Source organism: Dendrobates tinctorius, unplaced genomic scaffold (genome assembly GCF_039654945.1).
Source record: "Dendrobates tinctorius isolate UK_male_01 unplaced genomic scaffold, ASM3965494v1 ptg000016l, whole genome shotgun sequence".
Taxonomy (NCBI): Eukaryota; Metazoa; Chordata; class Amphibia; order Anura; family Dendrobatidae; genus Dendrobates; species Dendrobates tinctorius.
Genome location: NW_027361684.1, coordinates 41776484 through 41898728, shown reverse-complemented (window position 1 = coordinate 41898728; position 122245 = coordinate 41776484). Strand labels below are relative to the sequence as shown.

The 122245-nt window shown below is 47.3% G+C and overlaps 2 long non-coding RNA genes across 2 annotated transcripts; both read right to left on the bottom strand.

Moving 5' to 3' along the window:
• Positions 1–29460: 29460 nt before the first annotated feature.
• On the bottom strand, positions 29461–105392 carry LOC141080497 (uncharacterized). The gene is made up of 2 exons (XR_012228950.1): positions 104993–105392; positions 29461–29902 (listed from the first exon to the last, which is right to left on the bottom strand). It is a non-coding gene; the product is annotated as an uncharacterized lncRNA (long non-coding RNA).
• A 692-nt stretch (positions 105393–106084) lies between these two features.
• On the bottom strand, positions 106085–108517 carry LOC141078150 (uncharacterized). Its single transcript, XR_012227668.1, has 3 exons — positions 108278–108517; positions 108037–108154; positions 106085–107511 (listed from the first exon to the last, which is right to left on the bottom strand). It is a non-coding gene; the product is annotated as an uncharacterized lncRNA (long non-coding RNA).
• Positions 108518–122245: the final 13728 nt, after the last annotated feature.

Genomic DNA, 122245 nt, shown 5'->3' with positions numbered 1-122245 from the left:
GGTTAACTCTAGCCCTGCTGAATGGTTCCGATTCCATAAACACTTCCGCTACCCTGTGATTTACCCTATCCCTGTTACAAGTTCCTGTTTGTGTGTGTGTATATATATATATATATATATATATATATATATACAATTAACTACCTTATATCTCTGTTGCAAGAACAGGACTGTATGTACTTCTTTACTGTTCCGGAGTGCCATTTCCTTCCAACAGGATCTAGTGCTTCTAACTACACAGCTGTCTTGCATACCCTGCTGTCCTGGTCCTCACTGATCCATGAATTGTCCTTTTCTGCTGCTTCATCGCTTCCGGTCTGTGCTGCAATCGACCTCACCAGGTGAACCCATAAGGGATGTAACTCTGCCATCAGATCCATCATGATGCAAGTGGTGGTACATACAGTATGTGCTGTATGATACACAGTACTTCTTTTGTCCTGTATTCTTACCTTAGTCAGGTGAACTTCCAATTTGTTTTTTGCGTCCTTTGTCTCCGCTACACGTCTCCTCAAGGCAAAATTGACGGTATCACACTGCTTGCGCATATCGCAGGCTGTTTCAGATAAGATGCTGTCAATCAGAGCCCGCAGTGCTACAGCATTGTTCCTCTGCTTTTCAGCTTTTTCGACGTTAGTATTGCTGAAATCCTCCCATTCTGTAGGTGTAACCGAGCTAACAATAAGAGCAAGACAATATTGTCATGAATGTAATCTAGATGCATTTTTCCTACAAAATACTTAGCGCTGGACCTGAGCTTATTTTAACCTTGCAGAAGCTTCACAGGGAACCTGTCATTCCCCCCCCCCCCCCCCCCCCAGGTGTTTTTAAGTAAAAGAGCCACCTTGTGCAGCACTAATGCTGCATTCTGTCAAGGTGGCTCTTTTATTTAGCGGCCCTTCCAACGCAGAAATAATCGTTTTTTATAATTGGTCAGACATACCTGAAGTTTGTCAGGGGGGCAGGCAGGTCTTTCTCACCCCCCCCCCCCCCTCCAGGCACAGACGCCTCACATACGTCAGTCATGTCCTGCTTTTGAATCTGGAGCCGCCTCCTCAGCGTTCTTTTTCTTGTGCCTGAAGTACATACAGTCCTGTTCTTGCAACAGAGATATAAGGCGTCTGTGTCCAGGGGGGAAAGACCAGCCCCCCTGTCAAATATCAGGTATGTCTGACCAATTTTAAAAACGATTATTTCGGCGGTGGAAGGGACGCTAAATAAGAGCCACCCTTTTTGGCAGATTGCAGACAGTGTCTTTCCTTTCCTGTCCTTTCTAGTTAGTCGGTCCCCATCGTTGCTCAGCATATTTTCCTGCCTGTGTTTGTGTTTTCATCTTGTTTCACCGTCAGTACATGTGGGCGGTCCTTACTACATGGAATGATAGTGCATTGGCAGCTCTCTTTCGGAAAGGTTTATCAGAGACCGTAAAAGATGTTATGGTGGGATTTCCTGTTCCCTCTGGTCTGGATGGCTCTGTCATTAGCCATTCAAGTTGATCGGCGTTTACGTGAACGTAAAACTACACAGGAGGCGCTGCCACCTTTTGAACAAATGTCTGAACTTGTGCAATGTGATGGGGTTTTGTCTAGGGCGCAACGTCAGGAGTTTAGAAGGCGTAATAAGCTGTGTTTTTTCTGTGGAGACCCCTCTCATACTATTTCTGTCTGCCCTAAACGAGAGAAACGTTTTGCACACACATTTGCTGTGGGCAGTGTACAACCTAAGTTCCTTTTGGCAATTACTCTGATCTGCTCCTTGTCCACATTTTCCACTAAGGCTTTTGTGGATTCAGGAGCAGCTCTGAATCTGATGGATTTGGACTTTGCTAAACGTTGTGGTTTGTCCATGATGCCTCTGCAGACGCCTATTCCTAACCTCAGTATTGGACCCAGGTGATAATGCGAGTTGCCCCAGACCACCAAGAAAATTGATAAATTTTTGGTGCTGCATAATTTGCATGATACTATTGTTCTGGGTTTCCCCTGGTTGCAAACTCATAACCCAGTTTTGGATTGGAAATCTGTGTTTGTGGTGAGTTGGGGTTGTCAGTGTGTTCTTAGGGACGCTCCTGTTTTCTCCACCTCTCCTCAGTCTCATGATATTCCTGATTATCTGGCTGATTTCTCTGATGTTTTTAGTGAGAGTAAAGGCCCTTTTACATTTAGCGATGCACCAGCGATACGACCCGGTCAGGATCGCTGGTGCATCGCTAAATGATCGCTAGTGAGCTTTCACACAGAAAGATCTCACAGCGATGCAGCAGCGACGCAGGGCACGATACTCACCTTTCACACACAGCGATCGAGACGTCCTCCCGCCTCCACGCGTCGCTCGTCTCACACAGCAGGAAGCAGACGATGAGAAATGGAGCCGCCCGATCAGCGATGGACAGCGGGGGAGCCGGTCGGAGGTAAGTATCACACATAGCGATATCGCTGCTGCATCACATAACCGGTGACGTTTTAGCGATATTGCTATGTGTAAAACCCCCTTTAGTCTGCATCTTTGCCTCCTCAGAGGAGTTATGACTGTGCAATTGAGTTGATGCCTGGGTGTAAATTTCCCAAGGGTCGGCTTTTCAACTTATCTGTACCCGAACATGATGCTATGCGATCCTATATTTAGGAGAAGGGTCATATTAGACCATCCTCGTCACCTTTAGGTGCTGGTTTTTGTTTTTTTTTTGTGGCCAAGAAAGATGGTTCATTAAGACAGTGTATTGATTATCGTTCTCTTAACAAAATGACGGTTAAATATCAGTACACGTTACCTCTGATGTCTGATTTATTCTCCAGAGTTAAGAGTGCTTGCTGGTTTACTAAGCTTGACCTCAGAGGGTAGTTCTTTCTGCCATTTTGCCCGATTTGAGACGCGCCCTGGAGGAATTTCAGGAGGATAGGCCTGAGCGTTGCCCTATGGGAAGATTGTATGTTCCTGACCAGTGGAGAAAGAGAGTGATGTCTGAAGTCCATTGCTCCGCATTGGCTGGTCATCCAGGTATTTTTGGTACCAGAGATTTGGTGAGTCGGTTGTTTAGGTGGCCTGCCTTGTCTCGTGATGTCAGGAATTTTGTACAGTCCTGTGGAACTTGTTCTCGGTCTAAACCCTGTTCTCGTTCTAGTGGGTTGCTGATGCCCCTGCCGGTGCCCAAGAGGCCATGGACCCATATCTCAATGGACTTTATTTCTGATCTTCCTGTCTCTCAGAGAATGACTGTTATCTTGGTGATTTGTGATAAATTTTCGAAGATGATCTATCTTGTACCACTCCCAAAGTTGCAATCTTCTGCTGAGTTGGTACCCTTGTTTTTACAACAGGTGGTTAGGTTACACAGGATTCCTGAGAACATTGTGTCCGATAGAGGGGTCCAGTTTGTTTCCAGATTCTGGAAAGCCTTTTGTTCCAATCTGGGAATTCAGTTATCCTTCTCCTCCACGTTTCATCCCCAGTCCAATGGGCAGACTGAGAGAACAAACCAGACCCTGGAGTCTTATTTAAGTTGTTTTGCATCTGCTGATCAAGATGATTGGGTCTCATTTTTGCCCTTGGCCGAATTTGTGCTGAACAATAGAGCTAGTTCTGCCACTTTGATGTCACCCGTTTTCTGTAATTTTGGGTTTCATCCTCTATTCTCTTCAGGGCAAGTGGAATCTTCGTCCTCCCCAGGTGTGGACACTGTGGTTGTGAGAATGCAGCAGATATGGGACCAAGTGGTGGATAAGTTGTCACTCTCTCAGGAAAAGGCACAGCGGTTTTCCAACCGGCATAGGACCATTGGTCCCCGGTTTAAAGTGGGTGATATGGTTTGGTTGTCGTCTAAGAATATTCCTATGAAGGTTGCATCTAGAAAATTTAAGCCAAGGTTTATTGGACCTTATAAGATTTTGGAAATTCTTAATCCTGTTTCTTTTCGATTGGCTCTTCCAGTTACGTTCAAAATCCATAACGTATTTCACAAGTCACTGTTGAAGAGGTTTGTTGAGCCAGTAGTTCCTGTGGCGGCACCTCCTGCCCCTGTATTGGTTAAAGGCAATGTGGAATATGAGGTAGAGAAAATATTGGATTCTCGTTTGGTTAGACGGAGACTCCAGTATTTGGTCAAATGGAAGGGTTATGGCCAGGAGGATAATTCTTGGGTCTCTGCCTCTGATATTCATGCCAATAAATTGGTTTGTGCTTTTCACCGGGCCCATCCTGATCGGCCTGGTGGCATGGATGAGGGTTCGGTGACCCCTCAAGCGGGGGGTACTGTTGTGAACTCATTTTCTGCTCCTCCTTCCGTTCTCCCTCTGGTGGTGACAGGAGGTAGTGAGGTTGGTTTAATTGGTAGTGATCTGCCACCTGATGAGGAGGATAACGATTAGATCTCTGGAGTATCAGACTGGATATAAGACAGCTGACGCCCTATCCTGGTGCTGGTGATTCAGTCTGCTTCTCAGGTCTTGGACTTCAGCTCTGTTCCAGTCTTCTCAAGTTAAGTTTGTTTTTGCTATTGTTCACACTTGCTTTTGTTGGTCAATTCAGTTTTTTGTGTAATCAGCCAGCCCCTGCTGGGTTGTGCTGAATTTCCACTCCTATTTATCTGTATTTGCCTTTTGGTCCCTTATTAGATTGGCCTCTTTTTGCTCTGTCTCAGAATATTTCAGAGTGCTGATATAGTGGGAGAAGTCAAGTGACTTCAGGGTTAATTTTGCTATCAAAAATGTTGGACATTATTTTGGTAGGGTTTTTGGCAGACTGCAGACAGTGTCTTTCCTTTCTAGTTAGTCGGGCCCCATCGTTTGCTCAGCCTATTTTTCTGCCTTTGTTTGTGTTTTCATCTTGTTTCACCATCAATACATGTGGGGGGCTGTCTTTCCTTTGGGGTCTGCTCTGGGGCAGTTAGTTTTCCTCTTTTCCAGCTTTAGGCTTATGTACTCCTCCAGCCGTGACAAGGCGTCTAGGATCATCCTAGGTACGCTCCACGGCTGCTGCTTGTGTGGTAAGATCAGGGATCTTCAATCTGCATAGTTACCAACCCCTCTGGTTTTCTGAGACTTGGCTTGTGGTGTTTTTTCCTCCTCGGTGATCCATTCATAAGTCTTCTCTGTTATTAGTGGTGGAGCTCCTGCTATACTGGCTCCCGGTCACACAGGCAGCTTTACGTTAACAAATTTATCCAATTAATTTTTCCATAGAGGTAGGAACAGGTCAATAGATGTTCTGTCCTGCTATACGTGGCTATTTGTTACCAAGCGTACAACCGCATATCTTACTTTCCCTGAACTGTTACCGCACTGGGAACATATATTTGATGTCCGGAGTGTTGTTTGTTAATGTGCTGCAGTGATTGTCCAATTTCATGGCTTCAAACTTGTCTTTTAGATTTTTCTCCAGGGAATATTTAGCTGAACGACTCAACCTAGAAACATTGGAAATACAATGGGTCATCAGTGTTCAATTATTCATAAAGAAGTGAAGATTAGGAAAATTAGATAATGGTAATAGCTACAGACATGCATGCAGAAAACAACACAACTGATATGTTGGCTTTTTGCATTGAATACAATCAAATCTCAGAAGAAAAGAGATTTAACTGGTCACAATGGGTAATTGTCCTGACTTTTATCTACATGGGTTATCACACATGAAGCCCACTGTTATCTTTTCCATATCTATATGGCTTTGATCATAGATCCTCACAGCTTAACAAAGGTTGTCCCATGGAGATAAACAATTGTTATAAAGAACCTGCCCCAGAGATCACCTGCTCCGCATATGCAAAGGGAAACATATTGTTATTGATGCAACCCATTTGATGATAACAGCTTGGAGGACAGAAAGAGGACATTTAACCAGTCTGAGCATATGAAACCAGCCACCTGATGGAATAGCGGATGCAGAGCTGCGTAAAACATTTCTCATCTCGGTTGCAGAGATATTGACTTGTAAAGCTTAGATTTTAACTTTTTGCTAACACCAAGTGGCCCGTAATACAGTCATCTCTGGAGGTATGTACTTTTATCGCCAGCATGACGTTGACCAATCATAAGCAGGAGGCATCATGCAGAGGGGAAAAAAACATATTAGGAATATTAGAGCTGGGTTTCTCTGTATGAAACATAATGACACATAACCCTGCTCCCCTCACTGATCTCCCTGCTGGCATCTACAGTGTAGAGTAGAGCAGAGCTGTGTCATTACAAACACCTTAGGCTAGTTTCACACTAGCGTATCTTCACACAGTGCACGGCGCCGCTAAGCCCCGCCCCCTGCCGCGCCCCTCCGGTGATCTCCCTACTAGCGCACAGCGCTGCATGCGATCTGCCCACCCTATCTTTAGCATAGGGTGCGCTGGCCGTGTGCTAGTAGGATTTTTGCGTGCGCTGCACACTTTTGAAGGTGCGCCGAACGCAGCATGTTGCATTTTGGTGCGCTCGGTGCACCTTCAAAAGTGCGCAGCGCACGCAAAAATCCTACTAGCGCACGGTCTGCGCACCCTATGCTAAAGATAGGGTGCGCAGATCGCATGCAGCTCTGCGCTAGTAGGGAGGAGGGGGCGTGGCAGGGGGCGGGGCTTAGTGACGCTGTGCGCTGCATGAAGATACGCTAGTGTGAAACTAGCCTTAGCAGCTCTTCTCTCACAGCACTGTCAGCTCTGCTCTATTCCCCCTCCTTCCACACGGACAGTGTTGTGAGAGGAGAGCTGCAAAGTGTCTTCATAATGACACACAGCTCTGTTCTCTCTCCTGCTTGTAATCACACTAGGTGCTGGCAGTAAGATCAGTGAGGAAACAGGGTTGTGTGTCATAGAATCTTAGAGTTGGAAGGGACCTCCTGGGCCTTCTGGTCCAACCCCCTGCTCAAAGCAGGATTCGCTAAATCATCCCAGACAGATATCTGTCCAGCCTCTGTTTGAAGACTTCTATTGAAGGAGAGCTCGCCACCTCTTGTGGCAGCCTGTTCCACTCATTGATCACTCTAACTGTCAAAGTTTTTTCTGATCTCTAATCTGTGTCTCCTCCCCTTCAGTTTCATCCCATTGCTTCTAGTCTTTCCTTGTGCAAATGAGAATAAAGATGATCCTTCTCCAATGTGACAGGCAGCCCTTGAGATATTTGTAGATAGTTAAGGGCCTGTCACACTAAGCGATATCGCTAGCAATATCGCTATAACTTGTGACGTTATAGCGATATTGCTAGCGACATCGCTGTGTCTGATACTTACCTACGACCCGCTCCCCCGCTGGTTATCGCTGATCGCGCGAGAACGTCCTGGACGGCTTCTCGTCGTCAGCTTCCTGCGGCGCTTCCTGTGGAGAGACGAGCGACGAGCGTGGAGCCAGGCGGGAGGACACAGGATCGCCTCGTCTGACAGGTAAGTAGCGACCCCCGACCCCAGCGATGTCGCTGGTGAGATCTGCCTGTGTGGCAGCTCACTAGCGACCACTTAGCGATGTACCAGCGATCCTGACCGCGTCATATCACTGGTCGGGATCGCTGGTACATCGCTAAGTGTGACAGTACCTTTATTAAGTCTCCTCTCAGTCTTCTCTTCTGCAAGCTAAAGATTCCCAAATCCTGCAACCTTTCCTCATAAGACAGGGTTTGCAGATCGGGCACCATTTTGGTCGCTCTTTTCTGAACTTGCGCCAGTTTGTTGATGTCTTTTTTTTAAAATGTGGCGCCCAAAACTGGACACAGTATTCCAGATGAGGTCTGACCAAAGAGGAGTAGAGGGCACTAATGACTTCACATGATCTAGACTGTATGCTTCTGTTAATACATCCTAGAAATGCATTTGCCTTTTTTGCTGCTGCATCACACTGTTGACTCACATTCAGTCTGTGATCTATTAGTATACCCAAGTCTTTCACATGTGCTGTTGCTTAGCCCTATTCCTCCCATTCTGTATATGCTTTTTTCATTTTTATTGCCCAGATGTAGTACTTTGCATTTTTCCCTGTTAAAAACCATTCTGTTAGTTGCTGCCCACTGCTCCAGTTTATTTATATCTTTTTGAATCCTCTCTCGCTCTTCTCTAGTATTAGCTATCCCTCCTAGCTTTGTGTCTTAAGCAATTTTAATCAGTGTACTCTCAATTCCTTCATCTAAATCGTTGATAAAGATGTTGAACAATACAGGGCCCAGGACAGAGCCCTGTGGTACCCCACTTGAGAGATTCTTCCAACTGGATGTGCATCCATTTATGACCACTCTTTGGGTCCGATCACTAAGGCTGGTTTCACATTTGCGTTTTTTAGCGCTGGAAAAAAACGCTAACCTGCGCATGCGTTTTTTCCCCTATATTTAACATGGGTGCGCATACCTGCGCGCTTGTAAGCGCATGTATGCGATTTTCATGCGCTGCGTTTTTTTGGGGTGTGCGATTGGATTTTCCAGACGCATCACGTTGCATTTTTTGGCCCTGCAAAAAAGCGCATGCGCACATATGCGCACGTTTTGCGCTAAAAATGGCCATTATAGCCTATGGATGCGCATATGTGCGCACTGGCATGCTCATGTAAGCGTTTTTTTGCATATGCGTTTTTTTTTTTTAACCATGGAATTTAGGGGTTTGAGTTAGAGTTAGGGTTAGTTAAGGGGGTTTAGGGTTAGGGTCAGGGTTAGGGTTGGGTTTTGGGTCAGGGTTAGGGTTTAGTATGGTTTGGTTAAGGGTTAGGGTTAGGGTCAGGGTTAGGGTCAGGATTAGGGTTAAGTATGGTTTTGTTAAGGGTTAGGGTCAGGGTTAGGGTTAGGGTCAGGGTTAGGGTTAAGTATGGATTTGTTAAGGATTAGGGTCAGGGTTAGGGTCAGGATTAGGGTTAAGTATGGTTTTGTTAAGGGTTAGGGTCAGGGTTAGGGTTAGGGTTAGGGTCAGGGTTAGGGTTAGGGTCAGGGTTAGGGTCAGGGTTAGGGTTAAGTATGGTTTTGTTAAGGATTAGGGTCAGGGTTAGGGTCAGGATTAGGGTTAAGTATGGTTTTGTTAAGGGTTAGGGTCAGGGTTAGGGTCAGGGTTAGGGTCAGGATTAGGGTTAGGGTTAGGGTCAGGGTTAGGGTTAAGTATGGTTTTGTTAAGGGTTAGGGTCAGGGTTAGGGTCAGGATTAGGGTTAGGGTTAGGGTTAGGGTCAGGGTCAGGGTTAGGGTTAAGTATGGTTTTGTTAAGGGTCAGGGTTAGGGTTAGGGTCAGGGTTAGGGTTAGGGTTAGTTAGGGTTTAGGGTTAGGGTTAGTTAGGGTTTAGGGTTTGGGTTAGGGTTAAGTATGATTTGGTTAAGGGTTAGGGTCAGGGTTAGGGTTAGGGTTAGGGTCAGGGTTAGGGTTAGGGTCAGGGTTAGGGTTAGTAAAGTCATGGTTTGGGTAGTGTGAGGGGCCACCTAAAAATGTTGGAAAAAAACGCAAACGCGGTAAAAACGCGCTAAAAACGCATACAAACGCATAAAAACGCTGCGTTTTTTTCATGCATGCTCATAAAAATGCTTGAAAAAAACGCAGCAGTTGTATGCTTATGTATGCGTTTTTTCAATGCGTTTTTTTGCGGGAAAAACGCGCTGCAAAAAAAAGCAAGTGTGAAACTAGCCTTAGCCAGTTATGAATCCACCTAACAGTTGCCTTGTCCATTCCATACTTAGTCATTTTTTTCAATAAGGATTGTGTGAGATGCTTTGCTGAAGTCAAGATATACTATATCTACAGCATTTCCCTGATCCACCCAATCAGTGATTCTGTCATAGAAGGAAATTAAGTTAGTCTGACATGACTTATTAGTTACAAACCCATGCTGACTCTGTTTAATCACTTCATTCTTATCCAGGTACTGACATACATGTTGTTTAATAATTTGTTCAAAGATCTATCCTGGTATAGAAGTCAGACTCACCGGCCTATAGTTGCCTGGGTCCACCTTCTTCCCCTTTATGAACATAGGAACAACATTTGCTCTTTTCCAGTCTTCTGGGACTTCTCCTGTTCTCCACAAATTTTCAAAGATTATGGAGAGGGGTTCAAAAATTTCTTCTGCTATCTCCTTCAGTACTCTGGGGTGTAACTCATCTGGACCTGGAGACTTGAATTCATTTAGGTTAGCTAAGTATTTCCTCACTATATTTCTGTTTATAGATATACTGGATTTTTCTATTCCCTTAATAGGACAGTGAAGAATAGTTGATGTTAAATTTCCTTTCTGAGAAAAAACTGATGCAAAATAGGAATTTAAAAGTTCGGCCTTCTCAACATCCTGTCTTACCATTTCATAATTTTCATCCTTTAAAAATCCTATAGCATCTTTGACTTTTACTTTTGACATATCTCCAAAATCCTTTATTGCTTTTGACGTCTCTTGCAAGCCTCAATTCATTGTCAGCTCTAGCTAATCTGATTTTTGCCCTGCAGGTTCTGCAGACAGCATTATATTCTTCTTTCGATATGCCTCCCTGTTTCCATTTTATAAACATTTTTCTTCCTTTTTAGCATGTGCTTAAGTTCTGTGTTCATCCATCTTGGTTTCCTTAAATGCTTCCTATTCTTCCCTCTTTTCGGAATTGTTAACAATTGTGCTTTGAGAATTTCATTTTTCAAGATTTCCCATCCTTCCTGGACATTTTTGTCCTTGAGGATATCCATCCATTGGATCCCTCCAATTCTCTTTCTGAATCACTTAAAATCTGCCTTTCTGAAATCTAACCTTGACGTCTGAGTCTTCACAGGTCTTCCTCCTCTAGTTATCCAAAATTCTAAAATAGCAATGTCACTACCTCCTAGGGTCCCAGCCACTTTTACCTCCTCAACCATTTCCTCCCTATTTATAAGGATTAGATCCAAGGTTGCAGATCCGCTTGTTTTCTCCCCTACCTTTTGGAAGATAAAGTTGTCAGCAAGAGAGGATAAGAATTTCCTTGACCTGTTAGTTTTGCCTGAGAGAGATTCCCAACAAATGTCTGGATAGTTGAAATCTCCCATGACAACTATGTCATATTTTTTGTAGAACTCAGCCATTTGATGCATAAAGAGTTCATCCATATCTTCAGCTTACACAGGCGACCTGTAGTAAATGCCTACAATGGTGTCCTTTCCATTGTTCTGTCCTTGTATTCTTACCCAAACAGTTTCCACAGAACTCCCAGTTTCTGAAGCTTCAATCTCTGTGCAGATATACGCGTTTCTAACATACAATGCGACACCCCCTCCTCATTTATCAAGTCTGTTTCTTGCAAATAAGTTGTATCCTTCTATCCTTGTATTCCAATCGTGTATTGTCCCACCAAGTTTTAGTGACTCCAATGACATCATATTTCTTCTCCTGCGTTAGTAGTTCCAATTCTCCTTGTTTGTTGCCCATGCGTTGTGCATTTGTATAGAAACATTTTAGTTTGTGATTGGTTTCTCTTTCTCCAATATTTTTATTATTTAAATTTTTTTTTGTCTTTGTTCTTTCCTCCCATTTCTAATAGCAGAATTCTCAATAGCATTTGTCAGGTGTATGGCTTTTTCTGGCCTTTTGCTTCCCTTCCCGCATTGTTCTAGTTTAAAGCTCTCCTTATAAGTGTAGCAAGTCGACTTGCAAATACATGTTTTCCAGTCTTCGTAAGGTGCACCCCATCTCTAGCAAGTATTCCATCGTAAAGGTAATTCACTCTGTGATCCATAAATCCAAATCGTTGCTGACGGCACCATTGACGTAGCCAGTTGTTCACCTGCAGAAACTTATTCCACCTCAGCCAGGTCTGACATCCTCTGGGGGTGTTTTTTTTTTCCCTCTGTATTAGCCTCTTGTTTATGATTGGACAAAGTCATGCAGGTAAAAAGTAACTGTGCCCAGAGATAAATTTCTGTTAATACCTCCTTGGTCTTTAGATTATAATTTTCACTTAACTTTACAAGCTAATGTCTCTGTAACGGAGATGAGAAATTAAATAAATACCCAAGTTTAATACTCGGTGACATAAGCTGCCGCCATAATCTGGCAGCGGCTCTCTCAAAGAGATTACAGGAACACTTGGCAGAATGAGTGTTCTAGGTATCGAGGAGCGATATCTGTTGACCCAATTGGCCAAACCAGCACTTGGCCAACAGCTATCTATTACGGAGCCCATTAAGACTGCCATACACCTAAGATGGCTGAAATTGCTCGATCGGCAAGTCATTTTGGCCGACTCTCCCATATACATAAAAACAAATATCAAACATTTTTATTTTGCTTCTCACAAGGGACTTGAAGAGCAATTGGGAGAGTAAATGAATCCGTTTGGTATAATATCCTATGTATGGGGTCAGTGTATTAAACAAATAAAACTGAACAGATGCATTTTGAGTCTTGATATAAATGTGATCCTTCAAATAGTTGGGGCCTAAGCTCAGACAAGCACTCCTGTGTTCTCTATGAGATAGCCACCACCAGACATGTCTGACAGCATCTTATCTCCAGGAGGACAAAAGGATGGTATCCGACAAACTGAATCCTTAATTCCCCCCCACCATAATTTGGCCAGGGTCCTCATACACATTAGACTGTTGGCTGAAGCGGGTTCGGCTGATATCTAATGTGTAAGGAGAACTTTGGAAAGGTTTTGGTGCAAAATGACATAAGTGGAAACCAAACCTAGAACACAGGTAGATGCCTAGCTCACAGACCAAAGCAGAAGTCAATTGGTGACCGGACTTACATGGTCAAATGAACACCTCGTTTTACACTAGAGCTCCTGATGATGGAATTGGACTTTAACGAGAGGTGGCCGCCAGGTGCCGCACCCAGGGCAGTGTCCGATATCGCAGCTGTTGATTCCAAGGGTGGCACACAGGCTATGACCTGGAGTAGCTGGCCACACTGGCACAGAGTCACTGGCAGGCACGGAACCGCAGGTGCTGTTTCTGGCTCAAGTACCACAGGAGCGGCTTCAGGGGGTCAGATTCCACAGATACAACTTCAGGCTAGACGAGAACAGGGAAAGGTTCCAGATCAAAAGGGGAACTCAAAGGGTGCAGGTTAATGGTACTTGTTCAGACAGCAGGTTTAGAGGTAGGTAATTGTAAGGGACACAAAGTAGAGTCCGTAAGTGTACAGAATATATATATATATATATATATATATATATATGTATATATATATATGTATATATATATATATATATGTATATATATATATATTCAGTACAGACCAAAAGTTTGGACACATCTCATTCAAAGAGTTTTCTTTATTTTCATGTCTATGAAAATTGTAGATTCACTCTGAAGGAATAAAAACTATGAATTAACACATGTGGAATTATATAATTAACAAAAAAGTGCGAAAAAACTGAAAACATGTCTTATATTCTACGTTCTTCAAAGTAACCACCTTTTGCTTTGATTACTGCTTTGCACACTCTTGGCATTCTCTTGACGAGCTTCAAGAGGTAGTCACCGGAAATAGTCTTCCAACAGTCTTGAAGGAGTTCCCAGAGATGCTTGGCCCTTGTTGGCCCTTTTGCCTTCACTCTGCAGTCCAGCTCACCCCAAACCATCTCGATTGGGTTCATGTCTTGTGACTGTGGAGGCCAGCTCATCTGGCATAGCACCCAATCACTTTCCTTCTTGGTCAAATTGCCCTTACACAGCCTGGAGGTGTGATTGGGGTCATTGTCATGTTGAAAAATAAATGATGGTCCAACTAAACGCAAACTGGATGGAATAGCATGCCGCTGCAAGATGCTGTGGTAGCCATGCTGGTTCAGTATGCCTTCAATTTTGAATAAATCCCCAACAGTGTCACCAGCAAAGCACCCCCACACCATCACACCACCTCCATGCTTCACGGTGGGAACCAGGCATGTAGAGTCCATCCGTTCACCTTTTCTGCGTCACACAAAGACACCGTCGTTGGAACCAAAGATCTCAAATTTGGACTCATCAGACCAAAGCACAGATTTCCACTGGTCTAATGTCCATTCCTTGTGTTCTTTAGCCCAAACAAGTCTCTTCTGCTTGTTGCCTGTCCTTAGCAGTGGTTTCTTAGCAGCTATTTTACCATGAAGGCCTGCTGCACAAAGTCTCCTCTTAACAGTTGTTGTAGAGATGTGTCTGCTGCTAGAACTCTGTGGCATTGACCTGGCCTCTAATCTGAGCTGCTGTTAACCTGCGATATCTGAGGCTGGTGACTCGGATGAACTTATCCTCCGCAGGAGAGGTGACTCTTGGTCTTCTTTTCCTGGGGCGGTCCTCATGTGAGCCAGTTTCTTTGTAGCGCTTGATGTTTTTTGCCACTGCACATGGGGAAACTTTCAAAGTTTTCCCAATTTTTCGGACTGACTGACCTTCATTTCTTAAAGTAATGAGGGCCACTCGTTTTTCTTTTCTTAGAATTTGTATTATGGCAATAAAAAAGCAGCTAACAGTCTATTCAGTAGGACTATCAGCTGTGTATCCACCAGACTTCTGCACAACCCAACTGATGGTCCCAACCCCATTTATAAGGAAAGAAATCCCACTTATTAAACCTGACAGGGCACACCTGTGAAGTGAAAACCATTTCCGGTGACAACCTCTTGAAGCTCATCAAGAGAATCACAAGAGTGCGCAAAGCAGTAATCAAAGCAAAAGGTGGCTACTTTGAAGAACCTAGAATATAAGACATATTTTCAGTTGTTTCACACTTTTTTGCTAATTATACAATTCCACATGTGTTAATTCATAGTTTTGATGTCTTCAGAGTGAATCTACAATTTCCATAGTCATGAAAATAAAGAAAACTCTTTGAATGAGGTGTGTCCAAACTTTTGGTCTGTAGTGTGTGTGTGTGTGTATATATATATATATATATATATATATATATATATGTCGGATGTTATGTACCCTTTCCCTTTAACGTTATTCGTATTTATTGTACATGCCAGGTACATGTCTATTTATTGTATCTGTAAGGCTACTTTCACACATCAGGTTTTCGGCGTCAGGCGCGATCCGGCGTCGTGCCGGAGCGCCGGATCCGGCAAATATTTCGTAAAACCGGATGTGACGGATCCGTTTTTCTGCCGGATCTGTCTTGTTCTTGACAGACAAAACCGGATCCGTCTCATCCGGTTAATCCGGTTTTTGTTCCGTTTTTTGACGGATTACGCCGAATCCGGTTTTTAAAATTGACCCTTGTGGCCTTCCGAACGGGATTGGCTACTGGAAAACTATATATAGCGTGTTCCTACAGCCCTTCTTTGACAGGTTGTAGAGGAGAAAGTGCAGGTTGGAGAGAAGAGCAAGTTACTGGCGAAGATGGATGTTGTGATTGGAAATATTTTGAAGAATTTGGCGGATTTTACAGCGGAGGCGAATCGTTTGAGGGTGATTGTTCTGGAGAAGGAGAGAGCGAGACAGCAGCGCATCAGGCATCGTAGACGACGTTTGTGGATCCACCCCATCACAGCCAAGAGAATGACGCGTGGGGTCTATTCTACACTCTGCATGGACCTTAGACGAAACCCGGATAAATTTTTTGGATATGTTCGGATGAAAATGGAGAATTTTGATTACTTGGTGGAGCGCATTGCACACCTCATAAGAAAAGCGGACACCTATTGCCGCTTCTCTGTTTCACCCGCAGAGCGTCTGATGGTGACTTTAAGGTAAGCCACATTTATTGGATGTGCTCGCATCAGAGCACACTTTCACTGCAATCTTGTTGGTGGTAGTTTGTATCTCCAAGTGTTATAGCTGAGTTTTGGTATGTAATGCTGTGATTTAAAACTAATTGATCATTTTTTAATTCCCCACAGATTTCTTGCAACTGGAGAATCCCTTTCGTCACTGCATTTCCAGTACAGACTCAGGATTTCCACCATATCTGGAATAGTGAAGTACACATGCCGTGCACTGTGGGACTCCTTAGCTGAAGAGTTTTTACCAGAGCCCACAACAGAGAGGTGGATTGAAATTTCAGAAAAGTTTCTACAGATATGTCAGTTTCCGAACTGCTTGGGCGCTGTGGACGGGAAACATATCCGCATTGTAAAGCCAGCCGGATCGGGATCGGAATATTTCAGTTACAAGAAATATTTTTCAATTGTCCTCATGGCCATCGCTGACGCGGAATACAAATTTATTGCTGTTGATATTGGGGCCTATGGCCGCTCCAATGACTCTCAAGTTTTCAAACTGTCTGCCATGGGGCGTAAACTGTATGGAAACACCTTCCAGTTCCCACCCCCTAGACCGCTGCCGCAAACATCTGGTCCACCTATGCCATTTGTCTGTGTAGGGGATGAAGCCTTCCAGCTGTCAGAACACCTTTTGAAACCGTACTCTAGCAGAGGATTGACAAGAACAAAACGCATTTTTAATTACCGCCTCACAAGAGCAAGAAGAATGGTTGAATGTACCTTTTGGTATTCTGACAGCCAAATGGCGGGTCCTATTGACTGCGATCAACCTCAAGACAGAAACTGTGGACGAGGTGATCAAAGCTTGCGTGGTACTCCACAATTTTGTTAGCTGCAAGGAACTCATTTCCATTGAGGACACCTCCTGAAGAAACCACCTTGCAAGATTACCATGACATTACCACTAGAAGTTCTGTGACGGTTTCAGTAATGAGGGACAATTTTGCACTATACTTTATGTCATACACTGGCAGGATGACAGAGTGTGAAAGATTTGTGCCCTTAACCAAACTTGTGTACCTTCTGTACCAACAGTATATACCTTTGCCAACCAAAGTTGGCTATCTTGTCATGGTCTTAATATTTTTACCTTTAGGCCACAGGTGTGTACCTGGTTGTGTTTTATGCAAAGTATTTCACCTTGTAACAAAAGTTGTGTACATTGTTAGGAAATCACCAACAATAAACACAACTTTTTAGGTGAAATACTTTGCTTCAAACACAACCAGGAACACAACTGTGGCAAAAAGGTAAAATTTACCCACAGTTATATACCTGGTTTTGAATACCTTTTTACCTTTGAAATACCCTGTATTTAACCTTTTTTTTAAACATAGTTCGCCGCAGAAAGAAATGACAGACAACCATTGTAAAACGATAATTTAACTTTTATTTAAAATATTTTTTTTTTTGTAAAATGTTTTTAAAGTTTAAAAAACTTTTTTAATAAATGTTTGAAACCAACCAAATGGGCATTTTTATTACAACAAAAAACATTATAACTCGGTGTAGTGTGGGGTGGAAATAGTGCTGCAGGGGCTGCGGGACACTTCGACACTGGGAGTGTGGAGAGAGGACTGGGATCGTGGTGGGGAAGAAACAGTTAGAGGTGAAGGTGTGGAAAAAGCTACAGAATGGGTGGACATGTGGGAGGCAGAAGAGGTGGTGGGCGGTGGAGTGGAGGGTTGGGCAGGGACTGTAGGAGCAGATGATGTTGATGGCAAGTTGTATGGGGAAGGAGTTTGGTACGGGGAAGGAGTTTGGTACGGGGCAGGTTGCTGGAAGTGGGGAGATGTCTGGTACTGGGGAGGTTGCTGGTACTGGGGAGGTGGCTGCTGCTGGGGAGGTGGATGGTATGTAATAGGAGGGGGAGGATGGAAAGTGGCTGGAGGGGGTGCAGGTGGAGGAACTACTGTGGTGGGAGGAGGAGGTTGGGAGGTAACGTGCTGGAGAGCACCGTGGCATGAATGCATTACATGCATCTGCTGGGTAGGAGAGAGCGTTTCCATGCGCTCCACAACAGACCTGAAAAAGGTGTGGTTTGGCGAAGATCTTGCTTCTGAATGCATGGTTTGCAGAAGTGTCTTCACCTCCAGAATGCTGGAGTTGATCTGCTGAAAGCCTGCGGAGATTTGCTCTGACAAGACTTTTAGACAGTTCTGGAAAGATGCATTCAGATGCAAGAACTCTGGCGCATAAGTCTTTTCCTGACCCCTCTGCCAATGCCGCCCAGTACCCGCAGGTGTACTAGAGGTGGCAGGGGCAGAAGGGTGGGGTAAAGGGAAATCGATCTCCTCACCAGCAGCTTCATGTAATGTAGGCGGCCACGATGCTCCTGTGCTGGTGGATGGGACAGATGGGTCGAATGTGTGGGAAGGCTGGGAAGGTGCAGATGTACTGGGGCGGTCGAAGTGTCCCTCGGTGCCGGTCTCCTCAGGGATCACCTCAGAAGGGTCCAATCGTGCAGGCTCCCGAGTGCTGCTCACCGTGCTGTGGAATAAAGAGAAAAAAAAACAATTAAAATAGTGACATGGTATAGCCCTGGCTGAAAAAAAAAGCTACATCTAAACATTTTTTTTCACATGTGGTGTGTAATATTTACCTTCTGGTGACCATTGTTTCCCGGAGGAACGACAGGGCTTGTGCGTACTTGTACTTGCTCCTGCGTCCTCCAGATGCACTCGGGGCCCGCATCTCTTTATTGAACTCCTTCTTGAAACGATCCCTCACAGACCGCCACCGCTTAACAATTCTGTCCCCTGAAACGAGAAAGGAGTGGTTAGTATACAACATCAGTGTTTCCCAAACTCCAGTCCTCATGGTCCCCAGGGGTCATGTTTTCAGGATTTCCATAGTAAATGGAAGTCCTGAACACATGATCCGTGGGGACCACGAGGACTGGAGTTCGGGAAACACTGGTTTACATCAAGAAACCGGTACTGTATATACTTACGCTCTTTAATCTGGGCCCGAGCATCGAGGTCCTCCCAGCGGTCCACATGGAGCGAACAGATTTCCTCCCAGAGTCGTCAGGTAACGATCAGGTCAGCGTGGCGGCGGTCAGCCATATTCCAGAGCGGCTCCCTTTCTCTGACGAGATCGATGAGGTGGTCCACATCAATCCCTCCATCCTCACCGTCAGAGTCGGGAGCACGCTGTGAAGGCTGTTAAAGAAAAAGACAAAAATAACAATTTGCCTCCACTTTTGTGGAAATGAAATAAAAAGTGCAAAAAAACAAAGCAAAAATATTTATACTTACACGCTGGTGACCGCCGCGTTGCTGTCGCCGACGACCCTGGGAGGCACTGCGAGGACCTCTTTGCCGAGCACCAGATTGGGAAGACTAGAGAAGAAAACAAAAAATGTTATGTCTTTGGATGTAGGCATTTGTTTGCTGTGTGTGGTCTGCAGAACATTGTTTTCTATGTGTTGTGTGTAGTGTTATGTTGTGTTTCTGCGTTTGATGCAAAAAACTTACCAATTGTGAGCCCACTCCAGGTGTCTGTCCACCCCTTCCTTCTTCTTCTGGGAGCTCCTCTTCATCTTGTGATTCCTGTTTTGAAATAAAAGGCAATGAATAGACATATATTACAGAGATGATGGATTTTGGAAATAAAAACTTACCGTCAAACGCTGACGATGCGAGGGAGGGCTCCCAGAAGAAGATGTGCTGTCTTCCTGCCGGCCAGACTCCATGCCTGTGGGTGGTGGTACTGCTGCTTCCAGTGCTGCCACTGTTGCTGCTGCTGCATCTCTTGGGCGGCTGTTGAATAAAGAGAAACAAAGGGGCAATGAATATCTTGATATTCCATGGCCCTAGTTTGGAGGAATGGGGAATTTGATAATTACCGTCTCTCATTTGCTGCTGGACTCCCCTCCCATTGTTCAGCATGCTGCTCCATTTGGGGTGGTGGTGGTGCTGATGGTGCTGCTGCAGTGGTCTCCTGCCTTCTCCTGCGCCTGGTTGCTGTCTTGGGTGGCATGTTGGGTGTGGCTGAGGGTCCCACTGTCATGCTTTTATATGTGTCTTGTGGGCAGAGCTACTGAGCATGCTCAGACCAAAAAAACCGGATCCGGCTGTCGCCGGATCCGGCGCATTGCGGCGCTCATAGGCTTTCATTGTTTGAAAAAGCCGGACACGCCGGATCCGGCGTGTCCGGCTTTTTCGCCGGAGACAAAAAACGTTACAGTAGCCGTTTTTTCCAGACGCCGGATCGCGACACATTGCCGGATCCAGCGAAAACCGGATGAAACGCATGGCCATCCGGCGCTAATGCAGGTCAATGGGGGGGAAACCGGATCCGGCATTGCATTTCGCCGGATCCGGTTTTTGTCAAAAGCGCCGGATCGCGCCTGATGGCGAAAACCTGATGTGTGAAAGAGGCCTTATATGTATTCAATATTGGACATTCTTATATAGATAGGGAAAGTGTAGTACCCTAGTTTGCCCACTAGATGGGATTAGAGATGCTCAGCTTGTAAATAGTTAAAGTAGGAGGGGCTAACAGCTGTTAAGCCAGGGAGCATCTGGAATTTGAATCAATTGGGCGGGAGTGCCCTGACAGGGCAGTCAGCTCCGTAACGTTAAAGACACGGGCCCAGCCGTCCAGGGCCTTAGGGCCACAGATGACAACACAGCAGCACAGACCACAGCCGCACAGGTCACAGCAGCGCAGAACATAGAAATGCAGATGACTACATTACAGATGTTAGTGAGACAGTTGGCAGCGGTACGGCAGCAGAGATCGCTCATTATGAGGCAGCTTGCTACGTGGGCAGACGCCCTTTTGTCTGGGGCGAAACTGACAGGGGAACTTCCAAAAATGGTGAAGCTGGACAGAGAGGGAGCTGTGATGCTGAACAGGTTGGGACGTCCCGGAGATATGCTGAAGGAAGACAGTGAGAGCATAGGGAAAGCGACAGGTATGCTGACAGAAAACTGTCATGTCTATGTGAGGGGAGGCTAGGACTCCGTTGCCCCGGAGTCCTTGGCCACGACTACGGTCCTGGCTGAACCTTACATACTGATTCAGACAGAACTAGATCAGATACAAGGCATAGGTTTAGAGCCCAGACCAGACAGGCTCAGAGTGGTTTGAGAACAGGCAGGACCTGACAATGGACTAAACAGCTTCAAGACAAGCTAACACTAAAATCCTAGATGTTGGACAGGCACCACCCTATATGGGAGGGTGCCTTAAATGCCAGATGCCTCCTAGCTATTGGCTGGGGCCATTTCAAGAGTGCGCTCGTGCATACTAGGTGCATTGCACAGGGACATGGCAGCTGTGGCGAATGCCCGAAACAGGTGCGCAGCTGGGTCAGTGAGCATGTCTGCATCGCTGCTGAGGAGAGGAGGAGGCACATTTGCGTTACAACTACGCTGTACATCACACACAATTCTAAAACCTTTAAACCTGTTGGAGTGGGGATGCATGGTCACTTTACTGTCAAGGGCTTATCCAGCTGAGAAAACACTTTTTCCTGTTCCCTATTCGGGTATTCAGAGTCAAGTGTTTTGGTCAGGATCTCTCTCCCTAGTAGAAGTTGGTTACAAAGACTGTTTCTTATTTTGGAGGATCAGTCCTACAGACGACCCAACGATTGAAATGGACAATGTGTAATGCTTCACTTTCCTTGTGGGGGGGCTGCTGTGAATCTGAACATGTGCTGCATGGCTTTATGAAAGATGACAATTGGGGGTCTCAGCAGGGGGACACTCTCTGATCACCTTATTGTTAAGGGACTCTTAACTAGTTGGAAGTATATGGGGAGCAAACAAAGCAGTCATTTTCTGGATGATAAATATCTCCATTTAAATGCAAGAAACCCATTACAAGGGTCTGATCTGAAATCCATATAACATGTCTGTGACCTGTTCTCTGTCACCTCAGGTCACTGCGTCACGCTCACTGTACAGGACCATGGAGTCAGAGGGCTATATCTTGGCCTCAGCTCATTGCTTTATGGATCCATTCCAAAGTCTGCAGTGAGGTAAGAGGAGGGAATGAGCGGCATTAACTTCTGTCTATAGGTTCTGTCGGGGCAGGTGGATGCCGGAATGGAGATTCACTATGGATGACCCACTATGTCTATGGAACATGAACTGCCATTCATTTCAGTGGCCGCCATGTAATGCTATAATGAAAAGTACGCCTAGGTCCGTGTTCTGCCATTGATCAGGTGTTCTTAATACATTTTTGGAAGCCACAATATAACCTGTGTAATTACCGGTATATAAAAACTTGCCTAATTTTGATGAGACCGGCCAACCATGCAATGTGTATGGGGCACTGCTGTTTCTCCAGTGTCAGATGATGTTAAAAGGAAGAAGGATCCTGGATCTAGTTTTAACTTCTGATTCCTTTTTTTTTTTCTCCTTTTTTTTTTTTTTTTTTTATTCCTCCTAGGATATAAGCCGCTGCCAGACTACATTAGCACTTGTTACACGAATATGTGAATGTACCATATGTTCATATTATTTTTCTCAGACCGCTCAAAGAACCCATTAATTTCTCCATACACACATGTTTTAAAAGCTGATCTGTCTCTGGTCCGTGAGACTCAGAACAGGTCTTGTTCTCATCCATTGTGCAGATCAGACTCTGACATTTAAAGGGATTCTGTCAGCAGGCTTTTGCTATGTAATCTGAGGACGGCATGACGTAGGGACTGAGGCACACATTTCAGGGATGTGTCACTTATTTGGTTGAGTGCTGTTGTTTTAATACAATGAATCTTTTATCACCAGTAGATAATCACTGCCTGGACTGATGCTCCCTGGTCCGACCACGCCTGTTCTCTGATTAGCAGCTTAAGGTCTATAGACCATGTACACAGAAAGCTGTGATGTGGGTGGGATTAGCTTTCTGACCTCTGCTACATGCTGCATCTAAAAACTGTCACAACTGCTGGTGCCAGTAAACTATGGGATACATTGCTGGAATCGGGGTCTCTTTCTTATATTATGCTGCTCACAGATGAGGTAACAAAAACCTGGTGGCAGATTCCCTATAAGGGAACCTGTCATGTGGGAGAAAAAAAAACCGCTGTTAATGTGCAGGTTAGTAGTGTCTTGAACCAGCTTCGGTGCCAGGAGGAAATTAACTTTTTACCCTTCGCCACGACAGCACCCACTGGAGGTATCAGATCCGCCCCATTTGGAACAGGAAACCCTACAGGAAAGATAAAAGGGGCGGTCCGCCTTTCCTCCTCAGGTTTGGTTTCCTGTTCCAAATGGGAACCTCAGGATATCCTTCAGGAAACATACCTAGGCCAGATGAATGCCGCCTGTGCGGTCTCCGTGGGAACGGCAGGGGCTGCGGTCCGGAGGCAGCGTCGGGGGAGACTCCGTTAGACGGCTCCCCCCTCGTCTGATGGATGGAGGGTGATGACCGGGTCCGGGGAGGGCCCGCCCGGTCTCACCCAGGGGCGCGCCGGGTGGCACGAGATGCGCCGATCGCTGCTGCTGGGAGCAGTAAGTGCGCCAGTGGCGCGAAGAAAAAAAAAAAGTGAAGAGAGTGGCGGTGGCGTGGGGAAGCGCGAGCCGCATGTAGAAGCGGTGGCGCGGTAGCCGACCGGCGCAGAGGCTCCTGACCCCCGGAAGTAATGATTGAACTTCCGGGGCAGGATGGCTGAGGGCTCGACGGCGCATGTGCGGCAACCCGGAGAGGAGGAGCGACTTCCGGGGGCAGACAGAGGGGAAAAAAAAAAAGGGGGAGCAATCTATTTAAGCAAGCGCCGCAGCTGAGCGGCGGTGAGCCATGTCGTCCCCAACAGAAGCGCACGCTCCAGCAGGAGACTCTGCGGGGGCAGCTCCTCCAGGGACCGCAACACCAGGACAGACACCGCCCGCAGGAATGAGGTGGGAGAGTAAAGACCTAGGACGTCTCAGCCATCCGATCCGGTAATATAAAGCTTCACTGGGTGAGTGTGCAATGTATATACTCTGCCTACTAAGCTGACCTCTCCTCCCCCCCCTCTCCTTTCGCCATGTCTCCCCTCTTCAGGCGAAGAAAAATCTAAGCATAAGGAATGTGCGTTATGCGCTGAACCTCTCCCTGACTCCTACCCCAGAAAGCTCTGTTAACAGTGCACCAGAGAGACTAGGCAAGGGTCGGCAGTGTCGTCAAAGGACATTCGAGCTATAATTAGGGAGGAAATACAGGTTATTACCCGCGCCAGTACTCCCTCAGAGACTAGGAGCAAAAAACAGGTGACCCTCAGCTCAGAGTCAGAGGAAGAACAGGGGTTAATCTCCGACTCTTCACTCACATCCTCGTCATCATCGTCAGACATGGAGGGACGGTCATGTTTTCCCCTGGATAGTGTGGATAACCTGGTCAAATCCGTGAGGAACACTATGGGGTGTGAGGAAGCAAGGGGTGCCCAAACCGTACAACAAATAATGTTTGCGGGGTTGGCGGAAAAGAAAAGGCGAGCGTTCCCATTAATACCAGCAGTTAAGGCCCTAATAAAGAGAGAATGGGAAAAACACGATCAAAGAAGTTTTCTCACATCGGCCTCAAACAGGAAATATCCATTTAGCGATGATGAGCTATTAAAATGGACCAAAGTGCCAAAGGTTGATGCCGTTGTAGCCTCTACCTCGAAACAGTCTACTATTCCGGTAGAGGACACAGGCTTGTTGGCAGACCCGTTAGGCCGTAAGGCAGAGTCATCGTTGAAAAGATCTTGGGAGTGTACTACGGGGATTTTTAAGCCAGCACGTGCACCGCTAGATCTATGCTCGTGTGGTTGGACCAATTGGAACAACAAATCGAGCAGAAAGTGTCGAGAGAAAAACTAAAGGCCGCTATTCCATTGATCAGAGGGGCAGCAGCCTTCATGGCCGATGCATCGGCAGACACTCTGCGGCTGGCAGCGAGATCGGCGGCTCTTGTGAACAACGCCAGGCGGGCACTGTGGATGAAGATCTGGAAGGGGGACGCGCAATAAAAATCTAAGATTTGCGCAACCCCGTACGAGGGTGAGTTTCTCTTTGGGAAAGCCCTAGACGACATACTCGCCAAAGGAAAGGAAGAAGGCCTTCCCTGATTCTTCTATTCCTTTCTATAGGAGAACCTTTAAAAGGCGACCGTTTGGAAGAAGGAGACAAGCGGATAGATCAAATAGATGGGCCGCAAAGGAGGAAAAGCAAAAGGGTAGCATGTTCAGGGGTTCAACATTCCGGAAGGAAAATAAATATTGAAAAATCAGACCCACCAGTAGGGGGTAGATTAAAATTTTTTTATTCAAAATGGGAACAAATAACTTCGAGCCCATGGATTCTAAGTATAATTAAAGAGGGAATGAAAATAGAATTCCTTCAAATCCCTTATGATTTTTTTTATCGTAACGCGCCTTAACTCGATGGTTCAACAAAGGGCCCTCGAAGAAGAAATTCGGAGCCTACTATCCAAGGGGGTTTTAGTAGAGGTCCCAGAGGGACAGGAAAGTAGAGGTTTCTACTCTCCTAATTTCCAAACCAGATGGTACGTTTAGGACAATTATAAATTTAAGGAAGCTTAATACGTTTATAAAAAATTATAAGTTTAAGATGGAATCAATCAGATCCACCATAAAGCTTCTCTTTCCAAACTGTGTAATGGCGGGGATTGACTTAAAGGATGCTTACTATCATCTTCCCATTCATGATAGATACCAAAAATACCTAAGGGTCGCAGTGGTGCTCGAAGGCAGGATCCGTCATTTTCAATACACAGCCATGCCTTTCGGCCTCTCTACAGCGCCAAGAATCTTCACCGAGGTGATGGCCTATCTTCGTCAAAAAGACACTTTTTAATCATACCTTACCTAGATGACTTCCTAATTATCGGGAACTCGGTCACCCAATGCACCAGACGTGTGGCTGACGCAATCTCATCTTTGCAGGATCTAGGCTGGATCATCAATGTACAGAAGTCCAGACTCATTCCGCATTCCCTCCAGATGTTCTTAGGGTTCCAGTTAGACTCCACAACCCAGTGATGTCTACTTCCTCAGGTAAAGATTGCACTCTCAAAAGAGAAAGTAGAGGCAGCCATAAGTAGACCACGCATGTCTCTGAGAGGTGCAATGTCGCTATTGGGGTCGCTAGATTCTTGTGCCCCGGCAGTCCGGTGGGCCCATTATCATGTCCGAACACTTCAGCATCAGCTCCTCCAAGAGGACAGGCGACATGGTGGTCACCTCGAGAGCAAGATAACCTTATCACAGGAGGTCTTGACTTTTCTAGAATGGTGGCTAGATGATGACCATCTATCCTCAGGAGTCCCATGGGTTATAGTACCATCTTGTATCCTAACCACCGATGCTAGCCCCCACGGCTGGGGAGCCCATATGGGGAATAGCTTTTGTCAAGGAAGGTGGAATAGAGAGGAATGGGAATACTCGTCTAACTTAAAAGAGCGGACAGCAGTATTTTATGCTATGCACCATTTTCTTCCACAGCTCCAACAAAAACATGTCAGGATCTTGTCGGACAACACCACTACAGTGGCCTACATAAACAGGCAGGGAGGTACTCGATCAGAGACTGTCTTCTGCGGCAAGGATCTTAAACTTAGCCGAAAGTTATTTGTTGTCCCTCTCGGCTCTTCATATCGGGGGAGAGAACAACCGAGAGGCAGACTTCTTAAGCCGACACACACTTTGGCAAGGGGAGTGGTGCCTCAATCGCCGAATCTTCAAGGACATAGTAGCTTTATGGGGGCAACCTCAGGTGGACCTCTTTGCCACGAAAGAGAACAGACCGATAAAGATGTTTGCTTCCCTGTCTCCGTCAGATCACCCAGACATACTGGATGCCCTCCAGGCCTCATGGAAGTTCAACCTGGCATATGCCTTTCCTCCGATGATTCTCCTGCCACAGGTTATTCGGAAGATCAGAGAGGACAAGGCGAGAGTAATCTTGATAGCACCATTCTGGCCCAAGAGACCGTGGTTCTCGTGGCTACGAATTATGTCAGTGACAGATCCTTGGGTCCTCCCTTCGATTCCCAACCTAATCTCCCAAGGCCCTTTTTCCGAAGTGGACAGCTTACACTTGACGACGTGGCATTTGAAAGGCAGCCACTAAGATCAAGAGGCTTTTCTGAAACACTAATTGCTATGCTCCTACAGAGCAGGAAGCAGTCCACTACCCAGATTTATACAAGGATATGGAAGAAATTCCTACAGTTTCATACAGCACCTCATACTACAGAAGTCCCGATAGTTCCTATCTTAGAATTTCTACTGAGAGGGAAGGACTTGGGCCTGGCAGTAAACACACTGAAAGTCCAGGTGTCCGCATTAGGGGCACTGTATGGCCATAATATAGCAGGAAATAAGTGGATATCACGATTCATTACAGCTTGCGAACGGATAACTCCAGTTCACATACCTGCATTCCCCACATCTGGTCTTAGACGCCCTGACGGAAGAACCCTTTGAGCCAATAGACACTATCCCTCAAATACTTGTCACTCAAGACGACCCTATTAATAGCACTGACATCTGCTAGGAGAGTGGGTGATATCCAGGCCCTATCTATAGATCCACCCTTTTTTCAGGTATACCAAGATAGGTTGATATTAAAGCCAGACCCCTCATACCTGCCTAAGGTATCAACAAAATACCATAGATCTCAAGAGATACTTCTCCCAACCTTCTTTGAAAATCCCTCCACTCCAGAGGAGCGGAAATTCCACACTTTGGACGTTAGAAGAACTGTCCTAAAGTATATTGAGAGGTCCAGGAGCTGGAGGCAGTGTAGGGCTCTGTTCATATCTTTTCAGGGCTGTAAAAAAGGGTACGGAGTCATGAAGAGCACCATTTCCCGATGGATCAGGGATGCCATTCGCTTAGCCTACTCCGCAAAAAATGAAGATCCTCCGGAAGGCATCAGAGTGCATTCCACTAGATCAATGGCGACCTCCTGGGCCGAGAGGGGAGACGTTGCAATTGAAACCATATGTAAGGCGGCAATTTGGTCATCTCCTCCTACCTTCTATAACCACTATAGACTTGACCTTTCATCAACTTCTGACCTAAGCTTTGGCAGCACTGTCCTTGGCACGGTGGTCCCACCCAGGTGATGGTCTCTGGAATCTCTCCAGTGGGTGCTGTCGTGGCGAAGGGTAAAAACCCGGATTACTTACCGGTAATGCTCTTTTAATGAGTCCACGACAGCACCCGCTCACTTCCCTCCCTGCTAAAGATATCGATAATAAAGTATATCTACTAAAGATGAATAAGTAAAATTTAAAGACATTGCCTAATCCTTGGCGGTCCTCCTGATACTCTGAAATGCAAAACTGAGGAGGAAAGGCGGACCGCCCATTTTATCTTTCCTGTAGGGTTTCCTGTTCCAAATGGGGCGGATCCGATACCTCCAGTGGGTGCTGTCGTGGACTCATTAAAGGAGCATTACCTGTAAGTATTCCGGCTTTTCTTTCTCCCAGCAGTATTTGGATTACGACCATGGGGGCGTGCTGGCGTGGATTCAGTCACAGCGGAGAGTATAGAGCCCCCTGGCACTGACTGATGGCAGGAACAGCATTGGGGCTGCTGTCAGTCATTGTGGGGGGGGGGGTACGGTTACAGCTGCCACCCTCTATTGAGAAATAAAAGAACAAAACTGAAACGCTATTTATGACCATGTAAATCGCAGATTACAGACTGATCTTTCTGCTATTCTTTATTTTCACGGACTTCTTTACTGGTATAGGCAACTTACATCCATGACTCAGATCAAAAAATGGAAGTGTTATTTCTCCATAATGCTTTTTTTTTTTTTTCCCAGATTTGGCACGTTTGAGTTCATAAGTAACTTTGCAAGTAGTTCCATGGGGAAGTTGGATGGGAAGGCCAGTTTTCTGTGTGGCTTAGGGGCTGGTGTGTCAGAGGCGGTTCTGATCGTATGTCCAATGGAGAAACTATTAAGATATGTGGTTTTGCCAAGTCTATGGTAACTCTTCCCATTCAGCTGGGAGTCTTCTTTATATTAGTTTGTGCTCTTCCTACTATAATTCTGGATGGGAATACAACCATAGTAACTATAATCACCCATGGGGCTGTAGATGTTCATCCACCCATGGGTGTAAACACACTTTACTCTTCTCTCCATACTGTACCTCACATACGTCTGGCGTAGGTTAGTCCCATAGTCACACTTCAATGTTTTCTGTGCCGACTTGCATTATTCCTCAAAGGCCTGTATCTATTATGGTGTAGGAACAGCCTACATGCATCCTATGAGATATGTTACCTTCACATGGTGCAAAATTTCTCTCAACGTTTCACTCTTCTGAATGTTCACATCCAAAACCTCAATTTTAACTTGTGGCCATTGCTACGGGTGACACTTATAGCTTAGAACTGAGGTATTGTAGATTACTTGCCATGATTGTGTACAGTAGGACCGGTCTTGACTGGCTAAACCCTAAGGCTGTGTGCACACGTTGCAGATTTAGATGCAGATCCGCAGCAGTTTTGGCCGCACGGAGTCGCATCAAATCTGCAGTGTAGTGCACAGCCAATGTTAATCTATGGGAAATGGAGATTTGTTTTGCACATGAAAAATCCGCACAGATTTGCAGCGGGTTTTCTTTCGCAGCATGTCAATTCTTTTTGCGGATCTGCAGCGTTTCTGCACTCATTGACTTCCATTGAGTCAGGCACAGCAAAACCGCAGATGTAAAAAGATCTGCGGATTTGCTGCGGATATGGGTGCGAGAAATACTGCAGATATTGCGTTAGGATGGGGTCACACTTGCAAGAAACTCGTGCGAGTCTCACACCTCAATACCCTCACTGCCGCCGGCACTCTGGACCGGAGTGTACGGCTGCATGTACAGAGTATGTAAAATAAGAGGTTAGACAATAACACATCTTTATTTAGCTTTCAAAAACGCATACAAATCCGCATGAAAAGAACGCATCAAATCCACTCGGATTTTTACCTGCGTTTTCTGCCAGGAGATGCAGATTCTGTGCAGAATATTTCGCAGGCAAATCTGCAACGTGTGCACATACCCTAAATTTTATAGATACGCTTCCCGAGTGATTGGTAAAATTGTGCAGTTTATTGGTTGTTCCTAAAAAACATACAGCTGATATTCATATTTGGTTTCTTGGAGCGCTAGGATGAATATTGAATGTTCACTGCTGTCACAAGTATTTAACCAGTTCTTTCTATGTCAGGTGAAGTTCATCCATGACCAGGCGTCTTCTGCACCTCGGTATCGGGGCTTCGTCCATGGAGTGCGGGAAATTATTAGAGAGCAAGGTGGGTGCAAGTCACTAGAAAGCACTAGGCTATCGTAAAGGGAAGAGGAAAAGTCTTAAAACACATTTTGTCCCTTTTATATTAGGATATAAGGAATATTTTCACAATCTAACTGTATAACGTATAATAATCTGTAATACAAGTACACTGAGAATTTCTATGGAAATATGTGTTGATCATAAAGATTAATGTCAATGTTTCTCTATTGCCATACAGGATTACATGGCACGTATCAAGGACTAACCCCCACTATTTTAAAGCAGGGCTCCAACCAAGCAATCCGGTTCTATGTCATGACCTCACTACGTAACTGGTACCTAGATGAGTTGTATATTAACCCCTTCCCGACCAATGACGCCACATAGGCGTCACTGGTCAGATTGGCACAGCTTTTCATGACGCCTATCTGGCGTCATGAATTAGTTGCCCTCCTGCGGGTTGGGTGACCGGGGTCACTGAAAGGTCACTCGACCCGCATTGACAGGACCCTTTGTACTTCACCACGGGGGGGTGGCTTAGGCTAGTTTCACACTTGCTTTTTTTTGCAGCGCGTTTTTCCCGCAAAAAAACGCATTGAAAAAACGCATACATAAGCATACAACTGCTGCGTTTTTTTCAAGCATTTTTATGAGCATGCATGAAAAAAACGCAGCGTTTTTATGCGTTTGTATGCGTTTTTAGCGCGTTTTTACCGCGTTTGCGGTTTTTTCCAACATTTTTAGGTGGCCCCTCACACTACCCAAACCATGACTTTACTAACCCTAACCCTGACCCTAACCCTAACCCTGACCCTAACCCTAACCCTAACCCTGACCCTAACCCTTAACCAAATCATACTTAACCCTAACCCAAACCCTAAACCCTAACTAACCCTAACCCTAACCCTGACCCTGACCCTGACCCTAACCCTGACCCTAACCCTGACCCTAACCCTAACCCTAACCCTGACCCTAACCCTTAACAAAACCATACTTAACCCTGACCCTAACCCTAACCCTAACCCTGACCCTAACCCTGACCCTAACCCTAACCCTGACCCTAACCCTTAACAAAACCATACTTAACCCTAATCCTGACCCTAACCCTGACCCTAATCCTTAACAAAACCATACTTAACCCTAACCCTGACCCTAACCCTAACCCTGACCCTAACCCTAACCCTGACCCTAACCCTAACCCTGACCCTAACCCTTAACAAAACCATACTTAACCCTAATCCTGACCCTAACCCTGACCCTAATCCTTAACAAAACCATACTTAACCCTAACCCTGACCCTAACCCTAACCCTAACCCTAACCCTGACCCTAACCCTAACCCTAACCCTGACCCTAACCCTTAACAAAACCATACTTAACCCTAATCCTGACCCTAACCCTGACCCTAACCCTTAACCAAACCATACTAAACCCTAACCCTGACCCAAAACCCAACCCTAACCCTGACCCTGACCCTAACCCTAACCCTAAACCCCCTTAACTAACCCTAACTCTAACTCAAACCCCTAAATTCCATGGTTAAAAAAAAAAAACGCATATGCAAAAAAACGCTTACATGAGCATGCCAGTGCGCACATATGCGCATCCATAGGCTATAATGGCCATTTTTAGCGCAAAACGTGCGCATATGTGCGCATGCGCTTTTTTGCAGGGCCAAAAAATGCAACATGATGCGTCTGGAAAATCCAATCGCACACCCCAAAAAAACGCAGCGCATGAAAATCGCATACATGCGCTTACAAGCGCGCAGGTATGCGCACCCATGTTAAACATAGGGGAAAAAACGCATGCGCAGGTTAGCGTTTTTTTCCAGCGCTAAAAAACGCAAATGTGAAACCAGCCTTAGCCCCCACGTGGCTACGATCGCTCTGATTGACTGTTGAAAGTGAAACAGCCAATCAGAGCGATAGTAATATTTCACCAATGATATTTGGTGAAATATTACAATCCAGCCATGGCCGATGCTGCAGTAGCATTGTACATGGCTGAAGACTGTGATCCACCCCCCCCACCACCGACTGACGGCGGTGATCGGCAGCCGCCTTCATAATCTGCTCCCCCTCCTCTTCCCCCCACTTCCCCCTGCATTCCGATTCCCCCCCATAGCCCCCCCCGGGTACCTTCTGAATCCCGGTACCTCCCGGTGTCCCATCGTCTTCTTTCCATGGGCGCCGCCATCTTACAACATTGGCGGGCGCATGTGCAGTGCGCCCGTGAATCTGCCAGCCAGTGGATTCATTCATTCATTTTACAGGTACATTTTGATCACTGTGATAAACTATTGCAGTGATCAAAATACAAAAAAAGTAAATTAAGCCCCCTTTTATCACCCCCATAGGTAGGGACACATAATAAAATAAAGAAATTATATTTATTTTTATTTTTCCTTTTAGGGTTAGGGTTGGTATTAGGGTTAAGATTAGGGTTAGGGGTGTGTTGGGGTTGGGATTAGGGTTAGGCTTGGGGTTAGGGGTGTGTTGGGATTAGGGTTAGGGGAGTGTTGGGGTTAAGGTTGAGTTAGAATTAAGAGTGTTTCCACTATTTAGGCACACCAGGGGGCGTCCAAACGCGACATGGCGCCACCATTGATTCCAGCCAATTTTGCGTCCAAAAAGTCAAACAGTGCTCCCTCCCTTCCGAGCCCCGACATGTATCCAAACAGTGATTTGCCCCAACATATGGGGTATCAGCGTACTCGGGGAAAAATTGCACAACAATTTTGGGGGTCTAATTTCTCCTGTTACCCTTGGGAAAATAAAAAAATTGGGGGCTAAAAAAATGATATTCGTGGAAAAAAGATGATTTTTTTATTTTCACGGCTCTGCATTATAAACTTCTGTGAAGCACTTGGGGGTTCAAAGTGCTCACTACACATCTAGATAAGTTCTTTGGGGGTCTAGTTCTAATTCTGCGTTGAAAAAGTCAAACTGCGCTCTTTCCCTTCCGAGCTCTACCGTGCACCCAAAAAGAGGTTTACTCCCACTTATGGGGTATCAACCTACTCAGGACAAATTGCAAAACAACTTTTGGGGTCCAATTCCTTTTGCTACCCTTGGTAAAATAAAAAATTGGGGGCAAAAAAAGCTTTTTTGTGAAAAAAAAAGATTTTTTACTTTCACGGCTCTGTGTTATAAACTTCTGTGAAGCACTTTGGGGTTCAAAGTGCGCAACACACATCTAGATTAGTTCCTTAGGGGGTCTAGTTTCCAAAATGGTGTCACTTGTGGGGGGTTTCCACTGTTTAGGCACATCAGGGGTTCTGCAAACGTAACATGGTGTCCGATCTCAATTCCAGCCAATTCTGCATTGAAAAAGTCAAACGGTGCTCTTTCCCTTCCGAGCTCTACTGTGCGCCCAAACAGAGGTTTACCCCCCACATATGGGGTATCAGCATGCCCAGGACAAATTGCACAACAACTTTTGGGGTCCAATTCCTCTTGCTACCCTTGGTAAAATAAAAAAATGAGGCACATCAGCGGCTCTGCAAACGTAACATGACGCCCGCAGACCATTCCATCAAGTCGACATTTCAAAACATCACTACTTCCCTTCCGAGCCCCGACATGTGCCCAAACAGTGATTTCCCCCCCCCCCCCGTATGGGGTACCAGGGTACTCAGGACAAACTGGACAATTTTTAGGGTCCAATTTTTCCTGTTACCCTTGTGAAAATAAAAAATTGTGGGCTAAGAATGATTTTTTGAGGAAAAAAATGATTTTTTATTTTTATGGCTCTGCGTTATAAACTTCTGTGAAGCCCTTGGGGGTTCAAAGTGCTCACCACACATCTAGATAAGCTCCTTGGGGGGGTCTAGTTTCCAAAATGGGTTCATTTGTGGGGGTACTCCAATGTTTAGGCACACAGGGGCAGTCCAAACACGACATGGTGTCCGCTAACGATTGGAGCTAATTTTCCATTCAAAAGTCAAATGGCGCTCCTTCCCTTCTGGGCCCTGCCGTGTGCGCAAACAGTGTTTTATGACCACATATGAGGTATCGGTGTACTCAGGAGAAATTGCCCAACAAATTTTAGGATCCATTTTATCCTGTTACCCATGTGAAAATGAAAAAATTGAGGCAAAAAGAAAATTTTTGTGGGGAAAAAAAAGTACTTTTTTTTTTTTTTACGGATCAATTTGTGAAGCACCTGAGGGTTCAAAGTGCTCACTATGCATCTAGATAAGTTCCTTGGGGGGTCTAGTTTCCAAAATGGGGTCTCCAAATGCGACATGGCAACCGCTAACGATTGGAGCTAATTTTCCATTCAAAAAGTCAAATGGTAGTCCTTCCCTTCCACGCCCTGATGTGCGCCCAAACAATGGTTTATGACCACATATGAGGTATCGGCGTACTCAGGAGAAATTGCCCAACAAATTTTAGAATGCATTTTATCCTGTTACCCATGTGAAAATGAAAAAATTGATGCTAAAAAGATTTTTTTTTTGTTGGAAAAATTAAAATGTCCATTTTTTCCTTCCACGTTGCTTTAGTTCCTGTGAAGCACCTGAAGGGTTAATAATCTTCTTGAACATTGTCACTTTTGGGTATTTTCTGCCATATAGACCCCTCAAAGTGACTTCAAATGCGAGGTGGTCCCTAAAGAAAAATGGTTTTGTAAATTTTGTTGTAAAAATGAGAAATCGCTGGTCAACTTTTAGCCCTTATAACTTCCTAACAAAAAAAAAATTTTGTTTCCAAAATTGTGCTGATGTAAAGTAGACATATGGGAAATGTTATTTATTAACTATTTTGTGTCACATAACTCTCTGGTTTAACAGAATAAAAATTCAAAATGTGAAAATTGCGAAATTTTCCAAATTTTCGCCAAATTTCTGTTTTTTTCACAAATAAACGCAAAAATTATCGACCTAAATTTACCACTAACATGAAGCCCAATATGTCACGAAAAAAGAATCTCAGAATTGTTACGATCCGTTGAAGCGTTCTAGAGTTATTACCTCATAAAGGGACACTGGTCAGAATTTCAAAAAATGGCCTGGTCATTAAGATCAAAATAGGCTTGGTCATGATGGGGTTAAACCTGTAATGTATTAATAAATTACATAAACAAATTAAAGCACATAACTTGATATGAGCCATGAATAAAAAAAAATGATTTATAGAATTTAGACTAAAACAGAAAACCCGATGGGAAATATTGGGTGACAATCAGTGATGTCGGAGAGTGCTGAAAATGGACCTGATGGCAGAGATGCTTGTGCTCTGCAGCATAAAGACTTATAGGGTTGAAGGCCAAGGAACAGATGGGGGATCGTCATGCTGAAAATAGGTGTTGAATCTTAGATTTTGCAAAAAAGTATTTAGGCTTTAGGCTGGGGTCACACTAAACGACGCAAAATACGATCCGTAGATTACAGGTGTAATACGGATGAATGACCCCTAAATAGTGCTCCGTAGGTCATCTGTAAGCAAGGTGCGGTCGCGTATTTTGCGCATGTAAGCATCCGTATGGCATCCGTATGCAATCCGTACGCTGAGATTTTCTCGCAGCCTTGCAAAATGGACATTTAATGGTTTTGAGGCCTGCTAACAATTTAAATCATTAGCCTGCACCCTATTTATACACTCAGGAACAGGTGGCTGCCTCCATTCTGTCCATTTGTGACCTTGCTTTCACGAGGTGTGTTGGTGTTCTTTGTGCAACATGGCAGAGGGTCTGAGTTTCAATACAACTGAGCAGGTTCTCTTCAACTGGCTTTTGTCACGGCGCTTTGGGCAACCATACCCAGTGATAGTGGATCCGTGGAGGAGGAGACGCATGTGGGTCCATCCACTTTTGAGGCAACGACTCACAAGAGATCATTTTCACCGCCTCTATTCTTCTCTGCGGGAGCATCCAGTGAAATTTTACCAATACTGTCGCATGAGAATTTCCACATTTGATCGACTCTTGGAGACAGTGCGCCCTGGGATAACCTTTCAGGACACAAGGATGCGCAAAGCTATATCTGCAGAGGAGCGACTTCTACTCACAATACGGTATGTACTACACAACCACATTCTCTATGTTCATAATGTGTGGGCTAAAGTATGTTTTTTTTGCCTTCTTGGACTAAGTTTAATGCCCTCATCTTACTCCAAATATGGTTCAACTTACACACCAGAATGTTAGGTCTAATATGTACTGCATATCACTTACTCATTGTGCAACCAAATATGTGTGTGTTGTTCTATCTCAATTCCTACCAAGTTTGGTCGGCATGTTACTGATGTTTTTGGACTTTCTGCATTCTAAAATTATCCATTTCTGTTGTTCTTCAGCTTCCTGTCCACTGGCCTGTCTTATGCCGCCCTCCACCATGAGTTTCTCATTGGAAGATCTACCATTTCTGGCATAGTGAGGTCAACATGTAGTGAAATCTGGACAAGACTCCATCAAGTCGTCATGCCCGAGCCCAGGATGGAAGACTGGTTGAGGATATCAAGGGACTTTGAGGAGGAATGCCAGTTTCCTAATTGTATTGGAGCCCTGGATGGCAAACATATCCGGGTGCGTAAGCCGCCGAACTCTGGCTCCCAATTCTTCAATTATAAACAATACTTTTCTGTTGTATTGTTGGCTCTGGTAGAACCTCAATACAAGTTTATAATTGTTGACATTGGGGCCTATGGAAGGACGGGAGACTCTAGAGTCTTCAATACTTCCATAATGGCTCGGCGGCTACACACCAACCAGTTGGATCTACCACCACCACGCCAGCTACCAGGCTCCACTGAAGAATCAGTCCCTTATGTCCTTGTGGCAGGTGAGGCGTTTCAGTTATCGCGCAATGTCATGAGGCCATATCCCCGGCGCAACCTTGACCACAGGCGCAGAATTTTTAACTTGCGCCTATCTCGTGCTAGGCGACTGGTGGAGTGTTCCTTTGGCATTCTTTGTGCCAAATGGCGGGTACTCCAGTCTGCCATTCAGTTGAGTAAACAAAATGTTAATGACGTTGTGAAAGTCTGTGTGGTTCTTCATAACTTCACCAGGATACATGCTTGTTCCTCCTCTGCTGGTGTTGTGCGTAGGCCGGACAATGTGCGCAGGGTGAGACCACCTATGAACCCTCAACGTAGACCGCTCTCTGGCCTCAACGAGCGTGATATTTTCACTAATTACTTTATCTCACCTGAGGGGGCAACTTCTTGGCAAGAGCAGGGCCGCCATCAGGGCATGACAGGCATTACAGCTGTATGGGGCCCCGTCATTAGGGGGGCCCGCCCGGGCCCGGCGGCGCCTGAGCACGCTGGGCGCGCCGCTGGCAACCCGGTCTGCGCTCGCCGCTCAGGTCCCAGCCGGCCGGGCCCCCCCTACAATTTGTTAAGCGTCCCGGGCCCGCCCAGACCCCCCTCAGCCTGCCCTGGCTTCTTCTTCACCGTCAGGGAAGGACATCGGCATAGCGCCTGGCTCCTCCTTCTCTCTCCCTCCCCCCCCAGTGCACCATGGTCCAGCACCGCCCCCGGGCTCACGTGACATCACACGCTGCTCTTCACTTCCTCATTCCTGAGCAAGAAGGAGAGCGGTGTGCACGTGGAGTCGGTCTGACGCTGCGCCCGGTGAGCGAGCAGGTAAGGTGAGTATTCTTTTTATGTCTCTGTCTGTCGGGGGGCCTGGCGGCTGATCATGGGAAATCTGGGGGCCCGGTTGTCATCTGGTCTGATCATGGGGGTCGGGGAGCCAGGGGCCTGGCTGTGGGGATGGGAGGGTCCTGTGGGGAGCCAGGGGCCCAGCTGGCATGTTCATGGGGGGTCCTGTGGGGGACCCAGGGCCTGGCTGTTCATGGGGTTCCTGTGGGGACACAGGGGCCCAGCTGTTGGTGGGGGACCCAGGGGCCCGGCTGTTGGTGGGGGACCCAGGGGCCCGGCTGTTGGTGGGGGACCCAGGGGCCCGGCTGTTGGTGTGGGACCCAGGGGCCCGGCTGTTGGTGTGGGACCGAGGGGCCCGGCTGTTGGTGGGGGACCCAGGGGCCCGGCTGTTGGTGGGGGACCCAGGGGCCCGGCTGTTGGTGGGGGACCCAGGGGCCCGGCTGTTGGTGGGGGACCCAGGGGCCTGGCTGTTGGTGGGGGACCCAGGGGCCTGGCTGTTGGTGGGGGACCCAGGGGCCCGGCTGTTTGTGGGGGTCCTGTGGGGAGCCAGGGGCCTGGCTGTTTGTTGGGGACCCATGGGCCCGCCTGTTCGTGGGGGGTCCTGTGGGGACCCAGGAGCCCGGCTGTTCATGGGGGTCCTGTGGGGACCCAGGGGCCCGGCTGTTGGTGGGGGACCCAGGGGCCTGGCTGTTGGTGGGGAATCCAGGGGTCCGGCTGTTGGTGGGGGACCCAGGGGCCTGGCTGTTGGTGGGGGTCCTGTGGGGACCCAGGGGCCCAGCTGTTCATGGGGGACCCAGGGGCCTGGCTGTTGGTGGGGGTCCTGTGGGGACCCAGGGGCCCAGCTGTTCGTGGGGGTCTTGTGGGGGAGCCAGGGGCCCGGCTGTTCGTGGGGTAGCCAGGGGCTCGGCTGTTCGTGGGGGACATAATGGTCCGGTTGATGATGGGGGGAGCTAGGAGGCCCAGCTGATAATGGAGTTACCCAGGGGGCTGGTGGGGTGAGCCAGCATGTTGACTGTCTCCACCTGTAGCTCAGCCTGTAGTCCTATCCTTTTAGTCAGCATAGACTGTGCTGACCAGTATCAGCATGTTGACTGCCTCCACCTGCAGCTCAGCCAGTAGTCCTATCCTTTTAGTCAGCATAGACTGTGCTGACCAGAACCAGCATGTTGACTGTCTCCACCTGCAGTCCAGCCGTAGTCCTCTCCATTTAGGCAGCACAGATTATGCTGAACAGTACCAGCATGTTGAATGTCTCCACCTGCAGCTTAGCTGTTTTCCTATCCTTTTAGTCAGATACAATGGAGACAGATGAGGCAGGATGGGGAGATCATATGGGGAAGAATGGATACTCATGAGGGTGGGATGGGAGAACATACGGCTGAAGCCAGGAATGAGACGCACGGGGGCTAGGATGGGGGATATTACCATAGGGGCTAATTAAGGGATATTTTTACTGCAGTGATGTATTTATTTTAGTTTTTGCGTATACTGTTTTAAATGGGGAGACGTCCCTCTGCACAGTAACAGGACCACTATGTCACCTTTTTTTCTTTGTGGTGTAATGTAGACGTTGGGAAAAAATAAGTAATTTGTTCTGCAAGAGGTGCTCTAGATAACTGTGTTATTTCCTGCAGAGATAAGCCCTGGCTGGAAGACGTGATGGCGGTCTGTTCTGGATGAAAGATGAAAAGCAACGATGAAGGACTTCACCTAGAGACGTCATTGGTGAGTAAGTGTGTTACCTATACACTGACACTATACACTGTATACTATATACAGAGGTCCTGTGCATAATGTCACCAGTGATCACTGTATTGCCTGTACACTGGCACTATATACAGAGCTCCTGTGTATAATGAAACCAGTGATCACTGTATTACCTGTACATTATATACAGAGCTCCTGTGTATAATGTCACTGATCACTGTATTACCTGTGCGCACACCCTGCATACTGAGTAGAGATATCCTCTGTATAATGACACTTATGGTGATAGAATTGTGTTTTTTTTATTACTGATCAGTATTGTAGTATTCATTCTGTAGTGAAACCTCCACCAGGGGGAGCTGGTGAGGGAAGAGAGGTTATACACTAAGAGCAGCAACCCTGAGCAACAGCACAGGTGCCACAGGTAACGAGAGAGAATAGTCAGACGAACCGAGTCAGAAACTAACAGGAACAGACGTACCAGAAGGAGCAGCAATACACGTAGTCAAAATACCAAAGCCGAGAGTCAGAAAGCCAGAACATGAGCACGGGGTCCAAAACGTGAGACGAAATACGTGGTCGGGGTACAAGCCAGGGAGTCAAATGCCAGAGAGGGAACGTAACAGCAGAGACGAATACCAAGAGACGGGGTCAGAAATCAGTCTGGGTCATACACGTGAATATCAGTCAAAGGCAGGAGGATCACCAGGGTACCAGGGTCAGCGGCTCTAAACTGCAAGCTTGAGCTATCACTAACACTGGTCAGCAGGCTGTGAGGGATTGAAATAGCCCAGCTAGCTCCAGAACGAGGCTGAGGAGATTAACCCCCGCATGACCAGTCCGGAGTGAAGACAGCAGAAGATAAACTCCGGACTGGACCATGACACATTCATTATGTGGTGGTAATATGTGGTTTGGACATGGTGTTGCGGTATTTGTCCCTTGTATGCGCTATTATTTGGTCACTTTGTGGTGGTAATATGTGGTCTGGACATGGTGTAGCGGTATTTGTTCCTTGCATGTGGTATTATTCGGTCACTGTGGTGGTAATATGTGATCTGGACATGGTGTTGCGGTATTTGTCCCTTGTATGTGCTATTTGGTCAATTTGTGGTGGTAATATGTGGTCTGGTCATGGTGCGGTGGTATTTGTTCCTTGTATGTGATATTATTCGATCACCGTGGTGGTAATATGTGGTCTGGTCATGGTGCGATGGTATTTGTGCCTTGTATGTGATATTATTGGTCATTTTAAAAATGTAAAAATAAATAAAAATATACCTAAATTGTATTGTATGTTTTAACAAATATTTAATAGGTTACAGTAGAGTAGATCTCGTCCAAAAGTGTCTACCGTGTTATGGTGGCGACTTAAAAAATCTTTTGGCCAAAACTAAAGCTGCTGGCTATATGTGGGATCTGGTGATTGGAACTGTTAATGTGTGATTGGTGAGAAGAAGAGTTTTTCCAAGAGAGGGCAGTGGGACTGTGGAGAGTTCGAGGGGTGGAGGCGGGGCTGGGGTGGAGCCTGGGCGGAGTCTCAAGGGGGCCCCGAAAAATTGCCAGTATGGGGCCCCGAAATTCCTAGTGGCAGCCCTGGGCAAGAGCATACTGTGTCTGTTATAATTTGTTTCTTTAAGTGTGTCTAAATATATATAACTCAACCCCTTCTGATTCTATGACTGTTTCATTGCATTGGTTAGCGTATGTTAGTATGTTGACAGGGTTTTTGAGAAATCACACAGAGACGTTAACTGTAGTAGACAAATTTTTAGTTTTGCCTTTTTGCTTTTTTTTTCTTAAAGGCAAACATAATATTGCCATATGAAAAGTTTGGCAATGGGCCAAATTGCCCTTTTTGCATTATAAAACATTTTTGAAAAGTAACATTATATAACATAACACAAAAAAACATTAGGCAATAACAACATTGCTGCATGAGAATATTTCAATACAAAGGAAAAAAAAGAGGTGCTCTCCAGAACCAAAATTATTGATAAAAGATAACACTCACATTTCTTCAGAATGTTTTCCAATCATATTAATATTCCACCATGACAGGCAAGGCTACCTGACGCCTTTCAGACAGATATTACATGTCTGTAGAACAGAGAATATTTATCCATGCTATACTGGTCAAGTGAAAGGATGAAAAAGCAATACTCACTTGTTAAGACATAGAGAGAGCGTGATATTATGAAGGCTGGTCGCCTTGATTTGTTACTATAGATTGCTTGCAAAAAAGGTGACTACTTCACTAAGGCCAACACGCCTTTCCTAGGCATTAGCAAGTGAGTAGTGTATTTTCATCCTTTGACTTTACAGTATAGCGCGGTTAAATATTCTCTTTTGGACAGACATGTAATATCTGTCTGAAACGCGTGAGGTAGCCTTGCCTGTCATGATGGATTATTAATATGTTTGGAAAACATTGTGGAAAAATGTGAATGTTCAATTTTTTTAACAACGTTTGGTGATGGAGACCATCTGTTTTTTCCTTTGGATTTGTATTTGGAGCACCAGTGAAACCGCACTGGACATGTCTGGCCATCAGACTGATTGTGGCCACATACTTATAAATTCTCATACATAGGGGAAGGAGAACGTGGAAGAGCAGCCTGTGGTTGCTGCTGTATACTGTGCCCAACATAGCCTTGTGTGGGGCCATACTGATGCCCATGATGTGGGAATTGTCCTGCCTCCTGGGAATGTTGGGGGTACTGGCCAGAGTAATAATGGGGAGGGGCATCTTGTTGGCTGTGGTAGGCACGTGGTTCATACCCACCAATATAGCCATATCGTCCCCAACCAGGTTGGGACCAGCCTCCAACACTGGGTGGGAACAAGTGGCCATATTGGTGGGGTTGGCTAGAAACTGACATTTGTGGCTGCTGAATTGAAGGTTGGGTAGTGGGAGAAAGGGGGTGAGGTGTAGGCCCACGTATTTGAGGATCCTCAGATCCTGCTTGAGCATGCATTTGTGGGGGGTGCCTAAGGCGCATGAGATTTCTTAGTGAAAGCTGCCACCTCTCAATATATTCAAATAATTTGTAGGGCGTATTGGGGTATGTGCAGGCATCAAGCAGGATCTGAAAGCATCCTCTAATACGGAGCCTGACCTCACGGGAAAGGGCACGGAGATAATTGGCCAGGCTGAGAGAGAATGCCTCCTCCCCATCATCAGTGTTTACTCTGGCTAAATAATTGAGGACCCCAGTGTCCACATTAGTGCGGGTATCAGGGGCAGGTATTTGCCGTCTTCGGCTTCTTCCTCGCCGGGATGTGGCAGCAGGCTGAGGGGAGCCCCGTATGTGGCCAGTTGGGCTGCTGCTGATATTGCCCTGATCCTCTGCTGTTGCTGATGCAGCAGCAGCACCAGATGGTCCTGGTGGTGGGCTTTGGGGCGCAGACAATGGAACATCCTGACTTGATTCCTCACCCCTGCTCCTAGTAGGGGGAGAAGATGGGCCAGCCACCTCTTCCCCTGCAGACCCAGGATCAATGATGGGGTCGAGCCAGTGCCTCTGTTCGTAAGGTTGGACTGAGTTCTGTGAAGAAATAGAACAGAGCCAAAAATACCTATTTTTGGCCCTGTAATGTATCTGTGTAATGTGGTGTGAGGTATCTACTTACGGTCTCAGATCCAGAATTGGGATGAGGAAGGAGAGGCGGTCGTAATATATATATTTGTGTTTCACGTAGCCAGCATCCCCACTCCTGGACCGCTGCTGGCGTTCCCGGCGGTATTGGTCCCGGATGCTTCACCAGCGTCTCATCACATCATCCACTGCAATATGACAGGAAATAATGTCAAATTCACATATTTGATAGGTCACATTTGCTACCAGTAGTCTAGGCAAGGGGCCTTCTGGGGTGTGCTTTCTACCCATGGGGGCATATCTATAATTGGGCAGATACACAGGGTCTCTTTAGTTGATGTATCAAGTAGCTACACTTAATAATTTGTTTGTCTAGGAGGACGAGGAGCTTGTGGCCTAAACCGAAATTATGGCTGTGTGAAACCACGTGTCACATCCAAATCTAACGGCCTCATGAGGAAAAAACTACAAGCACAGGAAGGGGGGTGCTGATTCTATATTCATTTTTTGTTGTGCGGTACTTTTACTCATTTTTTGGCTTGTACTTACGAATTTTCTGCTGCTCCTCACGTGGCCGATCACCAAAGTCATGGAACATCTGCCTACATATACGCCTCCATGACGCCTCCTTTCTTGCCCGGTTGGCATAATGGGCATCACGTTGGTCCCATAGTTCGGGACGCTCCTGCACCAGGACTATTAACATTTCCACATTAATGTAAGTGGACGCCATGATGCTGCTGTACTCCGTGGAGGCGTACTTCCTGGATGTCTGGAGCGCTTTTTGAGCTCATTTGCATGTCTAGGCTTCCTGATGATGGATTGGCCCATTTCCTATCACCAGCCAAAAGACCTGCGTATTTCTCGCAGGTCACACGTGTGGTCCGTGTGTAATCCGTATTTTTTGCGCACCCATAGACTTGCATTGGCGTACTACGGCCGTAGTACGCTGACAATCGCAGCATGCTGCGATTGGCACGGACCGTAGAATACGGATGAGAAATATACGGCTGGTGCGAGGTACCCCATAGAGAATCATTGGTCCGCGTCTAATGCGTGCTTTTAGCGCCTCGCACTCGTCCATATTCCTCGCCAGTGTGACCCCGGCCTTAGGCTGTGTTCACACGGTGTGTTTTACTGAGCTGAAATAGGCCAAAATTGCTAGGGATTCCTTATGCCTGCCAATTCCAAGTAATTTTCTTTGAGTATTTTCAGTGTGGGTTTTTTTTCTGCTGCATGTCAATTCTTTGTGCAGATTTTCTGCGTTTTTCATCCATTGACTTCAATTGAGTTAGTGACATCCGCAGCAAAAAAGAAGGTATAAAAATGTTTGTGGATTTGCCACAGATTTGCTGAGTTTTTGCTTCTGTTTTTACTGGCTTTCTATGTTGTTTTCCATGCCGTCATCTGTGTGACAGCACGAGAAATACCAGCGTGGCAGTTCTGATCGGCAGTAACACTACCACTGTCAAAACAGTCGATCAAAGAGCTTGCGGTGTCATGCTGTCAGATGTCAGCGTGACCCATGGTAAAAAGCTTGCTGCAGGCGTCGGCTGATGAGACTACTCCTCCCATCATGCTATGATCCAGGGGGGACGTACCGCCCGTGCAGCCCGTTCATTGAACGGGGCCCCGGTGGAGAGGGGGCCCCTCCAGCACCGCATGGCAATTTTTTTTTCAAAATTCAAATTAGCCATGTGTAGCGCAAGGAGGAGAGCAGCGCTGTGGGAGGCGGTGGGAGCGGGTCTGACTCCTCCTGAGCAGGGCCGGCGTTAGGGGCAGGCAGCTGCCTTGGGCCCCCACTCCCCCAGGGGCCCCCAGCCATCGGCACATCACGCAGCCGCTATGGGGCCCCTGTGAGGCAGGGGGGCCCGCCTGCCCCCAGCGCCGACTCCACCTCCCCCCATTGAAGGAGGCAATGATGGAGGAGAGAGCATCAGCTTACGCTCCCTCTCCCATCATTCCCCGCTCTGCCTCTGACACAGCGGGTGTGCAATGATGTCATCGTGCTCTCACTGTGTACCAGTGCAGGCAGTGCAGGAGAGGAGACATGAGTCGGGAGCAACGCAGGCACGAGGAGAAAGTGAGGAGTGTTTTGTTTTTTTTGTTTTTTTTTTTCAAAATCAGTGAGAGTACTGGACTGTGGGGCCATGCTGGGCTGTATTATACCATGCTGGGGGGGGGCTATATACCATGCTGGGCTGTATTATACCATGCTGGGGGGCTATATACCATGTTGGGCTGTATTATACCATGTTGGGGGGGCTATATATATACCATGCTGGGCTGTATTATACCATGCTGGGGGGGCTATATACCATGCTGGGCTGTATTATACCATGCTGGGGGGACTATATACCATGCTGGGCTGTATTATACCATGCTGGGCTGTATTATACCATGATGGGCTGTATTATACCATACTGGGCTGTATTATACCATGCTGGGGGGCTATATACCATGCTGGGCTGTATTATACCTTGCTGGGGGGGGCTATATACCATGCTGGGCTGTATTATACGTGCTGGGGGGGCTATATACCATGCTGTGCTGTATTATACCATGCTGGGGGGGCTATATACCATGCTGGGCTGTATTATACCATGCTGGGGGGGCTATATACCATGCTGGGCTGTATTATACCATGTTGGGGGGCTATATACCATGCTGGACTGTATTATACCATGCTGGGGGGGCTATATACCATGCTGGGCTGTACTATACCATGCTGGGGGGGGCTATATACCATGCTGGGCTGTACTATACCATGCTGGGGGGGCTATATACCATGCTGGGGGGCTATATACCATGCTGGGCTGTATTATACCATGTTGGGGGGCTATATACCATGCTGGGCTGTACTATACCATGCTGGGGGGACTATATACCATGCTGGGCTGTATTATACCATGATGGGGGGGTTATATACCATGCTGGGCTGTATTATACCATGCTGGGGGGGTTATATACCATGCTGGGCTGTATTATACCATGCTGGAGGGGGCTATATACCATGCTGGGCTGTATTATACCATGCTGGTCTGTATTATACGAGCTGGGGGGGCTATATACCATGCTGTGCTGCATTATACCATGCTGTGCTGTATTATACCATGCTGGGGGGGGTATATACCATGCTGGGCTGTATTATACCATGCTGGGGGGGCTATACACCATGCTGGGCTGTATTATACCATGCTGGGGGGGGCTATACACCATGCTGGGCTGTATTATACCATGCTGGGGGGGTTATATACCATGCTGGGCTGTATCATACCATGCTGGGGGGGTTATATACCATGCTGGGCTGTACTATACCATGCTGGGGGGCTATATACCATGCTGGGCTGTATTATACCATGCTGGGGGGCTATATACCATGCTGGGCTGTATTATACTATGGTGGGGGGGCTACATACCATGCTGGGCGGTATCATACCATGCTGGGGGGGGCTGTATACCATGCTGGGCTGTATTCTACCATGCTGAGCTGTATTCTACCATGCTGGGCTGGGGCTATATACCATGCTGGGCTGGGGCTATATACCATGCTGGGGGGGCTATATACCATGCTGGGCTGTATTATACCATGCAGGGGGGGCTATATACCATGCTGGTCTGTATTATACTATGGTGAGGGGGCTATACACCATGCTGGGCTGTATTATACCATTCTGGGGGGGGCGATATACCATGCTGGGCTGTATTATACTACGGTGGGGGGGCTATATACCATGCTGGGCTGTATTATACCATTCTGGGGGGGGGCTATATACCATGCTGGGCTGTATTATACGATTCTGGGGGCGCTATATACCATGCTGGGCTGTACATACAAGGAACAAATGCTACCATAGCATGAACAGATAGCATATTACCATCACGTAGTGACTGAATAATACCACATACAAGGGACAAGTACTGTCACACCATGGCCAGACCACATATTACCATCACATAGTAGCCAAATAATACAACAGATAATCTGTGACATTATACACTGGAGCTCTGTATATAGTGTCTGTGTAAAGGTAATAAAGAGATCACCATTATGCACAGGAGCTCCCTATATAGTGTACAATGCACAGGTAATACAGTTATCACCAGTGACATTATACATTGGAGCTCTGTATATATTGTCAGTGTAAATGTAATACAGAGCTCACCATTATGAACAGGAGCTTTGTATATATCGTATAATGTACAAGTAATACAGGTATCAACTGTGATGTTATACACAGGAGCTCTGTGCATAGTGTACAGGTAATACAGTGATCACTGTTGAAATTATGCACAGGAGCTTTGCATATAGTGTACAGGTAATACAGTGATCAGCAGTAACATACACAGTAGCTCTGTATATACTAAAGTGTAGCGTGTACACTGTTCAGGTAATACAGGTATCACCAGTGACCTTATACACAGGAGCTCTGTAAATACTATATGGTGTATAATGTACAGGTAATACAGGGATCAGCAGTGACATTATACACAGGCGCCCTATAAATACTATATAGTGTATAATGTACAAGTAATACAGGGATCAGCTGTGACATTATACACAAGAGCTCTGTAAATACTATATAGTGTATAATGTACAAGTAATACGCCATCATCATCTCCCGCCTCGACTACTGCAACATCCTTTTCTGTGGTCTCCCTGCTAACACCCTCGCACCTCTCCAGTCCATCCTTAACTCTGCTGCCCTTCTAATCCATCTCTCTCCTCGCTACTCCTCCGCTTCTCCCCTCTGCAAATCTCTTCACTGGCTCCCATTCCCTCAGCGTATCCAGTTCAAATTACTATACTGACCTACAAGGCCATCTATAACCTGTCTCCCCCATATGTCTCTGAACTAATCTCCCGATACCTTCCCTCACGTAATCTCCGATCCTCCCAAGACCTCCTTCTCTCCTCCACACTTATTCGCTCCTCACCCAACCGCCTCCAAGACTTCTCCCCAATAGCCCCCATCCTCTGGAATTCTTTGCCCCAACATGTCCGACTATCAACCACATTCGGATCCTTCAGACAGAACCTGAAAACCCACCTCTTCAAGAAAGCCTACAGCCTGCAATGACCACACTAACTCCTCACCACTACTGCAGATATCACCTCAACCAACACCGGAGCTGCTGCGATCCCCGTACCTACTGTCTCCTTCCCCACCATCCTGTAGCATGTAAGCCCGAAAGGGCAGGGTCCTCTCCCCTCTGTATGAATCTGTCATTGTAAGTTTGTTTACTGTAAGTGATATCTGTAATTTGTATGTAACCCCTTCTTATGTACAGCACCACGGAATCAATGGTGCTATATAAATAAATAAATAATAATTATTATACCATGCTGGGTTTTATTATACCATGGTGGGCTATATACCATGGTGGGCTGTATACCATGTGGTGCTGGGCTATAAACTATGCGGCTGTGTTATATACCATGGGGGGTACATTTTATATTCTATTCTGTAGGGGGAGGCTGTTATATAATATGGGGGGCTACATTATATTCTATGGGGAGGTGGGCTGTATTATATTCTATTTGAGGCAACATTATATTCTATAGGGGGGCTGTATTATATTATATTCTATGGGGACTGCATTATACTATATGAGGAGGGCTACATTGTATTCTATGGAGGGGCTACATTATACTATATAAGGGGCTGCATTATATCCTATGAGGAGGTTGCCATATATTCTATGGAGGGGCTGCATTATAATATATGGGGGGGACTGCATTATATTCTATGGGGGGGTTACATTATAGCCTATACAGATATTATATCCAGCCCTGCATAGCCTCAGTATTAGATAGCAACAAATAACTTGCCCTATGAAGGGGGGGGGGGGGCCCGAAAAACTTCTTGAACAGGGGCCCACTACAGTCTGTGTCCGCCCCTGCTATGATCTAATAGTGTCGGTGTCACTAATGGGTTGTAAATCATATACTATGCATTTCATGTGTCTGTGTGACTAGCGTCCTATGAGAGCCTCATCTGTGTACATCTTTAATACTGCACAGCGACCCCCTCCATGAATTGGTAGGTGTGTGAGTGGCTGTTTTCATCAGTATTTTGCACCTGTGCTGCCCCCGCTTTTATTATGGGGATCTACTGCATCCTGCTAGTGCAGTGGTAATCTGACCTGGTGTTGGTAAGGCTTTGTTTTCTGTGAGCCAGCTATAGAATAGTATGAGAACCTATAAAAAGGTGCATTTTCTGCCAAGTCCTGTGTGTCGAGGGTGGGACCAGAAAGCAGAGGGGGTCAGACTGGCCCCGTCGGGCGTGGTACGCAGATCTAGTGCAGCTGCTTGCCGACATGCCATGGCGACTGCCAGAGCACCCAGATCTACTTTCGCAGGGGCCGATCTGCCACCCGAACTCGGGGGCCTTGTTTGACGGCTTGGCCATTGAATCTTGGATTCTGACTCAGGCAGGGTTTGGACGCAAAGTGGTTGCTACAATGATTAGCGCCCGGAAGCCTACCTCAGCACGAGTTTACCACCACAACTGGAAGGTTTTCTTTTAATGGTGTCGAAACTGTGGTTGTTCTCTGAGATCCTCTATCCCTAACATCCTAGCCTTTCTCCAGTCTGGCTTAGATTCAGGCTTGGCCCCAAGTTCTCTCAGGAGACAGATATCGGCTTTATCCGTACTTTTTCAGCTCAGGATTTCTACCAATTTGCAAGTAAAGACTTTCATCCAGGGAGTCTCCCACTTGGTACCTCCCTATAAGGCGACTATGGACGCCTGGGACCTTAACCTGGTGCTAAGCGTTCTATATGAAGCTCCATTTGAACCGCTACAGGATATCTCTTTGCCATACCTCTCCTGGAAGGTAGTGTTCCTTGTAGCTATAACATCAATTAGGCCGGTCTCTGAGCTGGCAGCTCAATCTTGTCTAGCCCCGTTTCTGACTTTCCACAAAGATAAGGTGGTTCTCAGACCAGCTCCTCCTTTTGTGCCAAAGTTCGTGTCCTCATTCCACATCAATGAGGATATTGTCTTGCCCTCTTTTTGTCCAGCACCGGTACACCGAGTGGAAAAGGCCCTTCATACGTTGGACCTGGTGAGAGCACTCAGGAGGTACGTGTCACGGACGGCGCCCTTTCGTAAGTCAGACGTGCTGTTTGTGCTCCCTGAAGGTCACAGGAAGGGACTCGCTGCTTCAAAATCAACCATAGCCAGGTGGATTCGGTTGACTATTCAAGAATCTTACCACATTAGAGGTGCGCCAGTTCCAGCAAGGATCAGAGCACACTCTACTCAGGCAGTGGGTGCCTCTTGGGCTCTTCGGCACCAGGCATCGGCAGAACAGGTCTGCAAGGCAGCAACCTGGTCCAGCCTGCACACATGTGCCAAACATTACAGTATCCATACTCAGGCTTCAGTGGATGCGAGCCTGGGTAGAATGATTCTCCAAGCAGCAGTGGCGCACCTTTAGACAGGAGGTGCATGTAGCTTGGATCGGTGAGTCAACTTTCCACCCAGGGACTGCTTTAGGACTTCCCACAGTACCTGTGTCCCCCAATGAGGCGAAGGAGAAACAGGGATTTTTGTGATAAACTCACCGTAAAATCCTTTTCTCCGAGACGCTCATTGGGGGACACGGCACCCACCCTGATAGCCAAATTGGCTTCTGTTTGTTTAATTAATATGCTTTTTCGAATGATATTAGGGTGGTGTTTTTTCTAGACATGTTACCTGCATTAAGGTTGATGTCTGATTTTTGTTTGTTCTCCTACTGCTTTTGCACCAAACTGGTTTCTGCCCACAATAGGGGCGAGGGTGTATACGGCGGAGGAGGAGCTAACCTCTCTTTTTCACTTAGTGTCAGCCTCCAGGCGGCAGTAGCATACACCCACAGTACCTGTGTCCCCCAATGAGCGTCTCGGAAAAAAGGATTTTACGGTGAGTTTATCACAAAAATCCCTGTTTTATTTTTCCATCAATATGGCCATGTAAGGGCTTATTTCTTGCGGGACGAGTTGTACTTTTGAATAACACCATTGGTTTTACCATGTCGTGTACTCGAAAACGGGAAAAAAATTCCAAGTGCGGTGAAAGTGCAAAAAGAGTGCAATCCCACACTTTGTTTTGGCTTTTTTTGCTAGGTTCACTAAATGCTAAAACTGACCTGCCATTATGATTTTCCAGGCCATTACGAGTTCATAGATAGACATCAAACATGTTTAGGTTTGTTTTTAAGTGGTGAAAAAAATCCCAAAGTTTGCTAAAAATAAAAAATTGCACCATTTTCCGATACCCGTAGTGTCTCCATTTTTCGTGATCTCGGGTTGGGTGAGGTCTTATTTATTGCCTGTCAAGCTGACGTTTTTATTGATACCACTTTTGTGCAGATACGTTCTTTTGATCGCCCGTTATTGCATTTTAATGCAATGTCGTGGCGACCTAAAAAAGGTAATTCTGGCGTTTTGATTTTTTTCTTGCTACGCCATTTAGCGATCAGGTTAATCTTTTTTTATTGATATATCGGGCTGATCGTGGCGATACCAAATATGTGTAGGTTTGATTTTTTTTCTTTTTTTTATTTTGATTGGGGCGAAAGGGTGGTGATTTAAACTTTCATGTAATTTTTTTTTTTTTTTTAAATTTTTAAACACTGGTGGCGCTTATAGCAATCTGCCATCAACAACCTTAGCGGTCTCGAGGAAACCTCAGGTTGTTATGGCAACGCACTGATGACCCCCGATCATGTGAATGGGGTTGGTGATGCGCGTATTTCTGGCCGCGTGCCGGAATCTCTAGTTAAATATGCTATTGCGGGCACATGTCAGCTGTTTAAAACAGATGACATATCGCGGCTTTGAGGTGGGGGATACTGCCAGCTGGCAGTACTATTCTGTCAGCTGGCAGTAAGGGGTTAACCCACTAATCTGAGCGAAGCCTTAATACTATATTGTTAATGTTGGCAATATATTATGTGATTATTCTGTTCCTATATAATGTGTTGTGTGGTCTCTATGTTCTGATTCCCAGGGATTGGAGGCTCAGAAATATAAGAACACTTTAGACTGTGCAAGCCAGATACTCCGCAATGAGGGTCCCTTGGCATAAGTTACCAATAATAAGAATTTCTTCCTAGTGTATAATGTAATGTAGTCAGAATGAACAATGCATCTTGTCCCAGTTACCCATTACCCCAACATAATTTTACTGGTACAAGACATTTAATCAATGATTGTTACAAGCATTATATCAGTTGTATAACAAAACGCAATAACTAGAATTATTTGTGCCCTCTGGAATCCACAGTCTGTATGTAACAAACTTTCTTAACTGCACAATTACTTTCTGATCAACTCTCTGAATCTGTTGCCCTGACTGAAACCTGGATTCAGGATTCTGACACCGTCTCCCCTGCTGCAATTTCCCATGGTGGCTTACAATTCTCCCATTCTGCGAGACCCACAAACAGACTTTGTGGTGGAGTCGGCATACTCCTGTCCCCACAAAGCACTTTCCAGGTCTCCCCCCCCCCCCCCTTCCAACACTCTCATTCCTTTCTTTTGAGGTCCACACACCATCAGGCTCTTCCATCCCTCAGAGTAGCGGTTGTTACAGAACCACTCAGCACCCAGAATATGTTGTGCAGTTATATGTATATATAATAGGTTCCATGTGAGATACATGTCCCTAATGTATCAGCCCACAGACTGCACCTCTGGGCAGAGGGGACATGATATCCTCCTTTTGTCCGCCCTCCCCCCACCTTTGTAAATCCTACAGTAAACATCCGCAGGCTCCGGCCACCTGCGGCTTTTGTAATGCATGTCTGGCCTGACGCTTGTCTATTGGCCGGCCCTCTGTATCTGTGTGATATATTCTGTGTCCTGTGAGTAAAGTGTTGTCAGACTGGAAATACATGGAGAAGCAGTGATCTTTTATATGCGCCCATGCACTCAGAGGAATTCCAGCCAGCGTCCTTCATTCAGACTCCAGCCAATGCAGAGCGGACCTCCGAAAACACGGGGTGGTACTGAAAGAGGTACCCCAGCTTGGAAGACCCCGTTACACTGGTGGCAGACAGCGGGATTTGATACCCCTTCTACAGGAGGAGAGGAATGAATGGAAAATAATTACCAGAAGTTAAAGAGGACTACATTAAAAGACCTGGTGGAAGCCCGAGGGTTGATCGCCAGCAACAAAACAAAAGCGGATTTGATAGCAGCCATCATGGAACACGACAGTGCAGCGCCCCCCAATGTGAATGTGGAGGAGACCGAATTCCAGAGGGAGGTAAAGAACAGACTGGCGTTCTATGGCCCAAACCCTGCAGTAGAGATCATACGAGAGGTGATGGCTGATGTGCGTACTGATCTGAAGGAAAAGATGGCCGAGCGGACCAGGATAGAGCTAGCCAAGATGGAAATGGCAGAGCGGACCAAAGTGGAGCTGGCCAAGATGGAGATGGCAGAGAGGAGAGTCAGCGAGCAGGGGGAGCTCTGGCCTTCGACCATGTGCCTTCAACAGTAAGCCACAAAAAGATCCAGTACAATGCCTTCCGACAGTTGAGGGAGGCAGAGGAAGACATTGATGGCTTTCTGCAGGACTTTGAGCGGCAGTGTGCCCTTCATCAAGTAAAGCCGGAGGAACGGGTTCAGATTCTGGCCAGCAAGCTGACAGGCCGGGCAGCGGACGCCTATCGCACGGTACCTGATGAGGACTGCATGGACCATGAGCGGATCAAAGAAGTGATCTTGGCCCGGTATGCGCTGACACCAGAGGCCTATCGCCAAAAGTTCCGCGGACTTATAAAACGCGTAACCGATACCCACGCTGAATGGGCCTGTAAATTACGGCGGTCACTGCTACAGTGGGTACAAGGGAGCCAAGCAACCACTAAGGAGGACGTCTTCCAGCTCTTCCTGTTAGAACGATTCTTTAATGGACTAAACCCCGAGACACAGGAATGGCTTTGGGACAGGCAGCCAACGACTCTTGAGGAAGCCGCTCGTCTGGCCGATGAACATCATGATGCCAGGAGGCCGCAGTTGTCAGGATCAAAGGTGGTCACTAGGGGCCCGCCCATGGACCTGGAGGGCCCCAAACCACCGAAGATTGTAGGGGGACCAGCTAGAAACCCGGCCTACCACAGTCCCCCTGGGGCGCGATGCCACACCTGTCGTCAGCTGGGCCACCTGCAAAGACAATGCCCCAACCGGACTCAGCATACCCAGTGGCCAAAGGCGGGAACAGCTACCTTCAGCCGGGCTGCTGTACACTGCTACCAAGGTGAAGCTGACCCGGCATTGGGGGCTACGATTAACCAAGGGGTGGAAGAGATGGAGGAAGTGCTGCATGAAGTAGACCCTGTGCAGGCAGCCCGGGCAGATAATCGACAACAGCATCGACAGGTCGTGTGGGTTAATGGGAAACGTATGCAGGGACTAAGAGATTCTGGGGCAACTTTGACCCTTGTGAAGCCTCATCTCGTCCGGGACCAAGAGAAGACGGACCGGACAGTGGCAGTCTGTGTAGCAGGGGGAGCTATACATCGACTACCCACTGCCAGGATTCACCTGAACTATGGAGTCGGGGATGGCCTTGTTGAGGTCGGCTTGATGGAGGATTTGCCTGCAGACGTCTTGCTGGGAAATGACTTGTGGCCCATGTTGTCTGCATTCTCGGTGGCCCCTCTGGCTGAGACATATCCTGAGACCACCCGGAGACCAGCTCGAGCTGCGGAGGCGGAATCACACTCAGAGGCCCAGGTAAGACATTCCAGCCCTACACGTATTCCCATAGCCAGACACATTCTTGGGCCACCCCAGATGAATTTAAGAGGGAGTTACTTGAGGATCCTTCATTAGAGGGATATCGTGGGAAGGCACAGGAGGGGAGAGGGGTATTGGAAGGGGAACAGTTTGTATGGAAGCAGGTACTCCTCTACCAGATCACAGAGCAGCACCACACATGGACGAGCCCCACTATAAAACGACAGCTGGTAGTTCCCAAGAAGTATAGGCAGGAGTTACTGCGAATCTCTCATGATATACCCTTGGCTGGGCACTTTGGCGTCAGTCTCACCAGGCATCGTCTGACACAAAACTTCTTTTGGCCGGGGGTAACCTATGATGTTCGTCAGTACTGCCAGACCTGTGACAGTTGCCAGTGCATTGGCAAGAGGGGGGATCGATGCAAGGCCAAATTACACCCCCTCCCCATTGTGGAGGAACCATTTAGCCGAGTAGCGGTCAATCTGATAGGGCCGTTAGCCAAGCCCAGTCCGTCAGGGAAAAGGTATATATTGACAGTGGTAGATTATGCCACACGGTATCCAGAGGCGGTTGCGTTACCTAACATACTGGCAGAGACGGTGGCGGCCGCCCTGCTCCAGGTTTTCTCACGGGTTGGATTTCCCCGGGAGATTATCTCGGACCAGGGTACCCAGTTTACAGCAGAGGTGACCAACCAACTGTGGAAGCTGTGCGGCGTAAAGTCCATTAGAAGCACCCCGTACCACCCGCAAACCAATGGGTTGTGTGAACGCTTTAATGGGACATTAAAACAGCTCATTGGGACTTTTACCAGGACCTACAGGGACTGGAAGAAATTCTTGCAACACCTCCTGTTTGCCTATCGGAAGGTGCCCCAAGAATCCACGGGGTTCTCCCCGTTCGAGCTGGTATACGGGAGACGGGTAAGGGGACCCCTAGACTTAGTGCTGGAACACTGGGAAGGGGAGGGCCTTATAGAAGGGGTACCTATTGTACCCTATGTGCTGGAATTCCAGGACCGCCTACAGGAGCTGACCCAGGTTGTACGTGAGAACCTGCAGGCGACCCAGCGGCGCCAGCGCGTATGGTACGATCGGAGGGCCAGAGAGCGCACCTTGGAAATAGGACAGAAGGTCCTGGTGTTAGAGCCCACTAAGCAGAACAAGTTCCAAGCTGCATGGCAGGGGCCCTACCAGGTAGTGGGGAAAATAGCCAACACAACCTATAATGTCGCCGATTGTGACGACCCCAGGGTTATCCGCATGTTCCATGTGAATATGCTGAAGCCCTACCGGGAGCGCCCTGAAGAGGTAGTGGCCATCTGTGCACCTGAAGCAGAGGATTTAGCCGGACTTCCCTTGCCGGATGTCTTAGGGGAAAGGACTCAGTCTAAAACATGGGACCAGGTACACTTGGGTGAAGACCTAGGCCCCCGGGAGAGACAGCAGGCGGAGGCGTTGTTGAGGCTGCGACAGAGGATGTTTTCAGAGAGACCGGGGTACACTCGCCTGGCACAACACAAGGTTGAGACCCAGGATCAGACCCCCCTGCGACAAAACACCTTCCGCGTCGCTGAGTCTGTACGAGAGGGGATGTGACAAGAGATACAAGAGATGTTGCGTTTAGGGGTCATTGAAGAGTCAGATAGTCCCTGGGCATCCCCCGTAGTGTTAGTGCCCAAGAAGGATGGGACTACACGGTTTTGTGTAGACTATCGTAAGCTCAATGAGAAAACAGTGACGGATGCATATCCCATGCCGCGTGTGGATGAGTTGTTAGACCAGCTGGCGGGGGCAAAGTATTTGACCACCATCGATCTATGCAAAGGCTACTGGCAGATTCCCCTTAGTCCTGACGCTATTCCCAAGTCGGCATTTGTCACCCCATTCGGCTTATTCCAGTTTCGAGTTATGCCATTCGGGATGAAGAATGCCCCGGCGACCTTCCAAAGGCTGGCTGACCGGCTTCTGGATGGTCTCCAGGACTATGCTTGTGCCTACCTGGACGACATCGCCATCTACAGTGCGACATGGGAAGAGCATCTAAATCACCTAGAGAGAGTATTGGACAGGATCAACCAGGCCGGAATCACCCTGAACCCAAACAAGTGTCACGTGGGCAAAGCAGAGGTTCAGTATTTAGGGCATTGGGTGGGAAGAGGGAAACAGCGACCAGAACCAGCCAAGATTGAGGCCATAGCCAAATGGCCCATCCCACGCACTAAAACCCAGGTCATGGTGTTTTTAGGGACAGCGAGGTATTACAAGAAATTCGTTCCCAATTACAGCAGCGTAGCCAAGCCCCTCACTGATTTGACCCGTAAGAACCAACCCCGCCAGGTAACCTGGACCCCAGAGTGTGAGGAAGCCTTCCGCCAACTAAAGGACGCCCTCACCAATACCCCTGTATTGGCTGCACCCGATCCAACTACATGTTTCCTTGTTCATACAGACACTTCTATGTTTGGATTGGGGGCAGTACTGAGCCAAGTCGGGCCGGACGCCCAAGAACACCCGGTAGCTTACCTGAGTAGGAAACTACTGCCCCGTGAAGTAAGCTATGCGGCCATCGAGAAGGAGTGCCTGGCGGTAGTATCCGCACTCAAGAAGTTGCAACCATATTTGTATGGACGACAGTTTTCCCTCCTAACGGACCATGATCCCCTAGTCTGGCTTAATCGGGTCTCCAGAGACAACGCCAGATTGCTGCGGTGGAGTTTAGCCCTACAACCTCTGGACTTCACCATCCACCACAGACCCGGCAAACAAAATGGTAACGTCGATGGACTAAGTCGACAAACGGAACTTGTACCAACCCCATAAACTTCGGTCATCCCCAAACCGATCCGTTGAGGATCAGACTGTGTATGCCGATCGCGTCGCTGAAAAGGGGGAGCCGTGTTACAGAACCACTCAGCACCCAGAATATGTTGTGCAGTTATATGTATATATAATAGGTTCCATGTGAGATACATGCCCCTAATGTATCAGCCCACAGACTGCACCTCTGAGCAGAGGGGACATGATATCCTACTTTTGTCCGCCCTCCCCTCACCTTTGTAATTCCTACAGTAAACATCCGCAGGCTCCGGCCACCTGCGGCTTTTGTAATGCATGTCTGGCCTGACGCTTGTCTATTGGCCGGCCCTCTGTATCTGTGTGATATATTCTGTGTCCTGTGAGTAAAGTGTTGTCAGACTGGAAATACATGGAGAAGCAGTGATCTTTTATATGCGCCCATGCACTCAGAGGAATTCCAGCCAGCGTCCTTCATTCAGACTCCAGCCAATGCAGAGCGGACCTCCGAAAACACGGGGTACCCCAGCTTGGAAGACCCCGTTACATTGGTCATATATCGGCTCCCAGGCTCACCCAACCACTTCCTTGACCATTTCTGGGCCTGGCTACCGCACTTCATGTCCTCAGAACTACCAACCTTTATCCTGGGAGACTTCAACATCCCCATTAACAGCCCTACTTCCACATCTGCATCCCAGCTTCTATCACTAACCACTTCTCTAGGCCTCTCACAGCTCTCAACCTCCGAGACACACAAAGATGGTAACACCCTTGACCTGGTCTTTGTCCGGCTCTGTTCAATCTCCTACCTAGATAACTCACTGCTCCCCTTACTGACCACAACACTCTCTCCTTCATGCTCACAAATCCTCGCCCACCCCGCACACTCCTACCTACCACACATTCAGAAATCTACAAGCCATTAACTCTCATACACTTTCAGACTCCCTACACTCATCACTGTCCCAAATCTCCTTTGTTTCCTGTCCTGATCTGGCTGTACATCACTATAACAACACTCTTAGAAGCACCCTTGACCAAGTAGCTCCTCTCACCCTCAGAACATGGAGTAGCAAAAAAAGTCTAAATAAATGTGGTGCAAATACGATTAGTTTCTGGGACCCCTGATGAAGTTGGTAGAGAAGTGGCAGGAGCGATGGTTTACTTGGTTCTGCTGGGAAGTGCAGTGGGTCCTCATTTACTTTAATGGGGCTACATTGCAGCTTCTTACACAGCATTTGGCAGGGGCATTCTTGTAAAATGGCACAGTGCTACATCGGTGCTGTGGCCCCTTCAGTCTCTGGTTTAGTGAGAGTCCTAGAGATCGATGATAAAGTAATGGCATATCCTATCACTATGCAACTCTGTAGTATGGGAAGACACAGTTATTGAGTTATAGTACAACAGAATTGCATTGGTTGAGACTACTCACCCGCTCGGTGGCATTTTACATAACAACTGTACACCTATTCTATGTAACTTGTATGGTAAAGGGATTCTCCTGTGAAAACAAGTTCTCCCCTATCCACAGAATAGCTGATAACTTGCTGATTTGTGGGAATCCTACTGCTGGATCCTTCACATATTGGCAAAACATGGAATATTTATTACCAACAGGGCACTTTTATCCCCGTTATAAAGCAGTTGTTAGTACACATGCCTGACTTCTGCTCCATTCATTCTCCATGGAGCTGCCAGAAAAAGCCAAGCACGGTGCTCCGCAGGGAATAGTTGGCCATGAACATTAGGAGCTCCATTCTAAGAAAATCCGCTGACCTTTTTTCAATTAAATACCAATATATCCGCAGATTTGGTTTATGTGAATGGAGGATGTTTTTGTTTTTTTTCCTGTAGCACCTTCCTCATGTTTTATCTTTTCTAACTTTATGCCAATCATGTATATTAACTATGTAACTGTGTGGCTATTTGCCAAATACAAAAGCTCCTAAACTGATGGACATTTTCAGGCTCCATGCAGATTCATTTAACTTCTAATATGTGAAAATAAACCAACCACGTTGTTCTGTCCTCACTAAATGAAGCAGAATTCATGTAACTTATACAGGCAGCTAAACTGCTATACCGGGGTCCAATAAGGAGACTGTAGATTGAATCTGTGCTTTATTTAACGTGCTGGTATATTGACGCCGTGAAACTACAAACAAAAACATATATGCATACAGTCAATACTGGGTTCATTAGGGATTCATATATACATAATACATAATCTGCACTAATAGCTAACCAGGGGAGAACTAACTAAGCAGGCTAGTTTGAGACAGGAATTGAATACAGGAAACAAATACATACCAGCAATGCTATCGCAAAGGGAGAAGAGAAATGAGATGCTTCCTGAATGCAGGCTGAAGGAAAATGGTGGACTGGAGGGAAAATGGGGGCTGAACTAACCATAATCCTTTGCAAAGGCTACCAGGATGCATTGCAACCTTACCAGAACGCACTGCAAATGGAGGGAAATAGCAAAGTGAAAGTAAACACACAATAACACTGCGGCTATGACTCTGGTCACGAGATGGAGCCAGAAACACTGAAAACATTAACAAGCAGATAATCAGGATTCTGAATCAGATGTTGGAGACAGAACACGCGTGATATATGTAGGCCTGGGGAGGGCAATTGAGTTTGCCGAATGGCCACATGAGCGACTGTGATTGTTGTGGAGGGTTGAACCAACAGGCTGAAATTAATTTTTCTCAATATTAACCCCTTTACAAAGAATGACGGACAACACATCATGAGCAGTTATCGGTTTCTACATCATGACCTCTGATGTCTGACATGGAACTGTTTGTGTGAAATCACAGTGACAGTTCCATGTTGACAGCGATCGCTGACTCTCAGATAGGCAGAGACTGACCGATCACAGCATGATCGTGTGGGAGGAGCTGAAATATCAGAACTTCTCTACATGATTACTGCCGGAGCTCTGCTCATCTGACAGCTGAGCTTCCTGCGGTAACTGCCATGGCAAGTGCCTGCACCACCCCTGACTGATTAACCCTCCAGATTCCGTGATCGATGTCGATCATGGTATTTGGAAGGTTGTGAGAGGGAGGAGGCGCCCTCTCTCAACCCCGTGATGAAATCATGGGGAGCTGATGGTTGTCATGGCACCTGGAGGTCAAACAATGACCTCCTAGTGTGCTGGGAATGGTGGCCTGTTAGACCCAGCCATAGGCCGAATGTAACGGGCGATCTGCCTTTGTAATATCACAGGACTCATGCATTGCAGTTCTGGTGCATTGCAATGCATGAGGATAGTGATCAGAATAATAAAAAAAAAAAAATTAATGTCCTATAGAGGGACTAAGTAGAAAAAAAAAGTTGATTGTTCTTCATTTTGTGTTTTTGTAATAATTTTTTCAAACAAAGTCTTACACCAATAAATAAAAAACAGAACAACCCAATCTATAAAATTGTCACAGTAGCTAATCACTACAGTGAACGCCGCGAAAATCTATGGCTTTTCGTTATACTGCTGGAATAAAATGTGATTAAAAAAAATGTAAATTAAAAATTGTACTGCTGAAAATATCATCTTCTCCCTCAAAACAAGCCACCATACAGCTCCATTAGTGCAAAAGTAAACAAATTATAGCTCAGAATATAGCGATGCAAAAACAATATTTTTTCAATAAAATGGGTTTGTCTAGAAGCAACAAAACATAAAAACAATTTATATAAATGTGGGATCTCTGTAACTTTACTGACATGAAGAATAAAGGCAAGCCCGGACGCCTGCCTCAAAGGGGCTACAGGGAGGGCGCACATGACTAAGGAGGGATGCTAGGCCTGAGGGTTAGTGAAGGGTTAAGGTGTAGTGCTTTTGTGTTTGTGGGGAAGGTGTGGGTTGGAGCTATGGGGCTTATGGTGCAATGTGAGTTGGCAGGGAGTGGTCAGTTGTGGGATGGATATATAGGGCAGAACTGTGGGGGGATGGTCATTCCTTACCTTGCAGACGTCCGGAATCGTCAGCTCCTCACATCTGGGACTTCAGCTTGAATCTTTGGATCCAGAAGATGGAATACCTCGTGGCACAGATGAAGAGGATGATGGAGCAGCGCGGCCAGCAGTGGATGAAGGAACAGCTGCAGCGATGGTCCGGTGATGGCGACGGCGGAGAAGATGGGACCCCTCTGCCTCCAAAGCTGCAGTGATGATCACGGCCTCCTGAGCACCTCAGCCCGGAGTTAAGTTTGCAGCGGAGGATGAGCCCCATTAGCAGACCTGTTGCTGAAGACATCGCGGGGCCGGAGCCAGAAGTCGAGAAGCAGGCAGCAAGGTAGCGGGGCGGTGAGTGACGTGGCCGGCCTCCCCTCCATTTTGGATCACGGCACACAGTGGTGACGCGCACGTCGCGGCCACGTTACCCGGCATGGTCACCTGACCCGGCGCGGTCATCGGCATCGGTGGACGGCGGTGACGTGACGCGGCAAGAAGCCCGGTGGCGAGGTGGTGTGTGACGTCACCGGCCTCATTTCCTTTCTCGCGGCGCTGGGGGGAAGCGGGCGGTGGCTCGGTCATGTGGCCACCCTTCAGCTGCCAAGGGCCACAGGTCATGTGGTCCGGCGTCGCGTTCCCCCAGCGTTGGGTGCCAGATTCAGGAGGTGTTGCCTGCGGCTGGAGCGCCAACCTCCCCCCCGTTTGAGGCTCCGAGCCGGTGACTTTTTGCCATGCATTCCCGGACAGACAGTCGGTCTGGGCGCTGGCGCTGCGGCCCAGGAGGGCTGCAGTTGGCGTAGATCCCAGTTGCGGTGCTCGACGCGGAGGACACGTGACGGCTGTTCCGTGGGGTTCCGCGGAGTCAGCCTAGTAAGTAAGGCTCACTTAAACCTTTATTAATGTCTAGATTATATTGGGTTTCGGAACAATGCACGGCTGGTCCATGTAGCCAGCGTTCGAATCTGTGAGGGAATGGTTGCTTTTGGTCCAGGAGGCCGTTTTGTGCACTTCATGAGTGTTGGGTGGTTTTATTTTCATGCTAGTTTGTTTTCATGATAGTGGGTATATCTATAGTAAGTAAGGCTCACTAAGGCACACTTAAACCTTTATTAATGTCTAGATTATATTGGTTGGGAAGGGTGTTGCTACGTATGGTTTCGGGTGCACTAGGGTGGTGGTGTGTTCGTCTGGGGGTTCGGAAAGATGCGCGGCTGGTCCATGTGGACAGCGTTCGAATCTGTGAGGGAATGGTTGCTTTGTGGTCCAGGAGGCTGTTTTGGGCACTTCATGAGTGTTGGGAGGTATTTTTTAATTTCATGCTAGTTTGCTTTTATGATAGTGGGTATATCTATAGGTGACGACATCATTTTATTTTGGTTGGTATAATTGTGCTTGCATTCTCTGGGTGTTTGTGTATGACTGGTAGTGATTCCATGGCGGTTTGTGAGTAATTCAGGTGGTGATACGGATATTGGCAGAGCGGTGGTGGATAGCCATATCCATGCCGGTTTTATGGTTTATTGTTATAGGCATGGGGTCTTTTGGCTGGAGGATTATCGCCGCGCCTAGTATTTGATGAGGGTTTGATGGTAGTTCACTGATGTGGTGAGCAGTTTTATCGCCGCGCCTAGTATTTGATAAGGGTTTGATGGTAGTTCACTGATGTGGTGAGCAGTTTTATCGCCGTGCCTAGTATTTGATAAGGGGTTGATGGTAGTTCACTGATGTGGTGAGCAGTTTTATCGCCGCGCCTAGTATTTGATAAGGGTTGGATGGCAGTTCACTGACGTGGTGAGCTGTTTGGGGAGTGCATCGGGCGGCTTAATCTTTCACGTTACAGTGGGGTGTGTGCTATTGCTGGTCAGAGGTGAGGGGGTAGGTGGTCGAGTTTTCATTACGGTGTGTTTTATTTATATGCCTCGGTCCGGGTTCGGTTCTCCAATAGGGGCTTTGAGTGTACTAAGGGTTTTCATGTTCACTAGGGGCATTATGGTTTGTTGCGGCAGACGTTCAGGAGAGGTCGATATGCTTGGGACGGCAGATCTTTTGGGAACCTGCCTTTCTGGCAGCAATGGATGACATTTCCCCCGGGGGGCTTGGAGTTGACCTTTTACCGGATTTGTTTTCCTGGTTAATTTCTGGGGGTACGTAGATATGGCGTGGAGCTGGGGTTTTATGGTTGGTCAATGTCTGGTTGTTGAGGTCCGTGGTTTGGTTTCTGTGTGGTAGTCGGGGATTATCTGGTATTAGGGATGGTGCAGTGCTTATTTTCTGTTCATGGTCCAACCTGGGACTACTATCTGGTATTAGGGAAGGTGGTGTGCTTATTTCTGTTCATGGTCCAACCCTTGACTACTTTGGGTTTCTTCATGCTCAGGGCGTAGTTGCGGTTATCATGTGTTTGGATAAGTCAACGTGTTTGATTCACCTGGGGCCCTATGTCTAAGTCAGGTTAGGTTAACGAGTACATCGTGTCAGGTCGGGGGTCGTTATTAGGTTCCCGTGTATATCGCGCTGCTGTTTTGGGGGTTGAGTTTGGTTATTGAATACGTGGGGCTACGATCCACTGGGGGCTTTTGCATGATCTGCAGTCATATGGCGTTCTTACGGTAATTTGCTGGTCGTGGCTTCCCAGGGGCAGTTTTAACAACTTTTGTACATAAGGACTGGTGGGTTCTCACTGCTGTTCTTTAGGGTTGCCGATTGAGCTTTTGGCAGACTGTATCGGGTGGTATTTGTTACAGCCGTTGATGGCAGCTACGTAGGAGTTTATTATACAGAGTGTATAGTTTTTCGTTACGATGGGCTGAGGTTTATTGTGGGTGCAGCTGGTCCTGCTTTGCCTTCTGGGTATACAGCTCTCCTTAGAGTCTTTTCTTTTTGGGTGACCCCGGACGGGGGGCTAGGGTGAAGTGTTGCGCAAGGATGATGCAACATTTGAGTTGGGTAACCCAGCGTGTGCTTTACTGGTCTCGGGGGTCCTGGTTGGTTAACGGTTTGTTTATCCAGCGGGTGTTGTTCCATTTGTCGGGAATTCTGTATAGAGCATAAGGCAGGATATGTTGTTTCGATGGCCGTGTGAATGGTCTCCCGCGTGGGTGTAGCCCGTCCGGCAATACATGGCTATGTCATTCATTCTGTTATGCGCACTTGTCAGGACCGGCTGGTATTATGGGGACACGGTTGTGGTGCAGCGCTGCTGCGGGGGAGGTGTACTTTAGGTAGTGGGTGAGCAGGTTGCAACTATAACATTACTTTCATTAATGTCTGGCTGGTGGTACGCCGTGGCAGGGGAAGCTAGTGCGATGTGCATTGACTTTTAATGATTCTAAGGACCTTGTAATCGTCTGGGGATGTGCTCCGTTTGGGGGTGCTTTTTGCGGTGCTTTAAGGCTGAGTGGTGGACAAGCATCTGGCACCGGTGAGTGCAATGTTTTGACGGATGGCCCGGGTTTATGGTGTCTGGGGTTTTCGGGAGACGTGATGTGTGTCTGAGTTTTCCTGGACTTCAGGTGGTGTGGAGTCGCTTTTCTTTCTTTTGTGAGTAGTGTCGAATCCGCAGTTCAGTGGGGAATGGGTGCGGAGTACATCTCACTTTTGGTAAGAGGGTGGCAACAATAGTGTTGTGATTCTGGGTTCGAAGTGCACGGGTGATGCACACAATTAATTCGTTTCCGGGTCGTGGTGATTACGGGGTGGATTGGTTTATGTTTTCTAGTTGGGTGGATATTTTAAGATGGACGCAGGGTTGACGGGACCAACAGCGTTTTGGTACTGCACGTGTGTGGTGGAGACTTGGTCGCTGGGGCGTCAAGGGGTTTGATCTGAGACATCGGGCCTGAATGCTGTGGTTCATTTCTTCCTGCCTGGGAGCCATGCTCGTGTTGTTGTTCATGACTATATAGTGGGTTTTACTGGGCACGTTTTTCAAGAATCTGTCGGAGGTTGTGGAACCAGTGTAGGTTCTGTTGTTACGTCAATAATGGTTGGCTTTGATTATTATCAGGTGGAGTGCAATTTTCTGCCTGGGAGCCGTGCTCGTGTTGTTGTTCATAGGGGCTCCGGTTTGGAATGACTACATAGTGGGTTTTACTGGGCACATTTTCAAGAATCTATCGGAGGTTTGGGGAACCAATGTAGGTTCTTTTGTTCACGGCAATAATGGTTGGCTTTGATTAATTATTAGGTGAAGTGCAATTTTCGGAGGCGCCTGCAATGTTGCGGTCTCAACGAGGCAGAGGCGGCGGCTCAGGTTGGGGACTGGTCGCGCAGGCGGTGCATAGGATTGGACGATGCGGTTGGCTAGTTGCAGGTCTTGGGTGTGGCTGACCTTGTTGTACTGGTTGTTTTGTGTAGGTTGGCATTATGAGGTCTAATGGGGATCAGTTTTGATCGATTGGTCTTGGTACAGAAGCATTGGTTACTCGAGCCGGAGTCGGCTCGGGTTGGGTTTTTTGGTGGTGGTACTCGCACGTACAATGTGTCATACGTGCTCGTGGTGGCGGAAAGGAGGGGGGTATTTGAAGTCGGTGGATTGCACAAAGAGCGGGGGGGTGAACCCAGTGCAGGAGCGGGTTACCCCTGGTGGTGCAATGGTATACTTGGTTAAGGTGGGTCCCAGCTGTGCTGGGTCACAGCGGGACATGTTAACGTGGGACCCTGCTGTGCTGGGTCACAGCGGGGCATGTTAACGTGGGTCCCTGCTGGGCTGGGTCCCAGCAGGACATTGGTTGGGCAACACTCGGCTGGGTGTCCTCGAGCCGGTGTGGTGCGGCTGAGGGGACGTGGTGGAGCTGGTGTTGCAATCATGTACAATGGACTCTTCATTTACCCCCCCCTCCTTTTGCTGGTGGTTATGTTTATGGAATATTTCTACGTTTATGGATAAAATGTTATTGCTTGTTTGGTGTTAATAAACGGGGCTGCTGTGGCTTTTTACATCCAATGTCACGCAGTCGTGTCTTATTTAAGTTAAGAAGGGGTAAGTGTGGGTTTTGGGAGGGGTCATTACAGTGAAGCCGTCAGTCAGACTTTCCTAAGTCAAGGCAAGCCCGGACGCCTGCCCCAAAGGGGCTACAGGGAGGGTGCACATGACTAAGGAGGGATGCTAGGCCTGAGGGTTAGTGAAGGGTTAAGGTGTAGTGCTTTTGTGTTTGTGGGGAAGGTGTGGGTTGGAGCTATGGGGCTTATGGTGCAATGTGAGTTGGCAGGGAGTGGTCAGTTGTGGGATGGATATATAGGGCAGAACTGTGGGGGGATGGTCATTCCTTACCTTGCAGACGTCCAGAATCGTCCCGCCCTCCCGCCCTAATTTTAGGATCTTCTGGAGATCGACATGGTGAAGAGAAGAAGAGGTTTGACGTTGTCGCAGCAGTCGGCGGAAAGGAGGGAGGTATTTGAAGTCGGTGGATTGCACAAAGAGCGGGGGGGGTGAACCCAGTGCAGGAGCGGGTTACCCCTGGTGGTGCAATGGTATACTTGGTTAAGGTGGGTCCCAGCTGTGCTGGGTCACAGCGGGACATGTTAACGTGGGATCCTGCTGTGCTGGGTCACAGCGGGGCATGTTAACGTGGGTCCCTGCTGGGCTGGGTCCCAGAAGGACATTGGTTGGGCAACACTCGGCTGGGTGTCCTCGAGCCGGTGTGGTGCGGCTGAGGGCACGCGGTGGAGCTGGTGTTGCAATCATGTACAATGGACTCTTCATTTACCCCCCCTCCTTTTGCTGGTGGTTATGTTTATGGAATATTTCTACGTTTATGGATAAAATGTTATTGCTTGTTTGGTGTTAATAAACGGGGCTGCTGTGGCCTTTTACATCCAATGTCACGCAGTCGTGTCTTATTTAAGTTAAGAAGGGGTAAGTGTGGGTTTTGGGAGGGGTCATTACAGTGAAGCCGTCAGTCAGACTTTCCTAAGTCAAGCTGCCTTATCAACTTTACCACACAGTGAATGATATATACAAAAAGAAAAAAAGTTGCTAGATTTTGTTCATTCTGCCTTTTAAAAAAAAAAAGTAATAGAATGCGATCAAAAAATGTTATGTTCCCGAAAATGGTACCAAAAAACATCATCTGCACCTGCAAAATTCAAGCCATAACATGACTTTAATGGCAGAAATATAGGAAAATTATAACTCTCAATATATAGCTAAGCAAAAACTTTGTGTGTGAAAAGAAAAAAAAAAGCGTCTTTAATGTGTGTATGTGACAGCAGTAAAAAAAAAAAATAAAAAAATGTAGATCTAATATCGTTGTAATCATGCTGACCCAGAGAATCGTTGCCTAATCACATATTACTGCAAGAGAAATGGCGTAAAAAATAAATAAAATCAGTTGTTGATTTCTTCATTCTGCTTCATCGCACATCTATCTGTTAGCAAATGTAGAGGGTGTCCATATTACTGACAGCACAAAGGCTATGGAAAAGTGACGTGGCTTTCACCAAAAGAAATCCAGGAAAATCTACGCGCCCAAATCCAAATGGCCACGTCCTCCTTAGCCCCACATTGTGCGTAATCTGCAGTTAGCAGCCACATGTTTGGCATTACTGTAGCGAGTAGAGCCCACTTAATATGTGGATGCTTATATTCAGAATAACAAGTTGGGCACTACAATGCATATTTGCATTTTCACTTAGCAACATCCATTGCTATCAAAATTATCAACACACCTATAGATACATTTCCAGAGGGGTGTAATTTCCAAATTGAGTCCGCAATCTATTCTACAAAAACTTGTTCTCCAAGAGTCAAATAGCTCTCCTTCCCTTCCAAGCAATGCCGTTTGCACAAACAAGAGTTTCTGTGCACACATGGGGCATCCCTTTACTCACTAGAAATTGCACAACAACTTATTTGGTCCATTTTCTCCTGTTACCGTTCTAAAAAGGCAAAAAAACCTGAGGCTAAAACAACATTTCCAGAGAAAAAAAAAACATCATTTTTGATTTTCATTGTCCAATGTTTTAAAATTCTATGACGTACCTGTGGGTTCAAGGTGTTCACCACACTTCAAAATAAATTCTTTGACTAGTATAGTTTCCAAAATGGGTTCACCTGTGATAGGTTTCCACTGTTTGGACACAAGGGGCTCTGCAAATGTGACATGGCGTCCACTATCTATTCTAGCCAATTTTCCATTCCAAAAGTCAAATGGTGCGCCTTCCCTTCCAAGCCTTGCCTTGCGCCTAAACAGTAGTTTTCCACCACATATGGGGTATCTGTGTACTCCGGAGAAATTGAACAACAAATTGTATGCTCCATTTTCTTCCGTTACCCTTGTGAAAATGAAAACGAAATAAAGTTATGTTAAAACCAAGCACACCATTGTTTTTCTTGTGAAATTCTCAATAAATTTGTTGTGTCACATGACCCTCTTTCCATTGGAAAAAATAAAGTTGGATCCAAAATGGCAGACTTCAAAATGGCCACCATGGTCACCACCCATTTTGAAAAGTTTCCCCCCTCCCATATACTAATGTGCCACAAACAGGAAATTGATATCACCAACCATTCCCATTTTATTTAGGTGTATCCATATAAATGGCTCACCCTGAATATACTAAAGTGCAAGTGGTAATGGGCTATATAGAACTGTGTATATAAATAATCCCTCTCTAATGAAGCAACTATGAGACATGGTAATCAGATGTTTGAGAGGTAACAACTACACAATATATGCCAAGTAGGTTGAATGAAAGAGCATATACTGGAGACTGCAGCATATACGATATGCACCAGCCCTGACGCATGTTTCGGCGGACCTTTGTAAGAGGATGGAGTCATCTTATGACTTGCAAGTTTATAAATACTGTTTAAACCAATGGAAGGTGGCTGGGATGATTGGAGACACATGCTTACTTCGAGGATCCCAGAAGATCGCCACCCACCCGTGTCACGTGGTCCACAACATCACGGTCAGGTGAATGTGACATGGAAACGTGTAGACACGGGATGGAGACCTCCAAGGCACAATGCAATCATGCATTCCACCCCACCAACTGCATTGGGAGGAACATGTAAGCATGAGAAATGAGCGTATAAGGACGCCGGTGTGTTGTCTGAACTAGTCACAAGATGGCATTGCTATGAATTGCCAAATACGGTATTTGATGACATTGAAGATTAGGTTGGAACTAAACATATGATGCATTGTATGATAATATATGGAGAAAAAAGAAAATAAATGAATAAAAATGAGGAATGAAGAACAGGTCTCTAGTTTATAACTTTTTGGCTTACATATACTGATGTAAAATACTGACCTAATACTGAAGGTGGGGACGTGGTCTAAGCAAGAGACTGGACAAAAATGTCCTGCATGGCAGAGTTCCAAGATTAAAACCACTGCTGAACAATAGGAACATAAAGGCTCTTCCCAGTTTTGCCAGAAAACAACTTGATGCTCCCCAATACTTTTGGGAGAATACTCTGTGGACTGACGAGACAAAAGTTGAACTTTTTGGAAGATGTATGTCCCATTACATATGGTGTTGAAGTAACAGCATTTCAGAAAAGCAACATCATACCAACAGTAAAATATGGTGATGTGGTGGTAGTGTGATGGTCTGGGGCTGTTTTGCTGCATCATGACCTGGAAAATTTGCTGTGGTAAATGGAACTACGAATTCTGCTGTCTACCAAAAAGTCCTGAAGGAGAATGTCCAGCCATCTGTTCATGATAAATTGAAGCGCACCTGGGTTAAGCAGCAGGACAATGACCAAAACACACCAACAATTCCACGTCTGAATGGCTTAAGAAAAATAAAATTAAGATGTTGGAGTGGCCTAGTCAAAGTCCTGACCTCAATTCGATTGAGATGCTATGGGGTGACCTTAAAAAGGTGGCTCATGCTCGGAACCCCTCCAATGTGGCTGAATTACAACAATTCTGCAAGGATGAGTGGGCCAAAATTCCTCCAGAGCGTTATAAAAGACTCATTGCCAGTTATCGCAAACATGCAAAAGAATAGGAAATAAGAAAGGGGGCACTTTTTCACACAACTGTATTGCTTTCTTTTCTGTGTCATACCGCTGCACCAGCAGAGCATGACCCTTGTACAAATGGAGCAGTCCCCAAATACCAGCAGAGCATGCTCCTTGTACCAGCAGAGAATGTTACTTGTCTTGCAGAGCATTTCCCTTGTTCTAACAGAGAAATCATCTTGTATCAGCAGAGTATGCACCTTGCACCAAAAGAGAGTGCCCCTTCTACCAACTGACTGTGCTCTTTGTACCAGCTGAGTGTGCTCCTTGTGTCAGCTGTGTGCCTCTTTGTACCGGCTGAGTGTGCCCCTTGTACCAACTGAGTGTTCCCCTTGTGCCAGCAGAGTGTGTCTCATGACAGTTGTTGCTTTAAACGTTTTCTAAATTCCGTTTCCATTTTTATTCCAGATGGATGTCAATGAAATTAGGAATTCTCTACAATCCAAATAAGAACAATGAATATGTTGTACCCCAAATCAGAAGTCCTAGAATCATGATCTTTTCTTCCCTTCGAGGAGAAAATACTTTTGGTGACAAATGATCTAAAATTTGCCTCAAGTGCAACAAGCACAACAGCAGTTCATCCTACTAAGGACACCCTGGTGACATATCTCCTGCTCACCCACATGTATATCGGTGGTCTCCACGTAATGAAATAGTAAGGGTATGTTCCTACGGCCAGTTAATGCTTGCGGTTTGATGCTGCGTACATCTGCAGCCGCCAGATGTTACAGCATAGTGGATGGGGTTTCAAAAAATCCCATGTTGACTATGCATGCTCCGACACACATGGCTTACCTGCGGAGACTGACATGCAGCGCGTCTTTCCAGACTGCAGCATGTCTATTTATCTTGTGGAGATGCGAGCCTCAGGAAGAAAAATTTCACCCGTCCAATTTATGGGACGCGTTGATTCCGCACGGTTCTATGAACACATGCGGAATCACTTGCGTTTAAAAGCCGGCAGCGCTTTGGACGCAGCGGACATGTGCTTGTGTTCAAAGCGCTGCAGCTGAGGTTTCTGAATTCCACCCTAGTGGTGATGTTTGGTACTACATGCAGCTTATTTGAAGCCACTAGATAAAGTACAAGAGACCTCTAGTGGTACAAAATTGTAAAAGACACGTTCTACGAATGATTATATTGTATGGTGAACAAATGTTTAAATAAAAAAACGCAGTATTAATATATACTGTATTGATATCCAGCATGATCTAGAAAAACGTGGAATGAAGCCCAAAAACTATCATTAATAATCACAGATGTAGATAAACTGGTAAAGATTCTACCCAAAACAGCATCTTATATCAGAGACAATTGTGTGGATTATCGGTATTGCCATGAGGTCGGTTGAGGCACTTCTATTAGAACACTTGCCTCTTTAGGTTGCAAAAATGAAGAGTAAGCGAGTAGAATTGCATATTTCTCTAGTCACCTTCCACGACAGCCACCTTGGAGGTTGTCTCCCCGCCCTAATAGGGGACAGGAACACAAAGAGGTTAAATAACCCTCCCCTTCCTGCTACCTCAGTGTTTTTCCTGTCCCCTATCGGGGCATTAAGAGGTCACAAGGGGCTGCCGCGGCCAGCGAGTGGAGCCCCTATATACTTACAGAGCTGGGCAGCCGAGGTCGGGGGGTTCGCCTCTCCTCCTCCATGCGCTGCTCCCGTCTCCACCGCGGTGTGACTCGGGACATGGCCGCCCCTCCCTCGCCCTCTGGGGTAAAGCGGGGCGGAACGGTGCCTGCCGGGGTCCTGCACAGCTCCCCGGCTTCCTCCTTCCTCCCAGCGCCACATTGGAGCCAGAGCGCGCGCGTCAGAGGGGGTGGGCAGTCGACCAGAAGTGGCAGTGACGCGCACTTCCGGTTTGTGGCCTCTGGCGTCCTAGGAAGCGGAAACGCACGCCGGCTCCGGGGAGACCCTGGAAACGATCACAATGGCGGCAGGGGTCGAGCATATCCTCCCCAGGGACCAGGGAGGAGCACCAGGAATGAACGCCCCAATCACCCTTAAAAGGGTGCAGCAGCTCCAGGTAAGCGCAGTGTGTGTGTGCAGAATGGACAGTGATAAGTCCTCAACTGCAGCATCTGCGGAGCCCAGCGTTCCCCCTCCTACAGTGAGTAGCGGGGCCGGTCCCTTGCCTGTCAGACGAACTGGTGGCACAGGTCTGAGTAAGCTTTCTCTTCTCTTGCAGGAAGACAAAGCCTCTGCCCCTAAAAACCCCCGCAAGTGTGGTATATGTGGTGCCAGGTTTCCTTCTGATTACAGAAAGAAGTTATGCCAGCCGTGTACGCAAAATATACTGCGTACCGAGCAACCCTCCCTGTTTGACAGCATAAAGACTCTCATTAGACAGGAGGTTCAGACCTCCATAGCAGCCCAAACCCCGGCCCAGGGCCCTGCCCCAAAGAAGAGGAAAAGGGCACCTATAGAAGCCGACTCAGACTCAGGAGAGGTCCGTTCCTCGGGGTCGGAGGAGATTTGGGAAGATGAGGGCTCCACGTCCACCTCCAGTCATGATACAAAAAAATACTATTTCTCCTTGGAGGATATGGGGGAGTTAGTTTCCATGGTAAGAAATACCATGGGATTGGAGGAGGAAGAGGTTAGTCTCTCAGTCCAGGATGAGATGTTTGGAGGGTTGAAACCCAGAGGTAGAAAGGGTTTCCCGGTTCATGAGGTTATACAGGATTTAATAACTCAGGAGTGGTCCTCCCCCGAGAAAGCACTTACGGTGCCCTCTGAGCTAAAAAATCGGTTCCCCCTAGAAGGAGATAGTTCCATTTGGGAGATCCCCAAGATAGACGTCCTTGCCCTTTGAAGATGCCTCCCAATTGAAGGATCCACTGGATCGCAAAATAGAGTGCCATCTTAAAAAGTCCTGGGAAGCCTCTACGAACCTGCTCAAAGCAAATATTGCATCCACCTGCGTAGCCAGATCGTTGTTTTTTTGGCTACGTACGTTGGAAGATCACCTGTCGGGGGGCACTCCAAGGGAGGAAATCTTAGACTCCTTGTCAATCCTCCAAAAGGCAACAGGCTATTAGCTGACGCTTTGGGAGAAACGGTACGGGTGGCAGCAAGGTCCCTAGTCCTCTCAAACTCGGCCAGGAGAGCCTTGTGGCTGAAGTCATGGGGAGGCGACATCACTTCCAAAACGAAACTTTGTGCCATCCCCTTCCAGGGACACCACGTGTTCGGGACAGTCCTCGATGACATCCTTGAGAAGGCTTCTGACAAGAATAGGTCACTGCCGGAACAGAAACCCACAAAAAGGCGTTTTTTTCGTCCCTCGAGGGAACAGACTTCTCAAAGGGCGTTCAGAGGGAAGGGCAAAACGGGTCAATGGAGCTACCCGAAAGGGGGTAAAGGAAGAAACATCCTTGTGCCCCAACAGCAGCAGCCCCCGGAAAAGCAGTGACTCCCGGGTAGGGGGTCGACTCACACAGTTTTTCGCCCAATGGCAGGCCACGACCTCGAACCAGTGGGTCCTGCACACTATACAATTTGGGCTAAAACTGGAGTTCGAGCACCCCCCCCCCGCATGCCCTAAGGATTACCCCAGCGCATTCACCAAGTCTGCAAACATTTCTGTGGCTTCAGTTAGAAGAAATGCTACGGGAACAAGTGGTCTCGTATGTACCTCCTCAAGAGGAGGGCAGGGGACATTATTCTCGCCTGTTCCTGATAAAGAAACCCTCAGGAAAGCACAGGCTCATTATAAATCTAAAACCCCTGAACCACTTCATCAGGTACCGTCGATTCAAGATGAAGTCAGTAAGATCAGCGATTCCTCTTATTGGACGAGGCTGGCAGATAGTGACAATAGACCTAAGGGATGCGTATTATCACGTACCCATTCATCCGGACCACCGGAAGTTTCTGAGGTTTGCGGTCACCCACGACCGAGGAATCAGCCACCTTCTGTTCAACGCCCTGCCGTTTGGGGTATCCCCAGCACCAAGGGTGTTCACGAAAATCATGAAAGAGGCAGTCACCTTCATTCAGCTTCAGGGGATATGCATTGTACCGTATCTGGACGATCTGTTTATCGTCGCCCCATCAATAAACGGGCTGAACCAGGATGTATCAAGGACCCTACAGATTCTCGAAACTCTAGGGTGGATACCAAATCTCCAGAAGTCAGCCCTCTGTCCTTCCCCGAGGAAAAAATTCCTTGGGATCCTCTTGGATTCAGAGAACAGGACGTCCTTTCTTCCCGAAGATCGTCAAAAAGACCTTCGGCAGAAAATAATCCGGTTCAGAGACCAAAGAGCGCGGACGCTGAGGAACGCCATGTCCATCCTGGGCTTTCTGACAGCGTGCATTCAGGCGGTGTCCTGGGCACAAGCTCACACGCGAGTCCTCCAGTCGTATGCCCTGACAAATATGAAAAAATATCCAAACAACCTGTCAAAAAGGGTTCTACTTCCAGGACATGTAAAATCGGCCCTCTGGTGGTGGCTGAGCTACCGAAACCTGAGGCGAGGAGTAAGCTGGGATCAGCGTCCTCTAAAAATACTATGCACCGATGCCAGCCTGAGGGGCTGGGGAGCTGTAGTCAAAGATTCATACTTCCAGGGACAATGGCCCCAGAACATAAAGGCTGGATCTTCAAACCTAAGGGAGCTGACGGCAGTGGAAGAGTCACGGAAGGCCGCAGCAGCCCTTGTCAAGAACCATCATGTCCGGATATACTCCGACAACGTGACCACAGTGGCATATCTCAGGCATCAAGGGGGCACAAGGTATGCCAGCCTAAAGAAAGTAGCAGCAAGGATCTTCCTCTGGGCAGAGAAGCACCTGTTATCCATTTCCGCGGTACACCTGAAGGGGTCGGAAAACATCCAGGCAGACTTCCTGAGCAGGAAAAACGTCCATCCAGGAGAATGGTGTCTGAACCAAGAGGTGTTCCAGGCTCTCGTCTCAAGATGGGGGGATCCAGAAGTCGACCTGTTCGCGAATGCACAAAATACAAAGGCTGCGACCTATTTCTCACTCAGTCCCACGTACGGAGCCAGGGGGACGGATGCATTTGCCCATCCATGGGTCTTCAGACTGGCCTACGCTTTTCCCCCAATCCTGATGCTGGCAGAGACCCTACAAAAGATCAGGGCAGACTGAGTCAAGACGATCCTGGTGGCTCCGATGTGGCCAGGACAAAGCTGGTACATCGCTCTGTTGGACATGGCCCAGGAAGGTCCCTTGCTATTACTCCAGAAGACCGACCTCCTTTTTCAAGGTCCGTTGCTACACCCAGACCCAGCCAAGCTATCCCTAGCAGCCTGGTTATTGAGGTCAACATTCTGAAGGCCAAAGGGTTATCATATGAGGTAATCCGGACCCTTCAAAAGAGTAGAAAGCCGATAACAAATGCAATCTACGGGAAACTATGGATAAGATTTTCCTCCTGGTGTCTCCTGAAGGTCCCTGACCCCGCCCATCCAAATATTGCCCAAATACTAGACTTCCTACAGAAAGGGTTAGATCTAGGGCTTACTCCGAGTACGTTAAAGGTACAGGTATCTGCCCTAAGTGCCTTTTTTGACCAAGACCTAGCCAAACACCGCTGGGTCAAGCGGTTCATGATAGCAGCAGGCAGGATTCGCCCTTCGCTCCCTAGCCGGGTTCCCCCCTGGGATCTTAATTTAGTGCTTAATAGCCTAACACAGGCCCCGTTTGAGCCCTGTCAGAAGTTCCATTAAAAATGCTCACACTCAAAACAGTGTTTCTTGTGGCGATCACATCAGCTAGACGGGCGGGAGAGCTACAGGCCCTTTCAGTACAGGAACCTTATCTCCTACTCAATTCAGATAGTATAGTGCTACGCCTAGACCCTCCTTCATGCCCAAGGTGGTGTCAGACTTTTTAATAGAAGCCAGGATATCGTGTTGGCCTCATTCTGCCCAAATCCTTCTAACCCGAAGGAAGCGAAATTTCATACCCTGGATGTTCGCAGGGTAGTTCTCCGTTACCTCGAAGCAACCAAGGATTGGAGAATTGATCAGAACCTGTTCCTTCAGTATTCAGGAAGAAATAAAGGGAAGAAGGCGTCAAAGAACACGATAGCGGGCTGGATCAAGCAGTCCATCTCTCTGGTATATTCTGAAAGACATCTCTCTCCTCCGGAGTCGTTAAAGGCCCACTCCACTCAATCAGTTGCTACGTCCTGGGCAGCAAGGGGAAATACGTCTTCGGAGCAGATATGCAGAGCGGCCACCTGGTCCTCTGTGCACACCTTTACTAGACACTATAGACTGGATTTCAATAGGGATCTGACATTCAGCAGACGCGTCTTGCAAGCCATAGTCCCTCCCTAAAAAATTAACGTTGGCATGACTCCAAGGTGGCTGTCGTGGAAGGTGACTAGAGAAAATAGAATTAGACTTACCGGTAATTCGGTTTCTAGGAAACTTCCACGACAGCACTAATTTTCCTCCCTATATGATATATTTACCTGATGATTCCTGCTCTACTGGCGGTAACTATTCATGCTAGTATGTTCAGAAAAAACAGAGGTAGCAGGAAGGGGAGGGTTATTTAACCTCTTTGTGTTCCTGTCCCCTATTAGGGCGGGGAGACAACCTCCAAGGTGGCTGTCGTGGAAGGTTCCTAGAAACCGAATTACCGGTAAGTCTAATTCTATTTTTGCAGTCACTATAGCTTGCACCTATTCAGGAGGTGCTGGTCACGTTTTTCTGTACAGCTATTTTGGAGGGTGTGACTCCCTCTGCTCTGGCACTGCTCTTCTCCCATGGACCTGCAGGTGTTCTGAGCCAATTCTACTTACCCATTCAAATTGTTGTCTTATAGCCCAGGAGAGACATGTTTGTCCATTATTGTAGGCTTTTTAGCCCGAAAGTGGCATTTACAGTAGGATAGTGAAGGGTTATGATAGGACCCACCAGAGAAGCATCACCTTGACATGGTTGATGGGCACACATGAATTGGCCAACTTATGTGCTAAGAACCTTCGCTTTTTTTGTAAGTACATCTTGCTGAGGGACAATGCGGCTGGAAGTTATTTCCATTGACACTATATGTCTTGCCATTCGCAGAGTGATATGGGATAGATAAACAAAATGAGGAGCGTAGGAAAAGTTCCAGCACGCAGACTGCAACCCACTAAGCAATGGCACATAAGTAGGCAAAAAAAAGAGGGCAGTACTTAATAAAACAATTACATAAAAAAAATGGTGTATTTATTGGCCCATGTGAACAGGTGGCAATGGTTTAGTCTCAGAAGAAAGTGAATTTTCATTGTAACTAAACAAGCCTTATCCGGGCTAAAAAATCTAATAATGTGAACAGTTTGTATTGTGGAGTCTGCTCCACTTGAAAGTTATCACATACAGTATATTGGGAATAATCCTTTAACCCCTTCTCGTCTAAGCTACTTTTCACCTTCCTGACCAGGTCAAATTTTTTAAACTAACGTGCCATTTTATGCTATGATTTTTTTACTGGACTAATTGTAGTTTATGCTCATGGTAAATATGATTGGCATTTATAAAAAAAAAATAATAAATTTGATGAAAAATTCTTAGTTTTTGAATTTTGAATGTTGTTGCCCTTTTGAGCCATACCACACAAAAATGGAATACCGTATATACTCGAGTATAAGTCGATCCGAGTATAAGTCGACCCCCCTAATTTTGCCAAAAAAAACTGGGAGAACTTATTGACTCGAGTATAAGTCTAGGGTGGGAAATGCTCCATAGATTATTCCCCCATATGGTGTCCTCAGAAGAAGCTCCATAGATTGTTCCCCCATATGCTGCCCCCATAAATAGCTCCATAGATTGTTCCCTCATATGCTGCCCCCATAAATAGCTCCATAGATTGTTCCCTCATATGCTGCCCCCATGCTGCTGCTGCATGTAAAAATAAAAAAATGACATACTCACCTCTCCGTCGCTGGGTGTCAGATTCTCACCTGTCCTGCGTCCATGGCTGCTCACCGCTATCTGCACGTCATCAGTCAGTGACGTTCAGACTGCAGGGGGCGCGGCGCGCACTAACCACGTCACCGCGCCCTCTGCTGTCTGAAGTCACTGACCGATGACAGACAGCAGCAAGCAGCCATGGACGCAGGACAGGTGAGTATCGCTATACTTACCCGTCCTGACGCTGTCGCTTGAGTCCCCAGCTTCTCCGCGCTCTCTCTTCCTGCATTCAGCGGTCTTGTGATACCGCTCATTAATATGCGCATATTCATGAGTTTTAATGAGCGGCACCACGTGACCGCTGAAGGCAGGAAGAGAGAGCACGGGGAGAAGCTGGGGGCTCAAGACACAGCGTCAGGACGGGTAAGTATGACCTGACACCCCCGCCCCCCCTCCCCCTCTGACCCCCTTTGTATATGACTCGAATATAAGACGAGAGGGGGACTTTCAGCCCAATTTTTTGGGCTGAAAATCTCGACTTAAATTCGAGTATATACGGTAAATAACATTTACCATACTTCTACTTTAAATAAGTGCTATTTTAAATGATTAATTTTTGTTCGAATGTTTTATAAGGGTTCAAAGTTTAGCAGCAATTTTTCATTTCCAAACCCTGCTTTTTTTTATAAGGGACCAATTGCACATTTGAAGTGATATTGAGGGGCCTATATGTCAAGTTTACCCCCCACCACCACCAGATGACCCAATTCGTAGAAACTTCACCTCACTGTGAATTAATCTATGGGTGGGGTGAGTATCTTGAACCCACAGGCACTTCAGAGAATTTTATGACATGACTTTTTTTTTTTCAAGTATAATGTTGAAGTAGTCCCCAAATTTTTCATTTTTACAAAGGTAACAGAAAAAAATGTATCTCCCAATTTGCGGTGCAATTTCTCTTGAATACATTGATACCTCATAAGTGGTCTGAGACGACTCTTTGGGTAAATCGTCAGTATGTGGCCAGATAATACTCTTTGTGCACACTGCACAGCTCAGAAGGGAAGGAGTGACAATTTTAACTGCAAACTTTGCTGGAATGGTTTGGGGAGCCATATCACATCAGCAGAACACCTGACATACCAGAAAAGCAGAAACCCCCCAAATGACCCCATTTAAAAAAAAACCTGTACCCTACAATGAATTTAGAGTTATAGTGAGCATGTTGACGCCACATGTGTTTCACTGAATTTTATACAATTGGACCATAAAATAAAAAAATTACATTTTCACTACTAGAATGCTATTTTAGCTCCAGATTCATGTTCCAAAGGAATAAGAGTCGAGAATGGGCGATACAATTTAACTTTTTTCTGTGTGCGGTAATACCCTATATGAGATCATAAACTATTGTTCTATTGTTTGGGCACATGGCAGAGCCCAGAAGAGAGGATCGCCAATTGACTCTTAGGCTAGTTTCACACTAGCGTTCTCGGGCGCTGCGTAGGGCCGCCGCTAAGCCCCGCCCCTGGCTGCACGACGCTGCATGCGATCAGCGTACCCTATATTTCTCTAGTCACCTTCCACGACAGCCACCTTGGAGGTTGTCTCCCCGCCCTAATGGGGGACAGGAAACACAAAGAGGTTAAATAACCCTCCCCTTCCTGCTACCTTCAGTGTTTTGCCTGTCCCTCACTGGGGCATGAAGAGGTTACAAGGGGCTGCCGTGGCCAGCGAACGGAGCTCCTAGATACTCACAGCTGGGCAGTCGAGGTCAGGGGGTTCGCCTTTCCTCCACGTCGCGCCATTAGGTGCTCTTTGGTGTAATTATATATTTACATCTATCATATGGATACACCTTATTGTGGATGTTTTTCCATTTTTTGTTCCTTTATTTATGCTGATGATATATGCATGAGACTCAATTCATTATTGTATTGATCAGGACTAACAGGGGGATTGTATTCCCTTTTTGTTTTTACATGTTTTTAAATTTATATTGTTGTCAATAAAGCTTTTGTTATTATTATATATATCGGTGGTGTGCATTTTAATGTGGTCTTTCTTTCCTTTCTTGTTGCAGGCATTCAGTGTATCCTCCAAACTAAAAAAGCGCTTTCCCCTCGAGGGTGACAACTCTATGTGGGAGGTCCCTAAAATACACTCACTGGCCACTTTATTAGGTACACCTGTCCAACTGTGTGTTAAGACTTAATTTCTAATCAGCCAATCACATGGCGGCAACTCAGTGCATTTAGGCATGTAGACATGGTCAAGACAATCTCCTGCAGTTCAAACCGAGCATCAGTATGGGGAAGAAAGGTGATTTGAGTGCCTTTGAACGTGGCATGATTGTTGGTGCCAGAAGGGCTGGTCTGAGTATTTCAGAAACTGCTGATCTACTGGGATTTTCACGCACAACCATCTCTAGGGTTTACAGAGAATGGTCCGAAAAAGAAAAAAAATCCAGTGAGCGGCAGTTCTGTGGCCGGAAATGCCTTGTTGATGCCAGAGGTCAGAGGAGAATGGGCAGACTGGTTCGAGCTGATAGAAAGGCAACAGTGACTCAAATTGCCACCCGTTACAACCAAGGTAGGCAGAAGAGCATCTCTGAACGCACAGTGCGTCGAACTTTGAGGCAGATGGGCTACAGCAGCAGAAGACCACACTGGGTACCACTCCTCTCAGCTAAGAACAGGAAACTGAGGCTACAATTTGCACAAGCTCATCGAAATTGGACAGTAGAAGATTGGAAAAACGTTGCCTGGTCTGATGAGTCTCGATTTCTGCTGCGACATTCGGATGGAAGGGTCAGAATTTGGCGTAAACAACATGAAAGCATGGATCCATCCTGCCTTGTATCAACGGTTCAGGCTGGTGGTGGTGGTGTCATGGTGTGGGGAATTTTTTCTTGGCACTCTTTGGGCCCCTTGGTACCAATTGAGCATCGTTGCAACGCCACAGCCTACCTGAGTATTGTTGCTGACCATGTCCATCCCTTTATGACCACAATGTACCCAACATCTGATGGCTACTTTCAGCAGGATAATGCGCCATGTCATAAAGCTCGAATCATCTCAGATTGGTTTCTTGAACATGACAATGAGTTCACTGTACTCAAATGGCCTCCTCAGTCACCAGATCTCAATCCAATAGAGCATCTTTGGGATGTGGTGGAACGGGAGATTCGCATCAGGGATGTGCAGCCGACAAATCTGCGCCAACTGTGTGATGCCATCATGTCAATATGGTCCAAAATCTCTGAGGAATGCTTCCAGCACCTTGTTGAATCTCTGCCACGAAGAATTGAGGCAGTTCTGAAGGCAAAAGGGGGTCCAACCCCTTACTAGCATGGTGTACCTAATAAAGTGGCCAGTGAGTGTAGATGTTCAGGTCTCTAAAGTGACTAGAAAGACGTCCCTTCCCTTCGAGGACGTTTCCCAATTGAAGGATGCTATGGATCGCAAGATAGAGAGCCATCTTAAAAAATCCTGGGAAGCTTCGACGAACTTGCTCAAAGCAAATATTGCATCTACTTGCGTCGCCAGATCATTGTTTTTCTGGCTTCGTACATTAGAGGAGCACCTCTCAGGGGGTACTCCCAGAGAGGAAATCTTAAGATTCCCTTTCCATCCTCCAAAAAGCTACCTGCAATAAATTCACATATAGACGTCCGGGGAGAGAGATCGAAAGCCCTTCTGCGACACGTCAAACAGCTGCTGACAACAGGTAACTGCCAATCACCCCTGGCGCTTTGGTTAGCACCGGGATGTATCACCCTCCGTCTGCTGGGAGACGGGAGCCGTGATATCCCATTAGATTATCACCCCTCCGTGTGCACCCGAAAACCGTGATAATCTCTCCAGTGATCAGTCTGTGATATCCCCCCAGTCTGCCGCATCCGCGTGTGTGCGGGGACTGTGGCAGCCGAGGGATTCACCTGTGATGCCTCCCTTAAGCTGACACCTCCGTGTATGTGTGCGGGGACCGTGACAGCCGTGGGGTGAGATTCACCTGTGATACCTCCTTGAAGCTTACACCTCCGTGTGTGTGTGCAGGGACCGTGACAGCTTTTTCATAGGAAACCACCTGTGATATCCCGTCTAAGTCAAAACCTCCGCATGGTGCGGGGACGTGATCTGACTTAGTCAGAGAGACTCAGTCTTGTTATCGGTGTCTCAGCAGCTACAAATCAAGTCACAGTCTCCACCAACTCTATCCCTCCTCTATCTTCTCCACCTCCGCCTATCTCTCCTCCTATCCCTTCTCCTCCTTTTCTCTCTCCTACCTCTCCTCCCTTTCCATCTTCATCACCAACGCCCACCTCTCGTCCCTCTCATCCACTGCACCCGTCTCCTCTTCCCTCCTCCTTGTCTTCACCATCTCCTCCACCCTTTCTTCTTCTTCTTTTTTCTCACCCACCTCTCAGTTCATCGTCACCCGCTGGCCCAGTGCCAGATCCAGACAATGGAGTGTCCCTAGTTCCACAGGGGACTCTCTCTAAAGAGACAGTTATGTCACCGGGAGAAGAAAGTGAATCACTCCCCACACATGACAACACAGGTGCCCTCCCGATACAACAGATAGCAGAAGGGAGGTGTGGGCCATCAGACACTGCACCTGCTAACTCTGAGACTGAAGATCCTATGTGCCACACGGAGCTCCAGTCTCAAGGGGGGGGGGGGGAAGTACACACACACACACACACACACACACAGAGAGACACACAGTGGCACAGTTCCTCCTCTGATGAACATGAAGAGGAGATTATGCTGCATAGTAGGCAGGGGCAGATAGAGTAAGAGTTCTGGCTCTATGTGCCCTTCACCCCTAGTCAGGTGTTCAGTATTCTAAAATCATGAAGGAACACCTCAAGCTTCCATCAGAATTAGATGTGCATTCCTGGAAACCAGGATCAAAGCTAATTGAACAGCTTAGAGAGTGGGCCAACGCCAGACAAGCACTCAGCCTGCATAACATGAGCCAAGCCGAGAGAGTCTGTAGACGAGTTTCATGGCAGAGTGAGGCAAGTATTCCAAATTTTAGGCTTCACTATTCATGATCAGATACACGGACAGATGTTGGCACAGGCCTTTGTGCATGGACTAAGAGAACCAATCAAGAAACTACTGATAGTGGCCAGGCCTGAGTACAGGACAATAGCAGTAGGTGTCCTGCTTACAGTAGCCAGAAGAATTGAGTCCCTCCCAGGAGTACGGAGGACAGGCCCTCCCGTGATGGCCACTGACGTGGAGGAGCAACCACCCTGCAGAGACAGAAGACCTGTCAGGTGTTTCAACTGTGGCAACTTTGGCCATTTCCGGAACCAGTGCACAGCACCCCGGCAACCCAGGTCATCACGCGGAGGAGTAGGCCAAGAAAGAAACACAAAAGACAATGAAGAACCCTGTCCATAGGACAGAGGCAAACCAGGTCCGCCAGACGTCACGCCCCTGACATGTGAAACCCCATCAGCGAACCCAATACCTCAAATCACTGGGGGCTGTCATATCTTTCCTTGTGGACACTGGTGCAGTCAGAAGTGAAAATCCCCGACCCCACCAGTCTATCAGAACACTCCGTGTCTTGTATGGGGATTAAAGGTCAAGGCAGACGTTCCCCAGCTTGCAAGCCCCTAAGCATGAGGACACTGCCAGGACACTCCATCCTGTTCCAGTTTACGGTGGAGACCTGCCCACCCCACCTGATGAGCGCAGACCTACTGCAGGAACTGAAGGTGACCAAAGTGTCCCATGAAGATGTGACCTTGACCACTTCCCCACCTCAGACCCAAGAAGAATCAATCATGCTGGTGGCCCTACAAGAGCCTCGCTCGAACAATCGGTGCAAGCCTACCCAAGGAGGTGCTGGACATAGCACCCAGAAGCCTATGGCCCAAGGGAGACTTCAAGTTGCGCCAGTGTGGGTGTCACTCAAGTCTACAACCCCGGACGCTCCGAAGGCCCAGCATCCGCAGCTCATCACCCAGAGCTAAACTGACTCTGACCAGCTGGAGGTCTAAGTGGAACTGCTGTTCAAGAAACGGCCTAAGAACTTTGGCATGGGCCAGGAAAACTCTCAACCCAGAGGGACCACACCCGCTTCGTGGAATGGCTGCACTGCTTCTGGCTCCAGCGCCAGTGTATCATCTTGGACAAGATTCTGAAGGTGCTCCCTGAAGTTAATCCAGGCCCTGGACCAGAAGACAGCCACTCAGCTCCTCAAATTGGTTAACAAGATGCTGACCAGAAATCAAGCTGGGTGAAAGGAGCTGCTGCTGGCTGGTAAAGAAGATGCCCCAGCAAAAAGACCCCCTGTGAGAGCAAGAAAGCTCAGCTGAACGTCACCTCTGACAAAAATAAGGACCCCAGCAAACGGTTTGGTTTCCTGCCAGCCCTGTGCCAGAAGATGGGAGTCGCTCACGGCACTGTGAAGAGCAAGGCCAGATTGAGCCGCCTCACCCACGGGAATCATCATGCGGTCCCAGCTTCTCTCGATCAAGAGGAAGACTGAAAGGAGAACCAGATCAGATTGAATGGTGTATAACCTGAGGACTGTGAGCGAAGCAACCGTGTTTGAAACCCCAGTTGTGCCAGATCTGCACACTCTGCTGACAAACGTGCCAGCCACAGCAACGGTGCTCACGGCAATGGATCTGCCCGAAGCTTCCCTCAATGTTCCCCCTCACCTGGACGACCAGTTCCTGAAAATGCACAAGGGGGGTGCGGAACAAATGGACAGTGAGACCCAAGAGGGCCCAGAACAGCTTTTCACAGCTCGCCATAGCATTGCCCTCCATCCCCATCAACTGGATTGCGGAGCATGCAGAAGTCATCGACACCGCTACCTGCACAGCGCTTTCCATGTCTCCTCTACTCTGCCTGGCAGAGCAGCAACGTAAGTTCTGCAAAACAGAGTCCAGTGGTGTCAAAAGCAAGTTCCTGAAGACACTGTATCGCCCACTAGACGAAACACTTGACAGATGACCGGAGGGCCGCGGAGGAGAAGGTGGCTCCCTCAACAACTCCGAAGATGCAGTCCTTCCTTAGTCTAGTCTCGTACTGCAGAACTTGGATCCCTGGTGCTCCAGGCTTAATGCAGCCTCTGTACAATTGCATCAACGCATTGCAACCTTCATCTCGTACAGGAAACTGAAAGACTTCATAGTCTCTGCGCCAACTCTAGGCCTCACTGAGTACGAGAAGCCATCCCGTCCTGACCAAAACGGAAAAAGAAGGAACAAGATGGAGAAGGTCATGCTACTGGCCAGGCTTAAAACAGACTAACGGAGGGAAACCAGAGGCCTCTAGACTACCTCTCAGCTGGCCTGGATCCAGTTGCAAGGGGGGGCCCTCCTGCATGAAAGCAATACCCGCAGCACACGCCCTCCTGACAAGGCTGCTCTCCACCACTCTTCAGTGCTCTCAGCCGTTACCTGTCTCTACTCCCACTCCCAAGTGGGGATGCGGATACAGACCCTCAGATGAAAAATCTGATGCTCTACCAACTTCCAGGTACTCGCATGACATGGCACCTGACTTCGGACCCATCTGGGCTGCAAGAAACTTCATCACAGCAAGCGGATCGACCGTGAAGCACCATGGAGCCATCAGAGACCTGCTGGACGCTCTTCAACTACTAAAAGTGGTGGCAGTGCTGAAGGCCAAGGCACACGGAAAACTGAACACAGTAGAGACACGGGGCATCAACAGCAGACGTGGCAGCCAAAGAAGCAGCCAGAGGAAGACAATATGGAAAATGGGAGAGGTCGTAGAGCCGGACGGCTACTACATGACGACTGAAGACGAGAAAACCTGGCAAACAGAAGTCAATGGGAAAACCGTTGAAGATGCCATCTCTGAATTGGACAGAAGTGCTGCCTCCTCCTCCACCAGCCAACAAGCTGAATCACTTCCAGGAGGAAGACTCTGACGTGGATATGAATTCTGAGGCAGAAGAATGGTGCCTACCTTTCCAGAAGATTGTCCTCCACCACCCTCTCGTGGGGAAGCTTCTCCAGCACAGTCCTACGGTCAGCAGTCCCCGGCAACACTTACCCCGTCCCCCCCCCCGAGACGAGCTGCATGAGTCCGAAGGCATCCCAAGGCTACAACAGTTTGACCTTCCCCCTCATCCCCGGAGAATACCGGCTGGACCTGTACCAATGCAAAGAGTCCCAAGTCCTCCTCTGAAACAGTCTAACCCGAGTCTTCATACAGAGGGAGGCGCGGACAGAGACGAAACCTCAGCTAAAATCCCACCATCAGCTCAGAGAATGTCAATTACCACCACCCAGTCACTAAACCTGACAAGATGACTTCCTAAAACCTGTACAAGAAGTAACAGGATCAGACTCGGAAGGAGGAGAAGGAGAGCTGGATGCTGAAGGCCAGAAGCACTGGGCTCCAAGAAACCGTCTACATCAAAACGTCTACCTAAAGACAGGCCTAGTCTACCTCAAACCGTCTACCTCAAACCGTCTATCTCAAGATAGACCCAGTCTATCTCAAAGTGTTTACCCTACGGTGGTTCAATGGGCACATGGCCCCCACACAGAATCGAAGACACAGATGAATGACCTGATTGGACTCAACTCACACCTAAACAGCGAAGATTCCCAGCAGCTGTTCAGCCACCGACAAATTTAACATCGGACAAGCGGGAAAAGTTCCCCCACATCATCTGGCCTGAAGACTTCCCAGTAAGGAACCACTTGGCGAAGACTACTGCAAAGAAGCTACTCTCAAAAATAGTGTGCAGATATGGGGTTTCCAGAAGCAATAGCAAGTGATCAGGGACCCCGATACACAGCAAACCTTACACAAGGGATCTGATCAGCAGTAGGGTCAGACGTAGACCTACACACTACTCACCATCCCACACCATAGACTAGGTGGGACACTTAAGAGCAGCATGCTAAAAGATCTGCCCAAGAGACAGACAAACCCTGGCATTAGACACTCCCGTAGGCTCAGAGAAAGCTGTCACCAATATGAGACTTTATTTGGGTAAAAAACCCAGTTTAGGGGTATTCTTTACTTAGCAGCTGACTATGCAATATGATACTTTGTCTGTCTGCATGTGTAATTGAATTTATCAAGAATTTTGCTAATGTCCATTCTTGAGTTTTTCTCCCTCATTGCCAGGTCCAGATTCGGTGCCTGGTATGCACGTCCTGAAGTCAGGAGACTGCTGAGTGTTGGTGAAAAAAACGTCTGTAAAGAGAAGCACTCGATCCCAGATCCGATGGCCCTTCTCCAAGTGCTGACGCAGCCGACCTGGAGAGAAAACCCCACCTGGATCCACGCATTGCATTACAGGAAAAGGCCTTCATACCAGAAGATACACCTGAGCTGGAATGATGCTGTGGATGACCTCCCTGACTGAATAAATTGCCTACCTGACGGAGAATACACATGCACCGACTGCATAGACTGCTAGCTAAGAGACTTTGATTACATTGCACCACACCCCCATTAGGGACAGATCTCCTGACTGCCCATTTGCGAAAAGTCTGTATAGATGAGGATGTGTACACTAGGCATGTCAGTCCACTGGCAGCATAAAAGAGTTGCAGCGCTTTGGGCCAGGAGCAGGGTTTTAGGGCAAGTGATATCTAAGGGGGGATTGTTATGGAAATATATATGTATATGTATTTCATATAGATCTCACTTGCCTGCTATAGGCTATATACTGCTATATACTCATGTACTCTTATATATTCTTATATGCACACAGATACATATTCACAGTTTGAACCTTGTAACTAGTTGGTGGAAATGACCTACTGCCCCCCAGAGATAGTCTGGGGAGCAGATGGTATTTTATGATAGCATTGTCTTGTGATATTTGTCCCAGACATAGAAAGAGGAAGTTTAGGCCAGATGTGCCAGTCGATGACAGAACATTGCCGACATTGTAAGACAAAGAGCAGTATATCATCTGACGCTTAAGTCACCTTAGGTCGACGCCCATATATGTTTATGCATTAAAACTGACCAATTAGCTAAGAAGTAAAGCCTCTATGTTAATGAGTAGCCACTCCTTTCTGTACAACTGATAAAACCAAGTATATTCAAAATAAACTTCCAGAGTTTTGCTGGGAGGTATTGCTGCCAACCAAGTCTGGCATCTTTCCTTCTTTGAGCGCTCAATAAGACTGTCTAATTAGGACAGGCCACAGTATGCACAGGGGTAAATCTACCCAAATCAAAAATAAATCCACAACACCGGAAGTTCTTGAGGTTCGCGGTCTCACACGACCAGGGGATCAGCCATCTGTTCAACGCCCTCCCATTTGGCGTATCTCCAGCTCCAAGGGTATTTACGAAAATTATGAGGAAAGCAGTCATTTCTATCCGTCTTCAGGGAATATGCATTGTGCCATATTTAGACGATCTGCTCATTGTCGCTCCATCGATACCCCGGCTGAACCAGGATGTATCAAAGACCCTGCAGATGGATCCCGAATCTCCAGAAGTTGGACCTTTATCCTTCCCCAAGGAAGAAATTCCTGGGGATCCTCTTAGATTCAGAAAAGAGGATGTCCTTTCTCCCCGAGGATCGTCAATCAGACCTTCGTCAGAGAATAATGCGGTTCGGAGAACAAAGGACACCTACGCTGAGGGACGCCATGTCTATCCTGGGTTCCCTGATGTCGTGTATTCAGGCGGTATCCTGGGCACAGGCACACATGCGAGTCCTTCAGTCATACGTCCTGGCAAACCCAAGGAAGTATCCGAACAACCTGTCAAAAAGGGTTCCACTTCCAGGACACGTAAGATCAGCCCTCATGTGGTGGCTGAATTACCGGAACTTGAGGCGAGGAATAAGCTGAGACCAGCTTCCTCTGAAAATACTATGTACAGATGCCAGTCTGAGAGGTTGGGGAGCTGTGGTGGAGGAATCTTACTTCCAGGGACAATGGTCCCAGAACATAAGATCCAGATCCTCAAATCTAACGGAATTGAAGGCAGTGGAAGAAGCACTGAAAGCCGCGTCATCCCTTGTACGGAACCATCACATTCGGGTATGCTCCGTCAACGTAACCACGGTAGCATATCGCAGACACCAGGGGGGAACAAAGTACACCAGTCTGAAGACAGTAGCAACAAGAATCTTCCTCTGGGCAGAGAAACACTTTCTGACCATCTCTGCGGTGCACCTGACGGGGTCAGAAAACATCCAGGCGGACTTCCTAAGCAGGAAAGATGTCCATCCGGGAGAGTGGTGTCTGAATCAGGAGATCTTTCAGTCTCTGACCTCGAGATGGGGAGACCCAGAAGTCGATCTATTTGCAAATGTGCAAAAACGACAACCTATTTCTCCCTCAGTCCCACGTACGGAGCCCGGGGGACGGATGCGTTTGCTCATCCATGGGTCTTCAGACTGGCCTATGCCTTTCCTCCAATCCCTATGCTGGCAAAGACACTGCAAAAGATCAGAGAAGACAAGGTCACAACAATCCTGGTGGCTCCTATGTGGCCAGGACGGAGCTGATACAGCGCCCCGTTGGACATGGCCCTGGAGGGTCCCTTGCTCCTACCCCGAAAGACCGACCTCCTATTCCAGGGTCCCTTACTGCACCCAAACCCCAGGAAATTAAAACTAGTGGCTTGGCTGTTGAGGCCAATATTCTGAGGGCCAAAGGACTATTGGATGAAGTAATCCAGACTCTTCAAAAAAGAAAGCTGGTAACAAATGCTATTTACGGCAAAATATGGAAAAAAAATTCGTCCTGGTGTCTTCCTAGGGTTCCTGATCCCTTCCATCCCAATATTGCCCAGGTTTCCTGCAAAAAGGGTTAGAGCTAGGACTTACTCCAAGCACACTAAGGGTACAGGTATCTGCCCTTAGCTCTTTTTTTGACCAGGACCTAGCCAGACACCGCTGGGTTAAACGATTCATGACCCGCTGCAGGTAGAATACGGCCTTCACTCCCTAGTCGGGTTCCCCCCTGGGATCTTAATATAGTGCTGAATAGCCTAACACAGGCCCAGTTTGAGCCCTTGTCAGAAATTTCATTGAAGATCCTCACACTCAAAACAGTCTTTCTCGTAGCAATCACCACTGCTAGATGGGTAGGGGAGCTTCAAGCCCTATCGACACAGGAACCATACCTCCTGCTCAACTCAGACAGTATAGTACTGCGCTTAGACCCCTCCTTTATGCCCAAGGTGGTGTCAGACTTCCACAGTGGTCAGGATATTGTGTTGCCCTCATTCTGCCCAAATCCTTCTAATACGAAGGAAGAGAAGTTCCACACCCTGGATGTCCACAGAGTGGTTCTCCATTACCTTGAACTAACCAGGGATTGGAGAATCGACCAGAACCTGTTTATTCAATATTCAGGACGGAAAAAGGGAAAGACAGCAAAAAACACGATAGCAAGCTGAATCAGGCTCTCTTGCCCTAAATTATGCTGCTTTCAGATTACATAGCAAAAACCTGCTGGCAGATTCCCTTCAATCTAATATATAAAGCTCAATGTGTGTGTGTATGTATGTGTGTATGTCCGGGATTGGCATCTGCACCGTCGCAGCTACAGCCACAAAATTTTGCAGTGTCACACGTCTGGACCCCGAGAGCATCATAGGCTATGTTGTGAGGTGAAATTTTAACCCCGTGCATTCCAATTCGCCAAACAATTTTGCCTATTGTTATCATTTCTATGGTGTTATCGTCCTTCTGTAAAGCTGGAAATAACACAATTTATTACTGTGCCAACACAGACCACCCTCTGACACAGACTGCAGTGGGAGCCCAGTATCACACAGGATAGGATTAGATACACAGTTCAGCAGTCAGTATCACACAGGAGAGGATTAGACACACGGCTCAGCAGTCAGTATCACACAGGATAGGATTTGATACAAGGCTCAGCAGTCAGTATCACACAGGATAGGATTAGATACAAGGCTCAGCAGTCAGTATCTCACAGGATATGATTAGATACACAGCTCAGCAGTCAGTATCACACAGGAGAGGATTAGACACGGCTCAGCAGTCAGTAGCACACAGGATAGGATTAGATACACAGCTCAGCAGTCAGTATCACACAGGATAGGAATAGATACACGGCTCAGCAGGCAGTATCACACATGATAGGATTAGATACACGGCTCAGCACAGTATCACACAATAGTATTAGATACACGGCTCAGCAGACAGTATCACACAGAATAAGATTAGATACACAGCTCTGCAGTCAGTATCACAGATAGGATTAGATACACGGCTCTGCAGTCAGTATCACACAGGAGAGGATTAGGTACACGGCTCAGCAGACATCACACAGGATAGGGTTAGATACACAGATACACGTTTATCAAAAGGCTCTTGAATGAGTTGAAAATAAAATACTATCAATACTTGGGTAATCGTTTAGTTAATTTGTGTTGCAAATCTGTAGTGTTGAATATATGATGTGAAATGTTTTTATGTGCAATATAATCATTATAATTTGCAATAACTAACCACAGTTGGTTACTATGCCCAGGCAACGCCGGGCTCTTCAGCTAGTAGTTTAAGTAATTTGCTAGTAAACAAGTTTTTGGTTAGGGTATGTGCACACGTTGCAGAAAATTTCTGCACAAAAACCTGAATCCCTTCCCAGAAACCGCACCTATTTTTCCGCGGCGGTTTTTGTGCGTTTTTTGCGCGGTTTTGATGCGTTTTTTACCGCAGCGGTTTCTAAAAGCATGGGAGAAGCCTAAACCGCGGAAAAAAACGCAAAATTAATGTGCATGCTGCGGTTTTTACCGCAATGCGTTTTTTTCGCGGTAAAAAACACATCAATGTGCACACAAAGTGCAAAATGCATAGAAATGACTGTGCAGCTTATTTTTAGCGGTTTTATAGTGAAAACCGCAGTAAAAAACGCTAAAAAAACGCTGTGTGTGAACACAGCCTTATACTTTTTTTTATTGGTGCCTTTTATTTTGATTCAGTTCGGGTTTCTCTTTGTACATTTAGAATCACAATCATTAAGACTGGAGTTATGCACATCGGTTTTAATGAAAGGGCTTGCTGGAGTGCAATGCGTCTTACTCATTAAGTAGAGTACGACGCTTAATGAATTAGGTGCATCTGAGAACCAGCGTGCACCGTAGCCAGAAATGTACTCCAATTAGTAACTGGGGTACACTTCTGGAGTAAGTTACGCATTAGAGTGGCATAGCGTATCATGATGTGAGTAGCCGCGCCCCGTCCATGTCCTGCACATTAAGGACAGAATTCTGGCATAAATACCTTAATACATCATGGCCTTAAACTATTTAAGGAGTTGTCCTCTACTCCGACCAACCCTTCTCAATCACTATGTTTCTGTAAGGTGGTGGCGGAGAATGTAATCGTCTTCTCTCTCTCCTATGTCTTGGCCCCGTGTGCTTTATGTGGTACCCGGACAGTGTACCGGTTTATTTATGTTTTGTTGTGCCTGTACTGTGAAATGTGTGTACAAGCAATGTACAGCCATATGTTAATGTGTCCATGTATTGTGTATTCCTGTATATGTAGAGCAGGGAAAGTAAAAGGTTAATTTGGTGGGCGGAGCCAGCAGCCTCAAGGGAGCAGGAACCTCCTGCTTCCAGATCAGAGCCCAGCACATCTGCCCAGGCTGAGAGCCTTGCCAGACCCCAGGAGGGGAAAGGGTGCCGCCCCCAGACCTTTGGGCAGCGAAACGGGCACCAGGACTACGTAGGTACCCCATCGAAGGGACTTCAAGCATCTAGATTCCGGCATATGGATTACCTCCTCTTTCGGCCACCGTGGCTGTGGGTATGGCCGTGGACATCCTTAGGGAGAGAGCAGGAAGTTGATATTGCACTTTGTTCATGTCTTTCATTAAAACTGTTTCCCTGCTGGACTGCAGCTGTGTCTGGGGTTGCATCTGTCCTGTCCATTTCTGAACAAATTGCCAGGGTGTACACTGATGGTGGCTTAGTTGACTCAGCTGGGACTACCACCCCGGGCCACCTTGCTACATTTCCACAAAGTAAAATAATAGCACCTATACCCCTCCAGTCCTGGCGCCATTCCAGCAGGATCACTGAGGGGTTCCTCCAGGAACTGAGCAGTCAATGTATTTGATCCTAGCTGTTAACTTTAACTAACTCCTTTGATGCCTCAACCTATAGTAACAGTGGCATCTAGGTTGTTAAATAAAGGTAGGGGGCTTTCTTAATCAACCAACTCACACAATGGTCCCTACAGCTGCGATGGTAAATCATGCTTGGCAGAATCGTGTATATAGCACCATTGATTCCATGGTGCTGTACATGAGAAGGGGTTACATACAAACTACAGATATCACTTACAGGAAACAAACTAACAATGACAGACTGATACAGAGGGGAGAGGACCCTGCCCTTTCGGGCTTAAGGTACCGTCACACATAGCGACTTACCAGCGACCCCGACAACAATATCAACGTGTCAGGATCGCTGGTGAGCTGTCAAACAGACAGCTTCACCAGCAAAGCCGATCGCCCGGCATCCCTTAGAAACCCGATGTGTACCTTAGTTACCAGCTCCCTGCATCAGCGCGCTGGTAACTAAGGTATACAGAGGGTTTCTAGGCACCGAACGGTGCTTAGAAACCCTGCGTTTACCTTAGTTACCAGCTGATCGGTCGTCTCCCGCCTGTCACACGCAGCGATGCGTGAGGGCCAGCGGGAGACCAGCGATCTAAGAAATGTCCAGGGCTTTCCAAGAGCGATCAGCTATACCGGCAGGTTATAGCTAGGTCGGGTAAGAAAGATCTGTGAGATGGAGGAAAGATGATGAGTTCAGATTTGTCCACATTGAGCTTGAGGAAGCGAGAGGAGAAAGAGGATATGGCTGGTAGACACTCTGGGATTCTGGACAGTGTCGTCTGGGCCAGAGAGGTAGCTCTGAGTATCATCAGCATAAAGGCGGTACTGGAATCCGTGGGACTTTAGCAGTTTCCCCAGACCAAGTGTATAGATTGAGAAGAGTAGGGGTCCTAAAACAGAGCCTTGTGGGACTCCAACATAGAGAGGGTGGGATGAGGAGGTGGTGTGGGAGACGCTGAATGTGCGGTTAGAAAGGTATGAGGAGATCCAAGATAGGGCAAGGTCTTTGATGCCGAAGGAGAGGATCTATAGTAGGAGGCAGTGGTCAACTGTGTCGAATGCAGAGGACAGGTCTTGAAGCAGGAGTATAGAGTATTGTCCATTTGATTTCGCTGTAAGTAGGGCGTTAGTAATTTTGGTCAGGGCTGTGTCAGTGGAGTGATGGGGTCGGAAACCAGATTGTAGATAGTCAAAGAGCAGATGATAGGTGGGAGGAAAGTTCAGCGTGGACGTGCTGCTCCAGGAGTGTGGAAGCGAATGGGAGCAACGATATTGGGCGATAGCTGGACATAGCGGTTGGGTCGAGGGTTGGCTGTTGTGAGTTCATTTTCCAGTCCACCAGTTGTGACTTCTCCTTCCAGGCTTTCTCTGGTGGTAACTGGAGGTAGTGAGGCTGATTTAATCAGTAGAGATCTGCCACCTGATAATGAGGATGACGATTGGACCTCAGGAATCTCAGACTGGATTTAAGACAGCCGACGCCCTATTCTGGTGCTGGCGATTCCTTCTGCTTGTCAGGTCTTGGTCTTCAGCTCTGTTCCAGTCATTTCAAGCTAAGTTTTTCTGCTAATTTTCACACTTGATTTTGTTGGTCTATTCAGTTTTTTGTGTGGTCAGCCAGCCCCGACTGGGGCTGTGCTGAATTTCCACTCTTATTTATCTGTATTTGCCAATTTGTTTTGTCCTTTATTAGATTGAAATATTCTGAGACAGAGCAAAAAGAGGCCAGAGTGCTGATATAGTGGGAGAAGTCTAGTGACATCAGGGTTAATTTTGCTATCAGAAGTGTTGGATATTATTTTTGTAGGGTTTTTGGCAGATTGCAGACAGTGTCTTTCCTTTCCTATTCTGTCTAGTTAGTTTGGGCCCCATCGTTTGCTCAGCCTACTTTCCTGCGTTTGTGCTTTCATCTTGTCTCACCGTCAATACATGTGTGGGGGCTGTCTTTCCTTTGGGGTCTGCTTTGGGGAAGTTAGTTTTCCCCTTTTCTTGCTTTAGACTTTAGTCCTCCGGCTGTGACGAAGCGTCTAGGATCATCGTTGGCACGCTCCACGGCTGCTGCTAGTTGATTGGTTAAGATCAGGGATCTGCAATCTGCATAGTTACCAACCTCTCTGGTTTTCTGTGACTTAGCTTGTTTAATCTTTTTCTCCTCGGTGACCCATTCATAACAGTTGGCTTTTTAAAGATAGGCGTGATTGTGGCATATTTGAAAGCAGAAGGAAAGGTACCGGACGTTATTGATAGGTTGAAAAGGTGGGTTAGGGATGGGATAAGTGTGGTGGTGAGGTTGGGGAGGAGGTGGGAGGGAATGGGGTCAAGTGCACAGGTAGTGAGGTGCGATTTGGAGAAGAGACAATTAAGCTCCCCTTCAGTGATGCTGGAGAGTGAGGTTATGGGGTTTGGGCATTGGTCTGGTATACAAAGGAGTTGTGGTGGTTGAACGATGAAGACTTGCCTTGTTTGGTCAATCTTATTTTCGAAGTGTGTTGTGAGTTCATTTTCCCCTCCGTCACTGAGGCCTGGTGAACTCCCTATTCTAGTGAAGGAAGGTAGTGAGCCTGATTATCAGGCACCTGGGACTAATGAAGACGATTGGCTGAGTGGAGTCACTGACTGGATTTAAGGCAGCCTACGCCCTTTCTGCCCTGCGGGTGATTTCTCTGTGGACTCTTGGACACCAGTCTGATTCCTGCTCTCCTAAAGCTAAGTTTTCTGTTTTGCCTTTTTGCATCTAAGATTTGCTTTTGTTTTTCTTGCTTTTTGGATTCTGCCACTCCCTGCTGGAGTGTGCAGTGTTCCGTGAGCTCTGTCTTCTGAAAGTACTGATTTAGTTTTTGAAGCTTAGTTGCTTCAGGGCCATTTTTATATCAGCTTGTTGGTTTTGTCTCTGATAGGGTTTTGGCAGATTGCAGACAGCAGCCTTCCTATCCGTTCTTATCTAGGTAGTTTTTGGGCCCCGTCTTTGCTCAGCCTGTCTTTCAGTCTGTGTAAGTGTTTTCATCTTGCTTCACCGTCATTATATGTGGGGGTCTGCTCTGGGGCAGTTAGATTTCCCCTTTCCTTCTTTAGGCCTATGTATCTCTCTGGCTGTGATCGAGGGGTCTAGGTCATCGTAAGAACCCCCCAAGGCTACTGCTAGTTGTGTTGATAGGTTCAGGGGTCTGCAATCTGATAGTTGCCAACTTCTCTGGTTTTCAGGACTTAGCTAGCATTTCTGTTTTTGCCTCCTATGGTGACTCAATCATAACAGAAGTGTGTGGCAAAGTCCTCGGCAGAGATGAGGGAGGTTGGAGGGGGCAGTGGTGGGCGGAGGAGGGAGTTAAAAGTTTTGAACAACTGTTTGGGATTGTAAGATAGGGAAGATACGAGGGTTGTGAAGTAGGCCTGTTTAGCAGAGGTGAGGGCAGATTTGAAAGCAAGTGTTGCCCGTTTGAATGCGGTGAAGTAGTCTTGCGAATTTGTTTTCTTCCAGCGCCACTATGCAATCCTGGACACTTGCCGGAGCTTTTTAGTGGTGCTATTGTGCCAGGGTTGTCTGTTGATACGTCGCATTCTGCCATGAACGAGAGGGGCAACCGCGTCAATAGCTGATGCGAGAGTGGCGTAGAAAGCAGTGGCAGTGTCTGTTGTGGAGTGAGACTATGGATGCCAGTGGTAGAATAGAGTCAGAGAGCGTGTGGGTGTCTAGGTGTGCAAAGTTTCTGCGGGTGTGCGCGTATTGCTGGATATGGGTGACAGGTGAGGACAGGGATGAGAAAGTGAGTAGATGGTGGTCAGATAGAGGGAGAGGGGAGGTGGTGAAGTTAGAAAGAGAGCAGAGGCGGGTGAAGACCAGGTCTAATGTGTGTCTGTGTGGGTGGCTGAGGAGGACCACTGAGTAAGTCCAAAGGATGAAGTAAGGGACAGGAGTTTGGAGGCTGCTGACTGAAGGGTATCAGTGGGGATGTTGAAGTCACCCATGATGAAAGTGGGGATGTCAGTTGAAAGAAAATGAAGAAGTCAGGTAGAGAATTGGTCAATGAAGGCAGTTGTCGGGCCTGAAGGTCGGTATATGACGGCCACTTGGCGGTTGGAGGGAGAGTAGATGTGGAGAGCGTGGACTTCAAAAGAGGGGACGATAAGGGAGGGAAGAGGTGGGATTGGGTTAAAGGTGCAGTTGGAAGAGAGGAAAAGACCCACTCCTAAAATAAAATGCTTCTTAAAAAAATAACATGCATCCCTTGATGTGGGCTAGGGAACTGAGATGGCAGATGATGGCTGTGTTATTTAGCGATCATCTGCCTCTAATAACGGAGGGAAGCTCCGACTGTGGCTGTTATCCTGTTAAATGCCGCTTTCATTTTGCGACGGCAGCATTTACAGCGAGTGCCCCGGCTAGGGACCGCACTGTTGGAACTGTCCATAATCACCCCCGCAATGCGATTGTGGGGTGCCAAATGGTTGCCATGACAACCTGGGGTCTGCTGAACACCCCAGTGCTAGTCATGATAGTAGTACTCCTTTGAACACCAGCCTGTGGAGAGTAGGAGACTGTGATTTTTCCTATATACACAAGCAGGGCTTCCACCAGGAATTTTAGCACCTGATAATGGTAACATTTTCAAGTTCCTTTGAGACTCCACCCCAAATCTGCCTCCACCCCATGAATCTTCCACTGTACCACCGCCCACTCTTGGGAAAATTCAACTTCTGCACCCTGTCCTCACCAATCACACATTATCTATTCCCATTGAACACCATATCACATACAAAGCCATCAGCTTTTGTTTTGGCGAAAAGTTTTTTTTTAAGCCTGCTACCACGACAAGGTAGACCCTTTTGGCAGGGCCCTACTCTACTCTAACCTATTAAACATTTCATAAAATATCCAATACTCTTTTTAGGTATAGTTTTTTTCTTTTTCTTTTAGGGAATGTCACATGCATTTTTTTTAAACTAATTAAAACCAGATTGTGATAATTTTTCTATAATTTGAATTTCTGATTGCAGATTATTGTATTCTGTTTTCTGTACATTTATGGAAGCTGCTCTCTTGCCTGTTTGGAGTTATGGACATTGGACATATGCATATATATATATCACAATACATTACAGGGGACTATTTATTTCCATGGGAGAGTTTTCTATACACATTCTCATATTTAGTGACATGCAGATATCATTGTGCAGGAAGGGGAAAGAGGTGAGCTGTGACACTACCTAATGTGAATGATGGATTCTGTTATCTCTCATTGCAATCCTTTCTTGTTATGATAATGAGGGGACTACTGAAAAGGGATCTCTTCTGGATGTGTCGGTCTATTAGAAAATCAGTTTCTGTTAATTTATTATTTTAGGATATAAGGGGTGACAAACTTTAAAGTAAATTCTTCCAAAACTTTAAACTAAGAGGCCTCGCCATTTTCTGGTTATTATTGACCAATGTGTTTGAGATGATGATAAGGCCCTTACTAATGCGGCCTTTCTTGAATTTCGGCACTAAATTTGAAATATGGGAAATCAAAATATAGCTGTGTAGAATTTCTGCACTAAGTAAAGTGCCTTTTCATCATGTCACAAACACATTGGGTAACAATAACGATAGTGATCGATGCCTTTAACCCAAACCATTTGTAACACATTCCCACTATACATTTTGCTAACTAAATATTTTTTTCATAAGAGTCATTTAGTTAAAGCTATTGGCTAAATTATGTAAAGTGCAAAATTATAGTGACAGTAACAAAACAAACAAAACAAGCAAACAAAAAACAAGAACGAGGTGTTTCGTTCCACTTTGCAGCACAGTTATTTTGACAGCTGAAAAAAAACCTGCATGCAACATTTTTCGGGCTGTCAAAATGAAGATCTCTGGACGGAATCGTCTCTATGTCAGTGTCTGGCTGGCGATTCCTCTTTTCACGCTAGCGCTAAACTAACGATCCAGCGCTGGCTTCTACTATAGAATCTAGTGATGGATCATAGCACTGGTGTGAAACTGGCCTTTCCTGAGCCGAGTTGAGTTGCAAGAAATCTAGCCTTGTTGGTTTTCTTGCGACTGCCGCAGAGATCTATTCACTTCAAAGGGATCCCTGCACCTCGGTAATACTAGCTGCGACCCGTGTTGCGCCACCGGTGTCGCCGTGTAGCCCCTGCCTAGCAGGATGTAGAGAGCTTTTCAGACAAATGCTTTACAGCAGCCACATAGGCCATACACACTGTAGACTGGAGGGACCCAACTGAATTGCATGGGAGAGTGATCTGTACAAAGGTCTGTAAGATAAGCTGTAACAATCATCTATTGTGAATAGTGGAGCCTGTGCTATGTATACACAATGCTGATATCTCTCATTCTAATCCTATCTGTAATAATATCAGATAAGTGCAGCAAACTGATTTGTCCAGACCAAGAAGTGGCATCAATTACTACATGTCCCAAAACCAGTGCGAAAGCTCCACGATTTTATGGGTTTTTTTGTTTATATATCGACACTGACCTGTAACATTAAAAACAACTTCAGCAAAAACACATTTTTTCCCTTTTTAGCCCCACACTAATTACGCCCCTACACAGCTCTATCGAAAGACAAAGATATGGATCTTGAGAGGTGGCGATGAAAAAAAGACAATTACCTATTTTTGATAAGGGGTGCAAGTAGTATAAAGTAAAAGTAAAAATTTTGTTATCACTATAATTGTACTGACCCAGAGAATATTGGAAAATTTATGTGAAAAATCAGTAACTGTATTGCTGTTTTTTCCAACCCCATCAGAAAGTTAATAAATTAATCTGCTATATATGTGTACCCCAAAGCGGTGGCATCAAAAACTAGAACGTGTCCTGCAATAAACAAGGCCCATACAGCTAAATCAATGATTATGAAGAAATCACTAAAGAAAATACTCAACCACCCCCTGAAATGAATGGAGCAGCTGGTCAGACATGTGTGAGGGCACTTCATTCATTTCAATGGGAGTTCCAGTTATTTCCAGAACTCCAAGTCAAATGACTTGAGTGTCTGCACACGTCTGAGAAACCGCTCCATTGATTTCAGGGGCCGGTTAGAGTTACGGGGCCCCTGTTCTCAGGATCAGTGGTTCTACTTCCGGGACCCCCCCACTGATCACAAGATTGGGGGCCCATAAATCTCATTGCACCCTGAAATGAGCGGAGCAGCTGATTAGGCATGTGTGCCGCAGCCCGATTGTAAGAGCCAGCTCACACGGCACATTTTCAAGCAGAATTTTGGTGTAGACAGGTCCATTCTCAGCACGGCTGCTGCTAAAACCCACTATTCTGCAATCCTCATCGCTGTCTCCCATAGACAAGAATAGGAGTCATGAAGGAAGCGGTCACTGTGGAAATTCTGCGGAATGTCGGAGTAGCTGTCTGCGCCAAACTTCTGCTTGAAGATCCGCCATGTGAACTGGCCCTAATAATTATGCTATATGTTGTGTGTAGAGGACTAGTATTAGGTTAATAGAATATCCCCTTTAAGACAGGCAACTGTACCGTATTGCAGGCAGACAGGCAGCAGTCAGTAGGATTGACTTTAGTAGTACTTAGGAGTTTGCAGGCAGGTAGCAGACAGAGACGATCTCTATCTTCCTACTGTACAAGCAGGGAGGGGGGCACAAGAAGAGTAGCGGGTCAGTGGGCCAACAGGTGGGCAAATGGGAGGGCGGATGAGGGAATGGGAGGTCGGTCAAGCGAGTGGGCAGACATGAACTGCAAGGGCCAGGGGTTTTTCGCAGCTTAGTAACAAAGGGCATCCCGTCATCATCTGATGTCAGACACGGCTGCCCCCCTCTCCTGCAGCCATACAATGTAAATAGCTGCGGGTGAGACTGCCTGGGACCCCGGTCACCTGCATTAAAAAAAAAAAAAATCCAGCCTCCTCCTCCCCTTAATACCTGGTCATCACACACCTTTTCCCAACACCCATGATAGCACTTTCATGAGTGTGAGGAAATCTTACTAACGGTAATGGTAAAAATGATCACAGACATGTGCAATAATGTTAGTTTAAAAAAAAAAAATCCGGCCTCCTCCTCCTCTTAACCCCTTCACTACCAAGGGTGGTTTGCACGTTAACTCCCGTGGCAATTTTTTCAATTCTGACCACTGTCCCTTTATGAGGTAATAACTCTGAAACGCTTCCATGGATCCCGATGATTCTGACATTGTTTTCTCGTGACATATTGTACTTCATGTTAGTGGTAAAATTTCATTCAAATAACTCGCGTTTATTTGTGAAAAAAAACGGAAATTTGGCGAAAATTTTTAAAATTTCGCAATATTCCAAATTTGAATTTTTATGCCCTTAAATCACAGATATGGCACACAAAAAACTTTATACTTTATAAGTAACATTTCCCACATGTTTACTTTACATCAGCACAATTTTGGAGCCAAAATTTTTTTTTTGTTAGGAAGTTATAAGGGTTAAAAATTGACCAGCGAGTTCTCATTTTTACAACACCATTTTATTTTTACGGACCACATCACATTTGAAGCCACTTTGCAGGGTGTATATAATAGAAAATACCCAAAAGTGACACCATTCTAAAAACTGCACCCCTTAAGGTGCTCAAAACCACATACAAGAAGTTTATTAACCCTTTAGGTGCGTCACAGGAATTTTTTGAATATTTTAAAAAAAAATTAACATTTAACTTTTTTTCACCAAAAAAATATTTCAGGTTCAATTTTTTTTATTTTACCAAGGGTAACGGGAGAAATTGGACTGCAAAAGTTATTGTGCAATTTGTCTTGAGTACGCTGATACCCGATATGTGGGGGGGAATCACTGTTTCGGCGCATGGCAGAGCTCAGAAGGGAAGGAGCGCCGTTTGACTTTTTCAATGCAAAAGTGGCTGGAATTCAGATCGGACGCCATGTCGCGTTTGGAGAGCCCCTGATGTGCCTAAACAGTGGAAACCCCCCACAAGTGACCCCATTTTGGAAACTAGACCCCCCAAGGAACTTATCTAGATATGTGGTGAGAACTTTGAACCCACAAGGGCTTCACAGAAGTTTATAACGTACAGCGGTACAATTAAAAAATCATATTTTTTCCACAAAAATGATCTTTTCACCCCCAATTTTCATTTTACCAAGGGTAACAGGACCCTAAAAGTTATTGTGCAATTTGTCCTGAGTACGCTGATACCCCACATGTGGGAGTAAACCACTATTTGGGCGCAAGGCAGGGCTCGGAAGGGAAGGAGCGCCATTTGACGTTTTTGGCTGGAATTGAGATCGGACACCATGTCGCGATTGGAAAGCCCCTGATGTACCAAAACAGTGGAAACCCCCACAAATGACACCATTTTGGAAACTAGACCCCCAAGGAACTTATCTAGATGTGTGGTGAGAACTTTGAACCCCTCAGTGCTTCACAGAAGTTTATAATGCCTGGGCGTGAAAATAAAAAAATTGTATTTTTTCCACAAACATGATCTTTTAGTCACCAACTTTTTTTTTTCCCAATGGTACCAGGAGAAATTGGACCCCAAAAGTTGTTGTCCAATTTGTCCTAAGTACGCTGACACTCCATATGTGGGAGAAAACTACTGTATGGGCACATGTCGGGGCTCGGAAGGGAAGTAGTGACGTTTTGGAATGCAGACTTTGATGGAATGGTCTGCGGGTGTCATGTTGCTTTTGGAGAGCCACTGATGTACCTAAACTATTGAAACTCCCCACAAGTGACCCCATTTTGGAAACTAGACCCCCCATGGAACTTATCTATATGTGTGGTGAGCACTTTGAACCCCCAAGTGCTTCACAGAAGTTTATAACGCCCGGGCGTGAAAATAAAAAAATCATTGTTTTCCACAAAAATGATATATTTTTGCCCACAATTTTTTATTTTCCTAAGGGTAACAGGAGAAATTGGACCCCAAAAGTTGTTTTGCAATTTGTCCTGAGTAGGCTGATACCCCATATGTGGGGGTAAAACACTGTTTGGGCGCATGGCAGAGTTTGGAAGGAGCACCATTAGACTTTTTCAACACAGAATTGGCCGGAATTGAGATCAGACACCATGTTGCATTTGGAGAGCACCTGATGTGCCCAAACAGTGGAAACCCCTAATTCTAACTCCAACCCTAACCCCAACACACCCCTAACCCTAATCCTAGCCCTAATCCTAGCCCTAATCCTAACCCTAGCCCTAACCCTAGCCCTAATGGGAAAATGGAAATAAATAAATTTTCTTTTAATTTTATTATTTTTCCCTAACTAAGGGGGTGATAACGGGGGGTTTGATTTACTATTTACGGCGGTTTTTATGTTTGGCGGCTGTCACACGCTAAAAGACACTTTTTAATTGTAAAAATAGTTTTTGCATCACCACATATTGAGAGCTATAATTTTTCCATATTTTGACCCACCGAGTCATGTGAGGTCTTATTTTTTGCGGGACGAGTTGACGTTTTTATTGGTACCATTTTCGGGCACGTGACATTTTTTGATCGCTTTTTATTTTGTTTTTTGGGACGCAGAATTTACAAAAACCAGCGTTTCATGAATTTTTTTTGGGTGGTGCATTTACGCCGTTCCGGATGCGGTAAAATTTATAAGGCGGTTTTATTCTTTGGGTCAGTACGGTTACAGCGACACCTCATTTAGGTCTTTTTTTATGTTTTGGTGCTTTTATGCTATGAAAGCAATTTTATATAAAAAATAATTATTTTTGCATCACTTTATTCTGCGAGCTATAACTTTTTTATTTTTTCGCTGATGATGCTGTGTGGCAGCTCGTTTTTTGCGGGACAAGATGACATTTTCAGCGGTACCATGGATATTTATATGTGTCTTTTTGATCGCGCGTTATTGCACTTTTTGTTCGGCGGTATGATAATAAATCATTATTTTTTGCTTCGTTTTTTATTTTTATTTTTTAAGGGGTTCGCTTAAGGGGTTAACTATTGGGACAGTTTTATAGGGCGGGTCGTTACGGACGCGGCGATACCAAATATATGTACTTTTATTGTTTTGGTTTTTTTTATTTCCAAAAAATCAATTTATTGGGGAATATTTTTTTTTTTTTTTTAATTTATTTAGCGATTTTTTTAAAATTTTTACACTTTTTTTTTTTTTTAATTTTTTTTACTTTATTACAATGTCCCAGGGGGGACATAACTGTCCTGTGACAGATCGCTGATCTGTCACATCACAGATCACTGTGACAGATCAGCGATCTGTCACAGGCAGTCCAGAAGGCATCCTCATGCCTGCGCTTTGCAGGCACTGAGGAAGCCAGCTTCCTGCAGGCCCTCGGAGGTCCCCGCCGCCATATTGGATCCGGGGACCTGCAGGAAAGGAGCCTCCGCAGCAGCGCTGCACATGGGGGGCTCAGGGAAGCACGGAGGGAGCCCCCTCCCTGCCGATGCTTCCCTTTAACCCCCGGTACACCGCGATCGTGTTTGATCACGGTGTGCAAGGGGTTAACATGTCGGGGGCGGTTCGTTCAGCTGACACCCGGCCGCGATCAGCGGCGCTCACCACATGGGTGCCGCTGATCGCTGTGACGTAATGTTCCGTCCATGGAAATTAGGTCCAGGGTCACATGGACGGAATATTACGTCCAATGTAGGTAAGGGGTTAATAGCCAGCCATCGCACACCATGTTATTTCTTCTTAGCCCAAGGCAGCACCGAAAGCTAGAGCTGTCATGAGCAAGAGGAAATCCAATTACCGGTTAGTGTAAAAAGTTCTCCACATGCCTATGGTTACAGTGAAGCCAGACGTTGGGGCGCTTATACTTACTGCCAGTGTATGATCAAATTGTCTAGCTTCTCCATCTTTGGGGTCCATCGGTATTGTGTCCATGGTCAACTTCAATCCAGCAGTGTTTCCAGTAATGTCCAATCTTCTGTTCTTCAAGGTCTTCTGGAGGCTCAGAAGGAGAGCTCACTCTGGTGATTAAGGAGCTGGTGTCTTCAGGGCCGGCTCCAGGTTTTTCAGGGCCCCGGGCGAAAGAGTCTGTGGGCCCCCCTTTAACACATACCACATGGCATCTGTGGTGCAGGCCAAAAACGGACTTGTCTCCGTGTGGATCACACGGACACGCATGTGATCCACATGGACACACGCTCTATGGCAAAACACGTTCATGTGAAAGAGGCTATTGATTAGTAGTGTGCGTATGAAACAAAGATGATAAAGAAAGAACAGACAGACAGAGAGAGAGGAAAGAGAGAAAGGAAGAACAGAAAGAAAGAAAGAGGGGAAAGAAAACAGAGAAAGGACAGAAAGAAGAACAGAGAGAGAGAAAGAAAGATTAGAGAGAAAGAAAGATTATAGAGAGAAACAAAGAGTGGACAGAAAAAAAAGAACAAAGAGAGAAAAAAGAACAGAGAGAGAAAAAAGAACAGAGCGGTAGAGAGAAAGAAAGAGGGGAAGGAACAGAGAGAGAAAGAAAGAGGGGAAAGAAAGAAAGAACAGAGAGAGAATGAAAGAAAGAAAAGAGAAAGAACAGAGAAAGAAAAAGAGGGGAAAGAAAGAACAGAGAAAGAACAGAGAGAAAGGAAGAACAGAGAGAGAGAAAGATTAGAGAGAGAAAGAAAGTGGACAGAAAAAAAGTACAGAGAGAAAAAAGTACAGAGAGGTATAGAGAAAGAAAGAGGGGAAGGAACAGACAGAGAAAGAAAGAGGGGAAAGAAAGAAAAGCGAAAAAGAGGAAAGAGAGGGAGAAAGAACAGAGAAAGAAAAAGAGGTGAAAGAAAGAATAGAGAAAGAGAGGAAAGAAAGAACAGAGAAGGGAAAGAAAAAGAAAGAAAGAACAGAGAAGGAGGAAGAAAGAACAGAAAAAAGAACAGAGAGAAAAAGAAAGAGGAAAGAAAGAACATAGAGGGAGAGAAAATAAAGAAGGGAAGACACAGTGAAAGAAAGAAAGAAAGAGGGGAAAGAAAGAACAGAGAGAGAGAGAGAAAAAGGAAAGAAAGAAAGAAAGAACGGAGAGAGAAAGCACAGAGAAAGAAAGAAAGAGGGGAAAGAAAGAGAACAGAGAGAGAAAGGAAAAAAAAGATTAGAGAGAAAGAACAGAGAGAGAGAAAGAAAGATTCTATAAAGATACTATAGCAGCCCGGCTCCCATTGTAGTGCTCACCTGAGCCTCCAGATGCAGGACATATCATGATCCGCTCACATGGTAGGCATCCCCGATTCCAAGGCGATCACGCTGTCGGAGGAGGACACGATGATGGGTCTGAAGCATTCCCTGAAGTGCCTCCATGGTTCCATCACAATCTCCTCCCGAAATTACCTCGTTTCCGGTGAGCTTCCAGCACGTCACTTCCAGTAGAACGTCACGTAAGAGTTTTAAAGTGCTCCTTGGGGCTCCGCCGTGTACTCCTGTGTCCATGGGAAAAATAGCTGGGGCAGTCTCTCTCTCAAAATCGGGACGGTCCGGCTGGATCTGGGACAGTTGGGAGGTATGAATGCTCCCCACCATACACACAAGGCTCTGCACACCTCATACACACACGGTTACGGTTTGTATACCCTGTACACACACGGCTCCGATCTGTACACCTTGTATACACACGGCTCCGCTCCATACACACACGTCTTCACTCTACACCCGCGTCTCTGCTCCGTACACACAGGGCTCCATTCCGTACACCTCGGACACACGAGGCTCCGCTCCGTACACCCACGGCTCCGCTCCGTACACCTCGTACACATGGGCTCTGCTCCGTACACCTCATACACATGGGCTCCGCTCCGTACACCTCGTACACATGGGCTCCGCTCCGTACACCTCGGACACATGGGCTCCGCTCCGTACACACACAGCTCTGCTACATCCACACTGTAAACCCCTCCTGACCCCACACGTAAACTTCACCTCATCCAGCACAATGACAACCAGCACAGACAGCACAGTCCTGCACTGAGGCTCCTGATCATGTGACCCCTGACTCCTCCCCTCCTGTGACCTCATCACAGGTCCTGTGTGCACAGAGAATCCCATTCCCAGCGATGTCATTGCTGGGATTCATCAGCGCTGCGGTGGTCGGTGCATGGGGGGGGCGTGGCGGCGACCGTTGGGAGCTATGTACGGAATCCCAGACAGCAAGAGTGGGCCCCCAGTCTCGCCAGGGCCCCGGCACTTGCCTGGGTGCTGACGCCGGCCCTGGGTGTCTTGTCAAGGGTTTCCACGTTGACAAAATAAAAACCCTTGAACATGGCCTGGTCCTTTGCTGATAGAGGAAACTTTTTGGCATCTACCGCTTCTAATTTCTCCAGATGGTATGGTCGAGAACGGTGATGAGCTTTATTTGGCTGTAAAACACCAAAAAAATGAATTATAACATTAGGATTATGTCCTTTTATCAAAGTCAATATTTTAAATTGAACTAAAATTACCAAAATTTGAAATCTTCTGGAGAAGGATGAAATCCACATTAACTTGCATACAGCTAAAGTGAAATGATCTGAACCATCAGACCAGGACAGCAGCCCTAGATGATGTTCAATTTCCAATGCTAGTGTCAGCGGTAAGTAAAACTCAACAGAAAGTCAACACCAAAAAATTATAGAAATAACTATCAGCTTTCAATTAGTGTTCTCTAACCATCAGTGATTTCCCTATAGGCAGGGGTAACACTTGCGAGAAACTCGCATCTCAATACCCGGCAGCGGGACCAGAGCTCTCAGATGGTTAGAAATACATGCAGTCACACACTCCTGTCCCGAGTGCCGGCGGCAGTGCCGGGTATTGAGATGAGAGACTCGTGATAGTTTCTTGCAAGTGTGACCCTGGCCATACAGTGATGATGGTGCAATGTCATCTGGATATATACTTACTACAGGGATGTGTGGTTTAGGCACTTTCAGGGCTTCCGCAGTCAATACACTGAAAAAACATGTGCTCTCTGATGTTACCATGGACTCCTAAGCGTCTGACAGGATCTTTCTCAAGGAGCTAAAAATGATAAAGTAAAACCCATGAATGTAAACAGTAGAGGCAATAAAACTTTCTTGCAATACCACCATTTAAATGAATACTGTAGAAGCCATAGTACTAATAACTTGGAGTTATACTGACCTGTTTAATGATGTCATCAATGCCGGAGGATGCCTCATCGAGTGTCAGATGGTAAGTACACTAACTGGTAACCATATATTTTAAGATGATCCCAAAAGAATACCAGTCTACTCTGGCGTTATACTCCTTGCCAGGAAAAATCTATCAATGAATAGAGAACAAAAAATCAAAATGTCAACATGCTCATGGTCTATAATTTTTGTGAAAACTAAATGGGAAAGTACTATTGCTTGCACCTCAGGAGCCATGTAGCCTGGTGTTCCAGTGTAGTCGGTGGCTGTCCGGTCTCCATGCATGTTGTCAATTGCGACACCGAAATCTGTGATCTTAAAGTGGCCCGTTTCAGCCACCAAGATGTTCTCGGGCTTGAGGCCTCTGTGAATGATGCCCTTGGAGTGGAGGTACTGGATTCCACAGACCAGTTCAGCAGCATAGAATCTGACAAAAAGACATGAATGAGTGTTCCCCAGAACCCCAAAGGCATGTAATACAACACCGAAGTGAACAGAACCAATCCTATACAGCTATATACAATTAGGATGAGGTTTGTAGGTATCATAAAAAGTACCTTGCACTGGGGATGTCAAGCCGCCCCTTCATCAGTAGAAAGGTGTCCCCGCAGCTCATATATTCCAGATCAAGTAGCACATAGCGCTGTAGCACAGAAAGACAGTTCCCTGAAAAATCCCCACAGGAAAATTGCCCACAGGAAATAGGGATTTTTGTGTACTCACCGTAAAATCCTTTTCTCCGAGCCAACTTTTTTCTAAGTTAACTCCTCCTCTGCAGTATACACCCTCTCGCTGGCTGGGAATTCCCCAGTTCGGTGAAAAAAGCAGTAGGAGCATTAAACGAATGACAATCATAACTCTGTCAAAACCTAAAGATGCTACAGTGAGCCAATAGGCCAAACAGGGTGGGTGCTGTGTCCTCCAATGATTGGCTCGGAGAAAAGGATTTTACGGCGAGTACACAAAAATCCCTATTTCTCCTACGCCACATTGGGGGGACACAGACAGTGGGATGTCCTAAAGCAGTCCCTGGGTGGGGAACATACAATTGCTAATACTCCCATGTACCACTGATTCAATACTGTGGTACTGCCGATTGCAGAATGCGTCTGGCAAGAGCTGCATCCGCAGGGGCTTGAGAATGAAATTAGGCAATGTTTGTAAAGGTATGCAAGCTGGACCAAGTCGCAGCCTTGCGAACAGGCCTGAGAATGAATTTGGTAATGTTTTGTAAATGTATGCAGGCTGGACTAAGACCTGTTCTTCCAACGCTTGGTGCCGAATGGCCCTGAGCGAATAGAATGCGCCTTAATCCCTGCTGGGAAAGGTGTGTCCTGGACACGGTAGGATTCCTGAATAGCCAATCAAATGCCCTGGCTAGCGTGGTTTTTGAAGCGGCTAGAACCTTCCTATGCCCCTCTGGAAGTATGACCAGGGCATCTGACTTGCGGAAAGGAGCCGTCCGCGAGATGTACCGTCTCAGAGCTGTAACCACATCCAGGGTGTGCAGGGCCTTCTCAATACGATGGACCGGTGCCGGACTAAAGGAGGGCAAAACAATTTCCTCATAGAGATGGAGAGAGGATACGACTTAGGGCAGGAAGGACAGGGACGTCCTGAGAACTGCCTTGTGCTGATGAAAAAATTCAGGAACTGGTGACAGCAGGACAGGGCCGCCAATTCCAAAACTCGTCTGATTGACGAAATTGCCACTAGAAAGACCACTTTCCAAGAGAGAATAGTTAGTGGTACGTCCTGCAATGGTTCAAAAGGAGCCTCCTGTAAGGCTCCGAGAACCAAGTTAAGGTCCCATGATTCGAATGGCCTTTTATAGAGAGGCGCTACATGAGAAACTCCGTGAATGAACGTCTTGACCTGAAGTTTGGTGGAAATTTTGCTTTGGAATAGCACTGACAAGGCTGAAATTTGGCCCTTGAGCGAGCTAAGCGCGAGGCCTGACTTTAATCCTGACTGAAGGAATTCCAATATGGCAGGAATGGAAAAACACTAGAGGGGATTGACCCTGATCCTTGCACCACGAAAAGAAGATTTTCCAGGTGCGGTGATAAATGCGCATGGACACGGGCTTCCTAGCACTAATCATGGTGGAAATCACGTCGTGAGAAAACCCAGCCTGTGTTAGAATCCAGGATTCAACGGCCACGCCGTCAAAGTCAGGGCCCCGGAGTTCCGGTGGTAAATCGGACACAGAGAGTAGATCCATGCGATCTGGAAGTCGCCAAGGGATGTCGGCGATTAGTTGTACTAGTTTTGCGTACCATGCCTGGCGCGGCCAATCTGGGGCGACTAGAATCACTGGTACTCCCTCTGCTCTGATCTTCGTGATGAACCTCGGGAGCAAGGGGACAGGGGGAGAGATGTACGGGAGCCGGAACTGGTGTCACGGCAGAAGTAGGACGTCCGCTCCGATGGCGCATGGATCACACGGTCGGGCAATGAATCGAGGAGCCTTGTTCTTTAGCCTTGAGGCCATGAGATCCACATTTGGAGTGCCCCAACGACGGCAAATCTGCTGAAAACCTTCCAGATGAAGAGACCACTCTCCCGAGGCAAGGGTTTGGCGACTGTGAAAGTCTGCCGCCTAATTCTCTATGTTCAGGATGTGGATCGCTGAGATGGGCGAACGGTTGGTCTCGGCCCAATGGAGGATGTGCCTCACTTCATGCATGGCCATCCTGCTCCGAGTACCCCCCTGACGGTTTATATACGCTACAGCTGTGGCGTTGTCAGATTGGATCCTGATGGGGAGACCTGCGAGGAGATGGTGGAAACTCAGTAGAGCTAATCTGATTGCTCGTATCTTCAAGACGTTGATGGGGAGACGTGACTCCCGAATTGACCAACGACCCTGTGCCGTGTGGTGATGAAACACCGCACCCCAGAAGACTTGCGTCGGTTGTCACCACCAACCATTGTACTGGGAGAAAAGACCTCCCTTGACTCAGGGAGGATTTCAGTGTTCACCACTTGAGGGCTTGTCTGATCTGCAGGGACAGAAGGCACCGATGGGCCAGGGAAGACGGGTTTTTGTCCCATGTCAACTGCAAGGCTTGTTGCAAAGGGCAGAGATGGAATTGTGCGAATGGCACCGCTTCCATTGCTGCCACCACCTTTCCGAGAACTCTCATGCTGAGATGAATAGAATGAGAGACCGGATGGGAAAGAGTCCACGCTGCCTGTTGCAAAGCTCGGGCCTTCTCTGGAGGGAGAATGACCAACCCGCGGGAAATGTCCAAGACCATTCCCAAAAGGGAAATCTGCTGGACCGGTGTTGGGGAAGACTTTTCGAAGTTTATCTTCGGACCCCGGTGAGAAATTGTATTTACTGTGATATCCACGGATTTCTTGCAGGCTGGAAGGGATGGACCCTTGATTAGCAGGTCGTCCAGATACTGCAGTACTACTACTCCCCGAGCGTGGAGAATGGCCATGACAGCCGCCATGGCCTTGGTATAGACCCTGGGGGCGGTGGCGAGACCGAAGGGCAAGGCAATGAACTAGAAGTGTTCTTCTCGAATTGCAAAATGCAGGAACTGCTGAATGATAGGGGCTCTCCCCTTTTGCATGAAGGCGACACCGACAGGAGGAATTCCATTCGGAATCGCCGTACTTTGACAAACTGATTTAACAGCCTGAGGTCCTGTATGGACCGCATCGTTCCTTCCTTCTTTGGAACCACAAAGAAAGGTATGAATAAAAAACTGCTGAACCATTGAGAATGACAGCAGACGGCCGCCTACTTTGTTGGTGTCTGCCGGATACCACAACAAGTCATTGAGTAGAGGATCTATGGGATCTCCTTCCTTAGATCCAGATGCTGTCGGCCTGGGTTTCCAAGACCGGTTAGGTCTGTGAGAGACCTGGAACCTCTGTCTCCACGTGGGGACCGACCTGATCTGGAAGAGAAGGTTGTGGAGGACCAGCTGGAGCTGTTGCGAAAAAGGTCGAAAAACGAGTCGGCTGTTGATTCCGAAAACGGCTGGGCAGCCCCTTGTTGGGGAAGAAACCTACTCCTACCCCCCCGGAAGTGTCAAGAATGAGCTGGTCTAGTTTCTTCTTCAAACAGGCGACCAGTTTGATATGGCAGAGAAGACTTTAATCACTTGGAGGTGGAATCTGCCCGCCAGTCGCGTAGCCATAGGGCTCTTCTGCTGGAGACTGCATTAGCGGTTGCCATTAGCAGCACAATTAGCGGCATCTAAAGAGGCATCTACTGCAAAATTCCCTGCAAGAATTATCTGCTTGGAAGGCAGTAATTAAGACTTTTGCCCAAGTGGCCATGCCTTAGCCACTGAAGTCGCCGCGAAAGATGGGAAAAATGCCACGCCTGAAGCTCCAAAACCTGAACTGGCGAGGTAGCCAGTTTGACGATGGGAGGGATTTCTGACTGAAGAGCCCTCAGAAACGGATCGAAGCATTTTAGGAGCAAGGCACAATACAGGAGAATCCGCCGAGGGGGACTGTAACCAATCTGTCACGGTCACGTGTGTCTGGACGCAGCGACTACCGCAAGGCAAACCCATATGACACACGTGACCCAATGTCACGTGCCCCATCCTGAGTGACATGGCCAGCAGGCCGGTAACATACAACAGGACGTGGCACGTGTGAATTGTCCTATGTGACGCGGCCCGCAGGCCGGTAACTAATACAATAAGACATAGGAGAAAAGGGAAAAACCTGGGTAACTAACAATGGTGGGCCCTGTGATAGGGAATAGGGACGTGGAGACCTCCTGTACTCCCCTGAGCCAGTGTCCCTGCACTCCTAACGTTCCCTATGCCGGTTCCGCACCAGGCGACGCACAGGAACCTCAAAACCCTGACTCGCCCTGCACCTAAACCCTCACTAGGGAATTGGTCGGTGCGGAAACTAATCCCACCACTGCACTAAATACACATGAGGAAAAGTGACAAAACAGGGAAACACCACTTAGCTTTGCTCTGTTGCGTGCGCTCCTAGCAACAGAGCCCACCACCTGCTTGCATCTTTTCCTCCACCATGTCCGATATCGGAGTCCAGCGTTTCTGCCAAAAAGTCCAGCATGCTTGAGTCCAGCTTTCAGCAACCAAGTCCAGCATGCTGAGTGCAACTCTCACCATAGTCGCCACTCCACCAAGTCATGCAAGCACTTCCTGCTGACACCATAAACTGCGACTCCACCACGCCATGCCAGCCCTTCTTGCAGACACCAACGTTAGACTCCACCAATCCATGCCAGCACTCCCTGCAGACTCCATAGCTGCCACTCGACCCCTCTGGCTGGGCTGCCCAGGGCTCTTGTTCAGCTCCTTCACCACCCAGGCTTGCTTGAAACTGAAGACCTTACAATATCACCAACAGTGATTAAACACACCTGACACTCTTTTATAGAGCGTCACACCTATCTTATAATTACGTGCACATTAACCAAAGAACTAGAGTGCGATACCACTCACCACCACCGGGGCAGCTTAGAACGAATGACACCAAGTGCAATAATTCTAATGGCCACCGGGGGCAAACACACCACTTTGTCACATAGTCAAAGGAAAAAAAGTTCAATTTGTCCATTTACTCTGTCAGATCCAGCTTGGATCGTGACACAATCCTTCTGTAGATGTGGAGTAAAGGGGTATTCAGCCTTGATAGGCTTTTGCTCTGTAAACCGCTTATGTGGTTGGTTCCTACGTTTCAAGACAATGTCCTTCAACTCCGGATGGCTGGCAAATACCCTGCGTACACGTTTAGTCTTCTTAAAGGAGATAACATGTTCCGGAGCGGGAATATTCTCCTCGTCCAGCGTCAGAAACTTGTTGACTGACTCTGTCAGAGAATCAAGCGGGAGAGCAAGAGACAGAACTCGCAGATGCTGAATCGCGAGCATGACTAGGGGACGCGTCATTGGTCTGCTTTCTAGAGATCTGAGGATCCCTTGAAAGAGCACGGTCACTGCAGGCGGACGGTTCCTGGCTGTCGCCAAAGCCCTCCTCGGGCAATAAAGACGCGTTCTGACTTAAAGAGGATTCCCGGAGGAGTCTATAGCCTTGGTCAGTGACTCCACAGACCGTGACAAGGACGCGGTCCACACAGAGGGACTAAACGCAGGGAGCACCTTGCAGCGGCGCTGGATGGCGTTTTAGCACCAGCCGGGTCGCAATCCGTGCATAGCGGATTAGTCTGGGTACTGGGCAGGCAGTCTTGAAAGAGGTACCAGCGGTAAATAACGCTTCTTATTAGCCCCCTTTTTGCTTCCTTAGGCTGAGACATAGTGCCCGTGAAAGGGTTACAAGCAGAGCCTGGGCTGCAGCTGCAGGGAATGTGCAGCGAAGGGGTTAAGCTTTTCTCTGAGAGCAGATGCAGATTACCCGCGGTCCTGATGCTGTGTCCCTGGGAGGAATATTGGTGGCCATGTAGCGTCAGCAGGTGTTGTCCATCCGTGCACGCACACACCCAGCAGCCGTCCCAGAGCCTGAGGGCAGGTTTCATCTTATCTCAGATTCTGAGGTAAAAAAGCTCCCAGGCGATGTAGCAGAGCTGGAGAGGTTGTTACAGGAGTATTGCTCAATCAGTCCACCCTATGGGCAGGGGGACGGAGAGCTAATGGGCTGATTAAAGGCATCTGAGAATGCTGGTCGTCCCTGAGGCAGAGAAGGGGTTAAGGACATGGCCCCCGAGACTAGCAAGGCGTGTCTCGTGCAGAGCGAGAGGCGCCAAAGATGTGGGCGGCGGCGCTAACGGTGGGCGGCGCTATGTGAAAAGTCAGGGACTAAATTTTTGGGCCTACCCGCGGCGAGCGCCGGGTGAAGGGGGGAGCAGGGGGCAGCGACGGGGCGCCGGTATGCCGCCGCTGAGACTCGGTCAGCGCTTCTCCCAGGGACCAGGACCCGACCCTATACCTCCAATCCGATGCTCGCGCCGTCTGCGCTGTCCAGGAGCCTGCAGGTTTCATCCCATCTCAGATCCTGAGGTAAAAAAGTTCCCGGGCGATGTAGCAGAGGCGGAGAGGTTGTTACAGGGGTCCACCCTATGGGCAGGGGGACGGAGAGCTATGGGGCTGATTCAGGGCATCCGAAAGCGCTGGTCAAGTCTGTTCTGTGCGCTCGCCCTCGTATCCGTGTGAGGTACCGGGACCGTAAAGGAACCATCGCCAGAGGAATCAGCCCCAGTCTTTACAAAAAATGCGGAGGGCACCATCAAATAAATAGAACTAGTTAATAGGGATCCAACCACAGTATGTCCAAACTACATGTATATCAAAGAAAAAAGCCAAGAAGACACACACCAAAAGCATGGATCACCATTGAAAAATTATCAATTTTATTGCATAGGATACACAAAAACACCACAATATTAAAAACATTTAAAAGGAACAATGGTTATTTTGACATAACCTGTAAACCTGGGAGCAGTGACAAGTCCTACATAACATCACACAGTTATACATATGTAATGTGTGCAGCAAGTCCACATAGTAAATATTATGTGTACAATAGTCTCAGCCCTGAAAAACAATCTAGATGTATGCTACCACTAGGCACAATAATTTCAATGTGTCCACAATTGTGTCCTAAGAGCCTAAATATACAGGTCCATATGGACCTAGAAAAGATGTAAAAGACACAAATTGTGTATAATAGATTCAGCCCAATACAGCTCAAACTATTGCTAAATGCATCACTCGCATAAAGGATGAACAAAGTGCATAGTGGGATTATAAGGCTGTGTGCACACGCTGCGGATTTTGCCGCGGTTCCGCAGCGGTTTTGGCCGCTGCGGACCCGCAGCAGTTTTTGCTGCGGTGTACAGTACCATGATTCCCTATGGGAATCAAAAACCGCAATGCAGACAGTGCGGAATTTTCCGCGCGGATTATCTGCGGTTTTCAATCCGCAGAAAGAATTGACATGTCAATTCTTTCTGCGGATTCTCCTGCGGTTTGCCATCTCCTCCATTGAGGAGATGAAAAACCGCAGGGCAAAACCGCAGAGCAATCCGCAGGTAAAACCGCAGGTCTTTTGACCTGCGGTTTCACCTGCGGATTTTACAAAATCCGCGCGGATGAATCCGCACCTAATCCGCAGCGTGTGCACACAGCCTAATACAACACATACAAAGAAAGTATTGTGGCATCAAATATTAGCCTGGCATAATAACTAGTGTTGAGCTTTCCGATACCGCAAGCATCGGGTATCGGCCGATATTAGCTGTATCGGAATTCCGATACTGACTTCCGATACTTTTTTCATATCGGATACTGGAATCGGAAGTTCCCATAATGCCATCAGCCCGCTCGCTTTGATTCAGCCAATGGGAATCCTCAGAAGTGTGGGCACATCCTGTTAGGCATGTAGGCATGTTAACTATTGGCATGGCTGTGATTGGCTGCTGAAATGATGTCATGATGCACTATAAAAGCCACCGCCGCCGCCATTTCTAGTCACTCTGCTGTGAATTCAGTTAGGGACAGGCTGCTGTTGAAGACTGTGAGGGACAGTTAGAAATAGCGATTCCACAAAACATATAGTGCTTAACCCAGGCTACATAAACCACCACTGTAGCTTGCTTTTCCCTAGCAGCAGTGTTCACAGCTGTCTGCAAGGGCTGTGTGAGTGCAGCTCACGCTGTGGAGTGGGTCCTTCAGCCACATCTGGTTGTAGGACGCCCAGCGTGCATCACTGCTGCCTCATACATATTTTTCTTTTTGAGCTGCTTATTTTTCTTAAATTCTATCTAGTGTGCTTCCATCCGTATCCACATACGGTGGTTGCAAACACTCTAGGAGTACACAGCGGAGCCTTTCTGCAGCTTGTCAGTGCTAGTGCCCACTTAGCTGCACTGTTCACGGCTGTCTGAGAGGTCTCTGACTATATGTGAGTGCAGCTCACGCTGAGTAGTGTGTCCTTCAGCTACGTCTGGTTGTAGGTCGCTCAGCGTGCGTCACTGCCTCACACATTTTTCTTTAATTGCAGCTCATTTTTTCTTCTCCTAGTAGTGTGAATCCATCCATATCCATCTACATTGGTTGGTTGCAAACACTATATAGGAGTAGATAGAGGAGCCTTTTTTCTGGCTTGTGCCCTTCAGCTGCAGCCAGATTAGTATTACCCAATTTTTTTGGAGCCTCATCTTTTGCATTGTAGGTTACCTGCCTGCATTGTAATAGCTCCAGAAAGTTGGTGATACTCTGACTTTCAAATCTTTGGTCACATCCTTTTAGTTTTTTTGCCCCAAACGAAAAACAACAAAGTTCACCAAACACTACATTTGAAAGTTGTGTAGGCCACATTAGCTCCCATTAAAGTGTAGTCGACACACACACTTCATAAAATTATAAAATTAGTGTTTCTTATACCTGTAACCAGCTGTTCAGGAATAAGCACACTAAGGCCCCCCTTTGTACTTTTCTGCCTATCTTTCTCAGTCTAGCAAGATGAAGAAGGCAGGGAGTAAGGCACGTGGCGGTGGGCGTGGAGTTTCAGCAGGGAGAGGACGTGGGGATTCTGCAGGGAGAGGATGTGGGGATTCTGCAGGGAAAGGACGTGGGGATTCTGTGCCTGCTGTTGGCACCAGTGAGTCAGCATCCCCCAGTTTTAGCAGGCAACAGTCCTTTATGCGCAGCTTTGTAGGACCTCACTGTACCCCACTGCTGCGCGAGGAACAAATTGAAGCCGTTGTCGGATGGATGGCAGCTAACGCATCGACTTCAATTACTTCAACATCCTCTCAGGGCCAGAGCACCGAAGAGCAACCATCTGTCTCTTCACCACCTGCCAAAGTGCCCAGGCAGTCAGAGAGCCCTGGACAGGAGACAGTCTCTACTTCTGTTCTCGGAATCTGTTGGTTTGGAAAGAGGGGACCAGCCAAGCAGCATTCCAGAATGTGAAGAAGAGGGAGTATGCAGTGATGCGCAACTTCTTTGTCCCTCTGAATCTGAAGAGGCGGGTGGGCCAGTGCCTATGGACTGCAGACCTCAGTACGCATCAGATGATGACGAGACTCAGTTACCACTTTCTGGTGCGTACGGTGCTGGCGAGACAACCCAGGAGAAGCAGGTGTTTGAAGAGGGGAGTGTAGATGATGAGGTCCTTGACCCATCATGGCGTGAGGAACAGGAAGGTGGTGGGAGCAGCTCTGAGGAAGAGATTCCCCGAACGGCCAAAACCGGAGGGAGAGGGAGGGGGCAGACTTGGTTGCCTGTAGCCTCCACTTTCGGCACCCGTTAGGAGCAATCCACTTTCAAAAGGCAAAACGGGCCCTCCCAAGACGTGCAGTGCGTGGTCCTTTTTTGACACAGTTGCAGATGACATTTGCTTTGTCAAATGCAAGCTGTGTCATCAGAGAGTCAAAAGAGGGAAAAATGTCAGCAACCTCAATACCACTAATACGTGGAAACATGTGCGGACCAAGCACGAGGTGGAGTTACACAGACACACTGAAGACGTAGGCCAACGTACAGCACCACCTACTACCTCTTCAGCTCGTGTTGGGGCCTCTTCCTCCAGCTCACACACAGCTGGTTCGGCTTCCTCACAGGATCGCCAAGGAAGAACCTCTGGCACTGTTGTCCGGAGACCCTGTGACATTCCACCCACAGCACCACGTTCCAAGTCATCCTCACACTCCCAGGCCACTCGGCAGCCATCGGTAGCACAGGCATGGGAGAAAAGGCGGCCATACTCGGCAAACCATCCCCGAGCACAGGCTCTGAATGCTTGCATTGCCAAACTGCTGGCCCTTGAAATGCTCTCATTCAGGCTGGTGGAGACTGACACCTTCCCGGGACTTGATGGCATTGGCAGTCCCACAATACACCATGCCGAGCCGCTTTTATTTCAGCAGGCGAGCCGTCCCTGCCCTGCAGAAACATGTGGAGGCCAAAATAAAACATGCGCTACTAAACGCCGTCAGTAGCAAGGTCCACCTGACCACAGATGCGTGGCCCAGTAACCATGGACAGGGACGATACCTTTCCCTCACTGCCCATTGGGTCAATGTTGTGGAGCTGGGTACAGATCTGGAGAGTAACGCTCTATGTGTTCTGCCAACTCCACGGATTGCAAGAATCCAGTCTGTACATATTGACTCCTCCTCCTACTCAAGCTCCTCTGAAACAGCGCAGCAGGAGCCTGTTACGACCGATATGAGCACAGCCGTGGCCAAATGTCAACAGGCCGTACTGAAATTCATTTCTTTGGGGAATCGAAGCCACACAGCGCAGGAGCTCTGGAATGCCATCAAGCAGGAGAGCGACATGTGGTTTGTGCCAGCGAATCTCCAGCCGGGCTTGGTAGTGTGTGACAATGGCCGAAATCTGGTGGCAGCTCTTGGCCTAGGCAACCTCACTCACATCCCATGTCTGACACATGTGCTCAACTTGGTCTTGCAGAGCTTTCTGAGGGACTATCCGGATCTTGATGCACTGCTGCACAAGGTCCGCATAGAGTGCGCTCACTTGCGGCGTTCCAGCACGGCAAGGTCGCGCCTAGCTGCTCTGCAGCGCCGATTACGCCTTCCGGAACATCGCATCATATGTGACCTACCCACCAGGTGGAATTCTACGTTACATATGTTGGAGCGGTTGTGTGAGCAGCAGGCAGCAGTCATGGAGTACCAGCTGCATCAGGCGCAAACAAGTCGCACTGTGCGCCGGTCACACTTCAGCACCACTGAGTGGGCCTCTATGAAAGACATCTGCCTCGTTTTGTGTGCCTTCGATGATTCCACGTGGATGGCGAGTGCAGATGATGCACTAGTCAGCATGACTGTCCCCCTTATCTGCCTGCTTCAAAAAACACTGCAAGCATTAAGGGATGAGGTTTTGGAAGAGGTGGAGGATGAGGAGTCCCAAATGCCATCTGCTTCTGGACAGTCTGCGTTACGTGGTTCCTCACAAAGGCCTAGGCAGGGGACACTTTGTGAGGAGGATGAGGAGGAGTCGATGGAGGAGGAAGACATCTCTCCAGAGGAGGGAGGTACACAAAGCTCTAGTCAGTATGTACAGCGAAGGTGGGGTGATGCAGAGCAGGCAGAGATCACGCCTCAAGCAGGGGACAGCGGCAGTTGGGAGTCTGCAGCATATGGTTGACTTCATGCTGCAGTGCCTGAGAAACGACCGCCGCATCGCCCACATTCTCTACACGGCTGATTATTGGGTGTACACCCTCCCAGATCCTCGCTACCGGGACAACTTGCAAACCCTCATACCAACGTTGAATCGGGAGCGTAAACTGCGGGAGTACCAAGACACACTGGTGCAGTCCATCATGTTTTCCATTCCACCCGACAGCTTTTTAAAGCTAGTGCTTTACAAAGCACCTCTGTGCGTCAAGCCAGTGGAGGAAACTCGGCACAAAGAGGGAGCAGAGGCAGCGCCTCAGCACAAGGCAAGACCACTATGGTCTAAATGTGGCAAAGTTTTGTGTGTCCGCCACAATTGTCTACACCATCACTGACGGCTCCAGTCAGCAGGAGGCGTTTTCGTCAGATGGTGACAGACTACATGTCTTGCCCTGTGAGTGTACTCCCAGATGGCTCTTCCCCCTTCAAGTTTTGGGTCTCTAAGCTGGATACATGGCCAGAGCTTAGCCAGTATGCATTGGAGGTGCTGGCTTGCCCTGCTGCCAGTGTATTATCGGAACGCGTCTTTAGTGCCGCAGGTGGTGTACTAACAGACCGTCGCACGCGACTTTCTTCCGATAACGTCGACCAGCTTACTTTTCTGAAAATGAACAAGGCCTTGATCTCCCCAGAATTTGCCAGTCCTCTTCCCGACTAAATAATTGGTTGGCAACTGTATCCAGGTCTCCTGTTGTGTTCATGTTTCTACCACCTGAACTATAATCCCTGGGCTTCAACACAGCCAGTTGTCGCTCAGATGTGTCGTCTGCACAGAGAAAAACACTAGCTCCTGTGTTAGTGGGGTTCAGTAACGCCAGCTGCTCCCCTGCTGTGTGGACGGCAAAGTCTCCTGCTCCATCCACATTCAAACTACTACTGATTTTTAACCCTGCTCCACTTAGGCCTCTGGCTCCACTGTCTCTAGACTTGTAGTGTGAATGAGGACAGAGCAGGAGACCTTGCCAGACACACATCAGGGGATCAACTGACGGGACTGAATCCAAGTAACACAGGAACAAGTGTGGATTGTGCTGATGCCACTTCAGAGCTGTCACTGGCGGGGATGGAGGCCAGGGGAAATACTAGAGACAGTGGAGTCTGAGGCCTAAGTGGAGCACGGTTACAATCAGTACTAGTCTACAACCTCTATAAAACGTGCTGCAAGTTGGCCTCAGCCTGCTCCATGCCTCATCCTGGGCTCCAACAACGCCAGTTGGTGTTCAGAAGTGCCATCTTCGCAGAGAAACACACACTAGCTCCTGTGTTAGTGGGATTCAGTAACATCAGCTGTTCCCCTGCTGTGTAGACGGCAATGTCTCCTGCTGCCTCCACATGCCAAAAACATCAGGCCTCAGCCTGCTCCATGCTTGTTCCTGGGCTCCAACAACGCCAGTTGGTGTTCAGAAGTGCAGTCTTCACAGAGAAACACACACTAGCTCCTGTGTTAGTGGGGTTCAGTAACGTCAGCTATTTCCCTGCTGTGTGGATGGCAAATTCTCCTGCTGCCTACACAGTCACACTACTACTGATTTTAACCATGCTCCACTTAGGCCTCTGGCTCCACTGTCTCTAGTATTTCCCCTGGCCTCCAACCAGTTGCTGCTCTGAAGTGGCATTTGCACAATCCACACTTGTTCCTGGGTTACAGGGGCTCTGTCACGTCAGTGGGTCCCCAGATGTGTGTCTGTCAAGATCTCCTGCTCTGTCCATATTCCCATTACTCCTGCCCAGCCTGGTTGCAGCGCGCCTGCTGTTTCCGGGTAGTGTCAACGTCACTTTGCCACCAACACGCTGTCCTGTCGTGTTGCCGTCGGGTTAACCGAGCCTATGGTGCCTG